This window comes from Macaca fascicularis, chromosome 5, assembly GCF_037993035.2.
Source record: "Macaca fascicularis isolate 582-1 chromosome 5, T2T-MFA8v1.1".
NCBI lineage: Eukaryota > Metazoa > Chordata > Mammalia > Primates > Cercopithecidae > Macaca > Macaca fascicularis.
In genome coordinates this window covers 92,689,553-92,833,731 of record NC_088379.1, presented here as the reverse complement: position 1 = coordinate 92,833,731, position 144,179 = coordinate 92,689,553, and the positions used below count along the sequence as shown (strand labels likewise).

The following is a 144,179-nucleotide window of genomic DNA, read 5'->3' as shown; positions in this document are numbered from 1 at the left end:
GGACTTACAGTTCCACGTGGCTGGGGAAGCCTCACAATCATGGTAGAAGGCAAAGAGGTGCAAATCACATCTTACATGAATGGCAGCAGGCAAAGAGAGAGAGCTTGTGCAGGGAAACTCCCCCTTATAGAACCATCAGACCTCATAAGACTTATTCACTATCAGGAGAACAGCATGGGAAAGACCCACCCCCATGCTTCAATTACCTCCCATCAGGTCCCTCCCACAACACGTGGGAATTCAAGATGATATTTGTGTGGGGAAACAGCCAAACCATATGATTCCACCCCTGGTCCCTCCCAAATCTCATGTCCTCATGTTTTAAAACCAATCATGCCTTCCCAACAGTCCCCCAAAGTCTTAACTCATTTCAGCATTAACTCAAAAGTCCACAGTACCAAGTCTCATCTGAGACAAGGCAAGTCCCTTCTGCCTATGAGCCTGTAAAATCAAAAGCAAGTTAGTTACTTCCTAGATACAATACGGGTACAGGCATTGGGTAAATACAGTCATGCCAAATGGAGAAATTGGCCAAAACAAAGGGGCTATAGGCCCCATCCAAGTCCAAAATCCAGTGAGGCAGTCAAATCTTAAAGCTCCAAAGTGAACTCTTTTGACTCCATGTCTTACATCCAGGGCACTCAGATGCAAAAGGTAGGCTCCCATGGCCTTGGGCAGCTCCACTCCTGTGGCTTTGCAGGGTATAACCCACGTCCTAGCTGCTTTCACAGGCTAGAATTGAGTGTCTGCGGCTTTTCTACGCACATGGTGCAAGCTGTAGGTGGACCTATGATTCTGGGGTCTGAAAGACAGTGGCCCTCTTCTCACAGCTTCACTAGGCAGTGCTCCAGTAGGGACTCTTGTGTGGTGGTTCTGACCCCACATTTCCCTTCTGCACTGCCCTAACAGAGGTTCTCCATGAGGACCCCACCCCTACAGCAAACTTCTGCCTGAGTATCCAGGCAGTATCCAGGAGGTTCCCAAACCTCAGTTCTTCACTTCTGTGCACTCACAGGCTCAAAACCATGTGGAAGCTGCCAAGGCTTGGGGCTTACACCCTCTGAAGTGACAACCTAAACTGTACGTTGGCCCCTTTTAGTCACAGCTGGAGTGGCTGGGATGCAGGGCACCAAGTCCCTAAACTGCACACAGCAGAGAGACCCTGGGCCTGGCCCACAAAACCACTTTTTCCTCCTAAATCTTCAGGCCTATGATGAGAGGGGCTGCTGTGAAGACTTCTGACATGCCCTGGAGACATTGTCTTGGGGACTAACATTCAGCTTCTCATTACTTAAGCAAATTTCTGCAGCTGGCTCGAATTTCTCCTCAGAAAATGGGATTTTCTTGTCTATTGCATTGTCAGGCTGCAAATTTTCCACTTTTATGCTCTATTTTCCTTTTAAAACTGGATGCCTTTAACAGCACCCATGTCACATCTTGAATGCTTTACTGCTTAGAAATTTATTCTGCCAGCTACCCTAAATCATCTCTCTCAAGTTCAAAGTTTCAAAAATCTCTAGAAGGAAGGGGCAAAATGCCGCCAGTCTCTTCGCTAAAACATAACAAGAGTCACCTTTGCTCCAGTCCCCAACAAATTCCTCATCTCTATCTGAGACCATGTGATGGTTAATATTGAGTGTCAACTTGATTGGGCTGAGGGCTACAAAATATTCAGATATTAAAGATATCTTAATATCTTAAAGATATTACATATTAATATAATGTATATTTATATATATATCTTAAAGATATCTTAATATCTTAAAGATTGTATCTATATATATCTCCTATTAGTTTTGTCCCTCTAAGAGAACCCTGACTAATACAGACCACCTCAGCCTGGATTTCATTGTCCATATCATTATCAGCATTTTCGTGAAAGCCATTCAACAAGTCTCTAGGGAGTTCCAAATTTTCCCACATTTTCCTATCTTCTTTTGAGCCCTCCAAACTGTTCCAACCTCTACATGTTACCCAGTTCCAAAGCTGCTTCCACATTTTCAGATATCTTTTCAGCAGTGCCCCACTCTACTGGTACCAATTTACTGTATTAGTCCATTTTCACACTGCTGATAAAGACATACCTGATACTGGGCAATTTACAAAAGAAAGAGGTTTAATGGACTTACAGTTCCACGTGGCTGGGGAAGCCTCATAATTATGGTGGAAGGCAAGGAGGAGCAAATCACATCTTACGTGTATGGTGGCAAGCAAAGAGAGAGAGCTTGTGCAGGGAAACTCCCCCTTATAGAACTATCAGATCTCATGAGACATATCCACTATCAGGAGAATAGCACACAAAAGACCTGTCTAGATGACTCTATGTACCTCCCATTGGATCCCTCCCATAACATGCAGGAATTCAAGATGAGATTTGGGTGGGGACACAGCCAAACCATATCACCACCAACTTAACTGTTTTTAGGTGTACACTACAGTAGAATTAACTATATGCACATTGCTGTTCAACAGGTCCAGAACTTTTCATCTTTCAAAAATGAAACTCTATAGCCACTTAATACTAATTCTGCCTCCCTCTTTCCCCAAGCCCTTGGCCACCACCTTCTACTTTTTGTTCTGTGGTTTTGTGTACTTTAGATACTTCATAAGAGCAGAATCATACAGTGTTGGTCCTTTTGTGACTAATGTATTTCACTTAGCATAAAGTCCTCACGGTTCATTATGTTGTAGCATGTAACAGGATTTCCTTCTTTTTAAATTGCAGAATATTCCATTTTATATATTCTACCTTTTTTTAATCCATTCATCTATCAATGTACGTTTGGGTTGATTCTACCTATTATTATTATTATTTTGAGATGGAGTCTTGCTTTGTCACCCAGGTTGGAGTGCAGTGGTGTGATCTCAGCTCACTGCAACCTTTGCCTCCTGAGTTCAAGCGATTCTCCTGCCTCAGCCTCCTGAGTAGCCGAGACTACAGGCAAATGCCACCATGCCTGGCTAATTTTTTGTATTTTTAGTAGATACAGGGTTTCACTGTATTAGCCAGAATGGTCTCAATCTCCTGACCTCGTGATCTGCCCGCCTCGGCCTACCAAAGTGCTGGTATTACAGGTGTGAGCCACTGTGCCTGGCCCTCTACCTCTTATTATTTTAAGCAAATCCTACATATCATATTATTGGAAATCTCCTTTATTTCATATTAATCCAATCCAAGTTAGGCCATTTTATATTGTCAAGACCCTAAAAAAATTTACATATATCAGGGTAATCATTATGCTACACAATATATAACTGGAAAAAGGGCATGTCTTAGTCCATTTTCTGTTGCTGTAACTGAATACCCCAGACTGGGTAATTTACAAAGAATAAAGATTTAATTAGTTTACCAACCCAGAGGCTGAGAAGTCCAAGAACATGGTGCCAATGATATGTTTGGGCTGGGGGAGGTCCCCAGATGCTGGTGGGACCTTAATTTCAGCCAGTGTCCAGGTTCTTGACACTGTCACAAGAAAAAATTCAAGGATGAGTCAGAAAATGTGAAAGATTTACTGCAAAGAGAAAAGTACGCATTCAAGAAAGAGGAATTGAGGGTGTACTCAAGAGAGTCAGTAATACAATGAAGTTTGGGGCTTTTACCTTTATGGAATTCTTTAACTAAGGGCTGGAATATTCATGAAGATCCCTGGAAAATGATGAAGATTTCTCAGAACTGTGGTGCCACCCATTTTTACCCCAAATATGGGTGTTCCCAGAACTGTCATGGCATTGATGGGTGTGTGATTGAGCATGTCAATGAGCATATAATGAGGTCCTAGGTGAAACCTAGGTCAAATTCAGTTCCATGTTGGGTCCAGTTGGTCTTAGCCAGCCTGGCCCACATCCTGGATTTTAGGGTCTTATCAGCCCCTAGCTTCTGCAGCTATTTCAACAGTTTCCTTTTGTTAGTCATGTGAAACTGATGCTTAGAATTTTCTATTCTGTGACCACCCGTATTTTTCCTGTCTCAACAGCATCTGGTGGGGGCCTTCCTGCTGCATCACAACATAATGGGAGGCATCACATGGCAAGACAAGACAGAGCAAGCATATCAGCTCAGGTCTCTTTTCTTACTGTAAAGCCACCAGTTCCATCATGAGGGCCCCACCCTGATGATTTTACCTAATCCTAAGTACCTCCCACAGGCCCCACGTCCAATAAACATATGAATTTTGGGATTACGTTTCTAACATGTGAAATTTGGAGGACACGCTCAAACTATATCAGGGCATACTCAAAGAAGTGACAAGGCTGATCAATGGATAAAATGTTCAATTTTTTTTTAATCTAGGGATTTGTTTCATTGTTATTGAAACTCACTGTCTTAGTCAACTCAGGCTGCTATAACACAAATACCATAGACAACTGGGTGGCTTAAACAACCAGCATTTATTTCTCACCATTATGGAGCTGGGAAATCCAAGGTCAAGGCACCAGCACATCCGGTGTCTCGTGAGAGCCCACTTCCTGGTTTGCTGGTGGCTGTTTTCTCCTTGTAGCCTCACACGCAGAGAGGAGAGAAGCAAACTCTCTCATATGTCTTCTTTTAAGGACACTAGTCCCATTCATGTGGGCTCCATCCTTATGTTCTCATTACCCACCCTACCAAAGTTCCCACCCATCACATTTAGAGGATAGGGTTTCACCATAAGAATTTGGAAGGAAACACATCCAGTGTATAATACCAGCTCATCTTTCCAAAGTTAAGAGCAAACAAACTCCCTCATTCAAGCACTAAAACTGGATAATCTTAGAGACTGCCTTGATGTGACAACTTCAGATTTTCAGCAGCATCAAAGTGTCTTACTGTTTGCCCTAAGACTTCAAACAATTCAGATGATCAGCACACTTTAAGAAAAACATTTTACATCAAAAACTATATGTTATTAACTACACCTTACTACAAAACTAGTTTGCATATTTTAAAATCAGTGGCACAATTGGCAAATTTGAATAAGGCCTGTAGATTAGTTATAAAATAATAACAATGTTAGTTTACCAGTTTTCATAATTGTACCATAGTTTATATAAGGTATCACCATTTGGAGAAACCAATGAAGGCTATACTTGTGCTATTTTTGCCACAGCTTTATGCATTTGGAATTATTTCAAAATGAAACATTTTTGAATTAAAATTTTTTTTCTATGAGTGCTAATTTCTCTATATGTAATTGGCATCTTTTGAGTTAAACTTAAAACTTTGCCCTCTTAAAATCCTAAATGTGATGGAAATCACATACCATGGGAAGGTAAAAATAAAGGGTGATAATCTTAGTTATTCTATATCTGAGCAAGAATCAGGGAATGCTAGGAACTTCCTGCCCAGAGACCCAGCTACCTTTCTTCCTCTTCTTCTTTTTTTTTTTTCTTTTTTAGAGATGGAGTCTCACTGTGTCACCCAGATGAATGCAGTGGTGTGATCATAGCTCATTGTCACTTCAAACTCCTGAGTTCAAGCAATCCTCCTAGCTCTCTGCCTCCCTAGTAGCTGGGACTATAGGTGCACACCACCACTCTTGGCTAAAGTGCTGAGATTACAGGCGTGAACCACCATGCCTGGCCTTGATAGTCTTAATAATTTTGAACAAAGTGTCCACATTTTCATTTTGCATGGGGCCCAAATTAGGTAGCTGATCCTGGCTGAAGGCACCTTCAGTACCAATAAGGTCTCATCCAGGATAAGATTTTATAGACACTATGGCCTTAAATGTCTAAATCCCTGCCACAGTCCCAGTCCCTTTAAGCTGGAAAGTGAGACTCCAGCCTCAAGGTTATCATTTACCTAAAAAGTCCTTAGTGAATGTTAACTCCCATTCATTTCCCTCATTCTTCCTCTCTCTCCTTCCCATTTTTCCATTCTTCCTTCCCCTTTTCTTCCCCATCTTATTCTCCTTTCTTCTTCCATTTCTTCCTCTTCTAGTTCTCCTACCACCTTACCTATTTTTCCTGCCTCATTCGGCCTCTCTTCCCCTATTTCTGATGTTTCAAATTCCCAGTCCTTTCTTCCATCCCTCCTTCCCTTTCTATCCTACCCATACCCACCCATATTCTCTGCTCAGGGTGAGACCTTTGAGAGCTGGTTCCCCAGGAGCTAGTGTGGCCAGAGACAATAAGTCTTGGTGCTTCAACTAATGCTAACTCTAAAATCCCAGAATGACCAAACATGGGCTACTTTGGTCATGCAGAGATGGAATCAATTACTGTCTCTTGACTTTTCCAACCTACATTTCAAATTTTTATTCCCTACTTTTTGTTCATTTTGGATTGAATCCAAGAAAAATCCACCTTTGGGTGTCTTGAAGAGTAATTTACTTCTTTCATATGAGCTGAAGCCTGAGTGCAGTGGCTCACACCTGCAATCCCAACATTTCGGGAGGACAAGGGAAGAAGATTGCTTGGGCCCAGGAGATCAAAACCGGCCTGTGCAACATAGCAAGACCTTGTCTCTACAAAAAAATCCAAAAATTAGCCAGGTATGGTGGTTTGCAACTGTAGTCTAAGCTACTCAGGAAGCTGAGATGGGAGCATCACTTGAACCTGAGAGGTCAAGGCTGCAGTGACCTATGATGGCGCCGTTGCATTCAAACGTGGGCAACAGAGTGAGACCGTGCCAAAAAAGAAAAAAAAATGGAAAGAAAGGAAAGAAAGAAAAGAAAAGCAAAGAAAAATAAGAAATGAATAGACTAGAGATCTCTCAAGCTCCTGAAGTCTTGCAAATTTGGAGAAGGCAAGGTTACTCTGTAGTCTATCCTGTCAGCACAAGGTGTGCTTATTCATGCTTACGTAATGTATCACGAGAGGTGGCTGCATATCGTTAGAGTCTCCACGCTCTTCATAGAAGGTGCTGTCCTCTTTTTTCAGAACCTTGCTAAACAGCAGAAAGGTAAGGATTATAAATCTTCACTGGCCAGTTCAAACAAAAACAAACAAAACTTATCTAGGGGTGGTGCCAAAACCAATGGCAACAGCAGCTCTTTATTTGCCCAAGCCCCTGCCCATGTGGGAGTCTGGTGATTTTGATGTGAAGAACTTTGCTCCCTTTCAGTAAAATCAAAACACATTGGACAGAGGTGTCATCTGGGTTCACACAAAGGAATATCTTTTCCTATTTCAGACAGAATAGGAAATGAGCTAATCTAGAGTAGGTTCTGGAAAAGAAATCATATTATTTTCATGGCAGGATGAGTGGGAAAAGGAAAATGCCCTTCAATATTTATTTTTAAGAAACAGTGGTTTTCTAGAAGTAGAGAAATTGTTGTAGGATAGAGAGAGAGAATAATCATTTTGTTGGATCAGGTGACCAAAAATGTTTTGCCAAGTTAAGTAAAGGGTGAGTATCCTATGGGGTACAGTGGCTCATGCTTGTAATCCCAGCACTTTAAGAAGCTGAGGAAGGGAGATCACTTGAGCTCAGGAGTTTGAGACCAGCCTGGGCAACATGGACCCTGTCTCTACAATTTTTTTAAAAAAATTAATTAGCTGAGTGTGGTGGTGCACACCTGTGGCCCCAGCTACTCAGGAGGCTGAGGTGGGAGGGTGGCTTGAGCCCAGGAGTTTGAGACCCGAATGAGCTATGATTGCATCCCACACTCCAGCCTGGACAAGGACGAGATCCTGTCTCAAAAAAAATTAAAAAGTATGAGTAGCCTGATAATTTGTTAGGGAAACACAAACTGCCGTAAGAAATAAATCCAAACTTTCTAGTGTTAATTAGCAAAATGAAAGTTTTTTTCTTACTCATATAAAGGAACAATGCAAGGATGCCTTCTCAGTCAGTAGCTTCCATAATGATTCTGCAGGGCAGAGTGTTTCCTTCTTCTAAATCAACTGTTTTCTAGGGCTGCAGAGTCCTCTGAAGTAAATGGTATAAGAGAGAATGAAGAAGCCTCACCTCCTTAAAAACCCGGCCGGGTGCAGTGGCTCATGCCTGTAATCCCAGCACTTTGGGGGGCCAAGGCAGGCAGGTCACTTGAGGCCAGGAGTTTGAGACCAGCCTGGCCAACATGGTAAAACCGTATCTCTTCTAAAATACAAAAATTAGCCAGGCGTGGTGATGCATGCCTCTAATCCCAGCTGCTCAGGAGACTGAAGCATGAGAATTGCTCGAATCTGGGAGGTAAAGTTTGCAGTGAGCAGAGATCACACCACTGCACTCCAACCTGGGCAACAGAGTGAGACTCTGTATCCAAACAAACAGCTGGGCGTGGTAGCTCACACCTGTAATCGCAGCACTTTGGGAGGCCAAGGCGGGCGGATCATGAGGTCAGGAGATCAAGACCATCCTGGCTAACATGGTGAAACCCCATCTCTACTAAAACTACAAAAAATTAGCCGGGTGTAGTGGCATGCACCTGTAGTCCCAGCTGCTTGAGAGGCTGGGGCAGGAGAATCGCTTGAACCAGGGAGGTAGAAGTTGCAGTGAGCTGAGATCGTGCCACTGTACTCCAGCCTGGGTGACAGAGTGAGACTCCATCTCAAAAACAAAAACAAAACAAGAAACAAAAAAAAAACAAACAAAAAAAACCATCAGCCCAGCCCAAATGTCCATTGATGGACTAGTGATAAATGAAATGTGGTCTATCCATACAATGGAACAAGATGTAGCTTGAAAAAGGAAGGAAATTCTGACACTTGCTGACATGGGTGAACCTTGAAGACATGCTAAGTGAAAGAAACCAGACACAAAAGGACAAATACAGTATGATTCCATTTACATCAAGTACCTGAGATAGTCACATTTATGGAGACAGAAAATAGAAGAATAGTTAACAGGGCCTGTGGGGAGCAGGGAATGGGAAATTTTTTTTTGTTAATTATACTTTAAGTTCTTGGATACATGTGCAGAACGTGCAGGTTTGTTACATAGGTATACACATGCCATGGTGGTTTGCTGCACCCATCAACCTGTCATCTACATTAGGTATTTCTCCTAATGCTATCCCTTCCCTAATCCCCCAGCCCCTGACAGGCCCCAGTGCGTGATGTTCCCCTCCCTGTGTCCAAGTGTTCTCATTGTTCCACTCCCACTTATGAGTAAAAACACGCGGTGTTTGGTTTTCTGTTCCTGTGTTAGTTTGCTGAGAATGATGGTTTCCAGCTTCATCCATGTCCCTGCAAAGGACATGAAACTTTTAAAATGAGTACTGAGTTCCAGTTGGGATGATGACAGAGTTCTGGAGACAGTGGTGATGCTTGCACAACAATGTGCCCGCCTCGGCCTCCCAAAGTGCTGAGATTACAGGCATGAGCCACTGCACCTGGTCAAAAGATGTACCTTCTGACAAAAAATTCAAAAAATTAGCCATGGCCCGTGTGTGGTGGCTTATGCCTGTAATCTTAGCATTTTGGGAGGCTGAGGCGGGTGGATCACTTGAGGTCAGGAATTTGAGACCAGCCTGGGCAACATGGGGGAACTCTGTCTCCACTAAAAGTACAAAAATTAGCCAGCCATGGTGACGCGTACCTGTAATCCCAGCTACTCGGGAGGCTGAGCCAGGAGAATCACTTGAACCCAGGAGGCGGAGGTCGCAGTGAACTGAGATCACGCCACTGAACTCTAGTCTGGGTGACATAGCAAGACTCCATCTAAAAAAAAAAAAAAAATGAATGTACTTAATGTTCCTGAACTGAACTGTAAAGTTAAAAATGGTTAAAAGGATACATTTTATGTTATGTATATTTTACCGAAAATTTTTTTTAAAACCCCCAACCCAGAACTAGTGGAGAGGATCTGGGAATAAACTACCTTTGGGCAGCAGATTCTCAGTAGTAACTCCACACTGCACAGCATGAGGTTTTGGGGGACATCTAGCCTTTCTACCACAGCCAGAAATGGTTAACAGGAAGGCACTGAGTGGGGAACCTCATGCACCCCTATTCAAATAAAATATATCATGATCAATATTTGCTTTCAACGTTAATAGCCTATTCTTACCTGTTTGAATAAGTTATTTATATAGCTAATATTTACTGAGCCCTTAAAATGCCCCAGTCAGTGCTATAAATGTCCTGCATATATTATTTAACCATATGAGGTAGATACTCTTACTGTCCCTACTTTAAGATAAAAGACCTGAGGCACACAGAAATTCTATAACTAGGCCAAGACTAAATGATATAGCCAGGATTAGACAGACCCATAGTCTAATTCTAGAGTCCATATGCTTAACCACAATGCCATATTGCCTTCTGGGAAGCTGTAGTGCATTGTGACTAATTCGTGATGTATTTGGCTAAGACCGTGGCTCAGCTGTTTTTAATACAAGCTTACACAAAAGAAAAGTTTTAGTTTTCTGTCATTTAGTGTAAGCTATTAGGTGGCCCCAGAGAAGAGGCCAGCATTGCTCTGTAGGATCTTTTAGGGACCCAAACTCTTTCTACCTTGTTGCTCCACCTTTCTGTAGGGTGTGCCCCTGGTCCACCAGCACACCCCTTTTTCTAGTCCAAAGGAAGTGGGAAAGAGGAAGTGGAGAGCAAGCAGCTTTCTTCTAAGCACAGGTGACCCTTGAACAACAAGGATTTGAACTGCATGTGTCCACTTAGACTATGGATTTTCTTCTGCCTCTACCACCCTGAGACAGCAAGACTGACCCTTACTCTTCCTCCTCCTCAACCTATTCAACATGAAGATGACTAGGATGATAGACCTTTACAATGATTCACTTGAAAAACAGCAAATGTATTTTCTCTTTCTTATTTTATTTAATTAATTTATTTATTTTTTTTTTTTTGAGACAGAGTCTCGCTCTGTCGCCCAGGCTGGAGTGCAGTGGCGTGATTTTGGCTCACTGCAAGCTCCGCCTCCCGGGTTCACACCATTCTCCTGCCTCAGCCTCCCGAGTAGCTGGGACTACAGGCGCCCGCCACCACACCCAGCTAATTTTTTGTATTTTTAGTAGAGATGGGGTTTCACCGTGTTAGCCAGGATGGTCTCAATCTCCCGACTTCGTGATCCACCCGCCTTGGCCTCCCAAAGTGCTGGAATTACAGGTGTAAGCCACTGCGCCTGGCCCTCTTCCTTATTTTCTTAATAACATTTTCTTTTTCCTAGCTTACTTCATTGTAAGAAGACAGTGTATAATAATATAATATACAAAATATGTGTTAATTGTTCATGTTATTAGTAAGGCTTCAGTCAACAGTAGGCTATTAGTAGTTAAGTTTGGAGAGAGTCAAAAGCTATATTTAGATTTTAAACTGTGCAGGAGGCTAGCACCGTAAACCCTCTTGTTCAAGGGTCCACTGTACACAAGCTGGAATTTGCACACATTTCCACACCAGCCTTAACTTAGTCACAAGGTCACACCTAGCTGTGACAAGACCTGGGAACATAGTGTCTAGCTAGGAAACCATGTATATATTTGCAATTCTGGGGAGACTTGATATTAGCAACCTGCTATGCATGGGCATCACAGAAAGATCACACGTCTAATTGTCAGACCACATGTAGTAGGAGGAAACCAAAGATGGATAGTTATTAAAAAGAATGTGTAGAAAAACCAACTTGGAAAATGTCTAGGTCATTTAGAGAATAAGGAGAAAAATAGCCTGTAGAAATGGGTAAGCACAGCTTGGTAGTGGGATGAGTCCTGATTTTGAATTCCAAAATACTCAGGTTCTAAATTTGGCTCTGCCCTTACTAGTGTGTGAGCTTGAGCAATTAACTTCTCTCAACTTCAGTTTCCTCATCTATAAAACAAAATTGACAGCAATACTTACTTTCAGAATGATTTTGGCAAATAATAAGATGAAGCATATGATGTCTAAAAAATATGTCAAGTTTCACATTTCCAAAACCAAACTCTCAATATGCTTTCCCAAACCTGTTTTTTTCATAGCTTCTCTATCACAGTAGGTGGCAACTCCATCTTTCTGACTTCTCCGACTAAAATCCTTGGAGTAATCATTGACTGTCACTCTTCATCTTCATATCTAAACCATCAGCAAATCCTCTCCACTATTCTTGCAAACTATGACCAGAATTCAACCACTTCCCACTATTTGTCCTGCTACTTCCCTGATCCAAATCATTTTGCTCTGCCTGGAAGGTTGCAATAGCCTGAGTGTTCTCCTGCTTCTTCCTGAGCTTCCTGCAGTATCCCTCACAAGGCAGTATCATCTTTTTAAGTATAAAACTTACTGGCCGGGCATAGTGGCTTATGCCTGTAATACTGGCACATTGAAATACTGGCACATTGAGAGGCTGAGGCAGGTGGATCACTTGAGCCCAGGACTTTGAGACCAGTCTGGGCAACAGAGTAAGAAGCCTCATCTCTACAAAAAATAAACAAAATTAGCCAGGTGTGGTGGTGTGCACCTGTGGTCCTACCTACTCTGGAGGCTGAGGTGGGAGGATTGCTTGAGCCTGGGAGGTAGAGGCTGCAGTGAGCCGAGATCGCACCACCGAAGTCAAGCCTACGTGACAGAGTAAGACCCTGTCTCAAAATACAAACAAATGAAAAGACTTATAATGCTTAGGACCCTTCTCTTTTGTCCCCGTTAGAGTAAAGCCCTTCACAATCTGATCCCTTGTTAACTCTCTGACATCTCTTATTAGTCTCACCCTTGTTTAATTCCCGCAGAACCTAGAGATCACAGGTTTTAGAGAAGCGGCCTGTGAAATAAGGCTGGGATGCACGTATCATTATAATTCTCTAGCCAAGTGAGACCAAATCCACACCAGGAAAAGAAGAAAAAAGAAGTCTGAAGCATTTCAGTGTCTGAAAGGATTCTTTTGAAAGGACATAAAGGTGTATAGGGAGTAGCTGGGATTACAGATGTGCCACCACGCCCAGCTGATTTTTATATTTTTAGTAGAGACGGGGTTTCACCATGTTAGCCAGGCTGGTCTCGAACTCCTGACCTCAAGTGATCCGCCCGCCTTGGCATCCTAAAGTGCTGGGATTACAGGCGTGAGCCACCGCACCCAGCCTGTTTACTTATTTTGTGGTTCTCTCCTTTCCATGAGAATGTAAGCTCCAAGAGAACAAGCATCCTCCTATTTACCACTGTATCCACAGCACCTGACACAGTGCCTGCCTGCCATTTGATACATATTTCTTGAGTAGATGGATCAAGATAGTTGTGTGGTATAAGCCTCTAGGATGTGAATGATAAAATGCTATTCTATTAGTAACGCTAATAACTATAATAGCACTAATCACTGTAACAGGTAACTCCCTAGATCCCGGTGGTTATAGAATAGCATTTTATCACTCACATGAAGTCTGAAACCTTCAACATGGCCATTCAGGGAATTAAGCTACTTCCCTATGTCCTCTGGATTCAGGTAGCAGAAGGAAAAAAGGAATGGAGGATCACACATGGAGACTTTTGTGCTAAGCTTAGAAGTATATAACTTCCTCTTGCACTCTTGGGAACTCAGGCACTTCTGATTTTTGTGTGCCTAGGAAGATAAGTGTTCTATTCACTATTGTGCCAACTAATCTCCCCAAAATTTAGTGGCTTAGAACAATCATTATAATTTGTCTGTCACGGTTTCTGTAGGCCAGGAATTTGGAGAGGGCTCAGCTGAGCTTTTCCGGGTCACGGTCTCTCATGGATTTGCACAATGACAGCAGTTGCATGGGTCTGGAGCCTGTGGGGACTACAGCATCTGAGGGCTGCTGGACGGCTCTCCTCACGTAGACTTAGGGAAATGTGTTCCCTCCCAGAGGCTACTTAGAGCTTCCTCACAATATAGCACCTCAGGGCAGTCTACTGCTCACAGAGTGACTTAGGAGTCCCGCAAATGTTTCATCAGACAAGATGAAAGTTGTGTCACCTTTTTTTTTACCTACCCTGGGAAATCACAAAGCATCATTTCCGCTGTATTCTACTGGCTGAAACTGTCCCCAAAGCCTGCTCACTTTCAAGGGAAGGAGACAGAGCTCCCATCTCTTGATAGATGGAAGCTAAAGCTATATTAGAAGAAGATTATGCAGGATGGGTAATGCTCTGGTCTTCTCTGGAAAATACAATCTTCCACAAGGAGGAAAGAGATTAGTGATTAACTAGCTAGTTGCCACACAGAAAGTGCAATAAGTATTTGATAATGCATTTTTTGACCTCACAGAAATGTGGCAAGATTAACAGTATGTTTGCAAATTAGTGAAGGTCTCCTTGCTTTAATTCAGTCCTACAATATTAAATTGAGTTCTATAGCATCCCAGCCTTCCACTACGATGATACAGAGGAATACCAAAACCAAAACAAACTAAAAAAGTAACTTCCTTGTAGGAAATTACATTCTGTAGAACACTTACCAGCTTACTCCTGAATTTGGCAGATTTGCTATTAGTTTGATTATATGATAATTTATATCAAGAGGTATTTTACAAAGCTATTAAGAATTGTGGGAAATTTTGTCCATCAGTTCAAAGAAAAATAAGCAAGTGGGGAAAGATGAGGCAATTATTACCTTTAAGAGAAACAGAAGCTGTACAATAAACTAGAATTATAATGCATTATCTGGCTCAGCTATAAGCAAAATTTACATAATCATAACAATGAAAACAGTGAATATGGATTTAACCCAAATTGAAATAGAATTACACTGGAGGGAAGAATAACAGGCAGCGGCCTGTGGAAGGAAGGTAAAATCCTCACTTGTCATACTGGACGTGGTGGCAGGCACGTGAACGCCCCCTCTCAGACCTCCAACTGCAGGGAGCAAAATTGACCAACGGGTCCAGTTGCTGTACTCTGAAATACACTGCATTCATGCTGCCCATGGGCTGCTTTCAGCCAATTACTGACAGTGAAACGGATGCTAAGTAAGGCCCATTCCTGGGGGATGGGGATCCCTCCATGGGTGACTATGGTTCGAGGACTTTCTAATGGCCTTGCTGACCTTTCCTTAGATGGCACTGTAGTCTAAGGTGATTCCCCATACCTTTTCTCCTGTCCCCTCTCTCCTGCACCGGGTAAGACCCACATGGCAGTCTGGGAACTCTCACAGCCTTCCCCCAGTTCCATCTCCATGATCTCTACAGGCATTTCTCCTGATACATTTCCCATCTTTGTGTCTGCCTTTTGGAGGATCTGGACTAACATAGAAGTCAATTCATAACATGTAAAATTGATGAATCAAAAGATGGCTGTATACATGCTTTTTTCCTTGAAATATTCATGGAAATATCCAAAGACATGGCTAAGAGAGGTGAAACGGTGGAGGGCACATATATTTTAAAGTCTTTAGCACTATTGACTTTTAAATATATATGCACATATTAACTATTTTAAAATAAATTGTTTAAAAAGTGAGAGACCACTGCCTTAGACATTGGCCACTTTGGGTTATTAAGGGAAATCAAGTTTTATCTAAACTTTGGATCATCTGTATTCTAGCAGACAATCAGTCTACACAATGGCTCCTTTCTCTTTCTTTTTGAGAAACAGCTGATTCATTAAACTCCTTGCAGACAGCTCCTCCCAGAGGGAGCAAAATGATCTGCCATCTAAGCACCCACTCGGATGAAAGCATTACTGACAATGCCTTTGAGTTGTTGTTTCTATGTTTAATATACATAGGATAATAATTTTTAGAGACGTTGTTTTTTCTCTCCTCTTGTCTTCACTTCAGATAGACAAGCCCCTAGTACTACTTTGTCTTGGGAGATTTTTGCAAACACTGCCATCACAAGTGGTTTAAATTCTCAAAAATTTCACAAGAACTTTTAAACAAAATCTAGGAGGGTACCTTTTCATACTTATAACAAATGTTTTATATGCTAGGACAGTTTACTGAGACATTACATTTTAATATCTTAAAATGAAAATAATACCAATCACCTAGTTCATGATAATTGAAGAATATTTTCTATGCTGTGTTTCTTTATGAAACGGCAACCTAATCCTAAATCCTTTGAATTTTTCATTTAAAATGTAGTGGGCAATTCTTGTAAATTGATATATTAAACATAAACTTACCACCATTCCTTTCATAACTCCTCTAAAATATTAATGAAGGAAACTTTAAAAGGTATAAAGTCATAGGATTGAAAAAAAGGCCATAGCAGAGTGATTGCAGAAGAGCAAGACAGAAAGAGAGAAGCTGATAGCTTACTTGATATATAGATACAGCTTAAGAAGAGGTTTACCCTCCTATCAAGACTTATGAATGGGCTGGGTGCCATGGCTCATGCCTGTAATCCCAGGGTGGGAGGCCAAGGTGGGAGGATCAAGGCCAGGAGTTTGAGATCAGCCTGGGCAACATAAAGAGACCTCATCTCTACAAAAATTAAAAATTGAACAATATTAGCCGGGTGTGATGGAACATACCTGTAGTCCCAGCTACTTGGGATGGTGAGGCAGGAGGATTGCTTGAACCCAGGAGTTAAAGGCTGCAGTGAGCTATGATCATGCCACTTCCCTCCAGCTTTGGCAACAGAGAGAGACTCTGTCTCAAAAAAAAAAAAAAGAAAAGAAAAAAAGAGTTATGAATGAATAAAGAATCAGCAGATCAAAAAGAATAAGCTTTTAAAAAGACCATTAACTCGGGAAAAAACTGTACTGAAAAGAAAATATAGTATGATATATGGCTCACTTGTAAATTATGCATATGTAGCCATAAAATGTAAACTGTGAGTGTTTATTTAAGTAAAAAAAAAATCCTGTAGCTATACTGGGAGGATAGAGGGTAGAAGATGGCAAATTTGGAGTGGAGCCTTTGGAAGTGCAAGATGGTTCAATTACAGGAAGCAATGTGGAATACATAACATTCAAAAAAATAAGAAATAGTATGAACATGTTGTTAGACATTTGGAAATAAATACCTGAAGATCTAGTTGAAGCAAGTAAATGTTTATTTTGAGAAGAATGAAAAAAGTCTGTATATGTGCTTTTTTCCTTGAAATATTCATGGAAATATCCAAAGACATGGCTAAGAGAGGTGAAATGGTGGAGGGCACATATATTTTAAAGTCTTTAGCACTCCTTGACTTGGGGATGGGGATGAATGTGGCAGGGGATACTGGTTTTCATTAAAAGCCTTGTTAAACATTTATGACTTTTTAATCTGAGTTCATGTATTTCTCTGATAAAAGTTGAAACTATAAAAAGATAGATGGTTAGAAATTGATACTACTTAGGGCACTTCTCAAATAGAAAATATAAAGATATAAAAAGAATTGCTCACCACATCTGTTTTATTCAACAAAGACAAAGGAAGAGGAGGGGCAGGAGGGAGGGGGAGAAGGGGACTATTCTCATTAGTGCGGGCACCCTTCTCAATCTGCATCTGAAGCAGGAAGAAAGAAAGAAGTCATCCATGAAAATAAGTACTAGTCCATGACCCTGGAACAAAAAGAAATCAGGAAGGGCCTAAAGCGATTTAGGCAATGAGTCTACAGTCAATCATTAAATAGGCCGAAAGTTCTCATCTGCCCCCTGTTCACCATTTCTAATTTTCTTGAAAGTCATGTTTGGAAGGGCACTCTTGAGTCCTGTGGCAGTGGGATCCTAGTCATATTATTTTTCCTTCTTAGGAAGTATTACAAAATTCAGTGTCAAAGGAAGTAAAAGGAAACAATGTTAAATATTTGTGAAGTATTGAAAACAGAGAGTGTGTGTATATGTGTGCGAGCACTAAACAGAATGTCTTTGATGTGGTAATTTTTATGATATTATTATATAAACCTTGGGCAAATGTGAAGTCCCATCTGGGATAGATTTAATACCAGACCAGGAAAACTGCTCAGTAAATTCCCTAAGCATTTGGAAGAAAAAAGTATTCCTTAAATCCCTTCATTTAAATCTTCACAAAATTAGTAAAACACAATGATTCTCCAAGAAAGAGAAATAATGGGATAAACAAAAGAACAGAACCTCCTTTGCTGCCCTCAAAGATTAACGATACAATAAAGATGAAAAAAATTTATTACCTTATATTCCATTCTTGGCTGGGTACTCCGTTAATGGTTTGTTCTCTTTTCACTTACTAAAATCATGCTTAATAATGTGTATCGAATGGAAATTTTCTTTCAAAGGACATGCAGTGTCCTCTACTGGAACATATGAGACCTTCAGGGCTTCTGACTGCCTTTGTAGCAAAGAAAGAAAAATAGCAACAATGATTAAATAGACCTTCTCCTTCTTCTCCTTCCTCCTCTTCTTCCTTTTCCTCTTCCTTCTCCTTTTCCCTTTCTTCCTCTTCCTTCTTTTCTTTCTTTTTTTTTTTTTTTCTGAGAGACAGGGTCTTGCCATGTTGTCCAGCCTGGTCTTGAACTCCTGGCCTCAAGCAATCCTCCAGCTCCAGCCTCCCAAAGTGCTGAGATTACAGGAGGCACCTGGCCTCCTCTTTCTTTTCAATCTCCTTAAACAAAGGAGAAGTAGATAAGCAGGAATAAGAAGGAGAAGGGAGATGGAGAGGAAAGAAGCCTGGGAGTATGTCAGCTTTGGTTTACACTGCAATAAAGAAAAGGCAGTTAATTACTAGAGCTGAGATTCTTCATCAAATTAGTCTTAAAGAAAGGAGATGCAAATAGAAAGCATTACCAATTCAGCATTATTTGGGTCAAGGATAAAGTATTCCTCTGTCTCAGGAGGCTGTAAAAATTATTCTAGTTTGTGCTATTTGAAGCTGTTTGGCAAAATCAACTAAAAATGAAAGAGTACAAAAGTAAAGATGAAATCTTACTTCTGCCCCAGATATGGCACTTAGTAGTTCCTGCTGTAGCAGGACCTTTCGTAATCTGTTTTTCTAGTGTAACAAAGTGTGGGATAATTGAGTTAGCCAGAATTCCCTTCAGGGAGAGTGCTGTATTTTACAGAGGAAATGCCTTGCCAAACGTGTATGTGTTAGAAGCTGAGAAATTGATAGGGTGTGAATGTAGGTAGACAGGAGGGTGGATTTTCTGGTAGTTTCAGAGGAGGGAGAGAGAGGGAGAGAGGAATAAAAGGGAATGGGATGGTGGAAGTAAGACAATGAAAGCCTTACAACGTGACGCCTCTCCGAGACTGCCAGCACCATTCTTCATGAAGATCTATGGGAAAAAAATTACAAAAGGTTTGGACTCAGTGAGTAGAAAATGATGAACATACAGATTTCATCCCCAGAGATCATCTGAAAGGAAGGAGAAAGGTGAAGGCAGAGAGAAGCACGAGGAATCAGGAGGCCATCGGACAAAGCCTTCACATGATTTTAGAGGTTGGTTGGTTGGTTTGTTTTTGAGACAGAGTCTTGCTCTGTTCGCAGGGTGGAGTGCAGTGGCTCGATCTCAGCTCACTACAACCTCCGCCTCCCAGGTTCAAGTAATTCTCCTGCCTCAGCTACCCTAGTAGCTGGGATTACAGGCACGCACTGCCACACCTGGCTAATTTTTGTATTTTTAGTAGTTTCACCATGTTGGCCAGGCTAGTCTCCAACTCATGACCTCAGGTGATCCACCCACCTTGGCCTCCCAAAGTGCTGGGATTACAGGCCTGAGCCACTGCACCCGGCTGGTTTCAGGATTTTGAGCCAAGTTCAGTCAATTATTTGAGGAACCTGGTGCACAAATGACATATAGGTAAATATTTTGTTTGGTGATTTTGTTTCTAAACTTATCTAGGTTGCTTTGAACTAAGGTGGAAAAGTTTTGTAAGTAAATTCGATCTTACTGGATCTCAGATGGAACTATCATTCTAGAATAAGGTAGGCCCCTTGCTCTATTAATGTAATGCTATTTAATTATTGTTGCTATTTTTCCTCCTCTGCTACAAAAGCAGTCTGACTCCTGGTGAAGGAAGGGGAATAGACTAGCACAGCATGATCTGTGAGGGCCTATGGAATTCAACATTAATGTCACAGGGAAATTAGGGAAACTATTGAGACAGTGATTATAGACCTGGGAATGGAGAGGTGGGGTTAAGGGAGACACAATTTAAGAGAGTACATTTCCTACAGAGAGCCACTCGTACTCAGTGTTAGATGGTGAAGATGCTTCCCAGAATGCAAAAATTCAAGAAACTCCTGATGATCCAGCAGGCTGGACATCAATCTTCAGCCCAGCCCTTATCCTGCTTTACCTATCTAAAAATGGTTCTGTAACGACTAAATGGCCTCTGTGGGGCTGTTGATCATGCAGATATAGGGAACCGTCGTGTAGGCTGAATACCCCCAGTAACTAGAGACACATTTGAAAAGAGTGGGGATGAGAGAAGAGGATTTGCAGTGGTGAGTAGAACATATCACTGACATAGAGAAAGGATGGCAATTCATATAAATCGTGCAGGGTCTGGTGCTGGGAATTGGCATGGCCTCAAAGGCACCAATGTATTTGTCTTGGTAGCAAAATGCTTACCAGAGCTCAAAAGTAAATTGCCACAACTCATATGCCGGTATTTTGGCTGTGCCCAAATGGGAATTTGAAAAGATCTCCACATTTGTGTAAATATTCAAAGGACTTTTTGCCATCAGAAAAGCAACAAGGTAGCAAGGAACACAATTTGGAAAATAAGACCAGCTGGAGGATGTTGCTCTCATAGCAATTTAAGAAAAAAGATTACTGTTAAAAGACAAGTTCAAGGGCCTCTCCCTACCCATCACTCTTCCCTTACAGTGAAAACTGTATCATTTTAGACTTCAAAGCAAATGCAGGAATCAATTTCTCCCCCAGGTACACCCTGGACCCTAATGACTAATTCTCCATCCATGACTTAATGTCTTTCTGACCAATAAATGTGTTAAATTCTACATAGTGTTCTGGTCCACAAGGCATTTGCATAAGAAATCCCTCATCTTCCGAAATTTGGTTCTTAACTCTATATATATTTGGCAAACTGTGGTCTCTGTGAGAGGTGACAATGTGCCAGCAGCTCTCACTCTCAGCACCTCCTCGGCCTCCGGCCTCGGAGTCCATTCTGGCAGTGCCTGAGGAGCCCTTCAGCCCACCACGGCACCATGGGAGCCCGTCTCTGGGCAGGCTAAGGCCGGAACCGCCTCCCCCTGCTTGCGGGGAGGTGTGGAGCGCAGCGCTCCCAGGCCAGGGTGAGTTCCCTCCGGTGCTGCAGGCTTCACGGGCCACACACCCCAGCGGCCAGCCCGCGCTGCAGGCCCAGGGCAGTGAGGGGCTTAGCACCCAGGCCAGCAGCTGCGGAGGTTGTGTTGGGTCCCCCAGCAGTGCCGGCCTGCCCGCTCCGCACTCAAATTCTTGCAGCGCCTTAGCTGCCTCCCTGCGGGGCAGGGCTCATGACCTGCAACTCGCCATGTCTGAGCTCCCCTTCCAGGACCTGCAACTCGCCATGTCTGAGCTCCCCTCTCGCGGCTCCCGCACAGCCTGAGCCTCCCCGAGGGGCGCTGCACTCTGCTCCGTGGCGCCTGGTCCCGTGGCGCCCCGTCCCATCCACAGACCAAGGCCTGAGGAGTGCAGGTACCGCTGGGGACTGGCGGGCAGATCCACCTGCAGCCCCAGTGCAGGATCCACTGGGTGAAGCCAGCTGAGCTCCTGAACTGGATGGGGACTTGGAGAACTTTTATATCTAGCCAGAGGATTGTATGTGCACCAATCAGCACTCTATGTCTAGCTCAGAGTTTGTAAATACACCAATCAGCACTCTGTGTCTAGCTCAGGGTTTGTGAATACACCAATTGATACTCTGTATCTAGCTAACCTAGTGGAGACTTGGAGAACTAGCACTCTGTGACTCTGTGTCTAGCTCAAGGATTGTAAATGCACCAATCAGCACTCTGTGTCTAGCTCAGGGTTTGTAAATACACCAATCAGTACTCTGTATCTAGCTAAAGGTGTGTAAATATACCAATTGGTACTCTGTATCTAGCTAACTCTGTATCTAGCTAACTAGCACTCTGCCCTCTGTGACTGTGTGTCTAGCTCAAGGATTGTAAATGCACCAATCAGCACTCTGTCAAAATAGACCAATCAGCTCTCTGTAAAACGGACCAATCAGCAGGATGTGGGTGGGGCCAGATAAGGGAATAAAAGCAGGCTGCAGGCGCCAGCCAGCGGCAACCGGGGCGGTCCTGTGCCAAACCTGTGGGGTTTTTATTCTTTTGCTCTTTGCAATAAATCTTGCTGCCGCTCACTCTTTGGGTTCACGCTGCCTTTATGAGCTGTAACACTCACCATGAAGGTCTGCAGCTACACTCCTGAAGCCAGCAAGACCATGAACCCACCAGGAAGAACGAACGACTCCAGACGCGCTGCCTTTAAGAGCTGTAACACTCACCACGAAGGTCGGCAGCTTCACTCCTGACAGCGAGACCACGAACTCACCAGAAGGAAGAAGCTCCAGACGCATCTGAACGTCTGAAGGAACAAACTCTGGACATACCATCTTTAAGAACTGTAACACTCACCGTGAGGGTCCATAGCTTCATTCTCGAAGTCAGTGAGACCAAGAACCCACCAATTCCGGACACATCTGCTTCTAGTCTCTACTCTGGCCCTTGGTCCTGGAACCAAGACATTGCTTACTTTGCAGAGCTCTCTTCCAGAAGCAGCTCCTGTTGCCTTAGGTGGGGACTCCATACTCTTGAGCCTAGACCCAAGATGCATGGAGAGAACATCCAGATGTTTATCCAAATATGTATGGCCTTAGAAGCCCAAATAGCAATATTAAATAAACATAAGCAATATGCAAGTCATAACAGGTCTTTCTCCAAAGTTCCATCACCTGAAAGGATAAAAATCCAAGAAGTATACCTCAAACGAGAATACAGGGCACTGAATATCCTAGAATAGTCCCAATATGTGCCTGGCAAGTATAATTATTTGAATCCTAGCCTCTTCTAATTTTTTCTATTTTTGAAATAGTTTCAGGATCATTTTCAAAGGGTCCCTGCTATGTGCTGGTCAGATAGAAGGGGAAAAATGGAAGCTGCCTTCATAAGCAAATTACAAAATTGCTATACTTCGATCATCTAAAAAAGCAGTGCTCTGAAAATTTCCTGACTTGCCTGACAGTTTTAAGTTTTATTATGTAGAGGACGTGACCGGGGAAATTGCTACTGTGTGGTAAACTCTGACCAATGAGGAGGAATTTGTTGGTGAAGTAAAAATGACAAGCATCTTGGGGGAAAGCTACATACCAGAATTAGATGTGTTCAGTATGAAGAAGGACTTGTGCGACACACGATTGCTGACTGCTGTCTCCAAGTATCTGAAGAGCATCCATGTGGAAGAGAGTTCCCAATTGTTTTATTTATGCCTAAGTAAAACTAGGTCTGATGAATTTAAACTGCAGGGTGATAGATTTCAGTTATCCTAAAGAAATCAGTTTCAAAAATCATCAGTACTATTAAAAGCTTTGACAACTATAAGACAAACTTTCAGCATAAGTAAGGAAAGTAGTTACAATGAACAGGATGAAGATGTCCCAGGGGAAATTACAATTGCAAAAATCTTCACAGTAAAGCAACTCTCAGAGATGTTTCACAAGATTGGAAGTACAAAAGAGAAAATGTTGTAAGCTGATCAAAGCTTAGAAGAGTATGAGAACTAGCCAAGGCATCGAAAAGATGCTCCCTTGGCCAGGTGCAGTGGCTCACTCCTGTAATTCTAACAGTACCAAGAGGCAGAGGCAGGATGATTGCTTGAATCCAGGAGTTCAAGACCAGCATGGGCAATAAAGTAAGACCTTGTTCCTACAAAAAAAAATTTTTTTTTAATTAGCTGGGCATGGTAGCACACGTGTAGTTCCAGCTGCTTGGAAGGTTGAGGCAGGAGGATTGCTTGAGCCCAGGAGTTCAAGGCTGCAGTGAGCTATGATCGAGCCACTGCACATCAACCTGGGTGACAGAGCTAGATATTGTCTCTAAAAAAAAAAAGAAAAGGAAAAGTTACTCTCTCCATATCATAAATTGTGTAATGAGAAGAAGGCAAATACTATTTAAACTACTTGTGATAAGTTGATTTTATAATTAAAGCATTTTAATTCTCAAGATATCTAATGTTTCAAATAACAGTGTACTAAATAAATACTAATTTTACTATTTTTAAATTTCCTATACATTCATAACTAAAAATAAGACAGTCTTGTGGGTTTTTTTTTTAAGACAGGGTCTCTCTGTGTTGCTCAGGCTGGATTGCAGTGGCACCATCACAGCTCACTGCAGCCTCGACCTCCTAGACTCAAGGTGGTCCTCCCACCTCAGCCTCCTAAGTAGCTGGAACTACACACAGGCATGTGCCTCCATACCTGGCTAATTTTTCATTTTTGTAGAGATGAGCTCTCACTATGTTGCCCAGGCTGGTCTCAAACTCCTGGGCTCAAGCAATCTTCCCGCCTCAGCTCCCAAAGTACTGGGATTATAAGTGTGAACCACTGTTACTGAAACACCAGGGGTTTGGTCTAAGTCCTGCTGCTCACTGCACAGAAAGCCAAGCACTGAGACAACAAGTATTGCCAAGAAAGAAGGCTTTAATCAGGTGCTGCAGTTTAGGAGATGGGAGCTCAATCTCAAATCCATCTCCCTCACTAAAACTAGGGGTTTACATAGCAGGGAAGAAATGTAACAACGTGTAACGAAACAAGACCTAGGGAGAGGCAAGGAGGCATCTGGTAAGGTGATCTGGTGAGTTTCAGTTCTCTGATACCTTTGTTGAGCAGCCTGAAGGTTGTTTCCTGAGGAAGGAATTCAGATACAACAAATACAACTTTGAAGCTTTAACAGCAGAAGGGTCAATCAACTGTCTATGGAACTACTGGGCTGGTTTCACCACCATGCTCAGCTTGTTTTTAATGTTTTGACAGAAGATTACAGAACAGTTGTAATTTTTCTCTTTATTAAGATTGCTTTTCATAGTTTCAGCCTGCACTGTTATTATTATTATTTGAGATGGCGTTTTGCTCTGTTGTCCAGGCTGGAGTGCAGTGACTCTATCTCGGCTCACTGCAACCTCCACCTCCCAGGTTCAATTCTCTTGCCTCAGCATCCTGAGTAGCTGGGGCTACTGGCATGCACCACCATGCTCAGCTAATTTTTTTGCATTTTTAGTAGAGATGGAGTTTCACCATGTTGGTCAGGCTGGCCTGGAACTCCTGATCTCAAATGATCCACCCACCTTGGCTTCCCAAAGTGCTGGGATTATAGGTGTGAGCCACCGTACCTGGCCACATAGCTATTTCTATGGTCCCATATAATGCACAAAGTAATGACTGCCTGTTTGAGAAATTCCTTGTCAGTCAATGAGATTATTTATTACAGTTACTAGATTTGAAATTATTATGAGTATAGTAACTGTAATTAGAAAACAAAGAAAAGAATTAAATGTTAGAAAAACAAATTGTTTTAAACAGTAAAAGTATTTTTTAATTAGAGCTAATTGCATGTTTTGTTTTGTTTCGTTTTAAAGGATTAAACTGCTTCGGCATCTAGTAAACTGCTCCCAGAAGGAAAACTAGAGACATGCCTTTCCCTAAATACTACTTCAGAGCCAATAATAATGGTGCATATTGAACAAGTGGATCTTCATCAAGAATGAAAGCTGTCTGCTTCAAAGTAAAATCTGTCACAACCTCATCTAAAATGAAAAGTTTCCAATTTTAAAAGCATACCAGTATATTTGAAGGTGGGGCTCACTACCAGTCTTGGAACCAACGTATTTTCTTTGTATCGGTCCCTCTGGTCACCTGAACCGAAGAAATAAAAAAACACACAAAAACAAAGATTAATTCTTCTGTTACTTTCCTATGCCCTTATGTTCCAGTTGGAAATGCTGGTAAAGGCATTAGGGCTGAACGCCAGATTATGTGTCTGATAAACCAAGTTAACATACAAAAAAAAAGCCTTGTAAAGATAAATCACTAAATCTTAACTCCCCCACCCTTGCCTGCAACTAAATGGATCAAAATAAAGATCCATTTGAAGAAAAATAACAAGCAGTACAAGAAACAGTGAAAATGCAAAATTGGACCTCGTATGAATATATGTCACAGATATTTCTTCTGAGACTCACTTCATACTAAGTTACCCTAAAAATGTAAATATGGACTTGTTTTAAGGTATTGTAATCAAAAAACTGTTATAGTTAGTTATTGAACGAATAACGTATATAGTTTTTACTATCTGCCAGGCACTGTTCTAAACATTTTATAAATATCAGCTCAAGTGATCCTCGGGCCTGACCCTCCTGAGTTTCTGGGATTACAAAAACTCTGGGATGGGCCACTAAGCCCAGCTTCCTTCTCTATTTATTACATTTATTTAGAAAACCTAGGTTAGACCAGGTGCAGTGCCTCACGCCTGTAATCCCAGCACTTTGGGAGGCCAAGGCGGGCAGATCACCTGAGGTCGGGAGTTCGAGACCAGTCTGACCAACATGGAGAAACCCTGTCTCTACTAAAGATATATAATCAGCTGGGCGTGGTGGCGCATGCCTGTAATCCCAGCTACTTGGTGGCTGAGGCAGAAGAATCACTAGAACACATGAGGCAGAGGTTGCAGTGAGTCAAGGTCGCACCATTGTGTGTCCGGAATTGGTCGGTTCTTGGTCTCACTGACTTCAAGAATGAAGCTGCAGAGCCTCTTGTTGAGTGTTACAGTTCTTAAAGATGGTGTATCTGGAGTTTGTTCCTTCTGATGTTTGAACATGTTCAGAGTTTTTTCCTTCTGGTGGTTCATGGTCTCGCTGGCTTCAGAAGTGAAGCTGCACACCTTCACAGTGAGTGTTACAGCTCATAAAGGCAGTGCAGACCCAAAGAATCAGCAGCAATAAGACTTATTACAAACAGCTAAAGAACACAGCCTCCACAGCCTTGAAGAGGACCTGAGCAGGTTGCCACTGCTGACGCCTGCAGCCAGCTTTTATTCCCTTATCTGGCCCCACCCACATCCTGATGATTGGTCTATTTTACAGAGAGCTGATTGGTCCGTTTTGACAGGGTGCTGATTGCTGTGTTTTCAATCCCTGAGCTAGAGGCAGAGTGCTGATGGGTGCATTTACAATCCTCTAGCTAGACACAGAGTGCTGACTGGTGCATTTACAATCCTCTAGCTAGACATAAAAGTTCTCCAAGTACCCACCTGACTCAGGAGCCCAGCTGGCTTTGCCTAGGGGATCCTGCCCCAGGGCCAGGGGCAAAGCTGCCAGCCAGTCCCAAGCTGCACGCCTGCACTTCTCAGCCCTTGGGCAGTCCATGGGACCCAGGCGCCGAGAAGCAGGGGGCAGTGAGTCAAGGAGGCTCCGGCCGTGAGGGATCCCACTGTGGGGGGTTCAGGCATGGTGGGCTGCAGGTCCCAAGCCCTGCCCCATGGGGAGGTGACTGAGGCCTGGCAGAATTTGAGCGTGGTGTGGGTGGGCCGGCAATGCCAGGGAACTCAGCGCCCCCTCCGCAGCTGCTGGCCCAGGTGCTAAGCTCCTCACTGCCTGGGTCCCGAGGCTCCAGCCAGCCTCACCGACCCCGAGCCCGCTCCCACCCAGAACCCACGCTGACCCGCGAGCATGGCAGGCGGACCCGGTTCCCACCCTCCACATCTCCCAGTAAGCAGAGGGAGCGGGCTCTGGCTTCGGCCAGCCCAGAGAGGGGCTCCCACAGTGCAGTGGCTGGCTGAAGGGCTCCTCAAGCATGGCCAGAGTGGACGCCAAGGCGGAGGAGGTGCTGAGAGCTAGCAAGGGCCACCAGCACATTGTCACCTCTCAATTGCACTCCAGCCTGGGCAACAAGAGTGAAACTCGGTCCCCCACTGCCCTCAAAAAAAAAAAAGAAAAAAGAAAACGGAGGTTAAAAGAGATTAAGTAACTTGTTAAAAGTGTCACAGCCAGGAAGGTATGGAGCCTGGACTCAAGGCCGGGTTGATTTGATTCCAAAGATAATTCTTTTGTCCAGTGTTCTATACCGTTCTATATAATTTTCCAAGATGAGTTATTTCCTTACAAGGATATTCAAAGGAAGAGTGGGAAATAGCAGAAGCCACATGCTGTCTTATAGAGAAAATTCTTGCTCTGGAAGATGATAAGCCACATGGACACCTCATGACTAACCTTTCATCATCAACAAGTCATTCATGGGTGCCTACCTAGAATAAATAGTACATAATAAAAATTTAAATGGAAGTTTAAAAATCAAACTATAATGCAAACATCCCTTCTAAGGTATCATCACTAATGTTTTGTAGCTACTGCAGACCATTTCTGAGAAAAAAGCATTCAGACACTTAACGAATACTTTATGCTAGTCTTTTTCAAAATGCTTATGCTGCTGCTTTTTCCAAAATAATTACGTTTTAGATCCTAAAACATGTCAACAGTCCCAGTCGTACTTTCCAATACCACACATTTCTCATTATTTCTGTTTTCATCTACCATTTCTCATTATCAGTGAATGAAGAGAACACTTCATTTCAAAAACTATACCATGTACTCTTTCAAGCATCATTTCCTTCGAAAAAGATATGTAAAAATAAAGCAAAAAGAGACAGTGTATATAAAAATTAATTTTAGATACAATGACTGATGCTTTTTCAAGACAGATTAACTCTCAGAATGTGAACATCATTGTACATATTCATTTATAAATTGTCTATTTTATAATAAATGACTTAAATAATGACTCTTCATATACATATTTTCCTTTTCCTAAAGAATGCTTGGCCAGGTGCAGTGACTCACGCCTGTGATCCCAGCACTTTTAGAGGCCAAGGCAGGCGGATCACTTGAGGTCGGGAGTTTGAGACCAGTTTGGCCAACATGGTGAAACCCCATCTCTACTAAAACTAGAAAAATTAGCTGGACATGATGGTGGGCACCTGTAATCGCAGCTACCTGGGAGACTGAGGCAAGGAGAATCACTTGAACTCAGGAGGCGGAGGCTGCAGTGAGCCAAGATCATGCCACTGCACTCCAGCCTGGGCAATAGAGTGAGACTCTGTCAAAAGAAAGAAAGGCAGGAGGGAGGAAGGGGGGGCGGGGGGAGAGAGAGAGAGAGAGAGAAAGAGAGAGAGAGAGAAGAGAAAAGAAAGAAAAGAAGAAAAGAGAATGCTTGAGGCATAGGTTTTATTTTTTTTTAGAATCCCAGTGGTTCCCAAACAACTCATATGGTCTCACGGTGGAGGGAGGAAGATAGGATTGCCTATTTTATCTTATTCTCTCCTCAGCAGTTATAAAGTGTTCAAAAAATGGAGTAGTAACTTTGAAAAGTAAAAGTTCCATTCATTTTGGGACAGCTGGTTTGGTTATGATCTTTTTACATGAACTTTACTTGTTCCATTGATAATTTATCAAAACATATGGAGCCACAGCATGCCTATAGCCCCAGCTACTCAGGAGACTGAGGCAGGAGGATTGTTTCAGTCTAGGAGTTGGAAGCTACAGTGACCTATGATTGCACCTGTGACTAGCCACTACACTCCAGCATGGGCAACATAGCAAGACCCTGTCTCAAAAAAAAAAAAAAAAAAAAAAAGCAAAACATACATATATGTAAGAAACCTGTTTGAAAATGAGATGTTTTACTATATTGCTAAATTAACCATAAGGCTAAGTTAAGTTACCATAAGGCTTAGTTGGTTTTGTGTTGCCATTACAGAATACCACAGATTGGGTAAGTTTATAAAAAACAGAGATCTATTTCTTACAGTTCTGGAGTCCGGGATGTCCAAAATTGAGGGGCTGCATCTGGTGAGGGCCTTCTTGCTGCATCATCCCATGGTGGAAGGCAGAAGGGCCAGGGAAAGAGAGAGAGACAGACAGAGGGTGAGGGGGGAGGGAGATTAACTCATTATTTTATCAAGAACCTACTCCCATGATAACATGGGACTAACTCACTCCTGTGATAACAGCATTAATCCTCTTAAAGATCTTCTCTTTCAACACTGTTGCATTGGAAACTAAGTTTCCAACACATGAACTTTGGGGGACACATTCAAACCATAGCAGCATCTATTCACTAATTCGTCACTCTTTAATTCTAACATTTTCCTCAGTAAGAACTCTTTTGCATTTTCCAACCCCATCCCACCACACCACCGACTCCAAGCCCTAGAGTATTAAAATTTTTGAATACTTAACAAAATTTATTTTTAAGTTATAGACAATTTCCTTAATGTTATAAGTGCTGGACAGAGGGATACAAGAGCTGCCTGTGTAGTTTTCTCCTCAAAGCCATGGGTCAAGCCTGCACTGGGAGTAGGGAATTTGAGAATGAACCATTAAACTGGACTAGACTGAGATTTATTAAATAAGATAGTTATGGTGAGGATTAGATGGGGTAACATATGGAATGTCTTTTCCCTCAACAGTGATGAGAAGACAAGTAGTTAACTCATAGACAATAGGAAAATCTCCCTCAACATTCAATTATACAAATAAATCCTTTCCCAATGCATTTCTTCCAGTCTTCTCTTCACCAGGACAAAATGTCTAAAACAAGAATCTTTTATTTGCATAATCTAAAGGTTGAACAAAACGTTGAAGAGTTTTTTTAAAAATCACTAAAAGTACCTACAGTGTGGTATCTTCTCTCTCCGGGCTCATTAACTACAGTTAAATGCCTGTCTACATGTAAAAAATAGGACAGTGGCCCACTTTCAAGGTAGTACCAAAGAGAAATTGCATTTTGCTCTCCTCGTCATAACCACCATCTGTCTTTATACATTACTCCCTAAAGATCCAGAATTACTGAGAGTCACAGCTAATGCTAGATTCGAGTGTTTAATGAGTGAAAAAAAAAATGAAACAAAAACAAAAACAAAAGAGCCATCACAAACTGCAAATTAAGGGATCAGCAAAAACCCTGCTGCTTTAAAAATCCCATTCAACCTTGCCAATACACTAATTAATATAATAAAAAACACAAAGATCTTGCTTAAAATTAAACGAGCAGACTGCCCACGGCTTGCTGCCCACTCTCTGAGCAAGCATCTGCTTAGAATGTAACCAATTGTCTCCTTGGGAGGTTAAAAGAAGGGAGGGAAAATTACTTTGGCAGAGAGTCCAACAGTTAACTATGCCCCTTTTGAAAACAGAATTCTTATCCTGTTTTTAATGCCAAGCACATACAATGTCAAGTAAATTGGTCTTAATACAAAACATGACAGAACTGCAGCAAATGGATTAAAGTGCTACTATGTACATTAACAAAAATAACAGAAAATATATATATATACACAAATGAATCTCATAGTGTTAAACCAGTTTTTGAAAATTCTTTCCGACTTGCACTACCCTCTTGTACCAAGCACAGGGCTTGCCACATATTGGGTACTCAATAAATATGTTTAATAACTCTAGTAAAAAACCACACACCCATTGATGTTCCATAGGCATTGTTCCTAGGCAATGAACAATGTTAGAGATTCAATATTAGTTCCTGATGCCTAAACTCAGAGGCCAAACATCTTGTTTAGCTTAATTCAATCAATACTTATTTATTATACCCATCACTGCTCCAGGCATAATAAACAAAACAGAAATGGAAATTGCCATGAGCAGCTTACATTTTGGTCTCCAAGAGAAAACAAAATGCAGATACAAAAAAGTTCAATAAAAACACAAAGAAATAAAAACTGAATGACTAATAATAGTAAACTTTGATATTTGTTACTGTTTCTTGATAAATAGTAAAACATGCCAGTTTTTAAGCATCTTCTTTGTGTCAGACACTATAGTTGGTGATTTGTGTATATTATTTCATTTAGTTCTCAAAGTTTTCCTTCAAATTAGGTTTTGCTATCCCTAGTTTTAAAGAAAAGAAAACAGGGCAGGGCACGGTGGCTCATGCCTGTAATCCCAGCACTTTGGGAGGCTGAGGCGGGCAGATCACGAGGTCAGGAGATTGAGACCATCCTGACTAACATGGTGAAACCCTGTCTCTACAGAAAATACAAAAAATTAGCCGGGAGCCTGTAGTCCCAGCTACTTGAGAAGCTGAGGCAGGAGAATGGCATGAACCCGGGAAGCGGAGCTTGCAGTGAGCCCAGATCACACCACTGCACTCCAACCTGGGTGACAAAGCGAGACTCCATCTCAAAAAGAAAAGAAAAGAAAAGAGATACTCTCAGGCGTTTGAGATGAGACTGGCAAACATGGCGAAACCCTGTCTTTACTAAAAATACAAAAATTAGCTGGGCATTATGGCAGGCACCTGTAATCCCAGCTACTCGGGAGACTGAGGCAGGAGAATCACTTGAACCCAAGTGGTAGAGGTTGCAGTGAACCGAGATCGTGCCATTGCACTCCAGCCTGGGTGATGAGAGCAAGACTCCATCTCAAAAAAAAAAAAAGAAAATAAAAGAAAAACATACTCGGGGAGGTTGTCCAAGGTGATGCCATTAGTAAAGGACAGAGTTAGTATCACAGATATCTGACTTCAAAGATTATGGTCTAAGATGCCAGCCTGTCTACTGTTTTTAAAACTGATAATGTATGTTTGTGTCCCTTCTCAGAACTACAGAGAAGTTTAGGAGTTACAGCTTAAATAATGAAATTGAAAATACTAGGACATTTTGAGAATTGTATAAGAAGAAAAATGATCTAAGAACTTGCAACCTAAACTATTTGTTACCAAAACACCAGAGGTTCAGCTTAGGTCCTGCTGCTCGCTGCACAGAAAACCAATCACTGAGATGACAAGTATTGCCAAGGAGGAGGAAGGCTTTAATCGGGTGCTGCGGCTGAGAAGATGGGATCTCAGTCTCAAATCCATTTCCTTAACTGACTAAAACTAGGGGAAGAAATGTATAGCAGGGAAGAAATGTAACAATGTGTAAAAAATAAGAAGTAGGGAGGGGCAAGGAGGCATCTGGTGTGGTGATCTGGTGAGTGCCCATCTTTGATACTTTCTCGAGAGGCCTGAAGATCCTTTCTTGAGGAAGGAACTCAGATCAAACAAGTAAAAGATTCAAGCTTTAAGATCAGAAGGGTCAATTTCTATGTTTATCAAAAAGAACAGTCTATAGGACTATTGGATTGATTTCATATTCAGGAAAATTTACACTCTTTATTTACTGCACATGCATAGAAAATGAAAGATTACTTTAGGAAGGTAGAAAATTTTTATTAAAGAGATGAGATTTGAGCCTTGCTTAGAGGAATCTAAAATTAAGTAAGATTCAACCCCTGTACTCAAGGAGCTAATGGTCTAAAAAGAGAGAAAGACCTAAATCAGTGGATATTTATACAGGATAAAGCCATTTAGAATTTAACTAAATTTCTTTTACACTACCAAAACGTGTTCTATACTTCTGTAATGAGACATAGTTGGCCCTGGCAAGGTTTTTAATGATAGCTATGACTCATATTGAACACATCCTTTATTTTACTATGAAGTAAAAACTAGGGTTTTCAAAACTCAAACGACCGGTGACACTATATCTTTATGAACATCTTTTCAAAACCAAACACATAATTTGTAATTCTGTTATTCATCATTTTTAATAACAAAGATAAAATATAACTGTTAAAAAATTCTGTAATTAAAAAATGTATGAGGCATAAAGGGACAGCCCCTCCTTTAATTCTATCACCTTGAATCCTGCCACTCATTTATTTGTTATTCCACAGATATTTGTTGAATGCCTATTATGTGTCAGGCAATGTCCTTCCTAGATTCTTGGATAGTCCATGAACAAAAGAGGCAAATATCCTTGTTCTTACAGAGTTTATATTCTACCAGGAGAAAGGAAGGCAACAAATAATAAGTATATAAGTTACGTAGTACACTAGAAGGTGCTAAGTACTTTGGAAAGCCAAGTAAAACAGGGAAGAGGGCCTGGCAGTGCAAGATGAATGGGTGCAATAGTAAACAGGGAATCCTGGGTGAGCCCCATTGAGAAGAGACATTGCCCATGCAAATCCAAATATATACTCATATACTCTTGCCCCCACTACAATCCACCTACATCATATAGAAAATGAAAATTAGGGTAGAAAAAAAAGATTATATTTTTGCTTTCCTAATGGCTTTCTATTGCACTTAAAACAAAATCCCTTACAATGGCCTATAAAGCCCAATAGGATCTGGCCCTTGGATACATATGTCTGATCCCCTTTCCAACTTCTCTCCCACTCTGTCATTGTCAAAGTCAAATAAAATATAGAGATAGATCTCTCTATTAAATGCTTTCTTTGGAAATCACAGAATTGCCATTCTGGGCATAAACTCATGCTGGTGTTGTCTTTGGTATGTTGGAAGAAGCAAGAGAAGGTTGGGAATTTTATTAGAAAGAGAAATGATATGTATTGTTTTGAAAGAAATCTCATTGGCACTAGAGAAACTTTTGGGAGCTGGCAAGCTCTGGGTGGAGAGTAACAGTGGTAGGTAAAACCAGTCTTAAGAGTCAAGGCAGGTTGCTTCAGCAGTTACTAGGTAAAATTGGTCTTAGTGTTACAGCAGGCTGGGCTTGCAGAAAATTCAGTTTTTAGAACTGTTGCTCTGTGCCTTGAGTGCTTTCTCCCCCTGGACTCTGATTAAGTTGGGTACGACAAGAATTACACAATTCTTTTGATCAGCTTTCACACTAAATTTCAGCCACAAATGCCTTTTTTTTGGTTTCTGAACACAGCAAGTTTCTTCACACTGAGCCTTTAGATGTGTATATATATATATATATATATATATATTTTTTTTTTTTTTTTTTTTTTTTTGAGACGGAGTCTCGCTCTGTCGCCCAGGCTGGAGTGCAGTGGCCGGATCTCAGCTCACTGCAAGCTCCGCCTCCCGGGTTCAGGCCATTCTCCTGTCTCAGCCTCCTGAGTAGCTGGGACTACAGGCGCCCACCACCTCGCCCGGCTAGTTTTTTGTATTTTTTAGTAGAGACGGGGTTTCACCGTGTTAGCCAGGATGGTCTTGATCTCCTGACCTAGTGATCCGCCCGTCTCGGCCTCCCAAAGTGCTGGGATTACAGGCTTGAGCCACCGCGCCCGGCCAGATGTATATTTTGCCAGGCATGGTGGGTCACGTATTTAATCCCAGTACTTTGGGAGGCCATGTTAGGAGGATCACTTAGACTCAGGAGTTTGAGACCAGCCTGGGCAACATAGTGAGACCCTATCTATAAAAAAAGTTTTAAAAATTAGCTGGGCATGGTGGCATGCACCTGTAGTCCCAGCTACTTGGGAGGCTGAGGCAGGAGGATCCTCTGAGTTCAGGAGATCCAGGTGGCAGTGAGTTGTGATTGTGCCACTGCACTCCAGTCTGAGCGACACAGCAAGACCCTATCTCTATAAATAAGTAAATAGGCCAGGTGTGGTGGCTCACACCTATAATCCCAGCACTTTCACAGGCCGAGGTGGGTGGATCACCTGAGGTCAGGAGTTCAAGACCAGCCTGGCCAACCAACATAGAGAAACCTCATCTCTACTAAACATACAAAATTTAGCCAGGCGTGGTTGCTTAGGCCTGTAATCCTAGCTACTTGGGAGGCTGAGGCAGGGTAATCACTTGAACCTGGGAGGTGGAGGTTACAGTGAGCCCAGATGGCACCACTGCACTCCAGCCTGGCTGACAGAGTGAGAAACTATTTCTTAAATAAATAAATAAATAAATAAATAAATAAATAAATAAATAAAAATAAATATATATTTCCCTCTGGCTCGAACGCTTCCCCTAGGTGGTAATGTGACAAGGTCTTTGCTAGCATGTGGTAGGATGTTTATAAATATCTTTGAAATGAATAAAGGAGAAGGTAGTAAGGATTTTAGTTGGTCGTATGTTAATTCAGTAAATACTTTTTGTTCATTATTACATGCTAAGCACTGGTGATACAAAGGGGAATGTAAGACAAGTTATAGCCTTACTTCCCTCTTCTTTCAATAGAAAAAGGACAGTAGTTGGCCGGGAGTGATGGCTCATGCCTGAAATCCCAGCACTTTGGGAGACCGAGGCGTGTGGATCATGAGGTCAGGAGTTCAAGACCAGCCTGGTCAAGATGGTGAAACCTCATCTCTACAAAAAATACAAAAATTAGCCAGGCATGGTGGAGGGCACCTGTAGTCCCAGCTACTTGGGAGGCTGAGGCAGAGAATTGCTTGCCCAGAAGGTGGAGGTTGTAGTGAGCCAACATTGTGCTGCTGCACTCCAACCTGGGTGACAGAGCAAGACTCTGTCTCAAAAAAAAAGAAAAGAGAAGAGGATAGGAGAGAAGGGAAAAGAAAAGAAAAGAAAAGAAAGGAAAAAAGAAAAGAAAGAAAAGAAAAAGGACAATTGTTTTAGATGCTTATAGAAATGTTAAAATATCCAACTGGAATGGAAACAGGATTGCTAAATCAAAAATTTAACCAGTGGGGCTGGGCATGGTGGCTCACTCCTATAATCCCAGCACTTTGGGAGATCGAGGTGGGCGGATCACTTGAGGTCAGGAGTTCGAGACCAGCCTGGCGAACATAGTGAAATCCCGTCTCTACTGAAAATGCAAAAAAAATTAGCCGGGCTTGGTGACACATGCCTGTAATCCCAGCTACTCAGGAGGCTGAGGCAGGAAAATTGCTTGAACCTGGAAGGCAGAGGTTGCAGTGAGCTGAGATCACACCACTTCACTCCAGCCCGGATAACAGAGGGAGACTCCATCTCAAAAAAAAAAAAAATTAAATCAATGTGTAAATTGATTAACAATGAAGCTTAAATTCAAAGATTCTTCCCCATTTTGCAAACTGACTTTGTTCTCTTACTGAGTTCTTCCAGAGGCAATTACTCAAATGATTTTTTATTTCAGCAAAGTCCTGTCAAGGACCCAAGGAGAAGTAGAGAGAATAGCATAATAAACTCCCAGTATAAATAGTATAATAAGCTTACCATCCATCTTCAATAACTATCTTCTCATAGCCAATGCTGTTTCATTTATACCTCCCCACTTCTTCCTCTACCCACTAGATTATTTGGAAGCAAATCCCAGATATTGTATTCTTGCATCTGCATAAGGATCTCTAGAAGATAAGGACTCTCTAAAATATACTAATTACCTTACCATTATTATACCTAAAAATTAATAATAATTAATGCCAATATACAATCCATATTCAAGTTACTCTAATTGCTTTATATTTTTATAGTTGTTTTGTTCAATTAAGAAGCCAACAGGACCCACACATAGCATGTGGGAAAAAGAGATCTATAAAGATCTCTTAAGTTTCTTTAAACCTATAGCTCTCTGTCCAACTCTTCTTTCTTTGCAATTTGTTGTTTAAAAAACCTAGAAGTAGGAGATCAGGGTCAGATATATAGCCAGGGGTCAGATTTTGTAGGCCTTTACAGGCCACTGTAAGGACTTTGGGTGTCAAGTGCAATGGAAAGCAATTAGAAAAGTAAAATATTATGATTTTAGGTTTTTTCTAGCCTTATGCTCATATTCCGGCTACTGTGTGGAAATGGATTATAGTGGGCAAGAGTGGAAACAAGCAGAGTTATTGCTGTCTCCAGCACATAGTCACTGCCCTGAACCATGTGGTCCCTCCATTATGACTTTACATGAAGATTTTCCTGTTCTCAAGATATTCAATAACTACATTGGAACTAGACATTTCCTACTAAACAGCCCTCTTTGGGACAAGAAACAGTCTTCTCTTCAAAATTCTAGAAATTTAACATGAGTGAGCCCATAGCAGATTAATCTTGGCGTGGCAGAAAATAGTCTTCACTTGCTCTGAAGTGCTCCCCTCTGTGCAGAGACAAAGTGGAGCCTGGCCAAACTGGCCAGTATGAACTGAATCCTACTGTTTGCAGCCATTCTCGCTGTGTCTGCTTGAGTTGGCAGCATTCAAAGAAACTCGGCCCTGGTCAATTATCAGAGCCAAGTGCCCCATCCTGTTTTGTCCAGCTTCCACTTCAAAATAAAGTGAATATTTCTAATTTTATTGAGCACTGCAGATAGAAATGCAGAGATTTAATAAAATCCACCTTTCAAAAAGAATTAATCTGGAAGCTTTGGGATTTGCATGCTGAAATATAAATGCCAGCAAAGACCTTTTTTAACCCAGGAAAATTAATAATAAATTGTTTTACTCTCCTGTTTTAAAAGATACGATTTTCCAGTATCCTCCAGAAGGCACAATAATTCATTTGAAAATGAATTATCTTTTAAATTATTTGCTGTCTGGATGCAGGGTCTCACACCAGTAATTCCAGCAGTTTGAGAGACTGAAGTGGGCAGATCGCTTGAGCCCAGGAATTCAAGACCGGCCCGGCCAATATGGCAAAACTCTGTCTCTACTAAAAATATAAAAAATTAGCTGGGCTTGGTGGTGTGGGCCTGTGATTCCAGCTACTTGGGAGGCTGACGTGGGAGGATAGCTTGAGTTCTGAGGTTGAGGCTGCAGTGAGCCATGATCGTGCCACTGCACTCTAGCCTGGGTGACAGAGCAAGAACCTGTATTTTTATATATATATATATATATATATATATATCCTGTTTACCATTCCTTTGGCTTTTGTTACACAGTCACAGTGACAAACTAAATAATGTATTGGTTCAATGTACTTTTGTATCAGAACACTTGGATGTGAATCCCAACTCTGTCCCTTACTTTTGTAACCTTATGCAAGTTGCTCAACCTCTCTGAGTTCAGGTTTCCTCCTCTGAAAAATAAGTATAGTAATAGTGTTACCAAAACACCAGGCGTTCAGTCTAGGTCCTGCTGCTTGCTGAACAGAAAGCCAGTCACTAAGACGACAAGTATTGAGAAGGAAGAAGGCTTTAATAGGATGCTGCAGCTGAGGAGATAGGAGATCAGCCTCAAATCCATCTGTCTGACAGACTAAAACCAGGGGTTTATACAGCAAGGAAGAAATGTAACAACATAGAAGAAAACAGAAACTAGGGAGGGACAAGAAGGCAATCATGATGAATGAGGGGTCTGGCATTTGATGCAGTGATATGGGGAATTTCAGTTTTTTAATAGTTTTATTTTTATTATTATTTTTTGAGAGGTCTGAAGGTCCTTTCCTGAGAAAGGAACTCAGATAAAACAAATACAAGTTTCAAGTTGTAAAATGAGAAAGGTCAATTTCTATGTTTATCCAAGAGAACAGTCTATGGGACTACTGGGTCAGTTTCAATAGAACTACAGTATGTCATAAACTTGTAGTGAGGAGTAAATGGGTTAAAATCTGATGGATTTTGCATATAGCCTGGCACATAAGTGCCATAAAATATTAAATATTGTTATTGGCTACCTCCAAAGTTGTAAAATGTTGGTGAGGCTTTTCTTTTTAATAGTTTAGTTTGATTGGTATAATCACAAAGTTGTGTGCAAGTATCACCACTATCTAATTTCAGAGCATTTGTATCACTGCTGAAAGATTTCATACATATTGGTGGTAACTCCCCACTCTTTTCTCCCCTGAGCCCTTGGCAACCACTAACCTACTTTCAGTCTCTATGGATTTGTCTATTCTAGACATTACATATAAATGGAATCGTAAAATATGTGGCATTTTGTGTCTGACTCCTTTCACTAAGCATAATGTTTTCAAGGTTCATTTATGTTGTAACATGTATCAGTATTTTATTCCTTTTAATGACTTAATAATGTTCTGTTGCATGAATATCACATTTATCTAATCATCAGATGATGTACATTGGATTGTTTCCATTTTGGGGGTATTATGAATAATGCTGCTATGAATCTTCATATACAAGTTGTTATATGGACATAGTTCTCAATTCTTTTTTTTGAGATAGAGTCTTGCCCTCTTGCCCAGGCTGGAGTGCAGTGGCACAATCTCAGCGCACTGCAAGCTCCACCTCCCAGGTTCATGCCATTCTCGTGCCTCAGCCTCCCAAGTAGCTGGGACTACAGGCACCTGCCACCACACCCAGCTAATTTTTTGTACTTTTAGTAGAGATGGGGTTTCACCGTGTTAGCCAGGATGGTCTCGATCTCCTGACCTTGTGATCCGCTCACCTCGGCCTCCCAAAGTGTTGGGATTACAGGCCTGAGCCACCGCACCTGGCCAGTTTTCAATCCTTTTGAGTAAATATCTAAGAGTGAAATTGCTGGGTCATGTAGTAACTCTATTTTTAACTATTTGAGGAACTGCCAAACTATTTTCCAAAGTGTCTGCACCATTTTATATTCCCACCAATAATGTATGAGGGTTCCAATTTCTCCACATTTTTGTCAACACTCATTATTATTTGTCTTTTTAATCAATGCCAACCTAGTCGGTGTCAAGTGGTATCTCATTGTGGTTTTGATTTGTATTTTGCTAGTGACTAATGATGTTAAACATTTTTTCATGTGCTTATTGGCCACTTGTATATCTTCTTTGGAGAAATGTCTAGTCAAGTCCTTTGCCCATTTAAAAACTGGGTTGTCGGCCAGGCGCAGTGGCTTATGCCTGTAATCCCAGTAGTTTGGGAGGCCAAGGCAGGCAGATCACGAGGTCAGGAGATCGAGACCATCTTGGCTAACACGGTGAAACCCCATCTCTATTAAAGATACAAAATATTAGCCAGGCGTGGTGGTGAGCGCCTATGGTCCCAGCTACTTGGGAGGCTGAGGCAGGAGAATGGCGTGAACCCGGGAAGTGGAGCTTGCAGTGAGCGATTACACCACTGCACTCCAGCCTGGGCATCAGAGTGACACTCCATCTCAAAACAAAAAACAAAAAACAAAAAACATTGGGTTGTCTTTGTCTTATGGGATGTAAGTGTTCTTTATACATTCTGGATACAAGTCCTTAATCAAGTATATGATTTGCAGATATTTTCTCCTATTCTGTGAGTTGCATTTTCACTTTCTTGACGGTGTCCTTCGAAGCACAAAAGTTTTTTGTTTTTTCTTTTTGAGGAAATCGAATTTTTAAATGTTGTCTTGTGTTGCTTGTGCTTTGGATGTCATATCTAGAAACCACTGCTTAATCCAAGACCACAAATATTTATGCCTAGGTTTCCTTCTAGGAGTTTTTTTTTTTTTTTTTTTTTTTTAGAGGGAGTCTCACTGTATCACCCAGGCTGGAGTGCAGTGGCATGATCTCGGCTCACTGCAACCTCCGCCTAGCAGGTTTAAGAGATTCTCCTGCCTCAACCTCCCAAGAAGCTGGGATTACAGTCATCCGCCAACATACCAGGATAATTTTTTTGTAGTTTTAGTAGACACTGGGTTTCACCATGTTGGCCAGGCTGGTCTCAAACTCCTGACCTCAAATGATCCACCTGCCTTGGCCTCCCAAAGTGCTGGCATTATAGGCATGAGCCACCACACCAGGCCCCTTCTAGTAGTTTTGTGTCCAGAGTTGGTTCCTGCCCGTGGGTTTGTGGTCTGGTTGACATCAAGAATGAAGCTGCGGACCTTCCCAGTGAGTGTTACAGCTCTTAAAGGTGGCACAGACCCAAAGGGTGAGCACCAGCAAGATTTACTGTGAAGGGCAAAAGAACAAAGCTTACACAGGGTGGTACCCCACCCAAACAGGTTGCCATGGCTGGCTGTGGTGGTTGGCTTTGATTCCCTTATTTGTCCCCTCCCATGTTCCGTTTTTGTCCTATCACAGTCCCCTTTATTCAATCCTCCCTGTGATAGGCTACTTTTAGGATCCTGCTGATTGGTGCATTTTACAGAGTGTTGATTGGTGCATTTTACAGAGCATTAATTGGTGCATTTTACAGAGTGCTGATTGGTGCATTTTACAATCCCCTTCCTAGCTACAGAGCAGTGATTGGTCCGTTTTACAATCCTAGCTACAGAGTGCTGATTGGTGCACTTTACAGTCCTCTTGTAAGACAGAAAAATTATCCAAGTCCCCACTAGACCCAGGAAGTCTAGCTGGCTTCACTTCTCAGTTTTAACTTTTACAATTTGGCCTTTCATTCATTTTAAGTTAATTTTTGCATATGATGTGAGATAGGGTTCCAAATTTATTCTTTTGCATGTGCATAGGCAGTGTATTTATCCTTCTACCAGTATCACACTGCCTTGAGTACTATAGCTTTGTAGTAAGTTTTGAAAATGGGAAGTGCAAGTCCTCCAATTTTGTTCATGTATTAAGATTGTTTTGGTGGTTCTGTGTGCCTTGTATTTCCACATGAATTTTAGGACCAGCTTGTCATTTTCTGAAAAAAAAAAAAAAAAAAGGCAGTTGGGATTGTGACAGGAAATATGTGTAATCTCTAGATCAATTTGGGAAGTATTGCCATCTTAACAATAGCAAGTCCTCTGATCTATGAACACAAAATGTTTTTCCATTTATTTAGGTCTTCTTTCATTTATTTATACAATGTTTTATAGTCTTCAGTGTATAAATCTTGTACCTCTTTTGATGCTGTTGTAAATGAAGTTGTTTTCTTTTTCATTATTATTATTATTATTATTATTTTGAGACAGAGTCTCGCTCTGTCACCCAGGCTGGAGTGCAGTGGCGCAATCTCGGCTCACTGCAAGCTCCTCTTCCCGGGTTCATGCCATTCTCCTGCCTCCGCCTCCCCAGTAGTTGGGACTACAGGCGCCCGCCACCATGCCTGGCTAATTTTTTGTATTTTTAGTAGAGACAGGGTTTCACCGTGTTAGCCAGGATGTTATCAATCTCCTGACCTCCCGATCCACCCACCTTGGCCTCCCAAAGTGCTGGGCTTACAGGTGTGAGCCACCTCGCCCAGCTTTTTTTTTTTTTTTTTTTTTTTTTTTGAGACGGAGTCTTTCTCTGTCGCCCAGGCTGGGGTGCAGTGTTGCGATCTCCACTCACTGCAAGCTCCATCTCCCAGGTTCACGCCATTCTCCTGCCTCAGCCTCCGGAGTAGCTGGGACTACAGGTGCCCGCCACCACGACCGGCTAATTTTTTGTATTTTTAGTAGAGACGGGGTTTCACCATGGTCTCAATCTCCCGACCTCGTGATCCACCTGCCCCAGCCTTCCAAAGTGCTGGGATTACAGGAGTGAGCCACCGCGGCCGACCAAGTCTCGGACCTTTTGTTCTTGTTCAGTGGTGTTAAATCTTTGTTGATATTTTTTTAAAAAAAAAAACTTTAGTTTTTTTTATTTTTCTCTTTTGTTTTTATAGTCTCTATTTCATGTAGTTCCACTCAGTTGTTATTTCTTCCTTCTGCTTTTTTCAGGTTTAATTTTCTCTTCTTTCTCTAGTTTCGTTTCTTTTCTTTCTTTCTTTCTTTTTTTTTTTTTTTTTTTTTGAGACAGGGTCTCACTGTGTCACCCAGGATGGAGTGCAGTGGCATGATCTCATCTTACTGTGACCTCCACTGCCCCAGCTCAAGCGATCCTCCCACTTCAGCCTCCCAAGTAGCTAGGACTACAGGCACACACCACCACACCTGACTACTTTTCTGTATTTTCAGTAGATACAAGGTTTCTCTGTGTTACGCAGGCTGTTCTTGAACTCCTGGGCTCAAACGATCCACCTGTCTTGGCCTCCCACAGTGCTGGGATTACAGGCGTAAGCCACCATGCCCAGTCTCTAGGTTCTTTTTTTTTTTTTTTTGAGACGGAATCTTGTTCTGTCACTCAGGCTGAAGTGGAGTGCTGCAATCTTGGCTCACTGCAGCCTCCGCCTCCTGGGTTCAAGCAATTCTCTGCCTCAGCCTCCCGAATAGCTGAGATTATAGGTGCCCACCACCATGCCGGTCTAATTTTTGTATTTTTAGTAGAGATGGTGTTTCACCATCTTGGCCAGGCTGGTCTTGAACTCCTGACCTCGTGATCCATCCACCTTGGGCCCAGCCTCTAGTTTCTTAACGTGTACAATTAGGTTATTGATTTAAGCACTTTCTTTTTTCTAATATAGACATTTACACTTATAAACTTTCCTCTAAGCTCTACTTTATCTGCATCCCGTAAGTTTTGATATGTTATGTTTTCATTTTCACTCATCACAAAGTATTTTCTAATTTTCTTTGTAAGTTTTCTTTGACCCATTGGTTATTTAAAATTATGTTGTTTAATTTTTGCTTTTTCATGAATTTTTCAACTTTCCTTCTGTTAATGAATTCAAATTTTATTCCATTATGATCAAAGAACATATTTTGTATGATCTTAATATTTTAAAATGTATTGTGATTTATCAGCTAATGTATGGTCTATCCTAGAGAATTAGTGAATGTTCCATATACACGTGAAAAGAATGTATATTCTGCTGTGGTGGGTAGAATGTTCTATAGAAGTCTGTTAGATCCAGTTGATGTATAGTATTGTTTAAATCTTCTATTCCATTGTTGATCTTCTTATTGTTCTACACATTATTAAAAGTGGATTACTGAAGTCCCCAGCTGCTCCAACTGTTGTAGAATTGTCTATTTGTCCCTACAGTTCTGTCAGTTTTTGCTTCATGTATTTTGATCCTCTCTTTTTAGGTGCACATATGTTTATCATTGTTCTGTCTTCTATGTCTTCTATCATTATGAAATGTTCTTTTTTGCCTCTAGTAATAATTTTGTCTTAAAGTTCATTTTGTCTGTTATTAGGAGTGCCACTTCATCTCTCTTTTGCTTAATGTTTCCATGGTGTATCTTTTTCCATTTTTTTAAACTTTCAATTTATTCCTGTCTTTGTTCTAAAGTGTATTCTTGTATTCAGCAAATAGTTGAGTAATGTTTTTGTGTTCATTCTGCCAATCTCTGCTTTTTGATATATTAATCTATATACATACAGTGTAACTACTTATAAGGTAAAATTTTTATCTGCCATTTTGCTGTTTATTTTCCATATGTCTTATGTCGTCTTTTCTTCCGCTATTCTTCTATTATTCCCTTTTTTTGTATTAAGTATATATTTTCAAGTGAACAAGTTTAGTCTCCTTGTTGTTCATTTACCTATTTTTTAGTTGATTTCTTAGTTCTTGCCCCGGGGTTATAATTTACATTTTAATTTATAAAAACTGAGTTCAGATTAATGCCAAATTAATTTCAATTATATACAAAACTTTGCTCCTATATAGCTTTATTTCCTCTCCTCTCCTTCATGCTATTATTGTCATAGAATTTACATCTTTATACATTATAAGCCTGTCAACACAGTTTTATTGCTTTATGTAGTAATGTTTTAAACTGGATAAAATAAAAAAAAGAATTACAAATAAAACTGTATTTATATTGTCTTTTAAATGTACCTATGTTGTTGCTTCTTCAAGTAGGTTTTCATTGCTATCTAGTATCCTTTACCTTCAGCCTGAAGGACTCCCTTTAGCATATCTTGTAGGGAAGATTGCTAGTGATGAATTCTTTTCATGTTTGTTTATCTGGAAATATCTTAATTTGTCCTTCATTTTTAAAGGTTAGCTTTGTTGGATATGAAATTCTTGGTTGACAGTCTTTTTCTTTCAACACTTTGAATGTCATCCCACTGCTTTCTGGTTTCCATGGTTTAGGTGAAAAATTGGCTGTTAATCTTATTGAGGAAACTTTTATGTGATGAGATTTTATTTTCTCTTGTTGCTTTCAAGATTCTCTATGTCTTCGGTTTTGGCAGCTTGATTATAATGTGTTTCAGTGTGAATCTCCTTAAATTTATTTTTGCAGATTGGGTGCAGTGGCTCACACCTGTAATTCCAGCACTTTGGGAGGAGGCCAAGTAGGGAATATCACTTGAACCCAGGAGTTCGAGACCCGCCTGGGCAACATATTGAGATCCCATCTCTACAAAAATTCAAAAATGAGTTGGACATAGTGGCACACACCTGTAGTTCCAGCTACTCAGGAGGCTGAGGTGGGAGGATCACTTGAGCCTGGCAGGTTGAGGCTGCAGTGAGCCATGATCATACCACTGCACTCAGTCTGGGTGGCAGAGTGAGACCCTTTCTCAGATAATTTGTTTAGTCTTTCTTTTTCTCTTTCTTTCATTCTTTTGTTCTTTGTCTTTCGTTCTCTGTGTTGTTTTTTTTTTTTTTTTCTTCAGAGATAGTCTCACTATGTTGCCCAGGCTCATCTCAAACTCCTGCCCTCAAACAATCCTCTCCCACATTAGTCTCCCAAAGTGCTGGGATTATAGATGTGAACCACCACACCTGGCTTATCTTTGGTTTTATAAAGAAGCATATTGTGTTTCTTGAATGTATATATTAATTTTTTTAGTTAAATTTGAGGTGTTTAACTATCATTTTTTCAAATATTCTTTCTTCCCCTTTCTCTTTTTCCTACCCTTCTGGGATTCTCATTTTATGTATGTTGGTACACTTAATGATGTCCTGCAGTTCTCTGAGACTTTGTTCACTTTTTGCTTTCTTTTGTCTCTTTGTCCTCAGACTGGATAATCTCAAATGACCTATCTTCAAGTTTGCTGATTCTTCTTTCTGCCTTCTCAAATCTGCTTCTGAGCTTCTCCAATGAATTTTTAAATATCGGTTATTGTACTTTTCAACTTCAGAACTTCTTGTTTTTTTAATTTCTGTCTCTTCATTGATATCCTGTATTTGGTGAGACATTATTTTCATACTTTCCTTTAGTTCTTTAGACATAGTTTCCCTTAGTTCTTTCAATATTTTTATAATAGAAGATGTAAACCCTTTGCCCAGGAAATCCAATGTCTGGGCTTTTTTAGGGGCATTTTCTATTTATTGCTTTTTATCCTGTGTATTCACTGTACTTTCCTCTTTCTTCACATGTAATTTTTGTAATTTTTTGTTGAAAACTGGACATTTCCAACAAAACAATGTGGCAACTCTGGAAATCAGATGCCCACCCCCCAACAAACACAGGTTTGTTATTACTGCTATTTGTTGTTGTTGCTGTTGCTGTTTGTTTATTTAGTGACTTTCTTGAACTAATTCTATAAAATCTGTATTGTTTGTCGTGTGTGGCCACTAAAATCTATATTTGGTTAGCTTAGTCAACAGATCATAATTGGACAAAAAATTTTTTTCAATGTCTTGAAGTCCTCCAGCCCTTGCCAGGGGACTCAGAGTGTATTGGGACACGCTTTCAATGCTCTGTCACGCAGTTTACAACTCTATCTGTAGTCTTCACTTTCTACTTGTGCAGAGATTCAAGTTAGCCAGAGATGGGAAATCAGAGCCTCCTCAGGTCTTCCCTAGTCATCATGCTTACTGCACCATATGTGTACTTGGCCTTCCAGATTTCTGGAATATATCAGAGTTTCTTTTTAAATTTTTTAAAATTATTTTATTTTTATAGATTTAGGGAGTAAAAGTGTGTGATTTCTTACATGCATGTATTGTGTAATAGTGAAGTCTGGGCTTTTGTGTACCCATCACCTCAACAGTGAACATTGTACCCAACAGATCTTTTTAAAGATCTTTTTAAAGACCCCCTATGGACATCTCATTTCCCACCTTTTTCTTTCAGCTTCTTTGGCCAGCTTCTTGTTTGCCCCAACTGTTACCATCACATTAGGCAGCTGTAATATTAAAAAATCTTTGCTGGTTGTTCTCAACAGTTGCCCCAGGGAAAAGGTTGTTCACATTCAGTGAGCTCTTAGATCAGATAAAGACAACCTTTGCAAATAGGGCTTCCAGATAGCTGCCAGATGAGTCTTATAATGACAGTTCTGTGGGCTTTGGGCTTTTGAGAGTTCCAAATCCATTCTGGCCATCTTCAGAGACCACTAGACTGCTGGGTTTCATGGCTCTCATACTAGCAAGGTTGTTAATTTTCAAGGCTACTGGGGAGCTAAGGAGAGAGAAATGGAAATATGGCAAGTTAAAATGCCACAGATCTCACTGTTTTAACAATATTTAGTCATTTTTAAAAATAAATAATTCTTAGATTATTATAAACCTTTGGTGCATTTCCAGAGTTCCAAAAATATTGATTTTGACCATTTTTGCCAATCTTCTTGCTTTGGAGGAGCAGATTTTTATGGAGAAGATCTTCACTCCACCATGTAGAAGTGGCTAATATGATTCCTTTTATGACCAGTAATTACTGAATGTCTCTCAAGTACAGGGCTATACCTGAGGAAAGAGTCACACAGATTTATCTGAAAACTTATTGCCACTGTATACATTGGGTGTTGGCAGAGGAAAGGGAAACAAATGTAAAGCTGTTAATAAATAAATTTGTATACTAATTCAGACATAGAACAGAAAGCAAAAAAAAAAAAATAGAAAAAAGAATAAATGTGTATATCATTATCATTTTGAATAATGGATTCAGTGAAATTTCTGGAAGAGAAATTTTTGAAAAGATTAGTCATTTAAAACCAAGGGAATGCTTTTCTTTTTCGAACAGTTATGGATTGTTATCTGTGAGTCTTACATAAGACTGCCTGCTTAAGGGCTATTTCAGTCTATGAGAGGAAATAATGGGAGAACACAATTAATATGAATTTTTACCATTAAACCACCTTTGATTTAATTATCTCAGAGAACCTTATAACCCTTTAAACAATTCAGCTTCAGAGCACCCTGGAGAGACAGAGAATGTCGTCAGGGACACGTGATCCAGGATATGTGTTTCCTGGATAATTTTGTTTCAGCTCATTTATTCCCAACACAGCAGCAAGCAGAGTAAACAAAAAGATAACTCATGCTGTAATGAGGACCTTGTGAACTGGAACAACTGAAACTACTGAAGGGCTGAACAACTGGACAAATAAATGAAAGACAGAAGACTACAAAGAGCAACAAATGGAAAAAGTACGTTCTAAGTACAAAGTGGTGTTTGGAAGACAGTGCTGCCAGTGTTTTTCCGGTAATTCCTCTTTAGATGCTGTCATTTTCAGGAGAAGCTGATGCAAATGACGCTACAGCCCAAAGCCCAGGTGAGCTGTGTTGCCTTGGTTTGATTACCTAACGATTCCTTAATCTAGCGTTGCAATAAGACTGTGAAGTAGAAGACAGAACCTTTTTTGTCTATGGAATTAGAAGACAGAATCCCTGGGTGCTGCTTTTAGAGGCAGCATGTACCTTTTCACTCTCCAAGCTGGTTGGAGGAGGTGTTCTCAAAGTGCTGTGGGGAAAAGAAACCATTGTGATTCATTTATATGGAATACCAGATAGTAAATTATTAGGACTTTCAGCAAACATTTAAAATTCCATCAGTGCCTACCAAATGAGGGGGTTAGGATCATAGAAACTCAAAGATTTGTTCTTGGACAAAATTCCTATGAAAAAGGGGGTGGGAAAAAGAGGGAAGCACTGGACCTGATGGGGTTTTCTCTTTTTTCTTTATTTTTGAAATTACTGTAAATAATAATACTAACCTGTCAAGGAGGTTTTACAAACCATGTTTCTCAAATAAATCTTACCTTGAAGAAGCCATGTAGGTAGTTTCAGCCCAAGGTTCTCACAAATTCATCCTCTGAGGATGTGTTGTTAGTACTGCTGAGACACCTGCTGCTTCTTGCATATGTTCTGGATTATCTGAAGGAAGGTGAAAGGGAACTGAGAAGAAGGTACCCAGAGGTAAAGCTTGGCCTTATCCACCTCATCACCTTTTCTCTGATCTATTATCAAGCAGAGAGGACCTAGTGAACTTTTCACTTATTAGAAGTGCACATGTTCCTTAATTCTTATGATTCAATAAACAGCCAAGCTTGGAGAGAGGTACTGGGAAATAATGGAGCTTTGCTCCTACCAAGTCTGTACTATACATCAGATGGAGTCAGATTCTTAACAGAAGCACTGGAGCCTCTCCCTGGGGTCTCCTTTCCAAGCCCTGCTCCATTTCGCACTTGAGTATCTTTAAAGAGTCCAAACTTTATTCATTCATCAAGCAAACAAATATTTACTGAGCACCTACTATATCTTCCAGGCTTTTAAAGAAACACCAGAGCCTCTTTTGGGGGAACTCCTCTATCTACTATACTCTCCACTTACCTTAAAATAAGTTAAATTTCACATATTTAATCACAAATATTTATTGAACACTACTACTTAGAGAAGAACCTTATTGAGTGAGAAAAGGTATATATTGTCTTGAAGGCAAAAGAATCCAGAGCTCTGGGGAATCTGCATTTTTTAAAAATACAATAGAATGTGTTGAACTTAAAATAGGCGCCTTGAAACAATATTTACATGGAAAAAAAGTCACTAGAGAGACCAAATGGAATGGTAAATTTGATTGCTAATTGTTACAGTTCACCATAACAATGATAAAATATAGGCAGATAGCATGAAAAATTATATTATCTCATTGAGCCAATTTATACAGGACTAGGTTAAAAACTGTGGACGCCTGAGCACTGAAAAGTCATGATTCCTTCTAGCATATGTATTTCCAGATCACAATAATATTAAGCTTTCATTAAAATAAATATAAAGAAGTCCAATACATTTTGTATTTTTCGAATGATAGCTTTACTTTTTTGCTGTCCATTTTGGTAGCTACTAGCCACATGTGACAATTTATATTAACTAAAATTAACAATTTTCTTTCTCAGTGTTAAACTAGCCCCATTTCAAGTGCTCAGTAGTCACATGTGACCAATGACTACCTTATTAAAAAGAACAGATATAGAACTTTTTTGTGTGTGTGATAGGGTATTGCTAGGCTGGTATCGAACTCCTGGGCTCAAGCAATCTTCCAACTTGTACCTACCAAAGTGCTAGGATTATAGTTATGAGCCACCACCATGCCTGGCCAAGAACATTTTTATTATCACAAAAAGTTCTATTACACAGTGCTGACCTAAATGCTTTATGAAAATATATAACAAATATTTTCAAAAATGATTTTCTCTTTTTTCTTCTTTTCTGCAAGTATGCTTGGCAAGAAATCCAGGGAATATAAGAAATGCATGGAATATAAGATGTAGGCTGAGCATGGTGGCTCATGCCTGTAATCCCAGGACTTAGGGAGGCCGAGGTGGGTGGATCATGAGGTCAGGAGTTCGAGACCAGCCTGACCAACATGGTGAAACCCTGTCTCTACTAAAAATACAAAAATTAGCCCGGCATGGTTGCACACGCCTGTCATCCCAGCTACTCAGGAGGCTGAGGCAGAAGAATCGCTTGAACTCAGGAGGAGGAGGCAGTGAACTGGGACTGCACCACTGCACTCCAACCTGGGAGACAGAGCAAGACTCCACCTCAAAAAAAAAAAAAAAAAAAAAAAAAAAAAGCTCTAACACTAAAACACATTAACTGAACACATATATGTTTGATATGTTTTTCTGAAGGGGGAGCAAAAACAGAACTCATTAATATTATCAGCATTAAATCTGTATTATTATTATTAGAGACGGGGTCTCACTCTGTCACCCAAACTGAAGTGCAGTGAGCCAAGATTGTGCCACTGCAAACTCTGCCTTCCAGGCTTAAGTTATCCTCCCACCTCAGCCTCCTGAGTAGCTGGGACTACAGGTGCATGCCACCATACTCGGCTAATTTTTGTATTTTTAGTAGCTATGGAGTTTCACTATGTTGCCAAACTGGTCTCTGACTCCTGGGCTCACACAATCTGCCTGCTTGGCCTCCCAAAGTGCTGGGATTACAGGTGTGAGCCACTGTGCCTGGCTATGACTTGTTTATGTAATCAGTGACTGCATCAGCATGTTGTTTGTTGAGACTTCCAAAGAAATAAACTAGAACTAGGCTAACTTTCTGTTCTTTATTGTGCTGAAAAAACACATTTTGTTTTGTTTTGTTTTTAGTTTCTACTGATTACACTTAAACAATTTTAAGGGGGAAAAAATATGTCTTGTATTGGCAAGTATCTCATTATTTAAGGCCCAGCTCAGATACAGCTTTTCTCTGAAGACTTCTCTGGTTATCTAGAAAAGTATGTGTCCTTATAATCTTCCAATACATTCTTCTTTCCATGTTTTATTGCTGTTATTTGCATTAGTATAGTGTCTTCCCCAGTAGACAGTTGGATTGGGAGTTCTGGGAGGATGAGAACCCTATTGTCAGGTCTAACACAGTGACTGGGACTCAATACTGTGTTCATCTGGGAACATGGCTGCCGGCCAGTTCTGGGATTTTTAGCAATGGGAAGAACATGTGGCACTTGGGAAGTTTGTTTCACATCTGTTTTCTTCTTGTTGCCTTCCCACTATCAAAGTGTTTGGGATTGTTATTGTCATCTTCACTTTAAAATTAGACACAATACAGGCGGGTGCGGTGGCTAATGCCTGTAATCCCAGCACTTTGGGAGACTGAAGCGAGTGGATCACCTGAGGTCAGGAGTCTGAGATCAGCCTGACCAACATGGTGACATCCTGTCTCTACTAAAAATACAAAATTAGCCGGGCATGGTTGCACATGCCTGTAATCCCAGCTACTTGGGAGACTGAGGCAGGAGAATCGCTTGAACCCGGGAGGTAGAGGTTGCAGTGAGCTGAGATTATGTCACTGCACTCCAGCCTGGGCGACAGAGTGAGACTCTGTCTCGAAAAACATAGACGCATACAGATAAATTAAATGACTTTTCAAAAGGTACGCGATGAATAAAAGTCTGGGCTGTGATGAAATTTTCAGTCCCCAGTGTTCTAAAGTTATGTTATGCCCTTCCAATAATGTATTGGAAGATTATAAGGACACATACTTAAGGGAGGGTTGCCTCCCTTAAGGTGTCTATTAAGAAATCAAATTCGTAGGCCATGCGTGGTGGCTAACGCCTATAATCTCAGCACTTTGGGAGCCCGAGGTGGGCAGATCACAAGGTCAGGAGTTCAAGACCAGCCTGGCCAACATAGTAAAATCCCCGTCTCTACTAAAAATACAAAAATTAGCTGGGTATGACAAAAATTAGCCAGGCATGGTGGCGCGTGCCTGTAGTCCCAGCTACTCAGGAGGCTGAGGCAGGAGAATCGCTTGAACCCGAAAGGGGGAGCTTGCAGTGAGCCGAGATCGCAGCACTGCACTCTAGCCTGGGCAACAGAGCGAGACTCTGCCTGAAAAAAAAAAAAAAAAAAAAGGAAAAGAAAAAGAAATCAAATTCATACCTTTTCCTGGTATAAGGTAGATATTTTAAGGTAGAAGGAAAAGTGACAAATTTTACATAAAACTCTAGAAGAAAGACTACTGTGGTTTGAACCTCGTGTCAAGGCTTACTTTAAGAAAGAGCCATTTCTTTCTTTCTTTTTTTTAATACTTTAAGTTCTGGGGTACATGTGCGCAACATGCAGGTTTGTCACATGTGCCATGTCGGTGTGCTGCACCTGTTAACTTGTCATTTACATTAGGTATATCTCCTAATGCTATCCCTCCCCCTCCCCCCACCCCATGAGAAGCCTCGGTGTGTGATGTTCCCCACCCTGTGTCCAAGTGTTATCATTGTTCAATTCCCACCTATGAGTGAGAACATGCGGTGTTTGGTCTTCTGTCCTTGTGACAGTTTGCTCAGAATGATGGTTTCCAGCTTCATCCATGTCCCTATAAAGGACATGAACTCATCCTTTTTTATGGCTACATAGTATTCTATGGTGTATATGTGCCACATTTTCTTAATCCAATCTGCCATTGATGGACATTTGGGTTGGTTCCAAGTCTTTGCTATTGTGAATAGTGCTGCAATAAACATATGTGTGCATGTGTCTTTATAGCAGCATGATTTATAATCCTTTGGGTATATACCCGGTAATGGGATGGCTGGGTCAAATGGTATTTCTAGTTCTAGATCCTTGAGGAATGGCCACAGTTTTCCACAATGGTTGAACTAGTTTACAGTCCCACCAACAGTGTAAAAGTGTTCCTATTTCTCCACATCCTCTCCAGCACCTGTTGTTTCCTGACTTTTTAATGATTGCCATTCTACCTGGTGTGAGATCGTATCTCATTGTGGTTTTGATTTGCATTTCTCTGATGGCCAGTGATGATGAGAAAAAAATCAGTGATGATTTTTTCATGTGTCTGTTGGCTGCATAAATGTCTTCTTTTGAGAAGTGTCTGTTCATATCCTTTGCCCACTTTTTGATGGAGTTGTTTGATTTTTTCTTGTAAATTTGTTTAAGTTCTTTGTAGATTCTGGATATTAGCCCTTTGTCAGATGGGTAGATTGTAAAAATTTTCTCCCATTCTGTAGGTTGCCTCTTCACTCTGATGGTAGTTTCTTTTGCTGTGCAGAAGCAGAAAGAGCCATTTCATTCGCTTTTTTTGGTTTCTATTTCTACCAACTTGGAGGCAGAGCGCTTCGTCGCTACTGCTATTTTACCAATATATTCCAGCAGAGGGCGCTCCAAGCATTTTACAACGTTTCCTATGGCTCCTTCGATCCCCGCCCCGCCCGCGGCCCGCAACATCCCTGCTCTCGTCCCAAAGACACGTTTTGACCTAATTCTTCTGGTGCCAAGTCATTGAAAGGTCCTGTTTGCCCCTCGGGGTGTATTAGGAGCTCGTAGGGTTTGAGAGATACACTGCATTTTATCACACCTCTCCATATTCAATTCAGTAGGTCATATTTGAATATGAAACATAGAGGATAATTTTCAACGATTGATTTGCTATAGTTAGAGATCATGCTAGGTGATGATTAAATGATAACAATTATGCTTTTTCTCCACCCTGTCCCCCAAAAGTGTAGTTTATTCAATTCATCTCAAATGATGACAAAGGGATTTTTTTATACTTTCTTCATTTGCACCTCGAATGCAGTCATGTGTTACTTAACAAGATTCTGAAACATGCATCACTTTGTCTTGTGAACATCAGGGCTTATACAAGCCTAGATGGTATAGCCTATTGCTTATATGGTCTAACCTATTGCTCCTAGGCTGCAAACCCACATGGCATGTTACTGTACTGAATACTGTAGGCAACTAGAATACAATGGTATTTGTGTATCTAAACATAGGAGAAAGGTACAGTATAAATACGATATAAAAGATAAAATATGGTACTTGTATAGGGCACTTACCCTCAATGGAGCTTGTAGGACTAGAAGTTGCTCTGGGTGAGTCAGGGAGTGAGTGGTGAGTGAATGTGAAGGGCTAGGACATTACTGTACACTATGTAGACTTTACAAAACCTGTACAGTCAGGCTACACTATAAATAAAATATATTTATTTATTCAAATATTTATTCTTTCTCTGGTAATAAACTAACCCTAGCTTACTGTAATTGTTTTACTTTATAAACTTTAAAACTTTTTAAACTTTTAGACTCTTCTTTAATATCACAACTTCCAATGCAAACACACTGTACAGCCGTTCAAAAATATTTTCTTTCTTTATATCTGTATTCTATAAGCTTTTTTATTCTTTTCTTTTCTTTTTAAACTTTTGGTTAAAAACGAAGACACAAGCACACATTAGCCTAGGCCTACACAATATCAGGATCGTCAATATCACTGTCTTTCATCTCCACATCCTGCCCCACTGGGAAAGTCTTCCGGGGCAATAACCTGCATGGAGCTGTCATCTCTATGATAACAATGCCTTCTTCTGTAATACCTCCTGGAGGACTTGCCCCAGGCTGTTTTACGGTTAACTTTTTTTGAAATAAATAGGAGTATACTCTAAAATAGCAATAAAAAGTATAGTAAATAAACCAGTAACGTAGTCATTTCTTATGAAGTATTATAGAATGTACATAATTGTATCTGCTATACTTTTATACTACTGGCAACACAGTAGGTTTGTTTACACCGACATCACCATATGCACATGAGCATGAGCAATGCATTGTGCTAAGACATTCTCATGGATATGACATCACTAGGGGATAGGAATTTTTCAGCTCCACTGTAATCTTTTTTTTTTTTTTTTTTTTTTTTTGAGACAGAAACTTGCTCTGTCGTCGCTAGGCTGAGTGCAATGGTGCAACCTCAGCTCGCTGCAACCTCCGCCTCCCCTGTTCAAGCGATTCTCCTGCCTCAGCCTCCTGAGTAGCTAGGACTACAGGTGTGCACCACCACACCCAGCTAATTTTTTGTATTTTTTAGTAGAGACGCAGTTTTACCATGTTGGTCAGGATGGTCTTGATCTCTTGACCTTGTGATCCGCCCGCCTCGGCCTCCCAAAGTGCTGGGATTAGAGGCGTGAGCCACTGTGCCCGGCCAGCTGCTCTATAATCTTATGGGACCATCCATACATGCAGTCCTTTGCTGACCAAAACATCGTTATGTGATTTATGATTGTACTTTAAAGTATCTCTACATCTACAGTATGGACCCAGAACTCATTCTACTCTAAATGTAGTTCTTCATCCAATAATTGAACACTGATTGTGACAAATAGTTGACTCACTTGCGTTTTTGGTAGTTTATGTAAATGTCTAAACAATGACAAAGAATGCGTTGTTGAGTGCTTCTAAAAGATACACTTAGCCTGAAATTAGTATTTTTAAAAATAGTGTTTAAAATAGAAAATCAAACAATGAAAAAAGAAAATGGAAAAATATTTATCAAGTATCTTCAATCAAGATTGTGTAGGCATAAATGATAACATGATAAAAATTTATTTTATAAAAAAACCTAGGCAGACCAAAGACTTAAATATACAATGTAAAATTCAAAATTTTAGAAGAAAATATCTTTATGTCCCAGAAATAGGAAATATTTCTCAAAGAAGATATAAAAGAAACTCAACCCACTAAGTAAATAGGTAAAATCTGATCAGTTTGATTACATTCTTTTATTTTTATTTTTATTTTTTGAGACAGAGTCTCACTCTGTTGCCCAGGCTGGAGTACAGTGCACAATCTCAGCGCACTGCAACCTCTGCCTCCCAGATCAAGCCATTCTTGTGCCTCAGCCTCCCGAGTAGCTGGAACAAAGGTGCATGCCACCATGCCCAGCTAATTTTTGTCAGGGTTTCACCATAGTGGTTAGGCTGGTCTCGAACTCCTGACCTCAAGTGATCTGCATGCCTCAGCCTCCCAAAGTGCTGGGATTATAGGCATGAGCCACACGCCTGGTCAGTTTGATTACATTCTCATCAAAAGCTACCTCCCATTGGAGTTTGAGATCAGCCTGGGCAACATGGTGAAACCCCATCTCTACTAAAAATACAAAAAAATTAGCCAGGCATGGTGGCCTGTGCCTGTAATCCCAGCTACTTGGGAGGCTGAGGCAAGGAGAATTGCTTGAACCCTGGAGGCGGAGGTTGCAGTGAGCCAAGATCATGTCACTGCACCCCAGCCTTCGCGACAAAGCGAGACTCCATCTCAAAAAAAAAAAAAAAAAAATTGGAAAGCAAGATTATCAAAAGATATCACTAAAAAGTAAGACAAGTCACAAACTGGAAGAAGATATTTAATACTCACATAATGTGCAGAGGATTACTATTCAGAATATTTAAAAATTACACCTAAAAAAAATTGAAAAAAAAAACCTAATAGAAAAATGGACCAACACATTGAACATGGATTTTACAAAAAAAGAAATCTGAATTGGTAATAAATATATTAAACATATTAAAACCTCATTCATAGCTAGATAAGTGCAAATTATGATCACAAGATTAGGCAAAAAATTAAAACCACAAGATACTATTTTATGTCTACCATTGGTATAAATTAAAAAGTCTGGTAAAACCAAGTCTTGGCCAGAATGTTTGATCACTGGAGTCCTCAGAAAACTTCCTTAAAAGTGTGCATTGATATGACAATTTTGGAAGACAATTTGGCATTTTTTAGTTACACCAAAGTCATGCATATTGTAAAACCAGCAATTCCACTTCTAGAGAAACTCTTGTATTTGCTATGTACCCTTAGACATATACACGAGTGTCTATAGCAGCATTGTCTGTAATAGTAAAAACCTGGAAGTAATCCAAGTATCCACCAACAAGATGAGTAAATTATGGTATATTCATATGATGCAATAGTATGTAGCAGTGAAAAATGAAGAAACCATAGCCATGCGTATCAACAAGGATGAATCTCACAAATACAATGTTGAATAAGAAAAGCAGATTGGAGAAAGATACATACAGTATGATTCTGTCCATTTAAATTTCAAACGCATGCAAACTAAATGCAAATAGGGTACAACTACAAAGAAATAAATGAGAAAAATAAATATCACATTCACATAGTGTTTACTATGGGAGAAAGAGAAATGTGTTCGGAGAAGAGCACACAGAGGTAAGTGCACAGTTCTATTGAATTATCCTTTTTAAACATGCATAAAGAATAATTAACCTCATATACCAGTAAGTATAGGAAATGTATAATTATTTTTAAATATTAGAAATATTATTAGCTTTGAAAGGGAGATGTCATCCTAATAGAATTTGGTATGTTTATGTTAGATCCATGGTTATAGAAATAAAGTATTAGGAGAAAATTTGTGAGATGGTGTGAACAATAAAAGTGGACAATCAACTGGGCATGGTAGCTCACACCTATAATCTCAGCACTTTGGGAGGCCGAGGCAGGCGGATCACTTGAGGTCAGGAGTTCGAGACCAGCCTGGCCAACATGGCAAAACCTCATCTCTACCAAAAACTACAAAAATTGGCTGGGCGTGGTGGTGCACACCTGTAGTCCCAGCTACTCGGAAGGCTGAGGCAGGAGAATTGCTTGAACCTGGGAGGCGGAGGTTGCAGTGAGCTGAGATTGCACCACTGCACTCCAGCCTGGGTGAAAGAGCGAGACTCCATCTCAAAAAGAAAAAAAAAAAAAGGTCTTTGTGATTTTCCCCAGGTGGATCAAAAATGTGTTTAGATATCATGAAAGCAAAGAACAAGGAAAATATTGGGACATAGAAGTTATATCCAGTAAAGCACATCCTCGTACATTCCTGCCACAGGTCGGGTGAACATTACTGTTCACAGATGGGGTTATCACATCATTCTCTGCCATTCTTCCGCAGATGGCGTGTTAAGGCAGAAGGCTGGCACTCAGCACCTGCCTGTCTTAGGTTGGGTTACCCCAGAAGCAAACCCAGACGTAAGGATTTAGATTTAGTAATAATTAAGTCAGGGTATTTCATTTGGAAAAGGATCCCAAAAGGCACTGGCAGGAGAGGAGGGAAGAGAGAAAGAAAGGGAAGAAAGCCAACGAAGGGTATTGTTACCACACAGATTCCGTGGAGGCCTACCGGGCTTACTCCCCGGTGAAACTGAGAAACCAGGCAGAATGCACCTCAGAGTTGCCCCCACCGGGCAGGTAAGGCCGCTATGATTTTCAGACACCAACTCCCTTCAGTCACTAGTTGAAATCTGCTTTGGGGGAGGGGAGAGAGGACAAACTTCCCAGCACTTCTAGCCTGCCCTGCCGGCCAGGGCTACCCAGACAGAGAGAAAAATCCCTCAGGTGAAGGGCTGGAGATTTCTCCAGACAGAAGTCCACATTCTACGTGCATGCTACATGGCCCCGATGTCAGGAACACACGTATTGACACGTGCAAAATGCTATGCACAAAATCCTAACATCTAGGCTTCTGGTTCTTCCTAATAACCGATTTTAAATGATTCTTTCCATAATAATGTGAAGGTGTAAGCCTGTCCTGGAGCAGGTAGGGAGTGGGATAAAAAGTGAGGGGCAGGAATTGAGAAGATTACAATTCTGATCACCTGGTCTGTGCTTAACACTGCATTAGATGCTGGAAATAGATTTGTAACTCTTAAGCTGTGGTCCCCAGAGCTAATAATATAATGGGTACTTATATACACATGAAACATTTAAGTGGTAATAAAAGATGTATAGATTGTCAGTGTGAGTGATACAGATAAAATGCTGAGGAGAGAGGCATTTCTATGTTTAAAAGTGGGTCATATGTGGTACTCTAGACCAGACTAGAGGATTACCTGACAGTTGGAATGAGGTGATCTAGGTGATACTCCCAGCCTGAACAAAAACGTTAATAGCAAGGGTGCTGTTTGTCTCTCCAGATCTCTGCAGATTCGTCTTCACCCTTCTCCACCTTGACTGGTGCCAGAAAACTGGATATTATGGATGAAATTAACAGACATCCTTGTCCCCTGGCTTCCAGCAGTTTTATTGGGGGTGGAGGTGTCACTTGAGGAGGTCAAAGGGAAGGACAGGGAGATTGGGGTGTTTCTCTCTCAGCTCCCTTCTTTCAGGGTTGTCACGAGTTAGTTGCTTTCCTTTATCAAGAACTTAATCAAGAGGTGCTCTACATACAGCTTCCTTTCTCCAGGTTCCAGGAACTGCTCTCTTACTGGCTCAGAAGTACTGCTTTATTCCTTGCAGCTGACTCTAGAATCTGTTCACACCTTTATTAAACTCTCCTCAAATTGCTGAAGTGTGCCAATGAGTTTTCTGCCAGTGGCCTGACTGAGAGGGTGGGAATGAACTTGAGAGGAGGGAGGAGTGAGATGTTTGGCGAAACTTGAGGAAAGCGCTCATGTTGAGAAGGGAGGGAGGTAAAATGAATATTCTTTTTTTTTTTTTTTTTTTTTGTATTTTTAGTAGAGACGGGGTTTCACTGTGTTAGTAAAATGAATATTCTTTTATTTTTTATCTAAAGAAAAAGGGTAGGTGGTGGCGGGCACCTGTAGTCGCAGCTACTTGGGAGGCTGAGGCAGGAGAATGGTGTGAACCCAGGAGGCGGAGCTTGCAGTGAGCTGAGATTGTGCCACTGCACTCCAGGCTAGGTGACAGAGCGAGACGCCATCTCAAAAAAAAAAAAAAAAAAAAAAAAAAAAAAGGGTAGGCCAGGTGCAGTGGCTCACGCCTGTAATTCCAACACTTCTGGAGGCTAAGGCAGGTGGATCAATTGAGGTTAGGAGTTCAAGACCAGCCTGACCAACATGGCGAAACCCATCTCTACCAAAAATTACAAAAATTAGCTAGGCGTGGTGGTGCGCACCTGTAGTCCCAGCTACTCGGGAGGCTGAGGTAGGAGAATGACTTGAACCTGGGAGGCGGAGGTTGTGAGCCAAGATCGCACCACTGTACTCCAGTCTAGGTGACAGAGTGAGACCCTGTCCCCCCACTGCCCCCGCAAAAAAAGGAAAAAGACATTCCAGATTTGAGGACCATGTTCTGAGGGAAGTTTTAAAAGTCTGGACTGATGTATAAATGGCTGCTTGTCAATGTCCATGCAGCAAAGGTGATCACATATCATCTGTCTTGAGCTCTGCTTGGCCTCATCTGTTTTCTATTCAACAGTTGCGAGCATAAAGGAGGAGTTTTTGTGTAGAACCTCTACCAGGTAGGCATATATCTAATTACCCTCTGGCCTTCTATAATTCAAGTCTTAGTGATGATAAAAGGAGCAACTGAAACCTTCCAAGTAGGCTGAACAATAGGTGATTTTATTCTAATAGTCTAGTTTCACCTGTGAGGAAATAGGCTGAAAGTTTTTCTTCTGGTTCTACTTCTTTGAAAAAGAAATGCAATTACAATTTTTTAAATGTAATTTTCCATGTTCATTGTTGGCTTGTAAACTCCCAAGGGGAATCACTTAGCCAGAGGACCTGAGAATTTGAGCTTCTTTCTGTACCATCTGTGCAAAGATTATGGGTACATGAGCAATAGATTGTGGCTTCATGACCGGTAGCAACCATTTAGGGGAAGGAATTACATCACCTACAAAAGGTTGCAATATGACCTCAAAGTATTTTCTTAAAGTTTCTATGAAAAATGGTCAAGGTGTAGGGAAGTAAATTCACATACCCTGTCTGATTATTCAACCCTAGTTTATCTCTCAATTGGTGGTTTTTATCTGCTGATCTCTTCATGACTCCTGACTTTTGTACCTTCTTTCTCCACTGACCCAGTAAAAGAATAGGCCTAAATTGCTGATTAAAAAGTAGAGAAAGCCTGAAAGGCTGGGCAGTCCACTTGGCAATTTGGGAGCAGTCATATTTGTTCCAATGCAAATATTATCCCTTTTGCAACTGGAACTTCCAACGCCTCCAGGTCTTTAGTGAGACTGTTTTGGTAGAAGCCACCAATCAAGTATAATACTGTTGTGCAATCCAATACTAACCACCCAAAGTTAGTGCCAACTCCACAGGTTAAGGGCATAGTCCCTGAGAAAACTGCCTTTGCTTCAGATGCAAGCAGCAAGTTTGGGAGTCCTCAGACCACCGTCAATTCTGAACCAATGACTACAAATTCAGGGGCTCCCTGGCCCCCACAGGTTTAATAATTCATTAGAATGACTCACAGAACACAAGAAAACACTATATATACGATAACAGTTGTGTTATAATGTTAATAGATACAAATCGGTATCAGCCAAATGAAGAGAAACATTGGGTGAGATCTGAGAGGGTCCCACACGCAGAACTTCCATGCCCTTTCCTCATAGAGTCAGGATGTGTTGCCCTCCTGACACATCAATGTGTTCACTAACCAGGAAGTTCCATTGAGCTTTGGCATCCAGAGGGTTTTTTTTGAGTTTCCTTTATGTGGGCATGAGTGTTTGAATTACTGGCCCTGTGACTGAACCCAAACTCCAGCCTCCTACCCTCCTCAGGGATCAGGAGATCAAGCTAATATCAAATGGCAGAGAATATAGAGGGTTGCATAATTTACTGTAATGTAATACACATGCACCTCTGCATGCTCTTAAATCAGGTTTAGGTCTGGCTATATAAAACAAAAAGCCCTGACACAGTGGCTTAAGCAAGATAAAAACTTATTTTCATTGCACAAAGGTAGGCAATCCTGGACTGAAATGATGGTTTAATGGTCATCAGAGACTCAGGCTCCTTCTGTCATTCTTCCATCATTCCATACATGATTTCCAAAGACAAATAACTTATTTATTTATTATTTAGACACGAGGTCTGGATTTGTTGCTCCAGCTGGACTGCAGTGGCATAATCATAGCTCACTGCAACCTCCAACTCCTGGGCTCAAGGGATCCTCCCATCTCAGCCTCCCAGGTAGCTGGGACTACAGGTACATACCAACAATCTTGGCTAATTTTTTTTGTTTTTTTAAATTTGAGTAGAGACACAGTCTTGCTGTGTTTCCCAGGCTGGTCTCAAACTCCCAGACTCAAGCATCCTTTGTCTGGGCCTCCCAAAGTGCTGAGATTACAGACATGAGCCATGGTGCCCAATCTCCACTGTCACATAACTCTGTGGTCCAAGATAGCTGTTAAAACTCAAGCCATCACTTCCAGGAAGAAAGACAAATAAGAGAGATACTCTAAAACTGGATTAGTAAGCAGCCATCCCCAAAGTCCTGTGCAATAGTTACACCTTTTAGCTGGGCTTACAGCCATCCCACTAAAAATATTGGAGTTCTCCTTCTAAAGAAGGCGGCAAAACGATGCTGTTTAAGCAGCTAGCAGTGTCTGCCGTGTTGCATTTATTTTCATTTCAAAAAATAAATCAAAAAATAAACTTTTCAGATTGAATCTGTAATGAGAATGTGAAGGTGATATCAGAAAACAAATATTTTATATATAAATATTTATATATTTTATATTAAATATTATGTATTTATATTAATATTAAATATTAAATATTATATTAAATAATATAAATATAATAAATACATTAAATATTTATATATATATTTTTGGGGGGACAGAGTCTTGCTCTGTTGCCCAGGCTGGAATGCAGTCGCGCAATCTCGGCTCACTGCAACCTCTGCCTCCCGGGTTCACGCAATTCTCCTGCTCAGCCCGGAAGTAGCTGGGACTACAGGCGTGCACTGCCACGCCCAGCTAATTTTTGTATTTTTAGTAGAAACAGGGTTTTGCCATGTTGGCCAGGCTGGTCTTGAACTCCTGATCTCAAGTGATCTGCCGGCCTTGGCCTCCCAAAGTGCTGGTATTACAGGGGTGAGCCATCCCGCCTGGCCTAATATAGAGCTATATCTTAATGATAGAAGTACTTTTCACAGACATGGTACATTTGGAATACAAATTGCAGTGGAAACACAATTACATTTGTTTCACTGTGCCAATTTCTATCATACATATGGATACAATTTTGGTCAGAAGTATGAGGCACAGGTTTCAAAAATAGTTACTGAAAAACAAAGTTTCTCTAAATGTGTTTTTTTCTGGTAACTAAAGTCACAATTTTTGAATGTGGTAGGGATGAAGGCAAGTTGCTCTCATTCTGTCATTTTTCATATTGCTCCGGAGAGAATTCCACAGTTCCCCCACATATTCAGCCTGAGAATTCAACCCTATCTAGGCAGGTTCATGGGAAATGGAAACTGATTAGACTTGGGTATGATGGCGTAATAAAAGTAAAATGCTAAACATGAAAACAAACAAACAAAAAATAACGCTCAGATTTCAAAAGTCACCAACACTAGTAATTTTCAAAATAAATTATTTAGTGCACCAAGAGAACTAGCAGTGGTCATAGCAAGGATGATGCTTTCTGTTTTAGCTTCACCCACAGACCCACCCGCAAACTACCTAAAACAGATATTCAGTGGAAACAGTAACTGTGTGCCTGCCATGTAAATATATCTTCAAGTAATGTCCTCTAACCCAGAGCTGCATCCCTACTCCTTTCATTCAAAGTTTTAACTCAAATTCTGTCTTATATAGATATGCAACAGAGATCTTATGGCCCTAAACCCTGAAATATTTACTGCCTGACCTTTGGCAGGAAGTAGTTACCGAATGGTTGTTTATTGCGCAAAGTTGGTATGCATCCATTTATCGTCCAGGTATTTATTAAGCATCTATACATCAAGTACTATGCTGTTATTTTCTGTTTAAGGAGATTTCAGACAAATGAAAGATATAACTTCTTAAAATGCTCACTAAGTGCTACTTTAGGGGCAAAAATAAGTTGTACGATGAGCATATATAGGAGGCAGTAACCCAAAACTGGAGAGGGGGGACTGTAACCAAGAAAGCCTTCCTAATTAAAAAGTTGTCTAAGTTAATACTAGATGATTAGAAAGAGTTCGCCAGACAAAGGGATAGAGGGAACAGCAATTACAAAGACCCACAGAAAAACTGGGAACTTTAAATATTTCAGAGATACTGGGTGCTGTGACTTGAGCCTTGTAATCCCAGTCACTCCGAAGGCTAAGGCAGGAGGATCCCTCGAGGTCAGGAGTTCAAGACCAGCCATGGCAACATAGCAAAATCCCCCTATCCCCGCACCCCACCAAACTCCACCTCACCCATCTCTTTAACAAAATAAAGACAAAAACAAAACAACAATATACATCAGAGAAATATATCAAAAAATGGTCAGCAAAGGTTTAGAGATAAGGTATGTCAGGCTGATGGCATGGGTAGTGGATGGAAGAACTGTCATTAATTTGTTAAAATAGCACAAGTTGAGCCACCAGCCTAAGGTCAGAAACCATAGCCATCCACACGTGTGTCTTAGGATAAAAGGCAGGAAATCATTGTTGAGGGAAGCTGAAGTGCCACAGTAAAGACTGGTTTTGTAGGAGGGTGATAGGATAGGAGTCAAGGGATTGGGATGAAATGTAACTACAAGCCAGTAACCCTGACCTGGACAGGGAGGTAGTGGTCTTGCTGGTGGTGTTCAGGCTCTTTAAGTATGTTTCCATAGACAAAGAACCTTAGCAACTCTTCCGGGACCTGCTCTCTGGTTGCAAGCTTTGCCTCCCTAGCAAATGAAGATAAAATAGCCTTTTTTATTAATCTTTCCAAATCCCTCTGCAAGCCACATCTGAAAGTCTTCCCCCCCTTCCCCCTTTAGAGAAAGAAAAATTGTCTGGCTCTGTCATCCAGGGCATGAGCCACCATAGCCAGCCCACATCTGAAATTCTTTTGATGGTTATAAAGCCTTTCATCCCAGGATTAAAGATAAAGACTTAAAATGCAAAGGTTGACCGGCACGGTGGCTCACGCTTGTAATCCCGGCCATTTGGGAGGCCGAAACCCAGCTACTCAGGAGGCTGAAGCAGGAGAATCACTTGAACCTGGGAGGCGGAGGTTGCAGTGAGCCAAGATCGCGCCATTGCACTCCAGCCTGGGTAACAAGGTGAGACTCCGTCTCAAATTAAAAAAAAAAAAAAAAAGCAAATGTTGATTGGGGTTAAAATATTGCAATTTTTTCTGACTAAAGTACAGTCATAGAATGAACAAACAGATATCAGATCCTTTCCAGTTTTAATTTATGGGACTTTGAGGGAAGGGAAGGAATTTCTTAGATCCATACTTATTATAGGCTAGTCTTGCTTATTCTCAAATGGAGCTAGGGAGGAATGGGTAAAAGCTAAGAAGATACTTTTCTGATTTAGGAAATGTGTGTTTTGTTTCCGTTGAGGTATATCCTGTTCTGTAAGATACTGTATATATTTTTTAAATAATTATTTGAGAGCATCGTTATAGATATATCACTTTTTAGGGAAAGATGTACCCCTCCCCCGCCCCAGTTTATAGCTATTTGGTTTAAAAATTTCATTTAATTTTCAGAATTTTTGCCAGACTCCTCTACCCCAACAAAAAGCTCTAGATTGGGTGTACCTTAGGTGCTCCCCAAACCCCTGGCCACCCCATGCATGCCTTTTCATTATTCACTGTTTAATTCTCTGTCTGCCAGTCTGGATCCTAAGTCTCCATGACAGCAGGAACTATTCAGTTTTGTTTACTGCATATTTCCCAGTTCCTAGCTCAGTGTCTGGTGCTCAAAAAACATTCTTCAATAAATAGATGATACTATTGAAATAATATGTATATTTCTTTGATTTGTTAGTAACTACAAGTAGTTTATTGTGTGTCAATTAGCAGAAGAAAAAGAGCCATTCTGCTTTTTTATATGCATTTTTAGGAGTTACCGTGATCTTATTACAAGTGGCTGGGAGTGGTGGCTTACACCTGTAATTCCAGCACTTTGGGAGGCCAAGAAAGGCAGATCCCTTGAGCCCAGGAGTTTGAGAACCAGCCTGGGCAACATGGAGAAACCCCATCTCTACAAAAAAAAAAAAAAAACAAAAAAAAAACAAAAAATTAGCCAGGTGTGGTGTTGTGGGCCCGTAATCCCAGCTACTTGGGAGGCTGAGGCGGGAGAATCACCTGAGCTGGGGAAAGCGAGACTGCAGTGAGCCATGATTGTGCTACTCACTGCGCTCTAGCCTGAGCAACACGGTGAGACTCTGTCTCAAAAGTAAAATAAAATAAAAGCTTTGGCTACAAAAAATAAAATTTCTATTAACATGGTCTTATTAAATACATATTGTAGGCCGGGCGTGGTGGCTCATGCCTGTAATCCCAGCACTTTGGGAGGCCAAGGTGAGCGGATCACTTGAGGTCAGGTGTTCGAGACCAGCCTGGCCAACATGGTAAAACCCCCTCTCTACTAAACATGCAAAAATTAGCCAGGCATGGTGGCAGGCGCCTGTAATCCCAGCTACTGCAGAGGCTGAGGCAGGAGAATCACTTGAACCTGGGAGGTGGAGGTTGCAGTGAGCCGAGAGCATGCCACTGCACTCCAGCCTGGGCACCAAGAGAAAAACTCCGCCTCAAAAAACTAAAATAAATAAATAAATAAATAAATAAATAAGTAAAATACATATTGGATTTTGTGTTTAATAAAGGGAATAAAGGGAAGCTTTCCCTTTTCCCTTGGAAGGTTCACTGAAAAATCAACTGTCAAATGGCAGATTAATAGGAAAAAAGACATACAAAATTTATTTTAACGTGCATAACACAGGGAGATTTCAGGAGAATGATTACCCAATAACTCAATGGGATAGAGACGTTTATATACTCTTCTTTACAGGGGAAAGGGAGATTGGCGAAATGTGGCAACTTAAGGTATAGTAAAGGACTTTTAGGGGAAAATGAGGAACATACAATGGCCTGGGAAAAAGTATGTTGGGCCCATAAAGCAGACAATAGTTTGTGACAAAAGTCTGTCCAAGAGTGTTGACAGACTTCAGTCTTTCTTCCTCCACTATGAGTTAAGTAAATGAAAACTCAGATAAGGCAATTATATTTGTGTTCCTCTTTGGCAGGTCTGGTTTCTAGGCAGATAAGAGAAATTCAGAGGACTTCATTTGGTGCTTTGGGAGAGACAAAGAATTGAGAGGCAGGAAGGGTAGTGGGGAAGGTAAAAGAGACCGTGAAGCTGCTTCCTCAGTTCAGTGCGGCAAAGCACCATATTTGGTTTCTGAGCCCCAACAATTTTTACATCACCTTCCAGATACACTTTATGACTTTTCTTCACTGCATACTTCTTTAAAACTCATCTTACTCTATTTTTCTAAAGGTATTTGCATTAAATGTGCAAAATACTAATGCTCTAAAGAGGAATATTTTGAAATATTAAGAATTATTTATATTTCAATGTAAATAAAGTGATTTTTTTCTAGAAATAAAATTTCAAATTCAAATAGTTGTTTTGGGTGTTTACAGAAGATGCATATATATATACAGATATGTATGTTCATTTCTATTAAAATCAATGTGCTAATGTTCATATGTGTTAAGAAAGGTCCTAGGATTAAATTTATTCTGAAATAGACTCCTAAGATTGTGAAAGTTTAGTCTGGCAAAAGACACATTTAGGGGAATATCATTCTTTAAAAAACTTTTGTTTTCTTTTACTGTCTCTTGATCTCCCGCCTCACGCATTCCACTTTATTGACACTATAGAAAAATTGATTCACAGCATTTTTACTTGCACTGTTTTATTTTATTTTTTATTTTGACTGACTCTTGCTCTGTCGCCAGGCTGGAGTGCAAGAGGCACAATCTCAGCTCACTGCAACCTCCTACTCCCGGGTTCAAGCAATTCTCCTGCCTCAGCCTTGCGAATAGCTGGGATTACAGGCACGCACCACCACGCTCAGCTAATTTTTGTATTTTTAGTAGAGACGGGGTTTCTCCATGTTGGCCAGGATGGTCTCGATCTCTTAACCTCGTGATCCGCCCGTCTCGGCCTCCCAAAGTGCTGGGATTACAGGCGTGAAGCCACCGCGCACTTCCACTGCTTTTTAGCAGCGAGCTCTCAGGTCAATCAACTGCTTTCTTAGGTTTACAAACTGTGGGTGTGTATTTGTAAACACAAGTTGTTTTATATATCAGCACGTGGTGAAAGTGACACAGGAATAAACGCAAACCTTTTTTTCCCCTTCTTTTTTCAAAGACATAAATCCCAGGAACACTCACAACCGCAGAAGGGGATTTGGTGGACATAAAAAGAAACTAAATTTTGTACTGCCACAGAAGTGAAGCATGGATAAGCTCAAAGGTATTCATGCAGTGTTTTATTTCAAGATTTGTTATGGGGACGTCCGCCACGCCCTGGTCCGCCTTCACCAGGCCGGGCAACACCGCCCAGTCCCTGAGACCCGGGAGACGCGGGGGCGAGGTCGTGGGGTGGACTCCGGGAGGAGGTTACGAGAACCACACTTCCCAGAGTGCCGTGCGCAGCCCCGCGCAGCCTGCCCCGCCCAGCCCGCCCCGCCCCCGGAGGCCGCCACTCGCGGGGGCTGAGGTGAGAAGACGCCAAGCGCCCGCCAGGGCTCTGCGGGGCAGTGCAGGAGAGCGCGCCTCCGCCAGGTGCTGGCGCAGGGCTGGTGAGGTGCCGCTGAGGGCGGCCGGGGCTCCGGGAGCCGGGTAACGTGGCTGCAACCTTAGCGACACCAGGAAGAATAGAGCGGAGGGTCGAAAGATCGAGGTAACGGGACGCTTGTCTCCCCTCAGTCCCCTCTTCCTTTGTGCGGTGCCGTCCGCTCGCGCGGAGCCCTCCCTCACCCCAGCCCCGAAGTCGCAACACCGTCTGGTCTCGGATCTCTGGCGTGCGAAGGAAATTCGAGCCCTCGTGCACCAACCGAAACTCCACAGCTGAGAGGGCTTGGGGCCTGACAGCAAGAGCTCCAGCCCCGGAGCTCCCTTGCACGGCTTCTGTCGCCCCCATTGGCCGCAGGAGCAGGATTTTGCTCCCGGCTCCCGGAGGGGAGCCCCAGCCTCTGGCTCCGTCAGCCTCGCCGGCGCCTCCTTGGCTCCCTCGTCCCGGTCTTTCGAAGAGGGACCCAGGCAGGAGCTTAGCGGGGTCCAGGGAGAGGGCAGGCACTGTGCGGCTGGCGCGGGTTCGGGGCCCCGGGAGGGCGGCCGGAAGCCCCCTGGAGCCGCTGCCTGCGGGGGCGGGGCGAGTGAGCCACCTCCGGCCCACGCCGCGCGGGGACGAGGCGAGGAAGGCACTGCCTCTCCCCGCTCGGGGGGCTTGCTGGCCGCGCTGGAGGTGCCTACCCAGGCGCGGCGGTGTAGACTTTGTGGAGAGTGCCTCCTGGTGTGGAACCAGGAACCGCAGCCTCTTTCTAGACGCGCAGCCGCCGGATGGAGTTGTTACCGACACGATGACAGCTCTTTACGCCTTCCACTCCGTGCTGGCCTCAGTTGTCTTGCTGGTTTCTTCAGAGAGCGATTTGACTACATAGCTTGAATTTTCTACGTGCCTCGTGCTTTACTGGACTTGCACTGTTTTTCCCTCTTGACAATGTTTAATCGGGTGACTTTTCGTAGACAACATTCAGTGTTTTCATCTGTGTTCATGGCTAACTTTATTTTTGACTCTTTGCCCTAAGCTAATGTCACTAGTTTAGAGGGATGCTTTGGGAAAAGGTCCTTAGAACCTGGGTTGACATAAGTATTTTATCTGCTGGTTGCACGTTTTTTCCTTTGCATTGTTTTTCTCCCATACAAGATGGTAATTGTTGGACTCTCGGTGTTCTTTATCCTCTCTCTAGAAGGAAATCCTCTTCCCGCATCTTTCTCATGTTCTGGCCCTGCGGTACTCTTGGGTACGCAGAGGACTGCTGCTAACACTGCTGGCACCTGGAAAGCTGCTTGGAGATGGCGGTGGCATTAAGCTGCTGCTTTTCCTCAGACTTCCTCCTGGCACCCTCCTTAATTTGTCAAACTGACCCAGTTCAAACTTCAAACTTTTAGTCACTTTATTTATTTAGTCACTTTTTTAAAAAATTGCTTTCAAGATACCAGATTGCCTAAGCCTAAATATAAAAAGAAGTGTCTCAGGGGCCGGGTGCAGTGACTCACGCCTGTAATCCCAGCACTTTGGGAGGCTGAGGCGGGGGGATCAGTTGAGGTCAGGATTTTCGAGACCAGTCTGGCCAACATGGTAAAACCCCGTCTCTATTAAAAATACAAAAGTTAGCCGAGCATGGTGGCACATGCCTGTAGTCTCAGCTACTCGGGAGGCTAAGACAGGAGAATGGCTTGAACCCGGGAGACAGGTTGGAGTGAGCCGAGATCATGCCACTGCACTCCAGCCTGGGTGACAGAGTGAGACTCCATCTCAAAAAAAGAAAAAAACGTCTCAGGATACTCTATTCAACTGCATATGAGCACTTAGCTTAATCCTTTTAATTTTTAAAGCTGCCAATTCTTTTAGCGTTTGATAAGATTACTGATAATTGGTTAAGATTATATATTCTGTAACAATTGCACATTTTTTGACAAGAAACTCAGTTCACATTCAGTGAGGGAATTTTTTAAAAAACAGTATTTCTTCATTCATTAAGAAGAAAGTTGGGGCTGGGCGCGGTGGCTCATGCCTGTAATCCCAACACTTTGGGAGGCTGAGGCGGGCGGATCAAGAGGTCAGGAGATCAAGACCATCCTGGCCAACATGGTGAAACCCCGTCTCTACTAAAGATGCAAAAAAATTAGCTGGTCGTGGTGGCGCGTGCCTGTAGTCCAAGCTACTCCGGAGGCTGAGGCAGGGGAATCGCTTGAACCTGGGAGGTGGAATCTCCTGATTGAGATCACGCAACTGCACTCCAGCCTGGCAATAGAGCGAGACTCCGTCTCAAAAAAAAAAAAAAAAAAAAAAAAAAGTTGGGTAAATTTTGATCCCACCTGCTATTTTGAAAAATGAATTTTATTTTTTAGAGCAGTTGTAAGTTCATAGCAAAACTGAGTGAAAGGTATACAGATTTCTCATGTATCGCCTACCCCTACAGAGCCAAAATCCCCATCAGAGTGGTACATATATTACAGTTGATGAACCTACATTGACATATCATTGTCACATCCACAGTTAGGGTTCAGTCTTGGTGTTAAACATTCTGTGGGTTTGGGCAAATAACCCTTTTGTTTTTATTAAGAACTTTTGAGAGTTGTAGAGAACTGAAATGGATATTGTCATTTTAAAAAGATTAAAGAGACTATTGCAGACATCTTAAACTTTAATTTCAGATAGTTTTTGTGTTTTATAAATTGAATGTTTAAATTTTTGGTTACTTATATTGGAATTCCCAAAAGAGTCACATTTATTTTTGTGTATTAAGAACTAAAGGGCCCCACGTGGTAACTCACACCTGTAATCGCAGCAATTTGGGAAGTCGAGGCAGGAGGATCGCTTGAGTCCAGTAGTTAGAGACCATCCTGGGCAACAAAGTGAGACCTGTCTCTATATTAAAAAAAAAAAAAAAAAAAAAAAAAAAAGGTGAGGCTCGGTGGCTCATGCTTGTAATCTTAGCACTTTTGGAAGCCAAAGCAGGCCAATTGCTTGATCCCAGGAGTTCAAGACCAGTCTGCACAACATGGTGAAACCCTGTCTCTACAAAAATAAATAAATAAATACATACATACATAAATAAAAAATAAATAAATAAAAATTAGCTATATGTGGTGGTGTGCACCTGTGGTCCCAGCTACTTGGGAGACTGAGGTGGGAGGATCACCAGAGTCCAGGGAGGTCAAGGCTGCGATGAGCCATGATTGTGCCGCTGCAGTGGGCCATGATTGCACCACTGTACTCCAACCTGGGTGACAGAATGAGAGCCTATTTCCAAAAAAAAAAAAAGCAAGAGATGAGGGAAGTTAAATGTTTCATAAAATAAAATGTTGTTTTCAATCGCTAAAATTCACTTGACCATGTCTTTTTTTTTTTTCCTGAACAAAATGTTTTTTATTAACCAAAAAAACGAGGGAGTTGAGCATTTTAAATAAATTAATTTTTGTTTACTCATGTCAAGATGTGTCTGCAATAAAAATGTCACCCATTAGTCTGTTTTTAAAAATTCGGTTTTCTCTGTTTTGAGGGACTTTTATGGAAGCACCAGACTATAATAATGTTCTGAGCTCATTTCTGGTTTACTACACAATTCTCTATTAGAATCCCAGATCTCCACTTATTGGCTGTGTGAGCATGGCAAGTAATTTTCTAAACCTCTTTCCTTAGCTGTGGAAGGGGGATAAAAGTAATACGTACTTCTGTTTTACCAGAATTGAGGATTATTTGGTGTTGCATGTGAAAGCATTCTGTAAGCTGTAGTCAACTATAATATGCATTGATATTACTAGTCACATGCTGCATTTAAAAATGCTGCCAGTACAATTTATTTTCTGGTGGATATTGCTACGTAGATACTGTCAGCTGCTTTTTTTTTTTTTTTAAATGGGTTGGTCATCCAAGAAAGTATATTGTTTGGTTTGGTTATGAATGATTTAGTTGGTTCTCATGAGTCAGAGAGATAATTATGGAAGAGGGTTGGAGGGACCTTGGGAAATTTTCTACTTCATCTCTCTGACTCTTAACCTGCATCTGTTAGCGTGCGAATAAATGGTCTTTCAAGGGTCTGTGAACTCTACTATTTATACTTTTCTGGGGAGAAATTAAATGAAAATTTGTACTTTTCTGGGGAGAAATTAAATGAAAATTTTACTTTTCTGGGGAGAAATTAAATTAAAAGAGCAACATGATCTTGTTCCCACTAAAGGTTTAGGAAACCACTGGCTTCAATGATCTAGGCAAGTTTCTTTAGTAAAAATGTTAGAGATTATTTTTAAAATTAGTTTTTTGTGGAAAGGAAAGAGAAACAGCTTATATTGCAGAAAGGAAAGAAAACAGGTTATTTTTGAAGCACTGAGTGCCTGTTTTTCTTCCAAAGCTAGAAGTTGGTATTTATGATACACTACCTTTATATGAATAATAGTGCTGCTACTTCTACCTGGAAGTGGTACCTTCATTATGATTAGGCAGATATTGTCTACGCCTCTCTTCTTCCCCACCCCCAGCCTTGATGGGCAATACAGTGGGGCAGAGAATGGGACTTTAATACAATCCAGCATGTCAGAATATTATTTAAAATGCCAAAAGATAATTTGGCTTGTTTATTCTAAATTTGGATGTTCTTTGTTTTCACAACAAAACACCCAATGTTAAAGAATATTAAGTATTTAATCTTTCAAACTAGATGATGATATATACATAATCTGTTGTATATTTCTTGTATATCATAGAGTATAAAATTATATTAAATCCTAATTGATTATCACTTTGACTTTTGGTATTTCTAGTTTGGAAAGATGGATATGTATGTTTTCAAGAAATTTACAGTTTGTAGATTATATTATAATTTGTGATTTTCATTTATAACATTTAAAACATTTGCTTTTTTGGAATTTCTGAATCAGATATACTTTTAAACCTTAGTTTATTCTTATAAGAATAAGAGTTTGGAATTTTGCCCTGTTTTCCTTGTATAATGATTGCTGGGCTATAAGGCTTTACAGTGTAAAACCAAGTTCTGTTCTGGATCAGTTACCAGTAGCATTCCCAAGGCTGGGAGAGTACGAGGTGGATCCAGTGATGCTATACAAACTTGTGAATGAATCTATCAAGTAATGTCTTTTTCCTTGAGTTTTTTTTCCTTTGATACTAATATTTTCATTTAAAGTTTAAATGTTTTTCGGCGTTCAAGGTTCTAAACTAATATTTGGGAAAATTATAGAATAAAGTAGCAGAAGCATGGTTCTTTGTAAAAATAGTCTGAGAAGTCTTAAATAGACCTCAAAGATTAGCAGTAGAGATGAATGCCAGTATTGCAGCATACTTTATATGTAAATGATAAGTCACTATGTTGGATCTTTAGTTATTTTAATGCAGAGGATTGCTTAACTTTAATAATGAAAGTTTGAATTAAGTTAATTAGATATGGAAAATAAAAGGGAATAATTTCAGCAAAAATTTTACCTATGGGAATCCTATCATTTTAAGATCAGTGATTTATGTGGGTTCTTCTACACTTAAACCTTTTTTTTTTTTTGAGATGGAGTCTGGCTCTGTCGCCCAGGCTGGAGTGCAGTGGCCGGATCTCAGCTCACTGCAAGCTCCGCCTCCCGGGTTTACGCCATTCTCCTGCCTCAGCCTCCCGAGTAGCTGGGACTACAGGCGCCCGCCACCTCACCCGGCTAGTTTATTTTTTTGTGTTTTTTAGTAGAGACGGGGTTTCACTGTGTTAGCCAGGATGGTCTCGATCTCCTGACCTCGTGATCCACCCGTCTCGGCCTCCCAAAGTGCTGGGATTACAGGCTTGAGCCACCGCGCCCGGCCTACACTTAAACCTTTAAAACTTCTGGCTGAGTCGGGTGGCTCACATCTGTAATTCCAGCACTGTGGGAGGCCAAGGTAGGTGGATCACTTGAGGCCAGGAGTTCAAGACCAGCCTGGTCAACATGGTGAAACCCTGTCTCTACTAAAAATACAAAAATTAGCTGGGCATGGTGGTGCACAGTTGTAATCCCAGCACTTGAGAGGTGGAGGCTAGAGGATCATGTGAACCCAGGAGGAGGAGGCTGCAGTGAGATGAGATTGTGCCACTGCACTCCAGCCTGGGTGACAGAGCAAGACTCTATCTTAAAAAAAAAAAAACCTTTAAAACTTCCTGAAACATTTCCTGTATAGGGAGAATATTATTAATACCACTATTTTGGTTCTCATTGTCATTTACACATAGGCACCTCCATACGGAGATAACATTAATTCTGTCTTTGGCCTAGTGATAAGAGCTTGGGCTTTGTAGTGAGGCAAGTTTCTTTTGAATCCTGGACATTGCACTTCATAGCTATGAGACCTTGGGTAGGTGTCTTAACTTCTATGAGTCTCATTATCCAAAGCTGTAAACAAATAGGAATTTTACCTTTTTCCGTTATCCTGAGGATTCAAATGAATACATGTAAGTATTTAACTCATGATGACAATTATATACATACATACATATATACATATATCTGTTATGTGCCACTTTGTTAACTCATTTAAGCTTTATAGCAATCCGATGAGGTTGGTACTATTATTTTCCTCATTTTTACAGATGAGGAAACTAAAGCTAATGAAACATTATGTAACGTAACCAATATTGTACAACGAATATACAACTAATAAGTAGATAGAAGCACCCAATTAATGCTGGCTGTTGTCATTTTAAAAAAAAAGATGACTTAGGGTATTACCATCTTTTCTATGGTGGGTTTCTAATAATTGCAGTCTCATGTAGAGCATTATAAAGCATATTTTATTTCTTTGCTGGAAAAAAATGTTGATTGCCAGACTGTGTTCCTGACCAAGGACTCAGGATCACATAATTTGTAAAAGTAATAACATTTGTTTATTGAATGCTTACTGTGTACTAGATACAGAGCTAAGTACTTTATATACATTACTTCACTTACCCCTCACAGCAACCTTAGAGCTGAGGCTCAGAGTAATTTTAAGTAACTTGCCCAAGGCTACACAATTAACACCGAATCCCAAAACTGTCTAGCTCTAAAGTCTCTGCTGCTAGCCACCAGTTTATATGCCTTGTGTCACGTATGGCTGACAGATTTCTCTCAAAAGCAAGGCAACAGCTTCTATAATTTTAAACAGCAAAATATGCTACTATAATTTTGAACGAGAAGGAAACTGATTACCAACTGCCTGTAGGCTAAACCAAGCTTGCTGCCTGTTTTTGTAAACAAAGTTTTATTGGAACACAGCCATGCTGTGTTCTTTTAAAAATAAAGACACTGAGACCCAGAGAGATTAAGTAACTTCCCAGTAATGTAGCTAGCTAGTAGTAATCTAATGTCAGTAACTATGTTAATAAGCCTCTGAAAGTCCGCTGATTCCTGAATCCCATGCTACCCACTAAACTCTGTGTAAGATCAGCAATGTGCTCTATTCAGAGCGTCGGTCCCTGGTTGGCATAGCCATCCCTTCAGTAAGTATTCAGCTTTGTGCTTTTCGTTCAATTTCAAACATCCAGTGTGAAGTATTCCATACTTTGATACTTGGCAACAAATTATTGATAAATTAATTTTTAGTAGGCCTTGTTATCTTAAGTACAACCCTGTCACTTCTCTGACATTCTCAAGTAAAAATAATGAGTAATATAGGCCCCTCTTAAGGTTCACGCATGTAGTTCGCATATTTAGGTAAAATTCAAGATCTTTCTTTTACTACTTTATACTAGACTTTTAGACCACTATGACTGTGATAAACTAAGTGGCCCAGTTCAAACAAGGAAATGATTACTGTAAGGTGTCAATGGAATTCCGTTTTAATAAAACAGATCCCAAAATAAACATCTTACAAAGTATTCAATGTAGTGAAAATGTTGCTTATAGACCCTAGAAATGACATTAGTATTTAACCAGCAGACTTTGATAATAGTAGTATCTAATATTGCACGTATCATTTAAGGACGGGGATACACTCTTAAGAAACATGTTAATAGGCAATTTTGTCATTGTGCAAACGTCATAGAGTATACTCACACAAACCTAGGTGGTATAGCCTGCTACACACCTAAGCTATGTGGTGTAGCCTGTTGCTCCTGGGTTACAAATCTGTATAGCATGTTACTGTACTGAATACTATAATCAATACTGTAACACAGTGGTTACCTATTTGTGTGTCTAAACAGAAAAGGTACAGCAAAAATAAAGTGTTACAATTTTATGGAACTATCATCTATGCATTGGTCACCATCATCGTGACCAGAACGCTGGTCATGCAGCACATGACTGTAAAGACTGTAAGTGCTATTGTTAAGAACAACTTTTTTTTTTTTTTTTTTTTTTTTTGAGATAAGGTCTCACTCTGTTGCTTAGGCTGGAGTCCAGTGGCAAGATCATGACTCACTACAGCCTTGACCTCCCTGGGCTCAGATGATCCTCCTACCTCAGGCCCCCGAGTAGCTGGGACTACAGGTGCAAGCCACCACACTTGGCTAATTTTTAAATTTTTGTCAAGACTGGCTCTCACTATGTTTCTGAGGCTGGTCTTGAACTTCTAGTAGGCTCAAGCAGTCCTCCTAGCTTGTTGGTAACTGGTTGTTTTACGCATTTCAGTTTTCAAAAAATTGCTAGGTTGTATAACTCACAGCCTAAGTCATCAAGATATTTCTTTATTTTTATTTTTATTTTTATTTTTTATTTATTTTTTTTTGAGACGGAGTCTTGCTCTGTCGCCCAGGCTGGAGTGCAGTGGCCGGGTCTCGGCTCACTGTAAGCTCCGCCTCCCAGGTTTACACCATTCTCCTGCCTCAGCCTCCCGAGTAGCTGGGACTACAGGCGCCCGCCACCTCGCCCGGCTAATTTTTTTGTATTTTTTAGTAGAGACGGGGTTTCACCGTGTTCGCCAGGATGTTCTCGATCTCCTGACTTCGTGATCCGCCCGTCTCGGCCTCCCAAAGTGCTGGGATTACAGGCTTGAGCCAGCGCACCCGGCCCATCAAGATATTTCTTAATAAGTGGAACTGGTACATGAGAGGGCACGTAAATTAAAAAGATTTTGGATATCTTAGCTAAATGGAGCCTGGGAAGGTTTATATGAACAGCAATGTGAGAGTGTTTATTTCCTGACAGCCCTACCAATTTTACTTTTTTTTGTCTTTTCCAATATTTAATTTCATTGATTAATAAGGATGTTTTAATAATCTCATTGATCATTTTCCCTTTCAGTATAATCTGCCTTTTTTCTATATGTAAGGACAGTTTTAGGCAGACAGTGTTGCTGTACTACTAACTGAAGGCCATGTTATTGTTGGTCTCTACTCAGTTATTCTTCAAGAACACATCTGTCTAAAGGAAGACTCTGACATTGAGCTGTTTCAGGCATCTAATTCACACTTAAGTTTAACTATGACTTTGATTTTAGCACCAGTGACCTCTCTTATCAGTCTTTCCAGTAGCCTACTAGATCTCTCCATTGGCTCTCCTATCAGTGTTGAATTTCAGCACGCCCTGACTTCCAATTAGGAAATTATTCTTTCCAACTCAGTGATCTCGGCTCACTGCAACCTCCACCTCCCAGGCTCAAGTGATCCTCCCACCTCAGCCTTCCAAGTAGCTGGGACCACAGGTGTGTGCCACCATGCCTAGCTTATTTTTGTATTTTTTGTAGAGATTGGGTTTTGCTTTGTTGTCCAGGCTGGTCTCAAACTCCTGGGCTCAAGTGATCTGCCTGCCTTGGCCTCCCAAAGTGCTGGGATTACAGGCTTGAGCCACTGTGCCTGGCCAAGAAAAACATTTTTTAAAGTCACAGCAGTAACTTGTTGGAAGTCATGTATACTTTCAGTAGGAACTATTGAAGCTATTATACAGTTTTTCAAACCAGCAGATTCTCCTTTAATTATTGGTATATTTTAGACTGTTTGACTCAAAATTTTAAATGTAAATCAAAAGGAAATAATGAGTATAGCCTACTTTTTTCCTGACTTAAAAGTAAAAGTGGAAATTTTAAGAAGAGTATTACCTTTGAAATAAAGTGATTCAAAAATTGAAGTAAATGTCTTATGCACAGTGTTACTTTAGTTAAAATTATTTAATCATACATTGATTTGGATTATAATAGAAAAATCTCTAGTGTTCATAATCTGTTCATCCATTATAAAAATATTTTAAGTACTTCTGTTTGTTTATTGTGTTAAATGTGTTTACTGAACATGGGAGTAATAGCAGTGAAGACAGATGGTGCCTCTACTTTAGGGGCTTATGTAGTGTTACAGGGAAGACTAGTAGTGAATAGGCACTTACAAGTAATAAGTATTTTAAATCTGACCAAAAATTGAGTATGATATTCTTTGTGGTAAGTACAATGAAAAAAAAAAATACCAGATTTTTGTGGGAGCGCAGAGGAAGTACACTAGGAATACGGAAGATTTTTAGGGATGGGCTTCTTGAGCAGATGAACCTGAGCTGAGTCTTAAAAGATGAGCAAGAGTTAGCAGGAGAGAGTGGTGGTAAAGGGCATTTCAGAAAGAGCAGAAAACCTGAAAGGAGGCAGAGGTGTAAAATAGCCTAAAGTATGTGGAAAATTAAACACATTCAGGTTTTGCTCTATAGAACATGAGGTGGGGTTTGCCATTTTGTTATTTCACAAGTATGCAAGAGTTAATTTTGGTAAATGCACACACATCTGCCATCAACGTTCAGGTGTAGGTCTAAAATTAATCACGTACTGCTATAAAATATAATCTTCTTGTATCCAAAGTCTTCACCTAACTGAATTGTCAAATAACTTTTTAAATTATTACTATTATTATTATTATTTGAGACGGAGTCTCACTCTGTCCTCCAGGCTGGAGTGCAGTGGCGTGATCTCGGCTCACTGCAAGCTCCACCTCCCAGGTTCATGCCATTCTCCTGCCTCAGCCTCCTGAGTAGCTGGGACTACAGGCGCCCGCCACCACACCCAGCTAATTTTTTTGTATTTTTTTAGTAGAGATGGGGTTTCACCGTGTTAGCCAGGATGGTCTCGATCTCTTGACCTTGTGATCTGCCCGTCTCGGCCTCCCAAAGTGCTGGGATTACAGGCATGAGCCATTGCACCCGGCCAATTATTATTTCATGAATATGCAAGGGTTGATTTTGGTAAATGTACACACATCTTCCATCAGCTTTTAGTTGTAGCTCTAAAACTAATCAGATACGGCTATAAAATATAATATTTTGTATCATTTAAAATCTTCATCAAACTGAATTATAAAATATCTTCTTTAAAATTACTTTAAAGAAGATTGTGTCTAATAGAGTACTGCAGCAACAATTATATTATGGCATTGAGGTTTTTTATTTTTATTTGTACTTTTTTGTTTGTTTGTTTGAGATGGAGTCTCACTCTGTAGGCCCAGGCTAGAGTGCAGTGGAGCAATCTTGGCTCACCACAGCCTCCACCTCCCGGGTTCAAGCGATTCTCCTGCCTCAGCCTCCCAAGTAGCTGGAATTGCCTGCCACCACGCCTGGCCAATTTTTGTATTTTTAGTAGAGACAAGGTTTCACCATGTTGGCCAGTCTGGTCTGGAACTCCTGACCTCAGGTGCTCCACCTGCCTCAGCCTCCCAAAGTGCTGGGATTACAGGTGTGAGCCACCGCACCCAGCTGGCATTGAGTTTTTAAAGAGGTGCTTTCAAAGTGCCATTTGGGGCTGGACGTAGTGGCCCATGCCTGTAATCCCAGCATTTTGGTAGTCTGAAGCGGGCAGATTGCTGGAGCTCATGAGTTCACCACCAGCCTGGGCAACATGGTGAAACCCCATCTCTACAGAAAATACAACAATTAGCCTGGTGTGGAGGTGTGTACCTATAGTCCCAGCTACTCAGAAGGCTGAGGTGGGAGGATGGCTTGAGCCCGGAAATCGGAGGTTGCAGTGAGCTGAGATTGTGCCACTGCACTCCAGCTTGGGCCAATAGAGCCAGGCCTTGCCTCAAAAAAAAAAAAAAAAAAAAAAACCAAACAAAAACCAAACAACAACAACAAAAAAAAAACAAAACAGAACACCAAGTGCCATTTGGAATTCTTTCTGTTCAGTAGTCTTTTGATTAATGTGTAATATGAAAACACAGTCACTATGCTGCAAAGAGTTATGAGGATAATACAGTATAAAGTGAGTACAGTATTCAGTGTAATGGTATTACATACTGATACCACATGCTAAATGTGATAGAAATTGTAAGTACAAAGGAAGCTACAGAAAGAATAAGGTGGTCTGGCTTAGTATAATAGGATCTTTAAGCTTTTGCTATCAGTCCTGTTTTCTGTAATTCATTGTAAATAATGTTTACATATAAAAATATATTTTGTTACATATGCTTTGCATTGAACCATAAACCTGTCTGCTTCTGTTTGAAGTATTTTCTTTTCATAACTTCCTATTTTGTTGATCGATATGCCTTTACTGGCACTTAGAGGAGCAAAAAAAAAAAAAAAAAAGGAATCAACTTCCTGTCCGCTTCATTGTCATAACATGCCAGCGTGTGATAGAAATGGACATCTGTAGCATGTTATGAGAATGACATACCACGGATGTCCATTTTTTTTCCTCTCTCTTGTTTTGTGCTTTTAATCTTTTTAACATATTTGAGGAAGGAGGAATATCATTTATTTTTCTCCCTAAGAATCAGAATCTTAGGCGTATTTTAAAAAAAATTCTGGAGTTCAGGCTGAATTACATTTTTACTTGATACTAATATACAGTCTTTATAAGTCCTAAAGTCTACTGAGTTCCTTAGGCAGAGTGAATAGTCTTTGAGTAAGCAGTCTTTTCTGGCTCCTGTCTTCCTGTTCTATTATATATAATAGATTTTTTAAAGTTGTTTAAGAGAAGTTTGTATAGACAGATTGTGAGCTGTTGTGTCCTGCCCAAATCTGAATTCAAATGTAAAAATAATTTTATAAAAATGAATATTTATTAAAGCCCTTTTCCTAGAAATAGTACGCTGACAAATGAAAACATTTTGTGACAACAATAATAAAACTTTCACTAGATAGAGCTAGAGTAGTTTGATGTAAGGGGAAAAAGTATATGGTCATTTTGAATTGTATGCATTTTAACTTAGTAAAATTTAAAAATAAGATATTAGTGATACCTGCTGTCATAATACTCATGTAGGACACAAAATATGGCATGACAAAATGAAGACTTCCAGGCTCAGTGGCTCAGGCCTATAGTCCCAGCATTTTGGGAGACCCAGGTGGGAAGATGGCCTGAGTCCAGCAGTTCAAGACCAGCCTGGGCAACATGGCAAAACCCCATCTCTACAAAAAATACAAAAATTAGCCCAGCATAGTGGTTGCACGCCTGTAGGATTGCTGGAGCCTGGGAGGTCAAGGCTGTGATAAGCTGAGATTGCACCACTGCAGTCTAGCCTGGGTGGCAGAGTGCGACCCTGCCTTAAAAAAAAAAAAATGAAGACTCACTAACTAATAAGAGTTGACCCAGGTTTTTGTTTTTTGTTTTGTTTTGTTTGTTTTTTGTTTGTTTGTTTTTGGCTAAGCATAGGGGACTTTATTAATGGTACACACAAGGTGGGGCTCCTAGGCCCCTCCCTCTTTAGGGGTTCTGCATGGACACTGAGGAGGGGAGATTCTCAGTGTAGTGGGGGACTGAGTGTGGCAGGGACTCCCCAGCAGTGAGGGCCTCTCTCTTCCTCTCATGCTTTCGCTGGGGCTGGTGGTCTGGTGGTCTTACTCTTGGAGGCCATGTGGGCCATGAGGTCCACCACACTGTTGCTGTAGTCAAATTCATCACTATACCAAGAAATTGTCTTGACAAAGTGGTTGTTGAGGGCAATGCCAGCCCCAGCATCGAAGATGGAAGAGTGGGTGTTGCTGTTGAAGTCGGAGGAGACAGCCTGGTGCTCATTGTGGCCCAGGATGCCCTTGAGAGGGCCCTCCGACGTCTGCTTCACCACCTTCTTGATGTCATCATATTTGGCAGGTTTTTCCAGACGGCAGGTCAGGTTCATGACCGACACGTTGGCAGTGGTGACACAGAAGGCCATGCCAGTGAGCTTCCTGTTCAACTCAGAAAGGGCCTTGCCTACAGCCTTGGCAGCACCAGTAGAGACAGGGATGATATTCTGGAGAGCCCCGCAGCCGTCACGCCACAGTTTCCCAGAGGGGCCATCCACAGTCTTCTGGGTGGCAGTGTGGCGTGGACTGTGGTCATGAGTCCTTCCACAATACCAAAGTTGTCTTGGATGACATTGGCCAGGGGTGCTAAGCAGTTGGTGGTGCAGGAGGCATTGCTGATGATCTTGAGGCTGTTGTCATACTTCTTATGGTTCATGCCCATCACGAACATGGGGGCGTCAGCAAAGGGGGCAGAGATTCATGACCCTTTTGGCTCCTTCCTCTAAGGGAGCCCCAGCCTTCTTCATGGGGGTGAAGACACCAGTGGACTCCACAGCGTACTCAGCGTCAGCATTGCCCCATTTGATTTTGGAGGGATCTCGCTCCTGGAGGATGGTAATGGAATTTCTACTGATGACATGCTTGCTATTCTCAGCCTTGACGGTGCATGGAATTTGCCATGGGTAAAATCATACTGGAACAAGTAGACCATGTAGTTGAGGTCAATGAAGCGGTCATTGATGGCGACAATATCCACTTTGCCAGAGTTCAAAGCCACCCTGGTGACCAGGCACCCAATACAACCAAATCCGTTGACTCCGGCCTTCACCTTCACCTCAGGGATGCAGCTGGAAATGCATGAGAAGATGCGGCTGTCTGTTGAATGGGAGGAGCAGAGAACCAAGTTGACCCAGTTTTTTACATTGGGGAAAAAAACCCAACCCATAGAGATCATGTTAATTCAGCCACTCGTGACTCTGGCTCATTGTAGACAAATACATAGATATTGTTAAGACACAGTCTTCAAGAAAGAGTACACTGTGTTAAGCAGGCAAGTCTAAAATACAAAAGAAAGAAAGTGAACAAGTCAGAGAAATACGGCGTACTATGGGGGTTCATGAGAAAGATCACATCCCGTTGGGAGAATTAGAAAAGAATTCATAAAAAGGAATTATTTAAGCTGGGCCTTGACATCATTCCCTCACAAGGAACAGCTTGAGCACTTGCAAATACCTTTGAGGAAAACTGAATAATTAAATCTGTGATATAGTGGAAAAAGAATGGACTTAATCACAGCTGGATTGAAGCCCCATCTCCCACCATTTCTAGCTGTGTGGCCTTGGGCAAGTCAGGGATGTTAGAACCATCTATGAGGTGATGCTTAACCAAGAGTATATTTAAGATTTCTGGCAAAATAGGTGGTGCACAGTGGTTTAGTAAGTAGTTTTTCTGTCTTATTTCCCCCTTTCCCTACTTTATGTAAAAAACAAATGGAGAAAAAGAAGGTAGACTAGAGCCAGAGCAATGAGGACCTTGAATGCCAGGGTAAGCTGAACTACATACATTAAGCAGTTTGGAAAGGACAATTAGAGTTAGATAAATCTAGCAGCATCTAATCCTTGATCGATGTTCAGTGATGGGAAGGAGGGATGTGGTGATTGGTTAGGGGAAGTCATTACAATCCAGGTTAATATGTGGATCTGAACTAGAGTACAATGAGAGAGAATAGAATTCAATGATAATAGGAAGAAAGGGATGGATGAATAGAGATTTTTCCAAGCAGAATCCAGGAGAATTGAAGTGGATAGGTTGTGCAAGTGGAGAGAAGAGTCAAATATGGCTCACATTTTGAAGTAGGGGTAACTGAAAAAATGGTGTTGCTACTTATAAAAGTAGGGGAATCTAAAGGTATAGTGAGGGAAAAGATAAGGACCTTGGTTTTTCATATATTTTGTTCTGTAATTATATTTCACTTATAAAGTGCTCTGAACAGTAGTGTGGTAGTTAATAGCACAGGCTGGGAGCCCTGCTGCCTAGGTTCACATCCTGGCTCCACCACTTACTTGGGCTTCACTCCATCTCACTGTGCTTCAGTTTCTTCAGATAGGGCACAAAATATGGCATAGCAAACTAAGTGAAAGAAGACTTCTGGGTGCAGTGGCTCAGGCCTGTAGACCCAGTATTTTGGGAGGTCTAAGTGGGCAGATGACTTGAGTCCAGGAGTTGAAGACCAGCCTGGGCAGCATGGCAAAACCCCATCTCTACAAAAAATACAAAAATTAGCCCAGTATGGTGGTCCATTCCTATAGTTCCAGCTACTTGGGCAATGGGGCTGAGGCGGGAGAATAAAGGGGAAAATAAAAGTAGCTACTTCATAGAGTTGTAGTGAGGACTAAATGATTTAATTTACATGCAATTAGAACAGTGATGGCAGATAGTGTTTTCTGTCATGATGCTGATGTCTGCCTTTATTTTGTGTGTGTGTGTGTGTGTGTGTGTGTGTGTGTGTGTGTGTGTGTGTGTGTGTTTCTTGAGTGAGAATCTTGCTCTGTCACCCCGGGTGGAGTGCAGAGGCATAATCACAGCTCACTGTGGCCTCGACCTCCTGGGCTGAAGCGATCCTCCCACTTCAGCCTGCCAAGTAGCTGGGACTACAAGTTTGTGCCACCACACGTGGCTAATTTTAAAATTTGTTGTAGAGACTGAATCTCACTCTGTTGCCCAGGCTGGTCTTAAACTCCTGGGCCCAAGCGATCCTCCCAGCTTGTCCTCTCAAAGTGCTGAGATTACAGGCGTGTGCCATTGTGCCTGGCAGGCCTTTGCATTTTATTTTAGGGCTAATTGATCCCTTAAGCAGTAGAGTGGCTTGTGATTATATTGCTTTGTCTTTTGAGTTTTATCATGAGTATGTTGGAATGCAACTTTCTTTTTTTCCATTTTATTTTTTATCTTATAGCAAAATTGAGATTTTTGGGGTACAAGTCCATGAATTTTAACAAATGTATAGATTTGTCTCATCATCACCCAAATCAATTTTAAATTAACATTTGAAATAGATGCAAAATAGTTTCATCATCCCATAAAACTCTTTTTGTCATCTCCTTTTAGTCATACTGTTTCCCTGCCCCTCATCCCTGGCAGCCACGGATCTGTTTTTCATCACTATGATTTTGTCCTTTTGAGGATATCATATAAATGGAATCGTAGAATGTGTAGTAACCTATTGAGACTGGCCTGTTTCACTCAGCAGCCATTGAGATTCATCCAGGTTGTTGCATGTACCAAGTTTGTTCCTTTTTATTGTAAGGTAGTGTTCTATTGTATGGGTGTACCCACAGTTTGTTTATCCATTCACTTGTTGAAGGTTATTTGGATTATTCTCAGTTTTTAGCAATTGCGACTAGAGCTGCTATACATTTTCATGTACAAGTTTTTGTGCAAACACGAGCTTTCATTTTTCTCGGTTAAATTGCCAGCAGTCAGATTGCTGGGTTATAGTGTAAGAGTATGTTTAACTGTGTAAGAAACTTTCACCTTTTTTTTTTTTTTTTTAGAACAGTGATGCTGTTTTGCATTGCCACCAGCAGTATATGAAAATTCCAGGTGTTTCACATCCTCACTAGCACTTGGTATTGTTATTATTGTTTATTTTAGCCGTTCTAATAGATGTGTAGTGGTATTTCATTAAGATTGTGGGGTGTGCGTATGGGGGTGTGGCAGGAGCTGTGTTGCTTAGGCTGGAGTGTAGTGGCTATTTACAGACATGATCGGATGGTAGTGCACTACAACTTTGAACTCTTGGGCTTAAACAGTCATCCTATGTAGCGGAGACTACAAGCGCACGCCACTGGGCCTGGTTCATTATTTTAATTTTCATTTATCTAATGGCAGTGATGTTGAACATCTTTTTGTGTGCTTATTTCCATCCATATATCTTCACTGGTGAAGCGTCTTAAGTCTTTGGTCCATATTTTAATTGAGTTGGTTTTCTTACTGTTAAGTTTGAAAGTTTTATATATTTGGGATGTAAATGTAAATTTTTTGTCAAATATGTGATTTGCCAACATTTTTCTCCTGGTTTGGAGCTTGTCTTTTTATTCTCTTATGGGGTCTTTCTCATAGCAAAAGGTTTTAATTTTGATGGAGTCCATTTTAGCAGTTTTTTTCTTTCGTATTTAACAACTAGTAGCCTGACCCCGAGTCATGAAGTTTTTCTCCTATGTTTTCTTCAAAAAGTTTTATTGTTTTAGGTGTAGTTACATATATAACATAAAAATATATTTTATACATTATATATTATATAAAATGCATCAGAAACTATATGAAACTATAGCCAGGTGCAGTGGCTCGAAGTCCCAGGCTACAGTGTGCTATGCTATGATTAATTTTTTGTGTGTTCACCTTGTTTTGTTTTGTTTTGTTTTGTTTTTGAGACGGAGTCTCGCTTTGTCGCCCAGGCTGGAGTGCAGTGGCGCATCTCAGCTCACTGCAAGCTCTGCCTCCTGAGTTCACGCCATTCTCCTGCCTCAGCCTCCTGAGTAGCTGGGGCCTGCCACCACGCCTGGCTAATTTTTTGTATTTTTTTAGTAGAGATGGGGTTTCACCATGTTAGCCAGGATGGTCTCAATCTCCTAACCCATAGTAAGTTAAGAACTAACTTAACGAAGAAATTTCTAATTTCTCTTTTAAGACTTCCTCTATGCTCCATGGATTATTTAGATGTGTGCATTTAATTTGCAAGCATTTGGAGAGTTTTCTGTTGTCTTTTATTACTTATTTCTAGTTTAATTCCATTATGATCAGAGATTACACTTTATACAATGTAATTTCTTTTAAATTTGTTTAGGGTTGTTTATTGACTCAGGATATGGCTTATATAATAAGGTCCACGTGCACTTGAATGTATATTCTGCTTTTGTTGGGAGGAGTGTTCTATAAGCACCCGTGAAATCCAGTTGGTTGGTGATGTGTTCTGTTGTTTTATGTCATTGCTAATTCTCTGCTAACTAGTCCTGTAACTGAAGAGGAGTGTTGAAATCTCTTTAGTTGTAATTGTGGATTTATCTGTTTCTCCGTTTTGTTGTTTTTGGTTTTGCTTTGTGTATTTTGAAGATTTGAAGTTAGGTGTATGCACGTTTAGACTATAGTATGTCTTTGGGAATTGACACTTTTATCATTATGCAGTGTCTTTTTTTATTGCGGTGAAAAACACAACATAAAATTTACCATCTTAACAATTTTTAAGTGTACAGTACAGTAGTGTTAACTACATGTACATTGTTGTCCAACAGATCTCTAGAACTTTATCTTGCAAAACTGAAACGATACAATAACTCTTCTTTCCACCCCTCTTGGCAGCTACCATTTTACTTTCTATGAATTTGACTGCTTTAGATGCTTCATATAAGTGGAATCAGTGGAACTTGTCTGTTTCTGGCTTATTTCACTATGTATAATATCCTTAAGATTCATCCATGTTGTAGCATATGACAGGATTTTCATCTTTTTTGAATCTGAATGGTATTCCATTGTATGTATAAGTCACATTTTCTTTTTCCATTTTTCTGATGATGGACATTTAGGCTGCTTCTACCTCTGGTTTGTAAATAACGCCACAGTGAACATGGGTGTGCAAATATGTCTTTGCTATCCTGTTCTCACTTCTTTTGGATATGTACCGAGAAGTGGAATTGCTGGATATGGTAATTCTATTTCTAACTTTTTGAGGGCTATCCATACTGTTTCCAAAGCAGCTATGGAAGCTATTTTACATTCCCACCAACAGTGGAAAGGGTTTCCAGTTTCTCTAAGTCCTTGCGAACACTTCTTTCTTTCCCCATCCTAACAAGTGTAAGGTGATATCTCATGATTTTTATCTACATCTCCCTGATGATTAATGATATTGAACATCTTTTTATATACAGTTGACTGTCAGTGTCTGCAGGTTACACATCCCCAGATTTAACCAAACATGGATTGAAAATATTTTTAATCCAATAAAAATAATACAAATTTTAAAAATACAATAGAATAACTGTTTACATAGCATTTACATTGTCTTAGGTATCGTAAGTAATCTAGAGATAATTTAAAATATGTAGGAGGATGTACATAGATTATATGCAAATACCATACCAGTTTATATAAGGGACTTAAGGATACATGGATTTTGGTATCTGCAGGGATTCTGCAATCAGTCTTCTGAGGATACTGAATAAGGGCTGTACTTCATGACCATTTGTGTATCATCTTTGGAGAAATGTCTGTTGAAGTCCTTTATCTTTTTTTTTGTTGAGGCAGAGTCTCACTCTGTCACCCAGGCTGGAGTTCAGTGGCATGATTACAGCTCACTACATCCTTGAATTCCTGAGCTCAAGTGATCCTCCCACCTTAGCCTCCTGAATTGCTGGGACTATAGGCACATGATACCATGTCCAGCTAATTTTTGTTTTTTTTTTTGTAGAGACAAGGTCTGTATTGCCCAGGCTGATCTCGAACTCCTGGGCTCAAACAGTCCTCCAGACTCAGCCTACCAGTGTTGGGATTATAGGAGTGAGCCACCACACCTGGCATGTTTTTAGTTTTTGTTTGTTTTGTTTTGTTTTGAGACAGGTGCTTCCTGTATTGCCCAGGCTGACCTTGAAGTCCTGGGCTCAAGTGATCCTCCTACCTTAGCCTCCCAAGTGGCTGGGACAACAGTCATTCACCAGCCGTTGCACCCAACCTTTTGCCCATTTTAAAATTGGGTTCTTTTTTTTTTTTTTAATTGAGTTGTAGTTCTTTGTATATCTGGATATTAACCCCTTTCCAGGTATATATTTGCAAATACTGTTTTCTTCCATTCTGTAGGTTGCCTTTTCTTCTCTATTGATTGATTGTTTTGCTGCACAGAAGTTTTAAAGTTTGATGTCCCATTTGTCTGTGTTTACTTTTGTTGCTTGTGTTTTTTACGTCATACACAAGAAATCATTGATAAATTCAATGTTGTGAAGCCTTTTCCCCGTGTGTTTTCCTCCAGTAGCTTTATGGTTTCAAGTCTAGTCATTTTATGGTTTCAGGGCTACATTTAGGTCTTTAATGAATTTTGAGTTAATTTTTGTATATGGTGTAAAGTAAGGGTCCAACTGCTTTCTTTTGCATGTGATATTTTTATATAGTGTTTTTTATCACTAACAATTTTATGTGTTTGATATTATAGCTACTCTTCAGTTTTAAAAAAATTCTTTAGGGTTTTGTTGTTGTTGTTGTTACTGTTGGCATGGTGTGTCTTCTTTCTATCCTATTCCTTTAACTGTGTCTTTATGCTTAGATTTTTTTTTCTTGTACGCATTTGATAGTTGGATTTTGCTTTTTCTTATCCAATCTGAAAATCTCTCTTTTTAAAAAAGTCTTTATTTGAGACCATTGTAGATTCACTTGCAATGCTAACAAATAATAGATCTTATATTTCCTTCACCCAGTTTCCCTCAGTGATAACATCTTGTATAACTTTTGTACCAGGAAATTGACTTTGATACATTGTCTATCTTATTCAAATTTCACCTGTTTTACATGCATTCGTGTGTATGTGTATGTTATCACGTGTAGATTCATATGATCAAGATACAGTATAGTTCCATCACAAGTATCTCTTGTACTACTCATTTGTAGCCATAGCTACTCTTCTCCTCTCATCCTTCCCTAACCTCTGGCAAACAATAATCTGTTCTCCACCTCTATAACTTTGTCATTTTGAGAATGTTATATAGATAGAATCATACTGTATGGCTTTTTAAAATTGAGCATACTTTGAGATTCATCCGGATTGTTACATGTTTCAATAGCTTGTCCCTATTGCTGAGTAGCATTCCTGAGTCTCTGCCTTTAATTGGAAATGGTTAGTCCATTTATATTTAATGTGATTATTGATACTGTTGTGTTTAAATCAACATCTTACTCAGGGATCAGCAAACTATGAGCTTGGGGATTAAATCACACTCACCAAATGTTTATTCTTTATTTTATTTTATTTTATTTTATTTTATTTTATGAGACACAGTCTTATTCTGTTGCCCAGGCTGGAGTGCAGTGGTGTGATCTCAGCTCACTGCAACCTCTGCCTCCCGGGTTCAAGTGATTCTCGTGTCTCAGCCTCCCAAGCAGCTGGGGTTACAGGTGCGCACCACCATGCCTGGCTGTTTTTTGTATTTTTTAGTAGAGACGGGGTTTCGCCATGTTGGCCAGGCTAGTCTCGAACTCCTGACCTCAGGTAATCCACGCACCTCAGTCTCCCAGAGTGCTGGGATTACAGGCATGAGCCACCACACCTGGCAACTAAGTGTTTTTTTTTTTTTTTAATAAAGTTTTATTGGAACATGGCTATATTTATTTATTTACTATTGTCTGTGACTGCTTTTGTGTTACAATGACTGCGTTCAGTAGTTGTGATAGAGACTCATATGGCCCAGAAAGTCAAAAATATCTATTCTGTGGCCCTTTACGGAAAAAGTTTTTAAGCCCTGATTATGCTATTTGTTTTCTATTTGTCCCATCTGTTCTTTGTTGATTTTACAGCAGGAATGTGAATTTAGAAGAGATATTACAGTGACTGGTGCCTATTAGAATATCTATAGATGCTTTCCTCAGATAACATTTTAGACCTGACAGAAGGTGTCTGTATTCGTTTTTTATTGTGTGTAACAAATTACCACAATTTAGTGGCTTAAAACAATATGCATTTATTATCTCACATTTGCCGTGCATCAGGAGTTTGGGCACAGTGTAGTTGGATCCTTTGCTTAGGATCTCATAAGACTGCAATAAAGCTATTGGCCAGGCTGTATTATGAAGAGGCTCGATTATGGAGAAATCTGCTTCCACACTTATTCAGGTCATTGGCAGAATTCATTTCCTTGGAGCTATATGACTGAGGGCCTGGCTTTTTACTGACTGTCAGGTGAAAGCCTCTCTCAGGTCTTAGGGATTGCCTGTAATTGCCTGCTACATGGCTATCTCCATGGTGGTTTGTTTTTCAAGGCCTGCAGGAGAACTTCTTACTCCAGTCTGCTCACATAGTATTCTATAATGTAACGTAATCAAGAGAGTGACATCTCATCACTTTCCCACATTCCGTCAATTAGAAGCAAGTCACAGGTTCTTCCTGCATGCAAGGGGTTTATATGAAGCCATGACTCATTAAGGATCACTGTCATGTATGTCTGCCACAGAAACCATAAGAAGGCATTAATAACTATAATCTCTAACCTTACATTGACCATTTTCATTTCTGTCAAAAGCTGGAAATGATGAGATTAACAATAAAGAACCTAATATAGCTAAAGTTCTGGTTAGAATATTTAGTTTTCTGAAACTACATAATAAGCAGAGCTTTCCACTCTGATAATGCCAATATTTTAAACAAGCACTTGTAAATTCATTATTGTATTTGATGTATTTCTCAGGATAGTGCCATGAGGGAGATATAGGTATCCCTGTTTATAGATGAAGAAACTGAGGATTAGTAAAGCCTCAGTTTTACAAATTACACAGCCTCAAAAAAAATTACACAGCCAGTGAGTGATGGAATAGGTGTCTATTTATTAGTAACTTGAAATCCTCTGTTCTTGTCAGCAAAGTAGAATTGTAACATAGAATTATTGATGGTGTGACTGTTCATCAAATATGCTTTGATGATGAGGAAAGTTTGATTTTGTATGTAAATACTAATAAGTTCTATGTGAAAATGCAAATAAAATGAGATCTTTGTAAGAGTGCAGCATTTCCTATGTTTGGCAGTACAATATTTCTAATCCTGAAAATGTTTCCTTAAGTGGTATCTCTATTTTACAGAAGAGATCGAGGTCTAAGCAAGTTGTCATTTGCTCAAGCTCATATGTTTGATATGTGGTAGAACCATAATCTGAGTTCAGAATCTAGGATGAACCTAATTCAATCAAAATATCCTTCTGTTTTGGCCTTGCATTACTAAATTGTATAGCTGGAAGGCAGCTATACTAATGTTTTACTGTATATCTCTATTCCAGTAATTTCATCTCTACTTAATTGTTATCTGTTAAGTGGGGTTGTTTATCTACACTTGGATGAGAAAGTGTTTAGTGAACTTTACCTATCATCTGTAGGATCATGTTGTTCTGCTAAAAAAAAAAAAAAAAATCCAAGTGAAGCCTCAAAACTTAACATTTTCAGTTCATGGCCGTGTGTGGTGGTTAAAGCATGTAATCTCAGCACTTTGAGAGGCCTAGGTGGGCAGATTGCATGAGCCCAGGAGTTTGAGACCAGCCTGGGCAACATGGAGAAACTCCGTCTCTGAAATAAAAATTTAAAAATAGAAAAATGTTAGTTCATAGCCTTTCTCTTTGAAGATAGCATATTACACATCTCAAAAGTCATGTGCTTAAGTCAGTTGTTCTTGTTGGATTTTAAAGGAGTTCCTTTATTGATATAAAATAATTAGCAGAAGTGAATTATGTGTTATTTAGCATAAAAACAAAGTTTTTTGTTATTTTATAAATAATGATTGATATAGTTATTTTGCATGTATAGTACTAACAAATTATAGTTAATAATTTTTTTCTTTTGGTTTGTCTCTGTGTGTTTTATTATTGATTTTTCAGTCACAGCAAACTGTATAATGGCAGTTGAGTGGGTTTTGAAAAACATCTGAATTGTTGTGTCTACATCTACCTCTGCCTTCTCCCTACCCTTTGAAAAAGAATAAATGGCATGCTTGAGAAGAGAGCTATATTGAAAGAGGAATATTGCAAATGGCTTCAGATTCTGTGAATACTAAACAAGCTAGGAATCACATTACAAAGGGGAAAAGGCAACAACAGCACCAGCAAATAAAGAACAGGTCCTCAATTAGTGATGGTGATGGAGAAGATTCCTTTATTTTTGAAGCAAATGAAGCTTGGAAAGATTTTCATGGTTCTCTTCTTCGATTTTATGAAAATGGAGAACTCTGCGATGTCACACTCAAGGTGAGATTGCCTTTTTTCTACTTTTCTCAGGCCGCTTCAGTGTAATATGAGAAATGGGGTTTCTGTAACCACACAAGGCAAATTTTGTTGCTATACATATGTGATACAGTTGGAATGCTTTTAGTCTCAATCTTTTTTTTTAGTGTAGGAGAAAGGACACAGAGGGCAAATGAAGAGAAGTTAGAATAAGATAAAATTATTGTACTAATTTAATGTTGATATTCATTATTTCTTAGTTAATTTAACTTCTGAGAGTTCTGAAACCCTAGAACAACAAATATTAGTGAAATTAATAAATTGCTGTTGACCAGATAAGCTTTTCACTTGTGAATTTAAATAACTTGGTGTATTTGCTTACTCTGAATACAGAAGTAAATTAGAAGTCAGCAATTTTGGATTGTTTACTCAGCTAGTGATTTACTGTATATCTCTATTCCAGTAATTTAATCTCTACTTCACTGTTTTCATCTGTTAAGTGGGATTGTTTATCTACACCTGATAGTGAAATACAGTCTACTTCGCCTTGGATGAAAAAGTCCTCAGTGAACTTTGCTCATAATCTATAGGATCATGTTGTTCTCCTAAAAGCAACCAGTTTTAATAAAATTGGAAAAGTGATAAAGCAGTATGGAAAAGCCTGTGTTCTGATTGTTTCTCATTGCACATTTAAAGTACTTTCTTCTTATCTCTCAGTGAAATATTAAAACTTTTTGGTGAAATCTTGGGCTTAAGCAGTCCTCCTGCCACAAGCGTCTGAGCAGCTGGGACTAGATGCATGCACCACCATGCCTGACTAATTTAAAAAAAATTTTTTTTTAGAGATGGGTCTTGCTATGTTGCCCAGGCTGGTCTCAAACTCGGTCTCAAATGATCCTACTGCCTTGGGCCTCCCAAAAAGCTGAGATTATAACTGTAAGCCACTGTGCTAATGGTAGATAATTATTTCTCATAGTTCTGAAGGGTGGGAGGTCTAAAATCAAGGTACCAGCAAGTTTGGTGTCTGGTGAGGGCTGCCCTCTCTGCTTCCAAGATAGTGCCTTATTGCTGCATCCTCCAGAGGGGATGAACACTATGTCCTCACATGGAAGGCAGAAGGACAAAATGGGCCTAAGCTAGTTCCCTCCAGTCCTCTTTTAAGGCACTAATCCATTCATGAGCACAGAGCCCTTATGATTTCATCAATTCCCAGAGGTTCCCCCACTTAGTATTAGCACAGTGGGGATTAAGTTTCAACACATAATTTTGGAGGACCTTTAGAAGATAGCACAGACATAATTTGATAGAAGAGAAAAATAATAATGGAGAAAGTGATCCTATATTTAACACGTAAGCATTCTATATTATGAAATTTTAAGATTCTGTGTTTAAGGAAGATTACCTTTTACTTCATTCAGCTAGTAAATCAGTATTTTAATCTTTTTCATGTTTCTCAGAAAGGTGGTATAATCATGTGGCACATAAGGACATTTTGGTCAACGATGGACCCCATATACAATGGTGGTCCCATAAGATTATAATGGAGCTGAAAAATTCCTATCACTTAGTAATGTTGTAGCTATCATAGTGTCCTAGCACAGTGCATTACTTACGTGCTTGTGGTGATGCTGGTGTAAACAAACTTACTGCATTGCCAGTTGTATAAAAGGTATAATACATGGTTATGTATAGTACCTAATACTTGTTCATGCTAATAAATGATTGTTACAGGTTTATGTATTTATTGTACTTTTTATTATTGTTGTAGAGTGTACTCCTGCTACTTCTAAAGAAAAGAACATTACTTAAAAAAAGAAAAAAATTGCAGAAAGTTGATTCTTAACAAAAAACAAGAAAAGAAAAAATGTTAACTGTAAAAACAGCCTTAGGCAGGTCCTTCAGAAGGTATTCAAGAGGAAAGCATTGTTACTATAGGAGATGACAGCTTCATGTGTCATCTCCTTTGTAGTAGGACAAGATCTGGAGGTGGAAGACAGTGATATGGATGATCCTGACTTGGTATAGATGCAGGCTAATGTCTGAGTTTGTGTCTTAGTTTTTAACAGAAAAGCTTAAAACGTATAAGAAAAAAAATTTAAATAGAAAAAAGCTTTTGGAATAAGCATAGAAAAACATTTTTGTAGAGCTATGCAATGTGTGTGTTTTAGGCTTAAGTGTTATTACAAGAGTCAAAAAGTTTTAAAAAAATTAAAAAGTTTATGGAAAAAGTCACAGTAAGCTACGGTTAATCATGAAAGAAAGAAAAATATTTTAAAAAATGTAGTGTAGCGTAAGTGTACAGTGTTTGTAAAGTCTGCAGTAGTGTACAATAAAGTCCTAGGCTTTCCCGTTCACTCACCACTCAATAATTCACCCAGAACAACTTCAGGCCCTGCAGCTCCATTCATAGCAAATACCTTATACAAGTATACTTTAAAAAAATATATTTTATACCGTATTTTTACTGTACCTTTCCTATGTTTATATGTTTAGACATGCAGATAGTTACCATTATGCTACAGTTGCCTACAGTGTACAGTACAGTAACAGGCCATGCAGGTTTGTAGTCTGGGAGCAACAGGCTATACCATATAGCCCAGGTATGTAATAGGCTATACCATCTAGATTTGTGTAAGTACATTCTGTGACATTTGCACAATGATAAAATCACCTGATACATTTCTCAGAATGTATCCCCATCCTTCAGTGACACATGACTGTATTAGAACTGCTTACCACAGCCTACGTGTGTAGTATAAGCTACATACCTAGGCTATATGGTATAGCCTGTTGTTGCTGGGATATAAGCCTGCATAGCCTATTACCATACTGAAAACTGTAGGGATTTGTGACACAATGGTATTTGTTTATCTAAACATATCTAAACAGAAAAGGTACAGTAAAAAGTGGGCAAAGGACATGAACAGACACTTCTCAAAAGAAGACCCACAAGTGGCCAAAAAATATATGAAAAAATACTCATCATCACCAGTCATTAGAGGAATACAAACCAGAACCACAAAGAGATACCATCTCACATCAGTCAGAATGACTTTTGTTAAAAAGTCAAAAAATAACAGATGCTGGCAAGGCTGTGGAGAGAAGGGAACACTTATACACTGTTGGTGGGAATGTAAATTAATTCAGCCACTGTGGAGAGCAGTTTGGATTCTTCTCAAAGAACTGGGAGTTGAACTACCATTCAACCCAGCAATCCTCCTGGTGGGTATATACCCAGAGGAAAATAAATCATTCTATCAAAAAGACACATATGTGTGTATGTTCATTGCAGTGCGATTCGCAAATAGCAAAGATACAGAATCAGCCCAGGTGCCCATCAGTGGTGGATTGGATAAGGAAAATGTGTTATATTTACACTGTGGAATACTATACCATAAAAAAGAATGAAATCACGTTATTTGCAGCAACATACATGCATCTGGAAACCATTATCCTAAGTGAACTAATAAAGAAGCAGAAAACCAAATACCACTTGTTCTCACTTGTAAGTGGGAATAAACACTGAGTAAACGTGGTCATGAAAATGGGAAAAATAGTGGAGAATACAAGATGGGGGAGGTAGGGAAGGTGGTGGGGGTATGAATTGAAATAAACTGTTTATTTCATGTTGTGTATTATGCTCACTACCTGGGTTATAGATTCATTTATACAGCAAATCTCAGCATGATGCAACATATCTATGCAACAGACCTGCATATGCACCCCTAATTCTAAAGTAAAAGTTGAAAAAACCGAAAAAATATATATTTATTTATAAATTATAATTTATATAATTATTTATAAATATATATATTTACAATAAAATAAAAATGTAAATTTAAAATAAAAATAAAACTGTAAGAATGAAGGAATAGTAAAATTTTTTTACTTTATAAGGGGAAAGGACAGATTATAGGCTTATTTTATTATTTTGAGACAAGGTCTTGTCTTGTCACCCAGGCTGGAGTAGAGTGATGCAATCATGTCACGGCAAGTGTCAAGATTATTCTTACTCACGAAGTTATGCAACTGTATATCTACTATAATAGTATTTACGGTAATCAAAAAGTCATAATGTAAATGTCAAAACAACATTGAAATGGTAATGAATAATATGCATGTAGAGTAAAATATTAGATAGTAAATGCTTTCATGAGTTGCTAATGATGAATGTTAAAGTATATTAGAGTAGAAGGGCATTTTTCAACTACTGATATGGAAAATTTTCCTGCTTATATAATGGTGAATAATACTAAGATAAAATTTAACTTTTTCTAATTTTTTTTTTTTTTTTGAGATGGAGTCTCACTCTGTCACCCAGGCTGGAGTGCAGTGGCACAATCTCAGCTCACTGCAACCTCTGCCTCCCAGGTTCAAGCAATTCTCCTGCCTCAGCCTCCCAAGTAGCTGGAACTACAGGCACATGCCACCATGCCCGGCTAATTTTTTTTGCATTTTCAGTATAGACGGGGTTTCACCATGTTAGCCAGGATGATCTCCATCTTCTAACCTCCTAATCTGCCCTCCTTGGCCTTCCAAAGTGCTGAGATTACAGGTGTGAGCCACCGCACCCGGCCTTTGTTTTGCTAAATTTTTTAAGTGAAGTGGAAATAGTTTACAAAATAAATGTTAACCATGGTGAACTCTTTTTTTTTTTTTTTTTAAATAGCAACAAAAGCACAGATTTATTGAAATGAAAGTACACTCCACAGAGTGGAAGTGGGCTCGATCAAGTGGCGCTCAAGAGCCATGATGAAGTCCTAACTAGTGGAGTTAGGAATGCTTTATATGTTGATAGTCAAGTGCTTTACTAATCCAAAAGCCCTTTTTTCATTGTATTTCCATTCATATTGGGTAATCTCTGGAAAATTACTCAGAGTTTTTATTAATGGTTGGTATTTCAAGCTTTTTAAACAGAAGTCTAAGGAATTATTTAATGAATGTTGATATTCTACATATTTTAATACTGAAGTGTGACGTGATTTTTCCCTGAGTATTGTTAAGTATAGCCTAAAGCTCCCGCCTTATGTATTTTAAGCTTGGCCTAAAAGTTTCTCTGTACACAGTAAACTGTAACCTAACTGGATGTGTAAACAGACTGCAACCTACTCTTGTGCTAATCACTGAGTTTCAGCCAATCATAGGCAACCAGTTGTCCAACCTGTGTTCAAGTAAGGCAGACCCTGAGCTGTAACTGACCCATCTATTTCTGTACCTCACTTCCGTTTTCTTTGTGCCGCCTTCCTTTATCTGTCTGTAAATTTTCGACTACGCAGCAGCACCAGAGTCTCTTTGAACCTATTCTGGTTCCAGGTGCCTAATTCTTGAATCCATCTTTGCTCAGTTAAACTCTGTTAAATTTGTCTAAGGTTTTTCTTTTGTGATAGTATCTTGAATTAGTCACATGTTCACTGATCTAACAAAGAAAGAATATAAATTAGAAAATTAACTAGTATCGGGTACATATAGTATTTATGTAATTCTAAATTATATGGTAGTATCTAATATTCTGTAACTTGTGTGTTTTTCATCCAATTTTAAACATCAGGTCTTTAGACTTAGATTCCTTTCATTTTCAAATTTCTAATGAAATGATTTTGGTAATTGGTAATTATTTTTATGTACCAGAGAAAGAAAATGTACAAATAAACTTTCAGGAATGTAATGAACTATATAACATCAAAGGAGAATCAGTGCATTAAAAAGCCAAATTTTTGACTGTTCCTATTTATACATGTGGCTCAAAGATCTTTATAAAGTAATGATTGATATTTATTCTAAAAGGGTACATGGGGTGTATGTGTTAAATAGCCACATTTTCGTTTATTTGAATCAAGATTCAAATAGAATTGTAAAGGGACAGAATCTTATTAAAAACAACATGAAAATGACTTGCTGGCCATTGATTTGTACAACTTGAATGGCAAGTGTTAAAATAATGGTTATCTAGAAATTGTAGAACCATATTTTATGATACTATTATGTAGGAGAGTGTTGGCAAGTTATTTGATGGAGCAGGTTTAAGTCATGTGAGACTTACAAATATTTGCATAGAAACTGAATCCCAGTGGTGGCATGTGGAAATAATTTTTTAAAGGATATGCTTAGGCTATTTAAAAATTACGTAGTATCAGATATCAGATCCCATTTTAGAGCTGACGTGAATTTGAAAACATGCCAAGCTTTATGTTATAGTCTACATTACAACGTTAGTCTCAATGGAATCTAAATCCTGCCTTGTGAGTTCTGTGAAAAAATTTAATATAGCCTAACAGACAGAAATGATTGTCTTGTACTTGCTGAAATAAGTGATACTGGTTCTTCCACATTAGTGAAAAAACACTGAGGAAGGGGCTTTTATAAGCAAAACCATTTATACATTTGAACACTCCAGAAGTTGTCATTTAAAAATTATTTCTCAGTGAGGTACAACTGTAAGTTTATTATATAATTAAAACACTACATGAAAACAGGAAAATTGTTTAAATAGTACTATAACTGTTACTTGTATTTGATTAATGTAAACTCCTGGGAAAATGGGATAAATACTATATTAAAAAGATATCTGCCCACTCAGTACCAAAAACTTCCAGATGTAAATAAAAATTTAAGTGTAAAACATAAAACCATAAAAGTAGTATAAAAAATATGTGAAGTAAATATAGAATATTAGAATGATTCCCATTTCTAGCAGGGTACCTAAAACAATAAATAAAAAGACTTCATTTAATTATATAAAAATCCATAGGGAGAGAATAAAATTTGAAAGCAAACTAAAAGAGAAGTTTGAAATATATATGACAAATACCTAATACTCTGATTATATGAGGAGTAGTTATAAAAAATTTGTAGTTCATAGAAGAAATACACATAGCTCAAAATTTATAAATGATTCAATCTTAAGAGCAAAAAAAAAAAAGATAAACAATGAGATCTTTTTATTCATCAAATTGGCAACTATGGCCGGGCATGGTGGCTCACACCTGTAATCTTAGCACTTTTGGAGGCCGAGGCAGGAGGATTGCATGAGCTCAGGAGTTTGAGATCAGCCTGGGCAGCATAGACTTTGTCTGTACCAAAAAAAAAAGTGTTTCTTAACACTCAAGATATGGTGCAAATACTGTAAGAAGCTCAGAAATGGACAGTTTGACAGTATGTATTCACATATTCACATTGTATCCTTTGAAGCAGCATTTCTACCTTTAAGAATTTATCTGTTGCAATAATAGAGAATGTGAATAAAGATTTAGTTACAAAGAAGTTCATTACTGTGCTGTTTGTAATAGCACACTGTTGGAAGCTATCTGATTTTTCAATAATTAAGGTGATGAGATTGCAGTGGTTTTTTTTTAACTGCTCTTATGTGAGCTATATCATTTCAAGATAATGTAAATAGAAACTAAAAAAACCTCGGTTGAGCTCATAGTAAATACTACTAAATACTTATTCTGTGCTTCAGTTTTCTGATTGATAAATTGTGGATAATACTAGTACTTACTCACAGGGGCGTTGGGACAGTTGAGTTAGTATATGAAAAGCACTTAGAAGGCCAGGCTCTGTGCCTCATGCCTATAATCCTAGCACTTTGGGAGGCCAAAGTGGGTGAATCACTTGAGCCCAGGAGTTTGAGACCAGCCTGGGCAGCATGGCAAAACCCTGTCCCTACTGAAAAATAAAAAAAATTAGCTGGGTGTGGTGGCGCGTGCCTGTAATCCCAGCTGCTTGGGAGGCTGAGTTGGGCGATTGCTCAAGCCCAGCAGGTTGACACTGCAATGAGCCATGATCACGCCACTGCACTCCAGCCTGGGGAGCAGGGTGAGACCCTATCTCCGAAAAAAAAAAAGCACTTACAATAGTGGTTGGCTTGTAATGAGTGCTAACTGATGTTTGGTGTTATTATTTATTCACACAGTGTCCCTGAAATATAACATAGAAAATCATGGTTTGTTGTATGTATGTTATAGATATATATATAAAAGAGGCCAAGTATGGTGGCTCACACTGATAATCCCAGCACTTTGGGAGGCTGAGGCAGCTGGATCATTTGAGACCAGGAGTTCGAGACCAACCTGGCCAACATGGTGAAACCCTGTCTCTACTGAAAAAACAGAAGCCACAAAAATTAGCCAGGTGTCGTGGTGCACGCCTGTAATCCCAGCTACTTGGTAGGCTGAGGCAGGAGAATCGCTTAAACCCAGGAAGCAGAGGTTGCAGTGAGCTGAGATCGCACCACTGCTCTCCAGCCTGGGCAACAGAGCAAGGTCTTGTCTCTAAATAAATAAATAAATAAATAAATAAATAAATAAATAAAAAGTGTGTGTGTGTGTATGTATATGTATGTATACATATGAGATATGTGGTTAATTTGGAAGATGAAAATTGCTTGACTTTAAGAAACTGGCCTACATTGAAAGTAAGTGACCAAAGGTTCGCCTTGTAAAAAGATACTCTAAATTTGTCTGGAAATTTTGTTCCTGTTACAAACACATGTTAAATGCTGACCTGAAGCTGATTTTGATATTAAACTGAATCTTTCTTGGTTTCTTTTGAACAGGTTGGCTCAAAGCTAATCTCTTGTCACAAGCTGGTATTGGCTTGTGTTATTCCCTACTTTAGAGCCATGTTTCTTTCTGAAATGGCCGAAGCCAAGCAAACGCTGATTGAGATTAGAGATTTTGATGGTGACGCAATAGAAGACTTGGTAAAGTTTGTCTATTCTTCACGGCTCACTTTGACTGTTGACAATGTCCAGCCTCTCTTATATGCAGCCTGTATTCTGCAGGTTGAACTGGTGGCTAGAGCTTGTTGTGAATACATGAAGTTACATTTTCATCCCTCCAATTGCCTGGCAGTAAGAGCCTTTGCAGAAAGTCACAATCGAATAGACTTAATGGACATGGCGGATCAGTATGCCTATGAGCATTTTACTGAAGTAGTGGAGTGTGAAGACTTTGTAAGTGTATCACCCCAGCACCTCCATAAGCTTTTGTCCTCCAGTGATCTAAATATTGAAAATGAAAAGCAGGTCTATAATGCTGCCATCAAGTGGCTACTTGCCAATCCTCAGCATCATTCCAAATGGTTGGATGAAACACTTGCACAGGTAGGGGCTGAAATAAGATTTCACACAGAAATGAAATGATACAGAAGCAAATCAATATGCTTCATTTATTATGAAAAGTGTAGATTATTTGAAGGAATATAGAAATTATTGATGTAATAAATGATAAAAATGACTTTTAGCTCTCTAATTTTCCTGTTAACTTGCTGTGCTGTTTCAGGATGAATCTAAATTTGTCACATTTGAATTACCAGTATCATTCTCTGCTTTTTAACCTGAATATTTAAAATATTCCTTTGGGATACTAATGATGAATGTTTTATTTATGCCAGTAGAAAATGGTTTGAGGAAACAGCTCTAAATTAATACAATTTATAATGATTGTTTTGTAATGAAGTTTCTAAATTAATGAATTATTTTGCTAATAAAAGTATAGTTATTCCTAATGTGTGAAGATTTATTATGTAAACAACCATAGGACATCACTTTCTATTTTCTTCTTTCACCATAGTTTGACTTTTTAAACCTCAGAAATGTGTCTCATTGTTACTGTTATTTTTCACTGTCAGTAGCAGTTACCAGGATAAGAAGATTGTAGGCCCTCGCGATCTTTTTTTCTTTTGTCTTCCTCCCCTCTCCTTTCTCTCCCTTCCCGCCTTCCCTTCCTCCCTTTTTTCCTTTCTTCATTTATTCCTGAGAAGTAAAATGATGTTTTACTACTTAAGAATGTTCCTATTTACTTATTTTTTCTAAATTAAATGCTTTGTTAAAACTAGTGCTTATTAAAAGCACTCAATGATAATCTTGTGATTTTTAATAACATAAAGTTTCTTAATAGCATCATCAGAAGGTTAAACAAATAGTAGGAAGAATGAAAGTGCTTATAATTACCAGTGTTGTCATTTTAGATATTTATAGGCAGATGAAGTAAACCTATTCAAAGTGTGATGATAAGACATATTTTTTCAAGTACATATCACAATATTTATGCATTCATATGAGTATCAAAATTCAGAACACGTTTGGATCTTCTCTCAATTATTTTGAAAGTAAGTTTGTCAGCAAAGCAAATGGAAAGTTTCATTATCGTGCAGCTATATCTTATTTGTGTATATGTGTTTTTCTTTGAGATGGTAAGGCAGACTTCATTCAAGGCGGGGGCCATAACAGTAGATATAGGGACTGCTGCAACAAAGTCTTGCAGCTGGGGAGAGAGACCGGACTCAACCCCTTACGTGTGTGTGTTTTTAACTCAAAATAGCATTACCTGGTTTCATCATCCCCTTTAATCCACTGGAAAATCAGTGCATCTTTAATAGAGGAATGGTGAATGCCTCTGTTGAAAAAGGGGATGCATCCCTGAGTTAGTATATTCCCTTCCAAGATCACTGATTTGAAGAAAACAACGCTTGTTACAGATACTAATTTTTACATTTTTAAGTTAGAAATCACATTTCCCTATGTTTAATCTTAGCTTAAAAAGACAAAAGAACAAAGCCCAGCACTTTTGTTTTGATTGTACCATTATCAACAAAAGGGCCTTGTGATTATGTCAGTACTGTTTTTGGAAGTAAGCAATTTGAAGATAATTCAATTATAAACCCTATTTAAACCTATATTTAAAGTGGGTGGATATAGTTTAACGTGTAGTCTGATTTCATTCGAGCAGACCAATACTGGAAATTGCTTTAGAATTTGGCACGTTGAATTTCATGAACATGTTAGATTTCATGAAGTAACAAATTTTAAAAAGAGAACATGCTGCAGTAGGAGTGGAGAATTACCCATCTAATTTTCACCTTTATTTGATACAATTTTTAGACTTTATTTTCCCAAGAAAATATAAAATGTATTATATTGCAACTATTCATGATCTTAGGTTCGTCTACCATTGTTGCCGGTTGATTTTCTTATGGGTGTTGTGGCAAAAGAACAGATTGTCAAGCAAAATCTAAAATGTAGAGATTTACTGGATGAAGCAAGAAATTACCATCTTCACTTGAGTAGCAGAGCAGTACCTGACTTTGAATACTCCATTCGGACTACCCCAAGGAAGCATACTGCTGGTAACCAAATTATTTTGTCAACTCTCCTGGAAGGATCTTTGTTGTATTTGAGGGATGTTCTTGTGTGCCCAAACTTAGTTGTAATATAATTAGTCTCTGATTGCCTTAAAGTAATAATTGGCAAATACGGTTCTATATATGTATTTATCATTTTTACTGTACATTATTTAGTTTTACTAATAAGCCAGTTTTTTAAAAAGCCATAATCAGTCCTGTATGCTCTGCAGAGCCTACTGAAATATCTCTTCTTTTGAGATCTTCCCCGATTCTGAACTTGGTTTACTATGTTGCATTTTCATTTATTCATTTGAAATGTCTTGAGTTCTTCAAAGACAGCCTAGTATCTTATTTAGGTTTCTATCCCTGGGGCCAAGCGTGGAGCTTGAAATACATTGTGTGTCTAAATATTTGTTTTTTCATTTTACCAAATAAAAAGGGCACTAAACATAGCTAACATTTGTATAATGGGTTATATTAAACTCTTAGAATCTAAAGCCCTTATGTTTTAGGAGGCATGCAGTTTCACCTTTATTTGATACAATTTTTAGGCTTTATATTTTCCCAAGAAAATATTTCATGTTCACTTCTTTTTCTTGAGACATTATGCTATAAGAAGTATCACTTTTTAATAAAATATTTATAAAGTGTAACATATTTGAGACATGAGGGAATACATGAGGTTCAGAAATTTAGGGAAGAGGTGCTCTGAATAGAGACTTCCTCTATATATGGTGCTATCTAAATATGCAGTTATCAAATAATGAGGTCTTTGAAATAGCCTGAAAACAACAACATGATTATGTTCTACTCATGATTATGAGTAGAATGAAATTTTATCTAGGTAATACAAAGAAACGCTGAAAGTCATACACCTACCTATGAAGAAGTAGTTCTTCTAGATAATTAGTTTGACATGAAACTAATTATCCTCATTTTCTATAGGTTGATGTAAATAATTAATTTTTTTTTTTTTTTTTTTGGGACAGAGTCTCACTCTGTTGCCCAGGTTGTAGTGCAGTGGCACGATCTCACCTGGCTCACTGCAAGCTCCAACTCCCAGGTTCACGCCATTCTCCTGCTTCAGCCTCCCGAGTAGCTGGGAGTACAGGCGCCTGCTACCATGCCTGGCTAATTTTTTTTGTATTTTTAGTAGAGACGGGGTTTCAACGTGTTAGCCAGGATAGTCTTGATCTCCTAACCTCGTGATCCGCCCACCTTGGCCTCCCAAAGTGCTGGGATTACAGGCATGAGCCACTGCGCCCAGCCCAATAATTCATTTTTTTTTTAGTTATATAGCTTTTTTGTTGTGAATTTAGAAAGTCAAGGTATTTGATGAAATTCTTTAAATTCAGAGTGGAATTCAAATAACATCTTAGCAGCCTAGGTTATATGCCAAAATATACTAGACAGTCATATAAATGATCTCTTACATGACTGAAGGAACTTTATGTAGTAAGTTTTAGTGAAGGATTTGATCTTCATTTTGAAATAGGTGGTTTTATTCCATTTTAAGGATGAGGAGACTAAGATTTAAGTTAAAAGTATGCTGAAGGCCACACATAGGAATAGCAGAAAAAGGATGTGCATCCTGGTCTTTTATTTTAGTTAGTTTTTTTTTTTTTCTTCCATACTTTGTTCCTTTGTGAACTATATAGATGAAATACTAGTTTTCACTTAAAGAAAATCTAATCAAAGATTAACATTACATTCTGGGATTATAATCCTAGCTGTGCCATTGAACATCTGTAATTTTGGGCAAATTTCTTAATCAGGGCATCAGTTTTCTTTTTTCTTTTTCTTTTTCTTTTTTTTTTTTTTTGAGACCGAGTCTCACTCTGTCGCCCAGGCTGGGGTGCAGTGGTGCTTTCTCAGCTCACTGTGCCTCCCAGGTTCAAGAGTTTCTCATGTACACCACCGTGCCAGGCTTTTTTTTTTTTTTTTTTTTTCCCATATATTTAGTAGAGCCAACCATGTTGGCTAGGCTGGTCTCGAACTCCTGGCCTCAAGTAATCCGCCTGCTTCAACCTCCCAAAGTGCTGGATTACAGGTACGAGCCACTGCGCCCAGCCCAACTTATAAACAAATTTCTTAATCAAGGCCTCTGTTTACTTATAAACAATTTGACTAAATGATCTTCACAGTTTCTTCCAACTTTTTTTTTTTATTAAAAAAATTTTTTTGAGACGGGATCTTGCTCTATCATCCAGGCTGGAATGCAATGCTGCAATCACAGCTCACTGTGCCTTGAACCTCCTGGGCTCAAGCAGTCCTCCTCCCTCAGCCCCCTGAGTAGCTGGAACCACAGGCACATGCCCAGATAATTTTTTTTCTTTTTTGTAGGGAGTGGGTCTCACTATACTGCCCAGGCTGGTCTCGAACCCCTGGGCTCAAGTGATTCACCCACTTCAGCCTCCCAAAGGGATTATGGGTGTGAGCCACCACACCTAGCTGCTCTTCCGACTTTACATTTATCTAACTTAAAGTATTGAATTAGTTGAAAAAGATAGCATAGGCAGCTTCAAGGCATTCATTTATGCAGTCATTCTGCTAACATTTATTAAGTGCCTACCATGTGAAGGGCTCTGGGTTAGGTGTAAGAAATGCAGGCACATACAGAATATAGCCAGACTTATTTTGGAATAACTTGTCTGGTCTAGGAAAATAGACATTTGAGTAAATAAATGCAGTAAAGTCTTAACAGGTGCATTTATATCATCAAAAGGTGTAATGGGACTTACAAAGAAAACAGTAGTTATTTTTATCTTGGAAGAGTCAGAAAAGGTTTTATAGAGAAAGTAAACCTTAGCTTTAGTTGTGAATAATAAATAAATGTTCTTCTGAATGCTAGTTAGGGTAAGGGTGTTCAGTTCATTTTACAATTATTGAATGCCTAGTACATGGCAAGTACTGTGCTAGTCCTTATTCATGCATGATTGCTTAATACACAGTCTTAACCTACCTTAGACTCTAGTAACAGATGTTGGCATAATGGATCATTTTAATACTATGTGTTAAATAAATGCTAATTACCAAAAGTGCTATAGGAACACCAAAGATGTATACTACATGCATAGTTGCAGGAGCATGAAGTTTAAGAGAGAGAAAGAGGGGAGGAGATTGGATTAGATCCTGGACGACCTTTATGCTGTGATACGGTTTTATCTTGTAAGGCAGCCTTTGCTCCTCAAAGTGTGAAGGAAGTGGTCGCCCCTGGACCAGCAGCATCAGCCTTCACTTGGGAACTTGTAGGAAATGCAAATTCTTGGACTTATCTCAAACATACTGAATTAGAAACTCTGGAAGTCAGGCCCAGCAATCTGTGTTTTATGCCCTTCAGGTGATTCTGCATTACACTACACTTTTTTTTTTTTAAATTGTGGTTAAATATATGTAACAAAATCTGCCATTTTAAGCATTTTTTGTCTTCTTTTTAGAGACGGGGTCTCGCTCCATCACTCAGGCTGGAGTGCAGTGTTGCAATCATAGCTCACTGTGGCATCGAAATCATGGGCTCAAGTGATCCTCCTGCCTCAGCCTCCCATGGGGTTGGGACTACAGGCATGCCCCACCACACCTGGCTAATTTAAAAATTTTTGTAGAGATGGGGGTCTTGTTCTGTTGCCCACGCTGGTTTCCAACTCCTGGCCTCAAATGATCCTCCTGCCTCAGCCTCCCAAAATGCTGGGATTACAGGCATGAGCCACTGCACCTGCCCATTTTACAATTCAGTGTCATTCACTGAAGTTTTTAAGAAGTACTGGTGTAGGTAATGGAAGGCTATCAAAAGAGCCTTTTCGTTAGTGTACTATGTTGACAATCTGAATGCAAAAAGACAGCTTAGTATTAAGAGAGGACAGGATTTTGCAGTAGTTAGGTAATAGTTGATGAGAGCATGAACTGTTCCCAGTGGCATTGGGAATAGAGAGGAACAGATAGAACACCACAGGAAAGGAAGAGATTGTTTAGGTAGGCAAGGAGGGGAGATCCTTTTGAACTTGTTGGGTTTAAGGTGTCTGTGGGACATCAAGTGGAGATGTGGCTTAGAAATGTATATGGGAAGGTATTATGATATAGGTGGAATCTAAAACAAAGGGATGAACTTTTCCTGTAACAAAAAGTGTGTGAGAAATGGGCTAAGGATGGAACATGGAAAGCATAGAAGGAAATAAATGATTGGAGATAAAAGGAGACTGATATTATAGAAATCAAGGAAGTAAGATGTTTCCCAAAAAATGGGATGATCAGCATATCAAGTGCTACAATTGTGTTCAATAAGAAATTAACTTAGAGGCCGATTCGTTTTGTTACAACCTTAGCAAGAGTAATTTTAGACGGTATATGAGAGTATAGACCATATTGTAGTGGGATATTAGCAAGCAGAGATAGTTGATATACCCTATTCTATGAAGGGACAGGAAGAAAATTTTATTAGATTTATACTAACATAATAACATTAAATACTATCCAAATAACTTTTTTTTTTTTTGTCTTTTTACTTTTACCCAAAGTTTTGACTTTCTAAATATTTTTCCACCTGAATTTTGTTTTCATTTGGCAGCTATGATTTATCTCTATTTTGTGGCTTTACCTTTAGGTGTGCTGTTTTGTGTAGGTGGTCGAGGTGGATCTGGTGACCCTTTTCGCAGTATTGAATGCTATTCTATCAACAAAAACAGTTGGTTCTTTGGACCAGAAATGAATAGTCGAAGGCGACATGTGGGTGTAATCTCTGTGGAAGGTGGGTCCACTTTGAAATATCACATGATCACAATGCTCTTTTAAAAATATTTCAACTTTGAGAATTTATTTTTTATATAAGAAAATGACTAAATTGTAAATTATTTTTAAATAAAATGCTTGGTTAGTGATAATTTACTTGCTTTATGCCACAGATGCTCAGTGCGCATAATGTGGAGATGAATATCAGAGAAAAGAGATATAAAGAGTTAAACTATTCTGAGTTATATAGTTATCAAAAAACTAAACCAAGGAAAAATGTTTATTGAACCCAAATTGTAATTACGTATCAGTTTTTTTAATACCCATCTTATTTTAATACTCATTCCTGAAAATGAATTAATTGTAGAATCATGGATAAATTGTCAGAAAACTCTAAAAGGTCACTTTTTTATTATAAAAATATAAATGAATTTTTAACAATATAAAAACATTTTCATAAAAAATGAAAACCGCTTGCAACACAAACAGCCAGAAACAGTCACAGTTAACATTTTGGTGCACAGTCTTTCCTGTCTTTCTCTGTGTATTTTTGTTTGTATCATCTAGGAAAAAAGTTGATCATATTAACAGTTTTATGGAGATTGAGGAGGGAGGATCATTTGAGCCTGGGAGTTCAAGACCAGCCTGGGCAACGTAGGGAGACCTCGTCTTTACAAAAAAATTAAAAAATTTAGCCAGACGTAGTAGTGCATGCCTGTGGTCTCAGCTACTCAGGAGGCCAAGATGGAAGGATCACTTGAGCCTAGGAGTTTGAGGCTGCATTGAGCAGTCATAATGCCACTGCACTCCAGCCTGGGTGACAGAGCAAGACCCTGTCTCAAAAAGAAAAACCAAACAACAAAGAAGTTGTGTGTGTGTGGGTGTGTGTGTACATGCATGCGCACACAAACCAGTTTATATATATGTATTTTTTGTTTTGTTTTTTGTTTTTTGTTTTTGAGATGAAGTTTCGCTCTTGTTGCCCAGGCTGGAAGGCAGTGGCGCGACCTCAGCTCACTACAACCTCTGCTTCCCGGATTCAAGCAATTCTCCTGTCCCAGCCTCCTGAGTGACTGGGATTACAGGCTTCCACCACCGCGCCCGGGTAATATTTTGTATTTTTAGCAGAGACAGGCGTTCACCATGTTGGTCTCGAACTCCTGACCTCAGGTGATCCACCCGTCTCGGCCTCCCAAAGTGCTGGGATTACAGGCATGATCCACCGTGCTCAGCCACCAGTTTTATATGTTAAAATATAACCTAATAAGAGCGTTTTTCCATTTTATTAAGCATTCTTTGAAGGCATGATTAGTGATTTCATCTACCAAGTAATAAAAAGTTGGGAAACCTAAAAGGGGCGATAAATATTAGAGCATTTACTAATAAATAACTTCATGTAGAACAGCATGTTTAGTGCAAGCTTACATTGATTTTTCATTCAACTACTGAAATGACATTGATGATAATGTTGAACAGAACAACAATTGTTGAAAATTAACTTATGGTGACATTTTAATTATATAATGTTTATATATGTAACATTAATGTTATGAATTTATTTATTTGGAGTCAAATGAAAATACTTCTCTATTTGACAGGTAAAGTGTATGCAGTAGGTGGACATGATGGAAATGAACATTTAGGTAGCATGGAGATGTTTGATCCTCTCACTAATAAATGGATGATGAAGGCATCAATGAACACAAAGAGGTAGATCAGCATGGAAAGTTATTTTGAACTGATGGTGGAAATAAGGTTTCTTAAAATTTAAAGGCCTTATTTTAAACTTTTTTTTCTACTTTAGAAACTTTAAATACCTTCTCAAACACATTTTGTTAGCATGTCCAAGGTGATACTTTGTTACCGCCTTTTATTTTTTTTAAGAATTAAAAATGCAGTCATGTTTTAGAGTACCGTATGGTAGTCACAGTTTTCACTTATACATGAGCATTGATTTTTAAAACTTTTTATTTTGAGATAATTTTAGTTTATTCAGAGAAGTTGCAAAAATATTAAAGTTTCTGTGTACCAGTGGTTCTCAACTGAAGATGATTTTGCCTCCTCTGTGGGACACTTGGCAGTGTCTGGAGACATTTTTGGTTGTCACAGCTTGGAGATGGGAAAATTGCTGCTAGCATCTATGGGAAGAAATCAGAGATGCTGCTAAAGATTCTACAGTGCACAACAAGGATCTTCTAGCCCAAATGCCAGTGGCAAAGATAATGCCAAATGCCAGTGCTGAGATGGCAAAACCTTGCCACCTACCCTGCCCCTGGCTTCCCATAATGTTAACATGTTACACAGCCATAGTGGTTATTGAAATTAGCATTGATACAGTACTATTAATCTGTAGACTTTTTGGGTCATTTTCCCCACACATCCTTATGCTTCCCCACACATCCTTATGCTTCTTACTGATTTTTCTTGTCTAATTGTATTGCCTAATAATCTAATACAGGTGAATAGTGGCAGAGACAGTAGGTGTTTTTGTCTTGTTCCTGATCTTATTAGAAAAGTATCTAGTGTTTCGCTATTAAGTAAGATACTGACTTTAGGACTAAGGTATCTATATTTTTATCATGTTAAGAAAATAGTCCTCAATTTCTCTTTTCTTCATTGATTTTTATCCTGATGAGCAGTAATATTTTAAGTGATTGCTTACATATTTATGTGCTCATTTACATATTTATGTTCTAATATTTATATTCTCATCAACATAAACTGGAATATATGTTGATTAATGTATCAGTCTAAAGGGGAGATTTTCAGTAACATACTTAGTACTCTAACCTGCTTGACACTTTCATTAATGACTTGAATACCAAATTTTTAGATATCCTAAGGTGGAAAGATCACTAAGGCATGTGACCAAATTAGGATTCCAAAGACAAAGTAGACCACATATACTCTAGACAAAAACCTAAAAAATGTTAAAATGAGAGTTACTGGTTAAAACCTGCCTTAGGTATTTTAAAAACTCAATCACATGAGCACAACATAACATGGTGGGAAATCAGGTTTTTGTTTCAAATGGAGAAAAGTACCTGAACCATTATGAAACACAGCTCTTAATAAAAGGAAAGGAAAAAAGTGAATATAATATAGTTGCCTACATTAAAAAAAGTGAAGCCTTAGGTTAAGGGAGTTTGTAGTTTTATTGTTCTTGACACTGATCTCTCCGTATCTATAGCTGTGTTGTTGAAGTAGGATATATAACACCAGTAGGGGTATGAGAATAAAAGATTAGAGTCTCTGTACATTTTTAAAAATTTATTTTGGGTGGATGTTTTATAATGAACATAACTTGTTAGTACACTAATGTGTTTATAATTTGAAAATAAGATATATAGAAGGTGCACAAAAATGGATTGTTATAAATGTGAGAATGATAATCTGGAATGCATGTAAGAAAATTAGTAGGTTAGTAATACATCTGAAAACCATGTTGTCTACAAAAAATAGTTGAAGTGTTATGATCTGGAGACAAGAAAACTTACAGGAGTAACTAGATATTGTAAGAGGTGTATGTTGCTTTCATAGGAAGGAATAAATATTTATTTATGATTCAGTATATTAGCAGTGAAGCTAATTCCTCCCAGTGTCTGGAATTGTATTGTCAGAAAGATCACATATATTTTGCACCAAATGGGAGATTAAATTTTATTGTCTATTATTTTTCTTTTTCAACTTTATTGTTCTGTAAATGGCATGAGGATTTCAAAGACTGAGCTTAATAATTTATGTGAAACTAGAGAGTAGAATAATTCTGCCTCTGTGTCAGAGTGAAAATATAATGCAAGAAGAGAGAAGAGGGCTATCTCAGTAAATATTGACAATATCGCTAAAGAGTTTCTTTTAATAAAACTGCAGGTGGCCTGGGCACAGTGGCTCAGGCCTGTAATCCCAGCACTTAAGGAGGCCGAGATGGGCGGGTTACCTGAGGTCAGGAGTTTGAGACCAGCCGGGTCAACATGGCAAAACCGTGTCTCTACTAAAAATACAAAATTAGCTGGGCATGGTGGCGAGTGCATGTAATTCCAGCTGTTCGGGAGGCTAAGGCATGAGAATCGCTTGAACCCAGGAGGTAGAGGTTGCAGTGAGCTGAGATTGCGCCATTGCACTCCAGTCCAGATGACAAGAGCAAAACTCTGTCTCAAAACAAAAAACCTGCAGGTGATATATATATATATATATATATATATATATATATATATATATATATGACATATAATGATACATACCTTAATATATATAAATGTATCACCCACGGTTTAATTAAAAGACACAAACCTGAACTAGTAAAACCATACCTCAGACATTGTGGCTTATATGGTTGGCAAATTAGCACCATTCTGTAAGAGTTAAAAATGACTTGTTATCAAAATGAGCAATTAAAAACTAAACCACACATGGGGATATGTTGCCTCTAATTTTCTGTTTTTGAATAATATGACAATATTTTCAACTAGTTTTTGCTTCATGTGTTAAAATATGAAAGATTGAAAAGAAATGTGAAGACATTTTAAGGTTTTTTCCCCCTCGTGAGAAAGAATCCTAGAAAAAAAAAAAGCTAGTCTTAAACTGTTATCTCCCACTGTCTACAAATGACATTTTAATACTTTAATAGGGAGTGATTTATACTATGTGATAACTACAATGTGAGCTAGACAGAGGCAGAGACATTGGTATGTTTTTTACTGCTGGTAGCAAAAAACAAAGTGGTATCTTTACCACTTGGTATGTCTTGTGGTGGGCATTTACAACTTTTTTGTTGAATAGGTACGTGAATCTTTAGACATACTGTCAGGATGATGGGTTTCAACAGACTCACAGCTTGAACAAACATCGGTGTCCATTTCAGTGGAAAGATGAAATAAAAAAATAAAGATAACCGATATTTCACATGTGAAAATTTATTGAAATGCATACTAAAAAGATGATTTGGGGGTATATAAATTATAAACAAGTAATATGACAAAATAATTGTAGCTCTATTATTTTCACACAGATTGTAAATGCTCAGGACATGTTTTAAAAGATTACAGAAATTCAACTGCTGTTTTGCTAGAGAAGTTTCATCCAATCTTTGGCAAAAACCGACATAATAACAGAGATATAAGGATTAAAGAAGTACTTTGGGATTTTTATCTGCCATTTTATAGGATCAGATTTCTCTTTTCAGAGAACTTCTGCATACAAAATGGAGAAGGGATTTGAGGATGACCAGAGTGAAAACAGTCTGACAGACCAAAAAGAGTTATTGTAATTCTTCATCCCTTGATGTAAAGAAATAATGGTGGCTTGGACTATACTGATAGAAATTGAGATAGAGAATAGAGGACATATTAGAAAGATAGTTCAGAGGTGTAGAGTCAAAAAGACTTTATGATAATTAGAAAGAACAATTAGATAGAGGCAAAGATGATTCTTCGGTTTCTGCCTTTAGCAACTGGATAGGTAGTATGATTTCTGAATTAGGAAAGCAACATGGTGAACAGGATAAAATTTTTGCTTGTTTTGTCATGGGGGTGTATTAATTTTCTGTGTCTGTGTAACAAATTGCCACCAATTTAGCAGCTTAAAATAGCACCCATTTATTAGCTCACAGTTCAAAAGTGATACAGATTTTGCTGGGCTTTCTACTTAGGGTCCCACGAGGCCAGAATCAAGAGGTTGGGCTAGGCTTTTATCTGGCGGCACTGGAGAAGAAGCCACTTCCAAGGCCATTTAGGTTATTGATAGAATTGTGGCTATAGGACTGAGTTTCTCATTTTTATTGGCTGTTGGCTACGAGACACTGTCAGATCCTTTCCACATGTCACCCCCCCACACCTTCAAACAAATAGTGGCACACTGCATTCACCTGGTTTTTTGAATTTCTGACTACCAGCTGGAGAAACCTCTCTGCTTTTGAAGGTTTGTTTGATTAGATTAGGCCCACCAAGGTCACCTCCGTTTTGCCATATAATGTAGCATAATCATGAGAGTAACACCAGGGGCTGAAGGTCATGGGGGATGGGGAGTATCTTAAAATTCTGCCGTCACAGGGAGGTGGGCAGTGAGTTTCATTTCAGATTAAAGTTAAGGTTGAAGAACCAGCAAGACAGATTTGAGGTAGAAATTGGGTATATGTCTGAAAATATATATCTGAATTATCACAAATCTGTGGAAAGAATGGGATTGCTTAGGGAGAGAAGGTATAGAGTGACCCTTAGGGAACTTTATAATTTAATGATGGAGTAAAGAAGGCACTGATAAAGGAAGCTGAAAAGCACTAGCCAGATAGGAGTGGACTAAAATGTGTGATGTTATGAAAACGAAGACAGTTTTGAGGAGTAGGAAGTAAGCCCCAATGATGTTGTCTGCTTTTGTTGTTTGAGGGGAGGGACAATTATTAGGCATACTTACTTTATTTCCCTGACCTAACATCCTTACACTCTAGAGAACACATGTACTTGTTCTCACACAGCTGAACATTTTTATAAGCACAGTATGTGGTAAGTCATAGCTTTATACCCAAGAGAAAAGAGGTTGAGGACACTGAAAGTGAATGATAACATTATCCTTAATAATTCTTTTGTTGGATACTCTCTGGTAAATTTAGAGTTAGAATCTCAATGAAGCAGCTGCTTTCTCAGTAATAGTAAAAGCTAATACTTCATAGCACTAAATATGGGCCAGACATTGTTCTTAGTGCTTTACTTGTATTAATTAACTCATTAATATCAGCTATGTCTCAGATGAGACATAAGGTAGTAGAGGTTTATAAATTATCCAAGCTAGTGACAAAATAATAGTTTGATAATAGTTCAACTTTTGATTGGTGCAATGTGTTTTTTAAGAAATTTTTAAGAAATTCTGATCACTGTTAAATAAATCAGCTTTTAACATGGGCTAAGTCTCTTACTTTCAAAGAGAAGTAAATACCCTTCAGAAATAAAGGAATGTGACATACAACCTGTAATATAAAATTTAATATTCTTTCGTGTGGTATAATAAAACCCTGCAACAAAATGAGCTCTGTAATTGCATGGATTTGTAAGTGAGATTGGCTTCTGACCTCCACTGCAAAACCTCTCTGTCAACTCATTAACCTCTCAATTATGCAACTGTGTGTGCACTAATTGAGTATTTTGGACTCTTTTATACTATTTTGTTGGGTTATATTTTATTGTTTTGAGTTTAAAGTAGCCTGTGTAGGCTATGCACTGTTCAACTTTAGGGGGCAGTATTCACATAGACAGTTTGGCAATTCTGTAGCCATCTAGTCAAAAGCTTTTATAAATCTAAAGATAATGGAAACAAACTATACTGTTTGAAGGTTAACATGATAAATGATTTGCATTAGCACAATATTTTATATGACTTTTTTCCTGGAAACAAACCCATTTGCTAAAGTATGTTTTATTGTCTTTGCAGGCGAGGAATTGCCTTGGCTTCCTTAGGAGGCCCAATTTATGCAATTGGAGGGTTAGATGACAATACTTGCTTCAATGATGTGGAGAGATATGACATAGAATCTGATCAGTGGAGTACAGTGGCACCAATGAATACTCCCCGTGGAGGAGTTGGCTCTGTTGCTCTAGTAGTAAGTTATATGGCAACTTGCCATTAAGTTACATTGTATCACATTCATAACCAAAATAAGGAAAGGTCCAATATATCATCACCAGTATGAAGATATTATATACCATATTATTTCATGAGATACTGCCTTGTACCTTCTAATTTACCATTAGAACAATATATAAGTAAATTCAAAATCTAATGTGTTTTGTTTGACTCTCTTCGTTTAGAACCATGTTTATGCAGTAGGTGGCAATGATGGAATGGCTTCTTTATCTAGTGTGGAGAGATACGATCCACATCTGGATAAGTGGATAGAAGTTAAAGAAATGGGTCAACGAAGAGCGGGCAATGGAGTTAGCAAGCTTCATGGTTGCTTATATGTAGTTGGTGAGTAAATGGGTATTTCTCTAATATATCAGTATATACAATGACAAGTGTCATATAACAGAGTAACAAAAATTACATTGCATTTAGCCTTAAGTAGAATCAGTGCTGAAATGGGCTTTTGAATTCTTTCTTATAAAACTTTTGTTTATAATTAACAGAGAAGAATGGTACGTGTTCAGTCTGATGCTTTTGAATTCTTTTTTTTTTTTTTCTTTTTTAGAGGGAGACAGTGTCTTTCTGTTGCCCAGGCTGAAGTGCAGTGGCACAATCGTAGCTCACTGCAGCCTTGAAATCCTGGGCTCGTGATCCTCCTGCCACAGCCTCTCAAGTAGCTAGGACTACAGGCCCATGCTATCACAACCAGCCAGTTTTTTTCTATTTTTTGTAGAGATGGGTCCTTGCTGTGTTGCCCAGGCTGGTCATGAACAACTGGCCTTAAGTGATCCTCCTGCCTTGGCCTCCCAGAGTGCTGGGATTACAGGCATGGGCCACCATGCCTAGCTGAATTGTTAAGGTCACATTCATAATTTTTGTTTAAATCTTCATCTTTCATGTTTAAAACATGTACAACCTTATTTTTCTAAGAGTAATAAAGTTATTTAAAGAAGGAGATTACATTTAAATAAGGTATATGTTTTTAAATGGAAGGACACAGATAGAATGTGCTTTGCTACAATAAATTTTAAAAGGTCTAAGATTTGTTTTTCTCAGCCTCATTTCAAGGGAAATTATGTTGAATGCTTCAAGTAAGCCAGTAGGTATTTATTTATTTATTTTTGAGATGGAGTTTTGCTCTGTCACCCAGGCTGGAGTGCAGTGGTGTGATCTCAGCTCACTGCAACCTCTGCCTCCCATGTTCAAGCGATTCTCCTGCCTTAGCCTTCTGAGTAGCTGGGATTACAAGTGTGTACCACCACGCCCAGCTGATTTTTGTATTTTTAGTTAAGACAGGGTTTCATCATGTTTGCCAAGCGGATCTCGAACTCCTGACCTCAAGTGATCTGCCTGCCTTGGCCTCCCAAAGTGCCGAGATTACAGGCATGAGCCACCGCACCTGGCCTAGGTATTTCATATAAATAAAGGTCATGTCAATGTTTATATTGCTTTTTTTTTTTTTTTTTTTTTTTTTTACTTTAACAAGCTTTTATTACCAAACCCCATGCAGGGTTAATGCTTTAACCCACCTAACAGCAAAAAAAAAAAAAAAAAAAAAAAAAATGGCGTTGCTAACAAGATCAAGGATAAAGGTACAGACTCAATAAAGATTGTGTCTTGAAAAAGAAGGATATATATATATATATATGTTATATATATATATTTTTTTTTTCTTTAAACTAAAACTCTCCAGTGTTGCAGAAAAAAATATTATAAAGTGATTTCAGTCCATAAAAAACAGCATGTAGCAAGTTTGTGCTATCTTAAAAACCCCAACTCAGGATAACCCTAGGAGAAAATCACCTCCCCCCATTAAAGAAGATTCTCTTTTCTATTCTTTCTTGTCTAAATTTCACTGCTTATTCCACGAAACGCCCAAAGAATAACAAGACTCAGCTCACATCCCTCGGCCCTTGTCTGTTAAGACCAACACCAAGGGCTCTTCCTTAGGAGTCTTCACCTCTGCTACAATCAGAGAATTGAGCCCTAATTTCAGGGCCAGTTTTCTAGAAACTTGCAAAACCATCATACTTCCTTCAAGGAAGGACCTGAAGGCCCCTTGAAAGATCAAGGGGGCAGTGTACTTGGCACAGACTGGAATGCCTGCCAGGCTGGGAAAAGGGAGCCTTTCTATGCAAAAATACCCCCTAAAACACTTTGTAGTTGAAAGTCTAACCAGGTGAAACCAAGTACCAGCAGGCACCAAACTATGGTTCTACCTAAAAGGTATACATCTTCCCCACTTTAACCATAAAGGTAAGGGGTCGGGGGGTAGCGAGATAAGGAGAGCCAAGTGAGCATTTGACCTCATCTGTCTTCTGAGAAGTCAGCATATTTTAGGCTGAAGCCATGTTGTAGAGACATTTGGCCAAAGGATAGCCTTTGCTATGTGTGGCTACATAAAGCTGCCATTTCTGGGCAACTTGGTTCATGGCTGCTTTATGGAAGCTTTACCGCTTGCGCAGAGTATTTAAGAATTAATAGGAAAATTTTCAGTTTGATTTTGTAAGTGACAAATACTTTAACAACAGCTTCTCAATAACCACCAATGGAGACAGGCTACCCCTCAGCTCAGGATCATAGCTCTTTCTAGTCAGTGGGCTTCTTGCTAGACTTCTGCAGGAGCTCATTGGTCTTAGAAAATTGTCTACATCCAAAGAACCCTCTGTACACGGGGAGGAATGAGCCATCTGCAGCACATGGTGCCGCTTCCTGTGCATGGCACTGTCCTCCTTCTTAGCATAAGAGCCCCAGAGCAGAAAGACAAGGCCATTCCAATTCTGATTTAGCCAGGACACAGCTGCATTGGTAAGTTGCTCCGAGCTTCCTCTTTCCTTATGAAAATTGGCTTGATGGGGCAGAACAGTGAGGACAGCCTGGAGTAGGAGAACACCTTATTTGGCCCACCCAGATAAATCTCCATGACCTGGATGAATAAAACCATCCATATCTATAGATGGCTCTTTATAAATGTTTTCCAAACCTGGCAGAGGTGGAACAGGTGTATGAACACTAAAGCAGCCCATGAACTTGATTCGGTCTCTGATATGGATCCTGTCCTGGGATGACAACCTTCACATCTCTTATGTCACACATCTAGATCCAGGTGAAGACTTAGTGTGGAGGTGGGTAAACAGTGTAATGTTTCCTTTCTTCTGCAGCAAACCAATTACCTTGATAAAAAACGTTTCCCAAACTCCGTTGAGGTGCTGCTTCTAACTCTCACCAAAGCCCATGGACACGTTACATGCCATGAGCCTGAGTAGGGCCGCAGCCTCGTTGCTCTGGATACTGACCAACTGCCCAGTGGCAAAAAGGGCAGCGTCTTGGGCTTGTCCTGTCTGGCTGGGGCTTGGCGGGACCGGCCCCCGCTTCCTCACTCTCCTCCTGCTGGTCCCCAGGTCATCCGTCTCAGGGCTGCAGGCACATTGCTTCCTGGCGGGGCTGCGGGAGCGAATGTGCACCACCTGGGGACTGCAAGACTTGCCCTGGCTGTAGTGTTCAGTAATTGGTCTATATTGCTTTTTGACTTACTGAATTGCAGAGTTGGGAGGAACATTAGATCAGTGCTTTCTCAGATCATAATGTGCATATGAATAATCTGGAGATCTTGTTATATTTCAAAGGAGGGGCCTAGTTTCTGTGTTTCAAACAGTTCTCAAGTTATAGTGATGCAGTTTCAGGTTCACACAACATACTTCCAGTAGCAAAGCTTTAAATGATTATGAAACGGGAATAATGCCTATCTTTCAGAATCATTTTAAGAATCAGAGATAATACATGTTAAGCATCTCAAAATGTGTCTGGCACTTTGTAGTTCCCCAATACATGATTAGCTATATTGTGATTAGTAATACCTTCCTTTATAGAGGAGGAAATGAATTCAGAGAAGTTGTCACTAGCAAAGGTCATATTTGTTCATATATGTTGATGTAAATTGTGTTACTTAACATATTTCTTATAAGAGAATGCTGTGTTTAACATATTTCTTATAAGAAAATGCATATAAATATCTATAAGTAGCAGAAGTAATGCTGAATCTTTCAGTGCTCATGTGTATTAAGGAAGAAGGGAAATAACATAATTTACCTCTACATCTTGCCTGATCATCACAACTGTAAGGTAGTCAAGAGACTCAGAGAGAATGAATAATTTACTCACGGTCACATGCATAAATAAATGGCAAAGCTGGAATTTGAACTTGGGTCTGTGAATCCGAAGTTCTTAGGTTACATCATTGCTACCTCTCACAGCTCCCTGTCTACCACAGGCATTGACATATGTTATATGTCGACAGGAATAACATTGTTGCTGTTACTTTTTTAATCTTTTGGACCCTTATAATTAGAACAGACATGGTAAAAATAAGAATGATTCAGGTTGAACATTAAAAAAATCTTGGTCATTCAAGTTCTACTTAAAACAGGTACAACTGATCTGAATAAGAAAAATTTGAAGGTGTGGGCATGTCTAACATCCTAATTGCATTTTACTTTTTCTATCCCTGGTTTGAATTCTTCATTATAATATGTTTTTATGCATTATCTGGGGAAATGATAGGGAACTAGTGAAAAAGAAGACTATGGAAAAAGACTATATAAAATATAACTATCAAAAACTTGGTCAGGTGCAGGGATTACCCGGGTAATCCCAGCATTTTGAGAGGTGGAGGCAGGAGGATCATTTGAGGGCAGGTGTTCAAACCAGACTGGACAACATAGTGAGACCTCATCTCTATTTTAAAAAAATAAAAAAAAAAATAGCCAGGAGTGGTGGCATGTGCATATAGTTCCAGCTACTTGGGAGGCTGAGGTGGGAGGATCGCTTGAGCCCAGGAGGTTGACAGTGCAGTGAGCTGTGATTGTGTTACTGCACTCCAGTCTGGGCAACAGAGTGAGACCCTGTCTCAAAACAAAACAAAACAAAAAACAAATTTAAAAAACCCCTTAATCTTCTACATTAGCATGAGCAATAATTAAAACCAAACCCTTTATTATAATGAAAAAATGTTTTATGTAATGGTTGTAATGGCAGTGACACTATACATTTGTCAGAATTCATGGCAAGAATACAGATAAAATTGGTGAATTTCATTTTAATTGATTTAATAAAATTAAACCCATTAGAGAAGTTGACTTGAATTTTTTTTTGTGACCTTGTTTTGTGGGTTTTTTTTTGTTTTTTTTGAGATGGAGTCTTGCTGTGTCGCCCAGGCTGGAGTGCAGTGGCGTGATCTCAGCTCACTGAAAGGTCCGCCTCCTGTGGGTTCACACCATTCTCCTGCCTCAGCTTCCCGAGTAGCTGGGACAATAGGTGCCCACCACCACTCCCGGCTCATTTTTTGTATTTTTAGTAGAGACGGGGTTTCATCATTTTATTTAGCCAGGATGGTCTCCGTCTTCTGACCTCGTGATGTGCCCGCCTCGGCCTCCCAAAGTGCTGGGGTTACAGGCGTGAGCCACCGTGCCCAGCCTCTGACTTTGTTTTTAAATAGATTGATCATACTATCAGCACTTTCTATTCTCAATAAATTAGGCTGTCACCAAAGAAAGCCATTATATTCATTTAGACTTGGAGTCTAAAAAGAGACACACTTGTTTTTAAAGGAAGGAGCACTATTGAAATAACTGTGTCTATAACCTCAGGAATAGATTAAGTACATTGTTAGAATGAGCTATAGAAAGGACTGCTATCTTCTAGAATATGTAGCAGGAAAATGTTGTTTTGGCAAAAATTGGTGAGAATTCAGTCATAGTCCATCTCTGTAATTATGATGGCGATTATAGTATTAAGGGAAACAATTGGAAAACTTTAACTTTTATCTGGATGAATCACATGATTCAGTTTATTCCTTTCTTATACCTTCTTACTGTTTAAGATATAATACACAGAGAAGGAATCTCAGTACTGTCTTGCTTGTCTCTAGATGGCTAAGGACAAATTTATGAATGTTTGTGTTTTGTTTTGTTTTTTCTTTTTCTCTAAATTATCTGCTTAGATACAGGGACTCCAGTTTTTCCCTACTTAGAAGATCTTTAATCCTAGTGTTGAGGAAAATGTCACTTAATCTTACGTTGAATTGTAGACAATGTCTAATAGTAGTTGTTGGTGGTAGACAGGTATTGGATGAATTTTTTAAAAAAATTTTCTCTAAACCATTCTAAAATGATTTTAAAAGATTGGGGTGTAAAGCCCATTGAATTGAAATTTAATAGTTAATTTCTAAGAAATGTAATGCTGTTTTTAAAATATTTCTTTACATAGGTGGTTTTGATGATAATTCTCCTCTGAGTTCAGTTGAGCGGTATGATCCCCGAAGCAACAAGTGGGATTATGTGGCAGCACTTACTACCCCCAGAGGTGGAGTGGGAATTGCAACAGTGATGGGCAAAATCTTTGCAGTTGGTGGTCATAATGGCAATGCATACTTAAATACAGTAGAAGCATTTGATCCAGTGCTGAATAGGTAATTTACATGTTGTCTCTGTGCTTTATAGTATCTTCTGGTATAATAGTAGATTACTCCAGAGTGTTAGAATGTTGCTAGTCGTAGTTAATACTATGCTTTGGGATATCTTATCTCCCACTGGAAGCTTGCTATCCTTCAAAACCAGTCCCACATAGGGAATTTTTGTCTTTGGTTAGTATTTTGAGTAAAGTAAATTATGCTTTGTTTTAAGATAACATTTTATCTTCTCTGTCTTTTCAGGTGGGAGCTTGTTGGATCTGTGTCTCACTGCAGAGCTGGAGCAGGCGTAGCTGTGTGTTCCTGTTTAACTAGCCAAATTCGAGATGTAGGTCATGGATCCAATAATGTGGTTGACTGTATGTGATTTGAGTTCTGGCCACCAACAATTTAGTCGTATCTGATAGGTACAAAAGAAAACCAAGATTTTGATATGACCACCTTTCAACACTTTTTACTACAACTAGAGTCTTATGTAAACGTTAACTGATGTATTGTGACTAAGTACAACTTTTGGAATGATACCTGAAGAATTATTAGTAATAGAATTAAATTTGATATTTCCTGCTTTTGCAAAAAATGGAGTAGGGAAGGAAGACAGTTGAACTTAAAACCATACCTACCCTGAAAAATGCTTAAAGTAGTGCCAAAAATCTTGAAATCTCTCTCTCTCTCTCTTTTTATTTGGATGAATCAAAATGTAATTTGTTGAGTTTTGCCCTTTCTTTTGCCTAAAGATGTTAACTTCAGGCAGTGGATTTTTCCTAGAGGAGAGATTAGTACCTATTCATTAACACAAGGATACATAAAAGACTTGCCCCTTTTGAAGATCATTTCTACTTGGTGCTGATGCATTTATGTCTTGCTTTTTTTTTTAGGTGGTGATTTTTCAATTTCTTTTATATTTACAGAAGTAGAAAAAATGTTCTGTCTTTTTGAGTGCCACTTGGCTGCATTTTCAGAAGCTTATAGGCTATAAGAAACCTTTAATTTCAGTTTGAATTGCTAGGACACCAAAAGACCTAGCTGGGCTAACGCCATCCAAATGATTTTACAGTTTTATTTTTTCATCTTTTGCAAGAAGTATTTGTTACATAATCAAAAGGTGAACCAGAGGAAATACTGAACAAGGTTTTAGATCTGATGTTAGTCTGGCGCCCAGCTGAGAGACCTTGAGAAAGAATGATGCAGATTACATGACTCTAATGTGGGCAGTCTGAAAATATCTTTAACTCTCTTCTTTGATCATTTGATTTTGGATCCAAGATTTATCAACTCTCTATTTTGCTATTTGCCACCATCCTGGTTTTTCTGACTGTACAGAATCTGCATTTACTTATTATCAGAAATGAATGCATTTTTACAAAAACTCTTTTGTAGACTGTAGTTTATTGATTAGTTCAAGCCCATCATGAGCCAATTAAAAATATTGTTGGTAAAAACAGATTGAAATTACTGTTTTTATCATATTTAAATCCCTCTGGTGTATTTATTGAAATTTAATTAAAAATATTTCTACATATCGATTTGAAGCCAGGATATTGATGGAAACAGCTCTTCAAAGTTTTAACTAGCACTGTAAAATGGCCTATTCATTATATGTATTTTTTTAATAAGTATTTAGCAAGAACATGAAAATGTTTTATTTTGTATTTGTAGTGCAATTTGGCACCTCTCTTCTAGGTCTTCCTAAGTTTTTGTTAGTTGTGTCTTTGAATTTATTGTAGTTCACTGCTTGTCAGTTATCTCGTTCATAAGGAAGCGGGGGCAGTGAAAAACACTTCCTTGATCCATCCAGCCCTAAAGTTCATTGACTGATAGCTCATGTATCTTATTAAATGGGATTCTGGACTTGTATAGTAGTGTGGAAAGCCACATCACAAAAGCCAGTGCCTATTGAGTATATCAAACCAAAAAAGAAAAAAAAAAGTTTTAAGAGGGGTCAGGCTGGCAGATAAAATCTCTTATGAAGCAGATTTAAGTCCAGTAAGCTATTTTTTTCTACTGTCATCTATAGGCAAGTTCATAAGTCATTGCTGGATCTGAACCAGTGTTCTCTTGTGTCATTACAACCATATTTCAGTCAGTCCAGAGGCAGTTAACCCTGTAGCACTTAGTAGACTGTGACAACTGGCTGGATGTGGAGAATAAGTGTCAAAACCTGGCTTCAATGTCTATTTCTCATGTCTAATGGAGTTCTTAAACAGTGCTTGTTTAGCTGTGGTTACTAATATGTTTGTTATTTATTTTTGGGAAGAGGATCTTGTTATTGTTTCCTGAGATTTTTTAAAATGTTTTTGCTTTGACATATTTCTGTCTTTGTTATATGTAAGGAGTTATAAGGGTTATTATATTTTCATTTCTGGTTTTTACTATACAGTAGTTATCTAACATACTAAGTTGGAACCCTACCTACCCATAAAATATGAAATACTCATAAGAGAAGTAAAGTGTACGGGCAATCAGAAGCATAGCCTTGAAGGACCTGACACCAGTATGAAAAGATAAATAGGCCAGGCATGGTGGCTCACACCTGTAATCCCAGCACTTTGGGAGGCTGAGGTGGGTGGACCACCTGAGGTCAGGAGTTCAAGACCAGCCTGACCAACATGGTGAAACCCTGTCTCTAGTAAAAATACAAAAATTAGCCAGGGTTGGTGGCACATACCTGTAATCCCAGCTACTTGGGAGGCTGAGGCAGGAGAATTGCTTGAACCCAGGAGATGGAGGTTGCAATGAGCCGACGTTGCGCCATTTTACTCCAGCGGGGAAACAACAGTGAAACTCCATCTCAAAAAAAAAAAAAGAAAAAAATAAATATAATCAATATGTGCACAGTTCTCTTTATCAGGCAAAAACACATTTATTGAGACATGAAATGAGAATCAGGCTGAAGGAATCATGCAGCTGAAAGCTGATTATAGTCATAGAAATGAAGAGATGAAATATTCAAATATTCATTCAAAGAAGATGGCTACTTTATTGTGAGACTTACCACTTTAACCTCATATGTTAACAGCACCTACCAAAAAATGATATGAAATAGAGCTAAAATACTGAAATTGTAAATGGTCAAAAGAAATCATGAAAATTTATGTGTTATTTCTTCAATAAATATTTCTAGGTGCTTTGTGATTCTTTCATTTAGTCGTTAAAGCCATTGCTTTACTATATTGCACTGCCACTTTAAAAACAAGTTACTTGACATTGTTTTTGACGGATTTCACTATATTCTTATGTAATTAATTGATTATTTCTAAAATATTTGAATAAACTTTATACTCCCTCTAAGGAGTATTTTATTCATTCTTTTAATTCCCCAGTGAACTTTGCACTTACAGTGCTGTTGAATGCCTCGGTAAGGACTTGTTGAAATTGCATAAACTGTTATTGTAAATGGTAAACTTGAGAATTTTGTTTGCTTCTTTTTTCTCTATGTCTTAAAGAATGCCTTTAGAATCTAATTCATGTTGTATCAGTTAAGAATGTTTCTGTGGTTTCTCATATCAGATGTGTAAAGAAATTATTATTGGGGTGCTGTTGGCTATGTCTCTTTCCCCTTCATGTAAAATTCCAAGTGTCAGTAAAACTTCTCTATAATACTTTCTTAAAACCATTTATAAATTTGTGTTATAATACTCCAGCAAATCAATGTAATAAATGGTCATATATATCACCAGTTATTGATATCAAAAAGTTGAGGTCACATCAGTGCTATTTATTTAATTAAAATATATTGCATATTTCTGTTAGCACAAACTTCTTTCTGTAAGGTCTGTGTAACTGCTTCTCATCATTATTTGATTGCTGTTGTGGGATCCTGTCAAAACTGTGTAATTGTTTATTCTCCATTCCTCAAATACAAAATTCAGTAGGTTGGCTGTATTTTTCTCCTTATATGAAGGATCTTTATGTTTAACTGAAAATTTTAGAAAGCTTTTCGTTTTCCCTTACAAAAATGAAAGGTTGAAGGTAACTGATGTAAGTAGTTTCACTGATCTTAAGTAGTTGTCTCTTCAGTAATTTCAGACTTGTACTATACAGAAATGAGACTACGCATTAGGATGACTGTTGTCCTTCCAAGTAGAAACCTTGCAAAGTTGTAGCTTCTGCAAAGTTATAGCTGTTTTAAAAAAATTAAGGTTGCCATTGCTAAAACTTCTTTTGAAACTCATCTTTGAAAATAGCCTGAAGAGATCATTTGTAAGTCACTCAAAAGAATTAGTCTCCTCATAGTCATGTGTTAATTTTGACCAAAATCTTAACTTGATTATTCATCAAACATGATTGAAAATATTTCATGTCTATTTTCATAGATAAAATCTACTTTCAAAGAATTAAGGTTTTTCCTCTACTGGTAAAAATGTTTTCAACACTAAACAGTTTGAATGAAATATTTCTTTTTTTTTTTTTTTTTTTGAGACGGAATCTCGCTCTATTGCCCAGGCTGGAGTGCAGTGGCCGGATTTCAGCTCACTGCAAGCTCCACCTCCCGGGTTCACGCCATTCTTCTGCCTCAGCCTCCCGAGTAGCTGGGACTACAGGCGCCCACCACCTCGCCCGGCTAGTTTTTTGTATTTTTAAGTAGAGACGGGGTTTCACCGTTTTTTAGCCAGGATGGTCTCGATCTCCTGACCTCGTGATCCGCCCATCTCGGCCTCCCAAAGTGCTGGGATTACAGGCTTGAGCCACCGCGCCCGGCTGAATGAAATATTTCTAAAAATCATCCTGAGCAATGGCAAGGTCAGTGAAAGAAGTGTATAGTCTCTTTGAGGGGCAACCTTATTTGAATGCAGAAATTCTGGTGTGTTTTTTGTTGTTTTTAACAAGTCACTCTTCCATTATCTTAGTGGTTTGAGGCTAAGTTCAGTAGAATATAAGGGGTTTCTTAGATATGAGTAATAGTCATGGGGAGTATTAGCTATCATTTAAAAAATATATCGCCTGTACCAGTCACTTAGTAATTCAGTACTTTACAGTTTAAAAATTAGGTTCAAAAGTTAAAAAAAAAAATAGGTTCAAAGACATTAAATAACTAGTCCAAGATCACAACTAAGTTAGTGATTGACTAATATTCTTTGTGATTAAAAAACTCAACTGCCCCACCTATATCAGTTATATACATCTGCATTCACTAGGTAATACAGAATACATACATTAAGAAAAGATAATTTCCTTATAGTCTCTTCTTAGTGGTATGAAAGTATTTCTGGTCACTACATTTCTCCTGTCGTCGTCGTCGTTTTTGAGACAGAGTCTCACTCTGTTGCCCAGGCTGGAGTGCAGTGGCGTGATCTCGGCTCATTGCAACCTCCTCCTCCTGGGTTCAAGTAATTCTCCTGCCTCAGCCTCTTTTTTTTTTTTTTGAGACAGAGTCTCACTCTCCCAGGCTGGAGTGCAATGGTGTGATCTTGGCTCACTGCAACCTCTGCCTCCTGGGTTGAAGTGATTTTCTTGCCTCAGCCTCCTGAGTTGCTGGGATTGCAGGCACCACACCTGGCTAGTTTTTGTATTTTTAGTACAGATAGGGTTTCACCATGTTGGCCAGGCTAGTCTCGAACTCCTAACCTCAAATGATCCACCCACTTTGGCCTCCTAAAGTGCTGGGATTACAGGTATGAGCAGCCGTGCCTGGCCTGGTCACTGCATTTCTATAGGTAGTATTTGATGCATACATAAAAATATATGCAACACGAAGGCTTAATAATAAAATACCTATGAAGCCACCCACTAAGAACTGGAGCCTTTCTGGTGGTATTAACCCTACCTTTGTGTTCCCTCTCAATTCCAATCCCCAGCCTACTCTTTAGCGGTAACCACTACTTTGAATCTATCATTTCTTTTTTTTTTCCCCTTTTGCTTTTATACATATGTCCCATGGCTATATATTGTTTATTTTTGTGAGCTTTATAAAAAATAGTATCCTGGCCGGGCGTGGTGGCTCACGCCTGTAATCCCAGTACTTTGGGAGGCCGAGGTGGGCCAATCACGAGGTCAGGAGTTTGAGACCAGCCTGGCCAACAGAGTGAAACCCCATCTCTACTAAAACTACAAAAATTAGCAAGGCATGGTGGCACGTGCCTGTAGTCCCAGCTACTTGGGAGACTGAGGCAGGAGAATTGCTTGAATCCAGGAGGCGGAGGTTGTAGTGAGCCGAGATCCTGCCATTGCACTGCAGCCTGGGCAACAGGAGACTCCATCTCAAAAAAAGGAAAAAAAAAGTATTCTCTATGTAGTCTTATGTAACTTGATGTTTTTATGCAACAGGTTTATTTTTACAATTTATTTTGTTAAGTCTAGTTTTCACATTTTTGTTTTTTGCTTTTACAAATAATGCTGAAACGAACACTCATATCCAATTTTTTGGTGCTCATGTCCAAGAGTTTCTTTAACGTATGAACCTAGATTCAAAGTTGGTGGTTTGTAAGGCATGTGCCTGATCAGCTTTTATAACAATTTTACAAGATAATGCCAAGTTGTTTTCCAAACTGGTTGCACCGCTTTCCAGTATGGTTTCTTATTTACTTGCTATCATAAGACCCAATTCTTTCCAATCTGGAGGTGTAAAATGGTATTTTATTGTGGCTTTAAATTGCATTTTCCTTATGAATGTGACATCAATATAAAAAATGCATTTTTCTGATTATTAATAAGTTAAAAACATTTTCAGTTTATTAGTCTTTCCTGTTTCTTCTGTGAAATACGTCTTGATGTCTTTTATTTTTCTATTTTTGCTCTTATTTAAGAGTTTTTTATATTTAGGATATTGATATTTTTGTTGTTCTTTTGTTTTGTACATATCTTCATCTAGTTTGTGGCTTTTCACTTTGGGTTTTTTTGTAAACAAAACTTAATATATTCAAATATGAGTCCTTTTTATGTTTTAAGAAATTTGTCCTATCCCAGGGTCATAGTTGTTTATAGTTGCTTCTGAAAATCAAAAAAGTATCTCAATTTTTAGTCTGCCTGGAGTTGATCTGTGTATGTGTGATACAGATTTAAAATTTTATTTTTTTATTATATAGAAAATCAGTTTTCTCTGCACCATTTATTGACTAACGCATCCTTTCCTCAGAAGCTTTACTTACATGGAAATTTGCCATTGTAGCCAAATGTTTATTTGGGGGACTTCCTGTTCTGTTCTATTGGTCAGTTTGCCTAAGCAAGGGCCAAGTATCACTTTATTTAATTGTTATAACTTGATTATATGTCTTGATAACTGACAAGGATAGTCTCTTACCTTTGTATTTTTCTTAAGGAATCTTCTTGGCCTTTTGGTTTTGTTTTTTGTTGTTCTGAGACAGGGTTGTGCTCTGTCACCCAGGCTGGAGTGCAGTGGCATGATCATGGCTCACTGCAGCCTCAATTTCCCCGGGCTCAGGTGATCCCCCACCCCCACGACTCCCACCTGCGTCCCCTCCACTCTTCCACCCCACCTTTGTGTTGCTTAGGCTCGTCTTTAACTCCTGGGCTCAAGCAATTCTCTTGCTTCAGCCTCCCAAAGTGCTGGGATTACAGGTATGAGCCACCATGCCTGGCCTGCTTTTTAAATTCAGTATGAGAATCAGTTTGTAAAATGATAAACTGGGATAAAAAGCAAATAGCTCTAGGAAATTTATTTTTCTGTCCTTTTTTTTTTTTTTTTTTTTTTTTTTTTTTTTTTTTTTTTAAATTTTATGACAATGTTTCACTCTGTCACCTAGGCTGGAATGCAGTGGTGCAAACATGGCTCACTGTAAGCCTCGAACTCCTGGGCTCAAGCAATCCTCCCACCTCAGCCTCCCAAGTAGCTGAGACCACAGGTGCACACCATTAGGCCCAACTAATTTTTAAATTTTTTGTAGAGACAGGGCCTCGCCTCGTTGCCCGGCTGGTCTTGAACTCCTGGCCTCAAGCTATCCTCCTGCCTCAGCCTCACAAACTGCTGGGATTACAGGTATTGAGCCACTGTGTCCAGCTTGCTTTCTCTCTGTATCTCTCTCTTTCTCTTTCTTTCAACTAGAATCACATTTAGTGATTAATTAGGGAGTATTGACAGTGCTACAATATTGAATCTTCCTTGGTTTTGCTACTCTAGCAGAGCAAGGAAGTTCCAGTTTGCTGAGCTCTTTAGAAAAATTTATACATATTGATGGATTGCATGTAAAATTTTGTCACATGTATATAATGTATCGTGATCAAGTCAGAGTATTTAGAGTGTTCATCACCCAGCTACATTATTGTTAACTGTAGTCACCCTACTCTGCTGTCAAACATTGGATGTAATTCTATCTAACTATATGTTTGTACTCTTTAACCTACTGTCTTCATCCCCCCACTCCCCTGCCTTCACCCTTCCCAGCCTCTATTATCTTTCCATTCTCTACCTCCATGTGTTCAAATTTTTTAGCTCCCACATATAAGTAAGAACATGTGATATTTGTCTGTTGTGCCTGGCTTATTTCACCCAGCGTAGTGACTCCCAGTTCCATCCATGTTGCTGCAAATGGCATGATTTCATTCTTTTTCTTATGGCTGGATAGTGTTCCATTGTGCATATATGCCACATTTTCTTTATCCATTCATGTACTGGTGAACACTTAGGTTGATTCCATATCTTTGCTATTGTGAATAGTGCTGCAATAAACATGCAAGTGCAGATATCCCTCTGATGTATTGATTTCTTTTCCTTTGGATAGATACCTAGTAATGAGATTGCTTGATCGAATGGTAATTCTGGTTTTAGTTTTTTGAGAAATCTCCATGGTGACTGTACTAGTTTACATTCCCACCAACAATATGTAAGAGTTTCTTTTTCTCTGCATCCTTGCCAATATCTGTTCTTTTTAATCTTAATAGCCATTCTGACTGGGATAAGATATTGTTGTGGTTTTGATTTGTATTTCTCTGATGATTGGTGATGTAGAGCATTTTTTCATATACCTGCTGGCAATTTGTGTGTCTTTTGAGAAATGTCTCTTCAGATCATTTGCACATTTTTAAAGTGGATTATTTGTGGGGTTTGTTTGTTTGTTTTTTGTTTTCTGTATTGTCCCGTAAGACCTAAGATTATTTGTTTTGTTTTGTTTTGCCATTGAGTTGAATTCCTTGTGTATTCTGAATATTCATCCCTTGTAAGACGGAGAGATTGCGCATTATTTTCTCCCATTCTGTGTGTTGTCTCCTCATTCAATTAATTGTTTCCTTTGCCGTGCAGAAGCTTTTTAACTTGATGTAATTCCATTTGTCCATTTTTGTTTTTGTTTCTGGTGCTTTTGAGGTCCTACCCAAAAAGTCTTTGATCAAAACAGTGTCCTGAAGTGTTTCCCCAGTGTTTTCTTTTAGTAGTTTCATAGTTTCAAGTCATACATTTAAGTCTTTACTCCATTTTGATTTGCTTTTTGTATATGGTAAGAGATAGGGGTTTAGTTTCATTCTGCATATGAATATCCAGTTTTCCCAGCACTATTTATTGAAGAGACTGTCCTTTCCTTACTGAATGTTCTTGGCACTTTGTTGAAAATCAGTCAACTGTAAATATGTGTATTTATTTCTGGGTTCTTTTTGTGGTTCCATTAGTCTGTGTGTCTGTTGTTATACCAGTACCTTGCTGTTGGGGTTTCTGTAGTTTTATAGTGTCTTTTGAAGTCAGATAGTATGGATACCTCCAGCATTACTCTTTTTGCTCAGGATTGCTTGGACTATTCAGGGCCTTCTGTACTTTCGTGTGTGTTTTAAGATTTTTTTTTTTCTATTTCTGTGAAGACTGACACTGGTATTTTGATAGGAATTGCACTGAATTTGTAGATTGCTTTTGGAATTATAGTCATTTTCACAATAATAATTTTTCCAATTCAGAAACATGGAATGTCTTTCTATTTATTTATGACCTCTTCAGTTTCTTTCATCAGTGTTTTGTAGTTTTCCTATGGACATCTTTCACCTCCTCAGTTAAATTTATTCCTATGTATTTTATTTTTATGGAGAGCTATTGTAAATAGGATTGCTTTCTTGATTTCTTTTTCCACTAGTTCATTGTTGGTGTATAGAAATACTACTGATTTTTGTATATTAATTTTGTGTCCTGCAACTTTACTGAATTCATTTACCAAATCTAAGAGTTTTTTTTTTACAGAGTCGAGGCTTTTCTAGATGTAAGATTGTATTCTCAGTGGAGAGCAACAATTTGGAAGGCTTTTATTTATTTCTCTTGCCTAATTGCTCTGGCTAGACTTCCTCTGTTTCTTTTGTTTCTATCTTTTTTATTTCTTTGGGCATTTCATACATAGTTATCTTTATATCCTGTAGCCAATAATTCCAATATCTGAAGTCCCTTGAGGGTCTAAATCTGTTTATTGTCTCTATTGAGCTTTTCCTTATGGTATGCCATTCTTCCTGTGTTTGGTGGTTTTTATTTGTAAATATGTATTTAGTAGAACCTGTGAGAATCCAGAGGTTCTTTAACTGGGAATGTGCTCCTTCAGAGAGGTTTTGCATTTGTGTCTCTAGGCTAGGGAACAAAACTGACCTAGGACATTTTAGCTTTCTTCTTGGCTCCTCCTCTTGCTATGGGTCTAGAACTTGGTCTCTCAATCCCAGTGCTGATAATGGCGTTTATCCTCAGGGCAACTTCGGTTTTCCTGTTTAGTTACCACTCCTGCTCAGGTTCCATCTCTTATATCAGCCTTTCAGTGTCCCTGCTTTCTTGAGACCCCAGTAAAGCATTTTTAAAAGTATATTGTTTATAACTGAACTAGGAACTAATAGTAATGGGAGAGCCCTTCAGATGATCTTGTTTTTTATAACCCCACAAACCACTACCATTCTAGAAGCCAAAGAAAAGACAGTTTTGTCTTGATAGTCACTAAATTTTCTCTTGTGTACCACTAGCCTCCTCTGAAATTTATGTGTTGAAGATGTTCCATAGACCAGGGGGCCCCAGCCCCTGGGCCTCAAATCAATACTGGTCCATAGCCTGCTGGGAACGGAGCTGCACAGCAGGAGGTGAGCAGCAGGTCAGTGAGCATTACTGCCTGAGCTCCGCCTCCTGTCAGATCAATGACGGCATTAGATTCTCAAAGGGGAGCAAACTTTATTGTGAACAGCGCATGTGAGGGATCTAGGTTGCAATCTCCTTAAGAAAATCTAATGCCTGATGAGCTGAGGTGGAATAGTTTCATCTCAAAACCACCTATCCCCCACCCCTGCCCCATCCGTGGAAAAATTGTCTTCCGCAAAACTGGTCCCTGGTGCCAAAAAGGTTGGAGACTGCTGCCATAGACCTTAACAGAGCTTTCTCTCTTTTTTGAGATAGGGTCTTGCTTTGCTGCCCAGGTTGGAGTGCAGTGGCATGACCATGACTCCCTGTAGCCTTGACCTCCCACCTCTGTCTACTGAGTAGTACTACAGGCCCGCACCACTATACCTGGCTAATTTTGATATTTTTGTAGAGACAGGTCTCGCTAAGTTGCCCGGGCTGGTATTGAACTGCTGGGTTCAAGCAATCCTCCTGCCTCAGCCTTGTAAAGTGCTGGGATTACAGGCCAGAATGAGCCTTTTGATCCCATATATTATTACACCTGAAGTTTCTTAAGTAAATTTAAACTAGGAGTTTATAAAAGGATAATTCAGGAAATGTAAAATTGCTTGGTATGGATATGCTTGTCACTTCAAGTGTCTCTCTTTGAATATCTCAAGTTATTAGTTATTTCATATAACATCAGACCCTTAGCACATTGATGTGTTTTAAATCCCTTCATAAATATGACTCCAGAGTACTGATGGAGAGTCAGAAAATAATTGCTTTCTGCTTGAAACTTTATAAGCTTTCTTTTTAAACAAATATTTCTGTTTAATGTAACAAATGTAATAGGCCTTTGGCCAAAAGTAATAAAATTCTTACCTGACCATAAATTCCCTAAATTTCCCTAGTCCATTTGCAAACAGTGATCTTTTTTCCTGTCTGAAAACCAGAGCTCAGGACCGAATGACATAGTGGCTATTTATATTACTTTCTAATACGCAGTGCTGTTAGTTTTCTTTCTTTCACTTGTTTCATTTCCCAGTACCTATTCTAATACAGCACTAAATCTGTGTGTTTTTTGAGTTAGCTTTATTGCAGTATGATTTATATTAAATTTACCTGCTGTAAGTGTACATGGTGATTCAGTAAACCTGTAGCATTGTGCTAGCCTCATCATAATCCAGATATGGAACACTTTCATCATCTCCCTGAAATTCTCATGAGCCCGTCTGCAGTCAGTCCCCATTCCTCCCCTCCTTTCTCTTCACCCTAGGTAGCCACTGATCTGCTTTCTGTCTATAAATTTGTCTTTTCTGGGTATTTCATATAAATTGAATCACACACCATATTTAGTCTTTTGCATCTGCCTTCTCTCATTCAGCATAATATTTTTGAGGTTCACTTCATCCATAGTGTAGAATTTTTATAGCTGAATAGTATTCCCTCATATGTATATATCACGTTTTGTTTATTCATTCACCAATAATGGTTGTTTGGATTGTTTCCAATTTTTGGCTATTTGTGATGCCATGAATGTTCATGAACGTATCTTAATTGACCATATGCTTTCATTTATCTTGGGTAGTTTCATATATGTGGAATTGCTGGGTTTTATTGTAACATGATTTTAACTTTTTAGGAAACTGCAAACTGTTATCCGAGTGGCGGTACCATATATTTCCAACAGCAACGTATGAGATTTCCAGTTGCTCCTTGTCTCCTCCAACACTTGATACTGCCTTTTCTGTTGATTATATCCATTCTCCTGGGTGTGAGACATGGTGTCATTGTGGTTAAATGAATATACAGTGCTTTCAAACAGCATCTTTTTCCTAAAGAAAATGGTTGCCCTCTAGTGGCTCATTCTGCACATTACAGTTGGGAAAGGTGCACTAATGAGAAGTCTACAGCTCAGAATTGGCTTGTTAAAATTTACATTCATTTCACAGCATGCCTGGTTTAGCACACTGAACACAATTTGAGTCCAGTTTCAAAATGTTTTACTTCATTACTACTATTAATAATACCCAGAAACTGAGCTGGTTGGTTGTGGCTTTTACGTAATCCTAAGAGGTACATTATAGTCAAAACTAAATTTGTGTGCTTTAGATCTTATCCACTTTATGCACTAAGATCTTTTGGTATAACAAGGGTTTAGACCTGTAGAGTGGCTAACGCCTACAAAGAAGGGGAAAAAAAGGCCAGAGGTGGTTATTGTTTACTCAAACCTATTACATCCTTTCAAATCAGCCAGAGGAATAAATAATTTTTACTAGTGGAATGAATATAAATTCTTTTTAATGAATTGCACACAAATGTAGTGTCTGGTGGCTTGTTGGTATTTTCAGGTAACACCTTGTAAATATGCCGATAGAGAGTTGTGAAAATTTAGGAGACTAGGTCTCAGTTGCCCCCAGGCTCCTAGGGCTCTGCTGAAAAGACAGAACACTCTGCATGTTTTTAAAAAAAAAAAAAAAAAAAAAAAGAAAAGTTAACACTTCGAGCTAAGTAAGGAACCTGGCCAGGGATTTACTTATTTAAGGAATGTGTATTTGGTAAGTAAAAGAAGATGTGGCTTCAGGAAATTAGGGTAATAGAACCAAACATTTAATGATTTAATGTAAGAAGTTTTTGCTTTAAAGCTATCACTCATATAGGTGATGTCATTTATTTTTTAGAAAGTGGAGAAAATGTATATATGTGAAATTTCCCTGAGCTCTTAGGCTTTAGATTTCCAAATTGCCCAACAATGCATTTTATTGTCCTGACATGTCTATGAAATCTTAAGTATACATATGTGTATTTTATGCCTGAACACAGAATAGTAGAGCCTGATGGATGGGACTGCCTATGGTTGACTTACTGCTTTACTCAGTTTGAGGTAAGGGGGAGGAGAGGGCATTTGTGCATGTGACATTGGGTACACAGTGATTCCACTCCTTAGTAAGTATGGTCCACTCCACTTACCAGTTAGAGGTGGATAAGGGAGTATAAAGATTAGGATAAGGGAACATTTAGCCAAGTCTAGGGGGTAAGCTTTGGATATGAGGAAGAGGATTAAGATAATTAATTTTTAAACATGTATCAGAACCTATAAAATGTTGGCACCATGAATACTGGGGTTTTTTGTTTGTTTTTTTGAGACGGAGTTTTGCTCTTGTTGCCCAGGCTGGAGTGCAATGGCATGATCTCGGCTCACCGCAACCTCTGCCTCCCAGGTTCAAGTGATTCTCCTGCCTTAGCCTCCCGAGTAGCTGGGACTACAGGTGTGCACCACCACACCCGGCTAATTTTGTGTTTTTAGTAGAGACGGGGTTTCTTCATGTTGGTCAGGCTGGTCTCGAACTCCTGACCTCAGGTGATCTGCCCGCCTCAGCCTCCCAAAGTGCTGGGATTATAGGTGTGAGCCACCGCGCCTGGCTGAATACTGGTTTTTAAATAATTAACGTGGAAATTTTAAACTTACTCCTATGGTGCTGCCATCATTGCCCAAAGAAAAAAACTTAGGTAGATATTGAAATTATCTAATAGGGACACATTTTTATCCTCTGTCTTTTGCAATTGTGTTTTGGAGCCAAGTCTGATGAGTTATTCATGTGGATAGGATTGTTTAACTCTTGGTAGAAAAGCAACCATAAAATAAGTAGGATGTACATATGCTTGCACATAGTTCTGAAGGCAGTTTTTGTTGTTGTTGTTTGTTTTGAGATGGGAGTCTTGCTCTGTCGCCCAGGCTGGAGTGCAGTGGCGCAGTCTAGGCTCACTGCAACTTCCACCTCCCGAGTTCAAGTGATTCTCCTGCCTCAGCCTCCCGAGTAGCTGGTACTACAGGTGCGTGCCAACATACCTGGCTAATTTTTGTATTTTTATTAGAGATGGGGTTTCACCATGTTGGCCAGCCTGGTCTCAAACCTCTGACCTCATGATCCGCCCACCTCGGCCTCCCAAAGTGCTGGGATTACAGGCGTGAGCCACTATGCTGGGCCCTGAAGGCAGTTTTAAAGAATTTTGTTCTAAATTTGTTTTGAACTGTGGTAATAAATGTGAATAAACCCCCAAGATGATTTAAAGGACAGTGGTCTTTTAAATAAGTTCTGTGTATCTTTTTAGATTTTAATACACCATTTTTAACAGGGAAATATTTGATTACCAGTATCTTTATCTTATATACTTTAGGATATCATATTTCAACTCCTTCCTTTTTTCTTACAGATGAGGTAACTTGTGCGAGGTAACTTGTGCAAGGTAGAGGATGGTTATTCAGGGCCATGTTTTTTATTTCTGTTTCTGGTTGGCTGTTTTGCCTGGACAGCATAAGGCAGGTGAGGGGGCCAATGCATTCAGTCTTCAGGGTCACTAGCTTCAGAATTAAAGTTTTATTCTGCCCCTATACTCTCAAACTTGGAGGACCCTGGCGGAATTTATACTGTTGCCTGTTTCAGTTACCGTTTCTTATTTCCTGGGATTTTACTCATTAAAGCTTAGTTTATATTATTCATGACTTTAAAACATTTACTTTATACTCATTTGTTGAAATGTCTGTTACACTAGCATTTAGTGTTTTATTAAACTTTTATTTATTAAATAATACATGTCCTCATGCAAATAAGGAAAAAAAACTGTCAATTTTAGCTGTCTCTACAGGTGCACTAGTGTCTTGACTAGTGCTGGTAAATGGAGAAAATCCATAGGGCAACATGGAAAGCAGCATTGGATGGGATGATCCCCCATGTGCTTCTAATGACGCATTCTTTTAATGACACATTCTTCTAATGACGCATTAGAAGAGTTGCAAGCGACTGCAGATTTTTAGGACTTCTTTCTCAAGCTCCAGTTGATAAAGCCTCTAAGGCCTATTAACAGTCCAGTCTGACCTCAGTCTAATTGTCTATAGTAAAATCCAAAAGTGGTTAAATGGTAACAGTGTTAAGACTGGCTGCAGATAACATTAAAGCAGTTTATAAAACCACATTTTCACTAGTTTATTCTCACAAGCAAAACTGCCTTCATAACTTGAAATCAGACAAATCTGTACCATCTGAGCTTCACCTTTTACTAGCTTCCTAACCATGGACAGATTACAGTTGTCTCTCTGTCCTTGGGTTCTGCATCTATGGATTCAACCCACTGTGAATTGCAAATATTGAGGGCATGGGGGTGGTGAAAGGAATGGTGTTGTATCCATTCTGAATAGGTACAGACTTTCATATTGTCATTCCCTAAACAATGTAACAACTACTTACATAGCATTTATAAGTAATCTGGAGATGATTTAAAGTATAAGGGAGGATGTGTGTAGATTATATGAAAATACTATACCATTTTATATCAGGGACTTGAACATCCTTGGATTTTGGTATGGGGGAAAATCCAGGATCCAATCCCACATGGATACCAAGGGATGACTATACTTATCTTGGGCTCACGTGTCATCTGTGAAGCATAATGACTAATTTGAAAGATGGTTTCAAAGTACTAGCAATGGAAAGTACATAGTGCATGTGGCTTCATACATACTTCTTTCTCCTCCACATTTTTACTTTTTTAGGTCAGTGTTGTGCTATAGGGATGGGAATGCATCATGGATGTAGGAAAGGGGAAAATGCTGGTTGGCTGTGTTTTGCTGTGGGGAATTCCGGACAAATACATAGGTACAAGAGGAGTGCTGTCATCCACCTGTCAGATGAACTGGCTTATGCTCTGCTCTCAAGCTTGAAATAATCTGAACAGTGTGTCCACAGGGTGCTAGTTTTAGAATAGTGACATCTATGTTAAGAGGAATGGCTGAAAGCAGAGACAATGGCTAGTTGAATGGAAAAACACCAGGTCTGAAGTTACCTGTAACTTGGGTAGAGACACGGCAGATGAGCCAGGAGCTGGGCACCCTGACCTATGCTTTAATGCCTGCACACATACTGAAGCATGTAATTTTACACAAAGGAATCACTGAAACTATTGATTGGATGTGAGTAAATTTCACAAGGACAAGAAACCAGTGTCATCGTCTTAACCTACATTCAAGATAAGCAAATATCAGGTTAATAGGACTATAGTTAAGTTCAGGACTGACATTTGGCAAGCAATTTTAGATTTGATCTTGGCCATAAAGACAATCCATGATGAAATTCATGTTCATTCAGTGGGTTTCAAAACTGCCAATTTAAACAGCTTCCACTTTATCCAGAATAAGTATCATTTGCTTGGACAAGTAGTAAAAAGATTAGTGGAGCTTCAAATGCCAAAGATCCTGAGTTGGTGACACACACAGAGTCTGACTCGGGGATTGATCATTTTTTCTGGTACGTTTGTAAAAAGAGAGGTAAAGGTGGGAACTGTTGTAAGCAGCTCACAGGTGATACTGAGGTGTAGGCAGTGGAGCAAACTCAGCAAGAGTCATGCAGTTGGTTGGAGGCAATCAACCTTGTACAACCTTCTTACTCGACAAACTAGTAGGCAAAAGACAATCTCAGAAAATGAACTAAGTACAGGAACATTCCGTAAAGTCACACAAATGACCAATGAACTTGTGATAAAATGGGTAACTTCATTTGTCAGATAAATGCAAGTAGTGTAAGATTGTTTTTTACATTGCTCTCACAACTGGCAAAAATGTAAGATCATCTGCAGTTGGTGGGGAAGGTAGTTTGGTAACATCAAATTTTTTTTTTTTTTTTTTTTTTTTTTTGCGACACGGTCTTGGCTCTGTCACCAGGCTGGAGTGCAGTGGTGCAATCTCGGCTCACTGTAACCTCCACCTTCTGGGTTCAAGTGATTCTCCTGCCTCAGCTTCCAAAGTAGCTGGGACGACAGGCGCACGCCCCCACGCCCAGCTAATTTTTTTTTTTTTTTTTTGTATTTTTAGAGACAGTTTCACCATATTGGCCAGGATGGTCTTGATCTCTTGACCTTGTGATCAAGGTCACCCGCCTCGGCCTCCCAAAGTGCTGGGATTACGTGCGTGAGCCACCGCGCCCAGCCTATAACATCAAAAATTTAAAATTTAGCTTACGCTTTGACCCAGACATTTCCCTTCCAGGAATTTATCCTATAGAATACTTGTAAGAATGTACGAAGATGTTGTGTACTACGATTCCTTCAGTACATTGTAACCACAGAATATTGTGGGGAGGAGCGACCTGTGTCCATAATGGGAAAATATTTAAGTAAATGGTGGCATAATCTTATTACATGGTACTTTGTAGCCAAAATACGCTGGACATTGAAAAAGGATACACAGTGTAAAAAAAAAATGCACAGAAAAGTTGTAGAAAGATCCACACGAACTTAGAGGCTGTAGAATCTGGGGACGAAGTGCACTTGCCCTTTCACTTTTTGCCCTGTATGCCTCTATGTAGTTGTCCCTTGGTATCAGTGTGGGTTGGTTCCAGGATCCTCACAAATACCAAAATCCATGGATGCTTAATTCCCTTTGTAAAATGGCACAATATTTGCATATAACCTGTGCACATCCTCCCATATACTATAAATCATCTCTACATTACTTTCAATACCCAATACAATGACCACACATCACTTCATTCACGTGGATGCAACATAGTACTCAGCACGTGGCAAATTCATTGTGTCTTTTAGAACTTCGTGGGAATTTTTCACCCTGAACATTTTCTATCCGTTGAATCCACCATGGATATGGAAGGCTGACTGTAATTTGTTTTACTAGTCTGTAAATCAGCTTAAAAATAGGATTAAAAAATTACATTCTTGTGTATATATAAGCTTGGGAAGCGCTTTAAAACCACCCTACCAGGATCACTTGCTTCTCCCTTGAGATTGTGAATTCCTCAGTTGCAGTCCTGGGAACCAAGTTTTACCTGCACAAGGAGTTTCTTCAAAGATTGTAGTTCAAAGATGGAAAACTAAAGGCATTTTTCTATAGTTCATTCAGTTGAGCACGACCAGTTTTCCATATCCAATAGTGTGAGTACTCCTAAGAAAATACATGCTCATGCACCATTTTTGAGAAGGGGTGGTGGTGTTTCTTAGAGGATAATTTATAGGAATAGTTAACAGTGAAGATATCAAAACCCATAATTGTTTCTTCCTCCTACACATGAAATAAGGTAAATGAGATGTTAGGACTGGGCCTCCGTAATAGAGAAGGGTGATTTAAAGCACTCATCCAGGGGAGTCACATGGTCTTTTTAAAGCTAAAATAGAATTGTGTGTTCAAAGAGTATTTCAAGGCCCGCCCTCAGTCTGTTGGAAGGGCAAAGGCCCTTATTATCAGAGCCTTGGTGTCTCAGTACAGTCTTGCTTTCAGCTGAGTGTGGTCTACTGGAAAACCACAAATGCTGAAAGAGTCCTGTTCCTCAGACAAAACAGACTAGACAGTACAATTATCTAATCACTACCAAAGTAACAGCAGATAAACCTCCGATTATATTCTGATAAAGACACATTGGGTTTCAAAGTTACTTGGAATGGATTTGAGGGTTCTAAGCCCCACCTAGATGACTGACTGAAAAGTAGCCTGGATTGTGACAATTTACATTCCTAACAACCCTGGCAAATAGTGAGCCAGTACCTATTCAAATAATGCAGGCTCCAAAAGTGCCCAGATACTTGCTAATAAAAGACAGGACACAAAGGGAGATTACCGCTTTAACGTCACAGAGTAGTTGCCAGTATTCAGTGGTAGTAAAACTGCCTTGTACAGCATTTCGGAAATAGTCTGTATGCATCGTATGGAGACACCAAAAGCAGAAACTGCAAGGACATTGCTAGAAGTCTACCTACTTAAATTTTTTTTTTTTAAAGCCCAGCATAATAAAAATCAAAAAACTAATTTGGAGAGAAATACTTAACAAAAGGTTACTATCCTCTAAATACATAAATCAAAAGGAAAAACATGCATTTTTCAGCCTGGTGGATCATCTTTATCGCTCAGCATCCCCTTCCTTATTAGCAGAACCCTTCCGACTGGTGAACTCAATCTGTATGACTGGTGAAAACAGCTTTCCCCACATCTACCAAGATGGGCATTTGAACTGGGTCTAGAATACTAGTCACATAACCCATGCACTGCAAATGGCAGCTTAATGTGAGGGAAAAATAGTCTATCACGGAATAAAACACACCAGGCACACCATTTGCCACCTATCAAGTTCGGTGATTTTTCCCCTTCCCCTTTTCCAACATAACACCCAGGTTAGGTAAAGGATTTGGAAAGTAGATACTCTGAAAACATGTGATAAAACTTTTTTTTTTTTTTTTTTGAGACGGATTCTTGCTGTCTCGCCCAGCTGGAATGCAGTGCCATGATCTCTGCTCACTGCAAGCTCTGCCCCCCAGGTTCACGCCGTTCTCCTGCCTCAGCCTCCCGAGTAGCTGGGACTACAGGCGCCTGCCACCATGCCCGGCTAATTTTTGTGTT

At 39.4% G+C, this 144,179-nt stretch overlaps 1 protein-coding gene, 2 long non-coding RNA genes and 2 pseudogenes across 9 annotated transcripts; 2 read left to right on the top strand and 3 right to left on the bottom strand.

The window, feature by feature from the left end:
* Positions 1–8,828: 8,828 nt before the first annotated feature.
* Positions 8,829–18,668, bottom strand: LOC135970951 (uncharacterized). Its single transcript, XR_010586893.2, has 4 exons — positions 18,496–18,668; positions 17,883–18,405; positions 9,464–9,585; positions 8,829–9,111 (listed from the first exon to the last, which is right to left on the bottom strand). It is a non-coding gene; the product is annotated as an uncharacterized lncRNA (long non-coding RNA).
* Positions 18,669–18,726: 58 nt separating this feature from the next.
* Positions 18,727–25,608, top strand: LOC135970952 (uncharacterized). The gene is made up of 2 exons (XR_010586894.1): positions 18,727–19,147; positions 25,296–25,608. It is a non-coding gene; the product is annotated as an uncharacterized lncRNA (long non-coding RNA).
* A 22,648-nt stretch (positions 25,609–48,256) lies between these two features.
* KLHL8 (kelch like family member 8) lies at positions 48,257–127,542 on the top strand. 7 transcript variants are annotated; one of them, XM_045392638.3, is made up of 11 exons: positions 48,257–48,534; positions 68,627–68,731; positions 93,519–93,884; positions 102,415–102,963; positions 104,801–104,987; positions 109,582–109,725; positions 111,305–111,416; positions 117,126–117,294; positions 117,503–117,662; positions 123,582–123,783; positions 124,027–125,227. In XM_045392638.3, exons 3-11 carry the CDS (start codon positions 93,669–93,671, stop codon positions 124,148–124,150), a joined length of 1,863 nt encoding a protein of 620 aa, XP_045248573.1. In that variant the 5' UTR covers positions 48,257–48,534; positions 68,627–68,731; positions 93,519–93,668; the 3' UTR covers positions 124,151–125,227. The 7 variants fall into 7 exon arrangements, with proteins under 7 accessions (XP_045248573.1, XP_005555420.1, XP_073896201.1 ...); XM_005555363.5 differs by lacking the exon at positions 68,627–68,731; XM_005555362.4 differs by lacking the exons at positions 48,257–48,534; positions 68,627–68,731 and adding an exon at positions 68,962–69,160 and having other exon boundaries at positions 124,027–127,542.
* On the bottom strand, positions 82,704–83,731 carry LOC102128710 (glyceraldehyde-3-phosphate dehydrogenase pseudogene; annotated as a pseudogene).
* Positions 119,812–121,229, bottom strand: LOC107129750 (uracil-DNA glycosylase pseudogene; annotated as a pseudogene).
* Positions 127,543–144,179: the final 16,637 nt, after the last annotated feature.

Bases quoted from the DNA above. Each gene is read 5' to 3' on its own strand.
- KLHL8 (XM_005555362.4), top strand. From the start codon at position 93,669: ATGGCTTCAGATTCTGTGAATACTAAACAAGCTAGGAATCACATTACA. The intron at 102,964-104,800 runs GTAGGGGCTGAA...TCATGATCTTAG, and splicing joins TGGATGAAACACTTGCACAG to GTTCGTCTACCATTGTTGCC. The intron at 111,417-117,125 runs GTAGATCAGCAT...TTGTCTTTGCAG, and splicing joins GCATCAATGAACACAAAGAG to GCGAGGAATTGCCTTGGCTT.